The 121,896-nt window shown below is 40.8% G+C and overlaps 1 protein-coding gene across 1 annotated transcript; it reads right to left on the bottom strand.

Annotated features, from left to right (window-relative positions):
- Positions 1 to 1,558: 1,558 nt before the first annotated feature.
- Positions 1,559 to 73,201, bottom strand: NOTCH1 (notch receptor 1). The gene is made up of 34 exons (XM_051980318.1): positions 72,893 to 73,201; positions 69,962 to 70,043; positions 42,357 to 42,619; positions 41,043 to 41,381; positions 35,767 to 35,889; positions 34,581 to 34,814; positions 33,816 to 33,971; positions 33,354 to 33,539; positions 32,441 to 32,554; positions 30,423 to 30,536; positions 27,293 to 27,526; positions 26,897 to 27,007; positions 24,937 to 25,129; positions 24,450 to 24,595; positions 23,255 to 23,368; positions 20,620 to 20,739; positions 19,813 to 19,965; positions 18,730 to 18,958; positions 18,236 to 18,437; positions 17,919 to 18,072; positions 17,277 to 17,461; positions 15,820 to 15,952; positions 14,923 to 15,180; positions 14,690 to 14,802; positions 13,916 to 14,484; positions 13,065 to 13,493; positions 12,148 to 12,296; positions 11,013 to 11,229; positions 10,608 to 10,695; positions 10,283 to 10,448; positions 9,308 to 9,603; positions 7,122 to 7,269; positions 6,895 to 6,992; positions 1,559 to 4,960 (listed from the first exon to the last, which is right to left on the bottom strand). The coding sequence occupies exons 1-34, from the start codon at positions 72,948 to 72,950 to the stop codon at positions 3,515 to 3,517; spliced, it is 7,620 nt and encodes a 2,539-aa protein (XP_051836278.1). The 5' UTR covers positions 72,951 to 73,201; the 3' UTR covers positions 1,559 to 3,514.
- Positions 73,202 to 121,896: the final 48,695 nt, after the last annotated feature.

Below are 121,896 nucleotides of genomic sequence, written 5' to 3'. Positions count from 1 at the left end.
GACTCTAGAAGAGGAAAAGTGTAGTCCCTAAAGAGGTCAAAATAAGGAAGGGAGGAGAATGTAGCTAATGCAGGGGTGATTGTCTAAGAACTGAGGGCCTGAAGGATTGGAGGTCATGGATAAAGAACAAGGTTTGAAAGAGGTATATTGATTGTGATCAGGTAAGGGAACTTGGTGATTCCTGAATGTTGAAGTGCTGCATTTGTGAGTGATGGCAAGATCAAGATTATAATCATATTTGTGTGTGACTGAGGTGGGATGGAAAAGGACATAAGGTAGAGTGAATAAGTTGGGGAACTACAAGGTTAGGGTATTTGGGGGAATATTAGGCTAGGAGTTTAAGGCCATGAGACAAGTACTGAACTCATGAAGGAAAGAAGGGGAATGTTCTAGAAGTTGGTAGTCAACATGTATGAAAATTTTGATTTGATGATAGAGTGAATGAACTTCAAAAAGTAGAGTTTATTAAGAAGGAAAAACTGGGAATAGCAACTATCTGATCTTGACCAATAAGTCATGAGTGAAGTCGATGCCAGTATTGGAAAGGGAAAACAGGGAAGCTGTTATCAAGGACTCATTGGGAGCCAGAAGATGGAAGGAGTGGGAAAAGAAGATTTAAGATGAAGGAGAGTTTGCTGCCTGTAGAGCAGGCAGAGGGCACAGAGGAAGTAGTATATAGCTTTAGAGTAGGACATAGGGGAGATCAAGTGGGCTGTTTGAGGGAATGGAATAATATCAGATATATTGGAGTTCAGGAACAGGGCTTTCTATAGCTGCTTTAGGTTCAGAATCCTTGAGATGAGAGAAGGGTATGACTTGCTATATTTTCATCATTGAGGAATGAAATTAAGTAGATACATAGGTAGGTTTGAAATCAAGGTATAATACTTTTAGGCAGAGGCAATCCAAGTAGGGGAACTAGTGTACTTGGAGCCAAAGGAATATGCTAATCCCCTTCCCCCAAGGCACATGAACAGGTTAGACAATGGAATGATCTTTCTCTTCTTCCCTGGAAGGGAGAAAAGTCTAATGCGCAGTGGTGGTATTTCTCTACCTGTAGTAGGAGATAGGATTTGGCTAGAAGGGATGGTTTTCCTTGCCCTATAATTGTGTGTGTGTGTGTGTGATACAAATGATCAAGATATGGCCACACCATACTTTGGATATTACAACTAAGTGGAGAATGATAAAATATGTAATCATATAGGAAGAATTTCTATGCTGACTTGACTCTAAGAAGTCTCAAAATAGCAGTTAGGACCTTGCTTAAAGCAGACCACTTCTGGGTTTCCTGATCTCCATGATTAAGTCTCCAAACATACATTCTAATTTGTTCTGAAATTTCCCAAAATTTCTGGAGAAAGGTGATAAATTTAACTTCCATCTCCACTTTAATCTTTCTTGACTTGGGAAAACTGTTTCATGGCTCTAACTTGAGAAGATTCCCATTGTTCTTTTAGCCATCTGTTTCTAGAAGAGAAAATTCTGCTCATTTCTTCAAAATCCAAAAGAAAGGCGGGGGAGGGGAGGAAAAACAGCACCAATCACCATACCCAGATTTAGTAAAATCTAGTTGACAGAATCATTTATTGCAAATCAGTTAACAAAAACAAAACAAAAAGTACATAATTTTTTGTAATCTACAATTTTCCATGTAGACAGCTTTATTAAAAGGTTTCTTCTCTTCTGTAAACTACAGTCTAGTTTATAAAACATCAAAAGAATCAACATCATATGATGTTTAGTCATGCACATTAGGGATGCCACAACATCACTTGGGAAGGTGCAGTTTTGAAAAAAAATAATTTGGCCTAATATCCACAATGCAGGAGAGTTCTTTTCTTAGTTAACAAATATATATATATTATATATCTCTGCACATCCAGGCAATTCTTCAGTTGCAGGCAGAGCAATATTCTGACATCTCTAATTGGCATGAAATATTTAAAACTTGTTCATTTAGATTTTTGAAACAAAATCCTTTAAAAAATTTATTTACAAACATTTGCCATAGGCTTATACATTAGATTACAAGGTTGTTCAAATTTTTGCCTCCCTTCATGCTCAAGCACGTATCACCTCATAACTGAGATACACCACTTTGAACGGAGAGGGTCCAATGGCCGACATTACATTTAAAACAACTTCATTACTCAAGTCCTCAGGGGCATTTCCCATTCTGGTCCTTAGGACCAGTGGCTTCAGTGCACACCCCAAACGAAATACAACTTCAACTTCCCACAAACATCCCACATCCCAAAGCTGAAAGGAATGTCTGAGTAGGACTGAAGCACAGAATCTAGACTCGTATAATGAATTTGTTTAAAAAAAAAAAAAAAGAACACCAAAAAACCTTTATGCAGGTAGCTAAAGTATCCTGGAAAACTTCCTATAAAAAATAGGAGCAGAAAATCAAGGTGTGGTATACCAAACCCCAATCCCAGAACTTGCTCACTCAGTTATATGCTGAACCTGGAAAAAAGACATTAAAGGTGAGGTGTTTCTTTTCCTCTGCTGATGCCGTGCACCATCCTGTTTCCTTTCTTTCTTTTTTTTTTTTTTTTTTTTTGTTCTGAACAGGTGGCATCTAAGGTGTGAATTCTATTAGCTTAATGATGAGCAAGAGGTCTGCAGGCCTGATTGCTCATATCAATGTTTAAATAAAACCAAAAAAAACCCAAAACCTTTTTTTTTTGAAAGAAGAACCTGAAACTACATAATACTGAAATTGTAAACAAAGATTCATGATTGGTACCATAAAATGTATCCATCTACAAGGAAACATTTTAAGTACATTTCAAAAGAAATGTTCCATTTTAAGACACCTCAAATTCATATTAAAACCAGACATGCAAATTAATAAAGGAGTTCTCCTAAAGGCCTCAAAATCTCTTTCCATTTTTTTCTCTCTTCTTTTAGGTTTTCTTGAAAATTTGCATTTTATAAATTCTGTTAGCAGAGACAGATGTTGTCAGTCCACTGGACAAAATATTAGGAGTAAGATGAATAAGGCAATGGGTGGTACTGGAAGGTAAGGGATGGGGCCAGGGAAAAACTGCAGTTTTTTGGGAATTTTTCTGCATAGCTGGTTTAAAAATAACTCTTTCCCCTCTCCCTTCTCTCTCTCATTTATCTCTGGATTTGGAAAGATTATCAATAAATAAATGCAACTTCTAAATCATGAATCTTTGCTTATCTTTACAAATACACAAAAAATCATCATATTAAAGAAAATCATTTTTCTAAACAGCTAGTTTTGTCTCAAAACAATTTTTTTTTGCCTTGAGCCCTACATAGAACATATAAATAAAAAGACAGTGTTTTCATGTAAAATAAAAAGTACATAAATAAATACTAAAAAAAAATTAAAATTTTGTATAAAAACATATAAAAAAAGAAAAGAAAATGAATCCTTCAGTCAAGTCACAGCATATGCCATTCTCAAATGTCTTCTTTCCTCTTGTGGTTCTTAGGAAAGAAAAAATATCAAGTTTTGTGGTTAGACGCCATGTGTTCACTTAAAAGCATCGGGAATGTGTGCTATCTGTGACTGCATACTTGTAGGTGGACTCGATATGCCTTCCGACCAGTCAGAGATGTTGGAATGAGGAGAGGAGCTGGACCACTGGTCCGGAGACTCGGGGGAGGGGGTCAAGAAGGGATGGTCAGGAACTTGCAGCTGGTGACTAGGTGTGTTGTCCATGGGGGAAGAGTAACTGTGCTGCGATGGCGGGGTCAAGAACTGAGTAGTAGTCATGGGCTGAGAGAGAGAAGATGGCAGGATCTGGGTCTCCTGCGGCAGAATGGTGTGGACAGCCATGCTACTGCTCCCGAGCTGTTGTACATCCTGTTGGTTCAACTCACCACCAAGGAAACTCTGGCCAATGTGGCCAGTTGGGGCAGAACTTGTGTTGTGCTGCTGCTGCTGCTGCTGTTGCTGCTGCGGCTGCGGCTGCTGCGGCTGCTGCAAGCTTTGCTGAGGCTGCATCTGCTGTAACTGTTGGGCCTGCATCATGTGGGGCTGGGTGGCCAGCCGTGTGTTAGGCAGGCCCTGGTAGGTCATCATCTGAGACAGGGTAGTGGAGGAAAGGCCATTGTGGAGCGGCCCCAAGATGTTGTGCTGGAGGCCCTGGGCAGGTGGATTCAGGGGCCCGGCTGGCATGTTCCCCCTCAGTGGATTATACTGGTTTTGGACCATCCCGTTCTGGAGTCGTGAGAGCCACTCACATTGCCCATTCAGGCTGGCGGTGCCACCAACTGCGAAGCTCATGGACCCGCTACTGCTCATCACCGAGCTGGGGCTGGAGGCCACAGGTAGGTGGGACAGGCGGGGAGGGACCGCCTCAAAGCCCAAGCGGCTGGCGCTGCCCAGGGCGGCCATGTCCGGCTTCCCGGCCATGTTCAGGTGGTTGATGCTCAGGTGGGCGTCAGGCATGCCAGGGAGGTGGTTCAGGGGCATGGATGGGGACTGCTGGAAGGGGGAGGTCATGAGCGGTGGAGACGCCACGTCCGACAGGTAGCCGTGGGGAGACTCGAGGGAGTCAACGGGGGACAGCACGCTGGAACTGTCCAGAAGGCAGCCCTTCCCATCCTGAGACTTTTTCCTGCGGGCCTTGATGTCTTTGGCATCCTTGCCATTACAGCTGAGTCCTTTAGTGCTGGGTTTCCGGGCCTTCTTGCCCTGAACAGCTGGCTTCAGGTTGCCAATGTAATTGTTAGGGGAGCAGAGGGGAGGGGACAAGGTGGGCGCCCCCAGGGGCCCGTTGTGCAGTGGTGGGCTGCGCACCAGATTGTATTCATCCAGAAGCCGCACGATGTCGTGGTGCATCCGCTCCTGAGCAATATCTCGAGGCAGCCGATCCATGTGGTCGGTTATGTCCCGGTTTGCAAAGTGGTCCAGCAGAACTTTGGCAGTCTCATAACTCCCTTCTCTGGCCGCGAGGAACAGAGGCGTTTCTTCCTGAAGGGACACAGACCAAACGACCGTTAAGGAGAGAGGGAGAAGAGGTTTCTGCAGTGCCCTAACTGAATTTAAACCTCATCATCCAGAATGATCTGAAATGATGAGCCTCAGATCATAGGGTTTTAGAGTTGGAAGAAACACCTTAAAGTTCATTTTACAAATGAATTACTCAGGTCTAGAAAGTGGAAGTGATTAAGTGGATTTAAGAGGTCCATTGGAACCCAGGTATCCCTCTAAATCCATTGTTCTCTCCACTACATCACATTGCCTATACTTCATATTACATTTTATCCAAAACGGAATGTTTTGGTCCAAGAAAGCCCTCTTTGTCAGTCAGTGGGATATGTAAGCTCATGGAAGAAAAACTAACTACATATTAGCTGTATCAAAATCAGGAAGGAAGTTAAAAGGGTCTAAAGCAAGAATCAGTGCATCCCAAAACCAAATTTAGTAATTACTTGATTTCTTAGATGATGATTCCTATTATTATATCTAGATCAATTCTCCAGACAATAGACTGAGCAGGGTTAAGCTGGGCAGATGGGCTTCCATTCCTTTGTGCATAAAGAAGCTAACAATGCTGCCTTTCTGAGTTGAGAGGATCAAATGAGAAAGAAGGCATTCTGTCCTCCCAGAGTGGTAAAGGTACTCAAAACTTAGAACTCATAGATTCAGAGGATTTAGAATATGAAGGGACCTTGGAGGCCAACAATACAATCCCTTTATTTTACAGAGGAGGAAACAGGCTGAGATTTTCATGTGGGGCACACCCAAACCCCTTGACTCTAAACCCTTTCCCTTCTGCTGCCGCCCCTGCACCTCCTCTGAGAAAGACCTTATAAAACATGAAACTGAATCAAATTAGACTTTTATTGATATTTTCCATCTAAATGACTTGGGGACAAGTCCTTCCTGTTATATTTTTCCTTTTAGTTACTTAATTTAAAATTTAAAAAATTTTAATAGTATTTTATTTTTCCAAATACATGTAAAGGTAGTTTTCGACATAGATTTTTGTAAAACTTCATGTTCTCAACTTCTCTCTTCTTCCACCCCCTCAAGACAGCAAACAATCTGATATAGGTTAAATATGTACAGTTCTTAACAAACATATTTCCATATTTGTCATTTAACTTAAAATTTTTAAAGTTATTATTTCAGAGTAAGGAAGTACTACAACTGGCCTAAACACAAATGCCTATGTATAATTCCTCATCCTTTTCCTGATGCTTCAAGGTAACACTCACTAATCTTGATACCTAGAGGGCAGGTGTTCCTAAAAGGGAACTGAGGCTGTTTGGGGAAGAAAAAGCCGAAGGGCACAATTTCACCAGTATCTTCAAATATACAAAAAAGAGAAAGAATGGTGAATGAAATGAGGCCAAAAAACCTCTCTGAGCAGGAGAAGTGAACATGAGAAAGCAAGACTAAGAAATACTGTTTGTGATTTTCATCTCTAGGGATCTTCAAGAAAGATAGGCAGAGGGCTGAATCTGAGGACTGACAGAGGATTTACTCCTACATGAGATCTTAAGAAATCGTCTAGTCCAAAGACATTAAATGGTGTAAGCAAGGTTACAGAGTTAATAATAATATATATTCTTTATATAGTATATATGATAATAAAGGATATATCCTTCATGTAATTTGCTCTCTGTGTATCTATTCTTTAAAGTTTGTTTACATCTTTCCCTAAATGATCCCAATTCATCCCCACAATAAGCCTGTGAAGTAAGCATTTCAGATGTTATTATCCTGATTTTACATTTAAGGAAACTGAGGTTCGGGGTTAAGTGACTTGCCTAAGTTCCCATGCTAGCTAACAGCAGGTAAAATTCAAATCCAGGTTGTTGTGATTCAGAATACCTTCCCCATCCCTCCACCCTCCCCAAGTTGTCATTATGCATGAAACTGTGCAGTTTCTTGTCTACCTTGTTGTTCTGCATATCCTTATTTGCGCCGTTTTTCAGCAGTACAACAGCAGCATCCACATTATTTACTGCAGCAGCCCAGTGCAGGGCAGACTTGCCTAAGGGACAAGAAGGTCAAAACATATTTAATCAACTGTTAAGAAACAGGAAACTTTCTCCCCTGTCCACCCCATCCCCGTGGCTCTCTTCTTACTGCCACTGGGTAGCTACCATCCCTGAGGACCTACCTAGATCATCAACTGCATTGACATCTGCATGGGAGTTGATCAGATCCTCCAGCATGCCTTCCACTGCTAAACGAGCAGCCAAGATCAGTGGGGTGGTCCCATCATGCATTCGAGCATCCAGATCTGTAGCTCTATTCCGGATCAGGATCTAGGCACAAAGAGGAAATGAGAATTTAAAAATTAGGTAGGTAACAAGAAGGAATACAATTGCAGCGATAAGCAGTGAAAGACCAGATGCTGGCCAAAGCAGAATGCAGTGTTGGACATATAAAAGGCCTGAAATAGATTTTGAACTTAAGTTAGTGATCAAGTGGGGGAAGATTCTAAGAAAGGAAAAGAGAGAGCCATTTGATATAGGAGTGATTTAAAAGGCATCCTCTAATCAGCACCCCCTCCCCTCAATTCCACACCAAATATCCAAAACCTCTTGCCAAGATTCCCATTCCACAGTAAGTGATCACATTTCATGAGGAAATCCCCCTGGAGAAGGAACACAGTGATTTGAATTTCCCTTTGATCCTCTGATTGATCCTAAAATGCCTGATATAGAATACTGCTACCTTTTCTTCTTTATTTCTAAGGTGGTAGATGATCACTAAGATCCTTTCCCACCTCTAATGCCTATGATCTTTTCCTGAGAAGAGGTACTAATATAAAGGGGAAGAAGGACAGAAGGGGAGAAATAGCCATGGAGGTGTGGCTGAGAGCCCTGAGATTTCTTCAGTTACATCACTGCTTGGCCAAACATGTCCCTTAGTACAACAGGCAACAGCCTATTGAGGTGTGAGCTTCCCGAGGCCTAAGCACTTGTAAGGAGGAGCACAAATACAAACTGAGTTGGAAATGTCTAGTAAGGGTCTACTGTGTGTGGACCTTTGCACTGCTTTCAGTAGTATGGAAGAGTTATGAAAGATGAGGGACAAACGGGAAAAAAAGAAGAAAAACAATCATGGATATCATTCCACCAGAAACTGATGCTGCGCTCCAGGTCGCGTCATGAACAACATGAGCAGTGATATGTAAATCAATCTTATTTTAGATACATTGAGACTCATCATATATCATGGCATTTTGCAGTAAATCGTCATTTCCTATTTTGTCATTTGCAAAAATCTAGCCATTTATTAGACAACTGCATGATGTCACTTCTCTCAATCTCCTCATCTGTAAAATAAGATAAACTAAATGACTTTTAGAGGTCCTTACAAATAAAAGGATTCTAAATCTATGTTTTCACATATTGAGGTTTGCTTCATGAACTTGGGAAAGAAGATTCCTCCCACTTAAGGGGATAATGGTTTATACCAACTTCTAAAAAGTACCTCTATGAGACAGGTACTCAAAATCAAAAATTTGGTACCCTGGTGGAGTTTCCTCAGTCTCAGATTCATTCATTCACTACCCAGGGCAAGAAATTGCCACAGTAAACCTACCTCAGGGCCACAGGCAATACCTCTAGCCTAAGGACACAGTTCCATAGGTAATGGAGGGGGCCACAAAAAAAGACAAGACCAACTAGGTGTGGATGTTGCTGGCTTGGTGAGAAAAACCAAGAAACAAACTATTATGTTCTCAGGGATATCTAGGGACCAGTTCCTAGAGAACAAGTTGAGTTTGTCCCCTCTCCTTCAGACTCTTCAGCAGTCTCTCTTATGAGGTTACTATTTGGGAAGGTTCATATTTATCTTTCCTTGACATCAAATTATAAACTAAGGATTGTCTCAAATACGTCCTGCTACCCCATCATTCAAAGATTTATCTAACATCGTCTTTAAAGCCGATAACACTTTTGGGGAGGAAAAAAATCCCTTAAGTTTATATTCTAATGTGTAAGGGTGAGAAGCCCCCACTCTCTATCTAGTTCCATTACATTACTAGTTCTACAACGCCCTCTTGAATTTTTCACACTGGCACATGCCCCTCTCACACCTCTCAGAAACCTTTGTTTCCTACAAAACTCTGCTCAAGTGATACTTTCTGCACAGTACCCACCACAGCAAGGGCTTAAAAAATGCTTGTTCCCTGATACCTCTATCCAGAATAATAATTTTCAGCTGAGTTCTTTTGTGAGGGAGCATCTTTTATGAGGAAGCGTCTCAGAGATTCCCATGCCCCCACCCAGCCTGGGTCTCAAAAGTTCAGGAAAGAGAAAAGAGGAATTCTTCAGAGCACCCGGAGGCACCTACCTGAAAGACTCCCTGAGCATCAGCCGACACAGCCGCGTGAAGAGGGGTGCGCCCCATGTTGTCCTGAATGTTGGCGTCCGCGCTGGCCTCCAACAGACGCTTAGCTGCATCTGAACGGGAGTAGCGAGCAGCCAGATGAAGGGCCGTCTCCCCGGTGCGGTCTGTTTGGTTGTGCAAGCTAGCTCCTTGGTAAATGAAGTCTGAGATGACAGCGGGAGCATCCTCCTCCTCTTCACTGTTGCCTGTCTCTAAGCCCCCTCCACTACATGAAGCGATCATCAGGGGGGTGAAACCATCTAGGGAAGAAACAGGTGAGTGTCTTTTTAGTTTTATACTGCTGTAGCTTTTGCCTTCCAAAGAAACAAATTAGAACTCTCTTAGTCCCATCCAAATTTTATGAGGGTGGAGTTTGACAAAAGGAATCCTTAGACTGTCAGCTCAGTCACTAACTCCACTGTTTCATTTCATACAATATCTGCACTTCTTTATCTATCAAAAGCAACATGTGCCCATAAGATGACGTTTTAAAAACTCTGTGCTTAAGAGAATGCTCTGCTTGCTTGAGAAAGGCAGCTTGAGTGAAACTTTGTTTCTGGAGACAAGAACACTCAAATATCCCATGTGTTACTCAAAATCTGAAATTGGTGAATTGTCCTAAAGAAAGAGAAAGGGATGGGGGTGGACCACACACACTTTTGTGTTGGAAGTCTTGAGAAGTTTCCCACAACCTTTCCTGAACTTGAAATCTAACAGAACTGAAAAGGGTTTTCCCTCCCCATTCAGCAGAGCAGGCTTTCAGAATGTTGATCACACCATGTTGCTATTGACCTCCTGCGTGTGGCGGAGGAATGGGGGTGGGAATTAGAACTTGCTGGGGAGACGTTAATGGATTTGGGGAAAGAACAGCATTAGGAGCCGTTTACATAAATAGATCCACGAGTGATGCTGAGGAAGACAGAGTGTGAGGAGCCTTACCAGGACCTCTGACGTTGACATCTATGCAGTCAGCATCAATCTCACCCTGCGGTGGGGTGGGAGCCATCGAGGGGATCCGGAGGTCAGCAGCGTCGAGATGCTGCTGAGTCCACTGCCGGTGATCTGTCTGATCATCCATGTCTGGCAGCATGACTTGTTCTTCAAACTGGGAAGGAAAAGAAGAAGGGGGTGGGGGATGGAGAAATCAGGCTTCAGGTACTTCAGGGAGGAAGGTATCCAAATACTAGAAACTCCCAGGCGACGGGGGTCAACTTAGAAGGGCCTCTCATTGACTTATTCCCAGGTAACAGGCAGCACAGCTCACCCTGAATTTCTTGGTCTCCAGGTCTTCATCTCCCCACTCATTCTGATTGTCATCCATTAAGGCACCGTCTGAGGCATTCTTCAGGGGTCTTTGGAAAGGGGAGAGGGAAGCACCAGAGTGAACTAGGCTCACTGAGAGGGGGAACATTTCACAAGATTCCTTCCCAGCTCTTTCCCCTCTGGACCCCATCTACAATTGCTCAATACACTGAATGGCCACTGCTCTCACAGAACATAATCCACTATGCAAGAAGCAGAAAAAGGAAGTTTCCCCCGGGAAAGATCTTCCCACTGCACAGAACACTACAGTTAAAGAGGACAGAGTCTGTTCCCCACCCGCCCCGCTCAGACCTCCACCCACTCTTCCTGGAACCTGAAGGGTTAAAATCCCCGCCGTGTGACTTACTTCAATCCCACTGAATCTTCGCCTAAAGGCTCCCGCCGTTTCTTCTTGCTGGACTCGGTCACTTTGAAGCCCTCAGGGAACCAGAGCTGGCCATGTTCCCTGCGCCGCTTTCTTGACACCAGCACACCGAAGCCAATGAAGGCCAGCAGCACCAAAGCAGCCACCACCACATACATAGGATACAACTGCGAGTTCTCTGGGGATTCCACTGTCTCACCTGCAAGAGGACAGGGCAAGGGGACGCACCGAAACATTGAGCTACATATCAAGTCAAGGACTGGAGTAGTCAGATGGAGTGAAATTAGTTCATAAAAGGTAACTCACTAGCTCTATACCATTCTCCCCCAAAATAAGGTCATTTTATACATGATTAATCAGAATTGCAAAATATCACTAAATTCTCTACTGCACTAGCCCACTGTATCTGGAGACAGCTTTTACTTTTTTCTCCTTTAAGGAAAAGGATTAGCAAACTTCAAATCAGTGCACTTGCATTGAGCTGTTAAGACAAAGGATTTAGGGGGGATTTTCAAGATACAAACTTCAACTCCTCACATGACACCGATCAATTCTTGGTTGTTTTTTTTTTTTTTAAAGCTATAATGATTTTGAAATAATACCCAACAGAGGAGGGAAAGGCCTGGGGAGGGGGAGAGAGAGTGGAATATGGAGTGGATGAGGACAGAAAAATAGCTATTCCATTTACTTACTATAACTTAACAATGAGCTTACTTCTCTCCAAAGATGGACCGTTCTTAATAGCTGGCACTATTGGTACCATGAGGTGTCTCCCTTGTACTCTGTTAAGAGGTCTGGAAATCTTTTCCAGACATTAGAACAGCTCTAAGTGGAACATCCCTCAGACCAGCTGGCAAAGATGATTTAGTTCCAGTCTTTGGAGAAATTATTAACCTCTCCTGTCTTCCTTTCTCTCTTCTCACCCCCCCCCCAAGATAAAAATAATTCAAGGTTTTTAAGGATCAAAATAAGCCAAATATAAACCTGGGAACTGGCTAATGAATGAATTAGGCAGGAGATCTAAAGGGAAGAATGGCATTAGAGTGGAGGAATTCTATTCTCCAGCCAGTTGAATAAGGCTATATTATATACCCTGTGACTCGATGGGCTTACTTACTCTGTACAGCTTCTATTTTGTAGGGGATGTTAAGGTTCCCCATTGAAGCCAAGGCCCCCAGGAAAGCTGCCACATCTGTCGCACTCTGAAAACACTGGGAAGATGACTGGATACATTGGCGGTTGTCAATTTCCAGATATACAATTGATCTGTATGGATGGGGAATGGGGAGAAGCAGAAATGATGAGTAATACAAGTGAGAGCCAGCAGTGTTCTCTCATTTCTTCTCCCCAACATTCCAGAAGTAATAGATTTCTTTTAACCCTTCTGAACAGAAAGGGCAGAAGATGTCTTAAACCTAGAAAATTTTGCCAATGAGAAGCTTTCCAGTTCTTGAATAAAGCAACATTTGATGCTACATTAATCTTTACCCTCACTGGAACTGAGACTAAGAAGGATGATGGACATAAACTCAAGAAGTCAAAGCCTAGGAAACCCTGTTCCCCCTGCCAGCCCCTGCCCCTCAGAAATACCATTCTTCAGAGCTGTAAAGATGTGCTCTACTTTTTACAATAGTCTCCTATTTCTTATCTCATGTCATATTCATTAATAGTCCCATTAGGGCAAGATGGAAAAATTGATGCCCAGTTGATATGCTTTCAAAAGTATAAAGTTTATATGAAGCATTACTAAGAAAATGTAATTGAATAATGATTTAAGCTTGATCCTCCCAAAAATAGAAGAGAATGTACCTCCCTCCCTTCTTCACAAAGTGGGGAGTGAGGAGAGAAACAGTGCATGTACTGTCAGACTTGATTGACATGTTGATCGGTTTTACTGAACTGCTTTTCTCCTTTTATTCTTTGCAACATGGGGTAAGGAAGGGGGAGGAAGGCTATATAGAGAAATGTAAACGCTATAAAAATCAAGATAAAAGATGATGAACTTAGGGCCCAGAAAATCCACTGAGCTCTCACCCTCGGATGTCCATCTGGTCCAGCTCTCTCCGCTGCCTCCCTCCCACTCGGGAGTAAAGGGAAGTCTTCATTTTATCAAGGACAACGCCAGGCATGTCAGTCCATCTCTCTGCAGATCTTTTGATGTGATGCTTCTTCAGTTCCTCTGCATTGCCATAGTAGGGGAAGATCATGTACTCCCCCTTGGCATTCTTCTTGAAGACTACGTTGGTGTGCAAGACTCGACTGAGCTCCCGAAGGAAATGGAAAGAATTGTTCTTCAGGTTTTCTGGGAGCATCAGCACCACCACCACCAGGGTCCCGTCTGCCAGCTTCTCAGGCATGTTGTCGGCACAGTCCAAACCATCCCACTCACACTCTGCATTGTTGCAGCCCTGGTCACAGTGGCCATCGCTGAAGTGGTCCTTACAGTACTGGTCATACAGAGGGCTAGAGGGGAAGGAGGACACGGTCATTTTCTGCACAGATTCCTCCACTATCTCTTTGAATGAACTATGGCTTGGTTACTTAAAACTGCCCACTGGTAGGGTTCCCTTTGGAATGTTCTCCAAATCTATTCCCTGAATAAATCGGTTCTAAATTGTGAGCTTTTGCTCATGTTGTTTCCCCACCAGAAAGAACTGACTCCTTCCCTTCTTCCTTGCCTCCCCACACTACTGAGGGGAAGATTTAGGGGCGGAGGGTGGGAAAGAAGGTAGGAGAGGAAAGAAGATGGGGAACTTGGGCCTTTCCTAATCACTAAATCGCATCAGAAGACAAAATAAAAGTGGCTGTTTCTGTGGACCAGCATAGGCAAGGCAAGCAAAAGTAGAAGGGAAGATGAAAGCACATGGCGGGGGAAGGAAACTCACTTGCACTGGACCTCCACTTTCTGGCAATCAAAGCCATCGAACAGGCAACCGGCATTGTTGCACTGGCTATCACAGCTGCCATCATTGAAGTACTTCCAGCACTGCAGAGACTGTGTGCAGTTCTTCCAGGGGTCATTGAAGTTAAGGGAACAATCTCCGCCATCCCAGCCACAAGCATGGTTATTACACTTGCCGTCGCAGATCTTATTTCCAGTGTCCTTCCTGCACTCGGGGATCTCACATTTCTCTTCAAACTCAGGCGGGGTGATGTCTCTCCCCACCCCACCTGGGAAGCTGAAGTCCAGGATGTGGCACAAAAGCCCATTGAAGTTGGCAGGGCAGTGACACTGGTAGAAGGGGCTCTCGGGGATGAACTCACACGTTCCTTGGTTGTAGCAGGGATTGGAGAGGCACGGGCTGCTCACTGGGTACTGGCACTCAGGACCCGTGAAGGGCCCCAGACATAAGCACTTGGAGCTCTTCTGGCCAGAGACACAAGTGCCTCCATTCCTACAATGCAGGCTACCACAGGTCCGGGAATCATTCTCACACGTGGCACCTTCAAAGCCCTAGGGAGAAATTAGAGAGTTTATAGTTATTATAATTCACCATTTAGTGTAACGCTAGTGGGTCTGGGAGGAGGAGTCACTGGGACATCCAAGATCGGTCACTTCCAGATCAGCAGACATCACTCCATCTCTAATTTCCCCTCTCCCTTCCACTCCATTCTGCCAGACCTCCCTATATCCCCACAAACATCAAATAGCTACGTACAGAAGGGCAGTTGCATATGAAGCCGCGTCCAGTGTTGGTTGCCACAGCACAGGTGCCACCATTTTTGCAGGGCTTGCCCTTACATCCATCAATGACTGAATCACAGCGGCGCCCTGGGAAGGTGACAGAGAATATGCAAAAGTGAGGAGGGTCGGCCTTTCTTCATTCTGCCCGTCTCCCCACCATTTCTTCCCCTAACCCAGGTTCTCTTCCACCATCCCTCTCCTGCCTACCTGTGTATCCCTGCCGACATTCGCACTTAAAGTCATTGACACGCTGTACACAGTTCTGAGTGCCGTGTGGGTCACACGGGTTAGAGAGACATTCATTGACATCCCCTTCACAGCGCTCTCCAACAAAGCCAGGAGGGCAGGTACAGCTGTAGCCTCCGACTTGGTCAACACATTTGCCATTATTGAAACATTTTGGTCCCCGAGTAATGGGATCAATGAAAGGGTTGCAGTCATCCACGTTGATCTCACAGTGCACACCTGCGGACAACCACACGGGGAGGAAGAAAGTGAATAACCAGTTCCCCACAATATAAACAACACAGAAGTGGTACATTTTTCAGACATCATCCAGTCTAATTTTTTGATTTAATAAATGAGAATTATGAGGGCCAGAAGGGATAGAAATCACAGCCAGGACTGGGACTGGGATCTCTAGACACCTTGAATCCAGGGCTCCTTCCCCTACAAAACACTACATTTCAGCATTGAGAGACAGGGTCAGGAGGTGGAATGGATGTAACTTGATGTGAGAAGGATTACAAGAAGCCAATTTAAATCATTTGGATTTAACTTAAGCATGGCCACTAGGAACAATGAAAAGTCCAAAAGAAATAAACCTTATGAAGACTTCTTGAATTCAAGAAGAGAGAATGGTAGACATAGATAAGTGAAAATTGGCAAGAATTTAAAGAAGGTTGCTAGCTCTGAGGTAATTGCCTCCTCCATGAAGACTTCCTTTAGTCTCTCCACATGGCTAGAAATATTTCCATCCCCCCTCAGTTTTTCAGAGAGAACATATGGCTTTCATAATTGCCCTTCTGCATTCTTGCATGTTCTCTATTTGCATCTCTCCTGAACAAACTCAGGGTCTTTCATCTGGTGAAGATCACTCCTTACCCTGAGTTCCCCTGGGACATGAGCACTTGTATGTATTGATCAGATCGATGCAGGTACCACCATTCTGGCAAGGATGGGACAAACATTCATTGATCTCTTCAGAGCAGTTCACCCCATGGTAGCCAGCAACACACTGAAAAAGAAGAGGAGAAAAGGGAAAAACATCACAACCTGTCCCTGAATAGATTCAATTGCCTAAGGAGGCTTAACCATTATGGGGTTGAGGTAGACACAAAATCTAGTCCTGAGCCTCTATTTCCTCAGCTCCTGCAACGTTCAAGAGCAAAAGTCAGAGTGGGCTTTAAAATTCAGAGAATCAGGGATAGCGCCTTGTAAGAGGGTTTCTATACCAGCCCTATTTCTACCCAATAGCCTTTCCTCACTATCATACCTCTTTGTTCAGCACTCATGACTGACAGTGAGGTATTAATTTTAAGTGAAATAATACCCCTGCTCTGGGTTTTTTTTTAGTACTTTGTGTGTGCCAGTACATACCTACAATGTAGGTTCAAGGATCAGATTCTACCACTATCCCCTTTCTTCCTTCCCCTGCCTTTCTCTCTCTTCCCCTGCCTTTCTCTGTCTTCTCCCACCTTTTTCTGTCTTCCCCCGCCTTTCTCTGTCTTCCCCCAAACCTACTTTACAAAGTGCCCATTTACCTCAAGAAAATCACCATTTGGGTATCAAAATCCTGGGGGGAAAAGGGGGAAAATCACATTATCCTAAAGTAACCCACATCCTACTTTTTTTCTCAGGGTAACTTAGAAAGTCATCTCCCAACTCCTACTATTTATCTATCCATTTGGGGGCCCAACTCATGATTTTAGCTTTCTCTGACTATCAATTGTCGTGCCTTCTCCAAATTAGTACCTAAGCACAATAGCCCAAGTAATTCTACTTCTCTTGGGCTGGTGTCTTTCTGTTCTATGTGCAAGAGCTAGTTGTACTCTCACATCCTCCAATGCCTCATTGTACTATGGCAATCCTGAGGTTTTCAAGGCTGTGTTTTAGCAGAGAACAAGTTCTGGTAGTTCTGACTGCTGAGCTGAAATACTTTCAAGTACATACCCAAATTACAGGTATGCTATTTAAGGCCCATGTACAGGATTTTAGAAACTAGTTACTAGGTGATACATATTTGAGGCAGATAAAAATTTAAAACTCCCCTAGTCCTATATAGCACTAATGGTAATTTTTAAAAAAAGTGGAAATATATGAAGAATTGCACGGTGTAAATCTTCCTAATGACAATGACCTCCTCAAAGTCTGGTGTATTATATATATGACGAGCATAGGGCTGCAGACACATTAGCCCTCATTAGATTTACTGACAAAGTTTTCAACAACTAACATATTCTATCAGTCAAGATGGCACTCAATTTACAGTCTAAAGTATCCATGGGAATATATTTGGTGTATCTTTCTGGAAAGTGTCAGTGTCTTGTATTCCTACTCACCTCACATGAATAACCTCCAAGATAGTCTGTACAGGTAGCTCCATTCTGGCAGGGATTGGGAGAGCACTCATCAACCTGCTCCTCACAGTAGCTGCCAGTATAGCCTGCCTGGCAGCGGCAGTAGTGGGTGTTACCAGTGTCCATGCAGAGCCCAGAGTTCTGGCATAGATGGGCCACATCAATACCTACAGAGAACAGGAAAAGGGCTCAGTCTCTGTGAGACTCAAGTGATTAACTAATAGGAGATGGGTTTTCTTAATGTTTTAATCACAGTGACCCATGAAAGGACTAAAAGATGTAAATTAGTTTCATGAAGATCCCTTTTGATTACTACAATGATAAGAGGTTGTTTATGAATAATAAAACAGCAATTTTTCTCTCTGCACAGGAATCAGACTATGCCCTTTGCCTCCTTAGCATTATATTCTAATTAGGAAGTAGCAATGACATAAACTGTGCTATGGGTCCAGTAGCCTGGGCAGTGGCTGGTTTCTGGAGTCTCCACAGGCAAATCTCTGTGTTATTTGTATCTTAAAAACCCTAGGCAGATGGCACTCAGGCAACCAACATAGGTCTGCACTGAAACACCTTTTGATCCTTCCCTATATTCCCGATTCACCTAACAATGGGTGAATAGCTCACCTTGCTGCTTGGCAGCCACCTCGCAGGACACACTAGGCACATCACAGTAAAGGCCAGTCCAGCCGCTGTTGCACTCACAGCGGTACAGATTGTTGGTCTGCCAGCAGGTCCCACCATTTTTACAGGGTGATGAGTCACACCAGCGCACCAGGTTCTAGGAAAGGGAAATGGCAAATTAAGTCCTTCTGCTAGGTCCGAAACAACAATGGAGATGTGGTCTATTAACTTCGTTGACAGAGTATAAACTCCTAAAGTATAAAGGAGTTCAAGACCTCTGTCTGACCAATTATATAATAAGCGTGGTAGGCAACAATCACCTGGCAATTGAGTCCTGTGTATCCCTGAGGACAGGTACACTTGTAGGTGCCATAGCTGTCTTGGCAGGTACCCCCATGTAAGCAAGGGCGTGAATCACACTCATTTATGTCATGTTGACAGTAGCTGCCTGTGAAGCCTGGTGGGCAAAGGCAGGTGAAAGTGTTGATGCCATCCACACAGGTGCCCCCATTGAAACAGGAGCTGAAAGACACGAAGTTATAATCACAATGAATACATTTCACTGCAAATCAGATAATTCCATAGCCATCTGCAAAAACATCTCGGTGGATAGTCAAATCTGCTCTTTGAGCATTAGGTCCTGTCCCCAAAATACGAATCCTTGAGTTTCTTTCTCTTTTTAGTTTGAGATGCTATGGCACATTGAATTCTTTCTTAGATAGATAGATTTTATTGTTAAGCATTCGTTTTCATTCTTCTTTTCACCTCCCCATGTCACTGAAAAAACAAATAAGAAATACAAATCAATTCTTACCTCTCAGTACAGTCTGGAGTGTTGTTCTCACAGTGGATTCCACTGAAGCCAGATGGACAGGTACAGGTGTAACTGTTGACACAGTCAGTACAATTGGCTCCATTCTTACATGGATTGCTGGCGCATTCATTGATGTCCTCCTCACACTGCGGACCTCGGAAGCCAGGAAGGCAGTCACAGAAGGCAGTATTGATCCCGTCAGAGCAGGCTCCACCATTGTGGCAAGGATCTAAAAGTTACACAGTAACAGTCAAGTGCAGTCAAATGCACATCAGCCACCGTCCGAAACACTGTTTCAAACCACCAATTAGAACACCTCTAAGCTTTCTCCTCATACTTGGTAGAAGGGCAAATATAAGAAAAGATCAAAATAGTCAAAGATTGGCAAGGCTAAAGGAGCACAAGCTCCTGGACACATCACTGGTAGTCCTGTGATTTGATCCACTTATTCTGGACATAATTTTGGAATTATGAAGAAAAAGTCACTAAATTTATTTATACACTCTGACCCAGAGATCCCCCTGCTGGACGCATAGACTCCAAGGAGGTCAAAGGCAGAAAAATCTTATTAAGCCAAAACATTCAGAGAAACATTTTTGGTGACAGCAAAAAATAATAACAAGGAGGTATCTGTCAATTGGAATGACTAGATAAATTATTGTATCATAACAGACACAGGAAGACTTAAGTGAAGTGAGAACATATATGTGTCTAGTGACTAAAACTGCATAAAGGTAGTTAAACTCTAAATTAATTTTAATGAATGGTATCTGTTTCAAAAAACCTGATATAACACATTTCTTCTTTTATTAGGGATGGATGTATACGAGAGATTACAACATGGAATGTGGTGTATATATATAATTGCTAGCATGATGAGGGTTTTTGTTAAATATTTTAAATTCAAATAGGGAAGAAGGGTTAAGGGGAAGGGACTATTGTGTAAAACCAAAAGGCCTTCTTAGATTTTTAGAGTCAGCTGCAAAGAGCTGATGCTAGAACTCCTGTTAACAGGTAACTATCACCAATCCCTCTATGTTCCCTGAAGTTCCTCTTTGCCACACCTGACCCCAGCCCCCTTACTTGGCTGGCAGTCATCCACGTCGGTCTCACAGTTGCGCCCAGTGTAGCCAGCCCTGCAGCTGCAGCGGTAACTACCATTGGTATTCTGACAGGTAGCGCCATTCCGACATGGGCTCTTCACACATTCATTGATGTCAATCTCACAGGTCTGTCCTGATGGATAAAAGAGCAGAGGGACATAGATGTAAATACAGAAGAGATCTCAGGGATCATCTGCTCCAACCCACTAATTTTACGGCCCAGGGAAGATGGCTGATTTGTTTGGATTAGCGAATAATGATCCTGGGATTCAAACCCTGATCATATGAATCCAAATTCAGTCCTTTTAAACACTATATTGCTTAAGTCATCCCAGAATCACCTATCTATTGGCCAAAAACATGGAAACCCAACCCCATTCAACTCAGAAGGTCCACTTCCACAGGCCCTTTCTCCTGGGAATTCTCTATGGGTTTAGAAGGAATTTGGGCTTCTATTCCAATTCTGAAAATTTCAAAAAAAGAAGGCAATTCCAGCATATGCTTCACTGAGCCAAGGGCAAGAACTTTATGCTTCCTGGGATGGCTGTAGAAACTTGTTCTAGGCATAATGGAACTCCTGGTCAGAAAGCAGGGTTCTGGGAAATCTGGACAGTGAGACCAAAAGCCTAGATAGGCAAATTTGGACCCCAATTTGCCCTCATGATTCTATTATTATGAACTGTATTACTTCAAGTCTTGCTTTGCTCTGTGGTCTTCTTGAAATACAACCAAATAAATGGATGGAGCTTCAGGAAGCATAGGATACTTTTTTCTGAAAAAGCCTCACCTTGCCAGCCTGTAGGGCATATACATGAGAAGCTCTCATAATCTTCTGACTCCTTACACTCCCCATCATTTTTGCATGGATCTTTGGCACATGGAGCCAGCACTTCCTCACAGGTGGCACCTGATCATTGGGAGACAAATGACAAGGTGAGAAAATGAGATAACTTTACTTGAATTAGACACCCAGAGCTCAGTACAGCTGGCCTCTGCAGCTCTCCTAGTATTCAGTCTCCACCTCCTTCCCCCCTCCTAATTATCAATCCAATTGCCTGTCGTTCTGGCATTATGGCTTAAATTCTCTCTCAAAGATTTCTGAAGGTTTCTCAAAGTTCCCTACTTAATATACAAATATCCCTGATAAAGGATTCATTCATTCCTCTTAAGCTATTATCAGCAAATACTTTATTAAGAATTCTTAATTAAGCAAAAGTAGTTGATAATCAGAATGAGACCTAGAATATGACGGAATGTGATGATGAACTAAGATATCAACTGCGTAGCATCATCCTATAAGACTCTGAAAACATGTTTGGTCTAGTTATTTTCTGTGGCACTCAACACCCTTACTCTAAAAACCAGGTCAGGCTAATTCAGGTACTTTACTCCCAAGGCAGAATCCCCCCTTGGAATTCCCTTTTTAGCAAAGCCATAGGAATGAGTCAGTTGTACCTGTAAGTCTTCCAGGATATTGAATCATTTAGAAGCATTCTTGGTTCCTAAAGTAATTTCTATTTGTCACTCAAGAGTAAACCAAAACCTTGGCACTAGGTCCCTAGGTTATACTCAAATAATTTTTTTTCTTCTCAACATATACAAGGAAAAAAAAAAAACACTCACACAGCATTTTTATCCAGACATGTAAATACATATATGTGATTTTTTAATAAAAAGAAAATGAAATCTGATTTATAGTTTTCCTGTTTACAGGGCATATGGGGAGAATAATAAAATGACTAGGAAATCTTATCTTCCTTGTCAACTGTTATCTTCCAAGTGGACCTTTGTGATTTTTCCAGAGCTGATTTTTCCTATCTGTTTCCATGGCGATCTGTGCAGACAGGAAATTCGCCAGAGTTTCCTACAATTGTGCACATGTTGCCATTTTGTGCAAGAGGAAGCAGGAAGCTGGCCAACAGGAACTAGATCAGCACTAATTCCCTCTCCTCTCCCTCATACTAATGCTCCCAGGCTCTGTTTTTCATAGGGTTCTGATGTAGGTTTTTCCAAAAAGAAGTATCAACAGTAAAGAAAATGCTGTTCATCTAGAAATCCGGAAAGAGACAGAATCCCCCAAATAGACAAGAGCTCTCCACTGTTTTCTTAAATAACACTTGCTTGACTCTGGGAGAGCAACTGAGAATGCAGGTCCCTATTGCTGGTCAAAGCAAATATTTCTCTTATGGCCCTATGTCACAGGAAATCAAAGTACAGCCCTTCCGGAAGCTTCCTCCCCTTCTGAGTCAGGTTCCCTTAGTAGCATCTATCAGAGCTAAAATAACAAGTTTAGGACCATAGTTTAGGGAGTTGCATTTGTAACTCTTCCTCCAAACTACAGAAATCCATCCTTGTGCTTAAAGTGAAAATAAGAGAAACTTTGTTTAAAGAATTTTTCAATCAATTCTTTGCACAAGTCTTTTATCACTGGACATGTAGTCAATGAACAAGCACTTATAATTCTAAAGGAAACGTTTCCCATTTTTTTCTCATTCAAGCAAACCCTCCTTGGTTGAGGTTTTTAATTGTTGTTTTCAGCCCTATAAAAACATACACACATCCTATCCAGCCTTCCTAACCATTGGAATCTCCCATCTCTGTCCTATTCACCTCGATTACTCTTATACAAATGATGGTAGATAGCCTTACAGGCTAAAGAAATCTTGAAGGTTTTTTCAGGTACTGAAGGAAATGGTTTGGAGCACATATTAGGAAACAGGTGACCAGGAGGAAGAAGTGAGTACTAAGCTGTCTTATTAAACAAAGATACATAATCCCTTTGACCAAAATAATTCCCTTTCAAAAGGAACAGGACATATTGTGCCTTAGTTTCCCATTCTGTGAAAGAAGAAGGTTGGACTAGATTGGTCTGCATTCTAAGGATCCTTCCAGCTCTAGACATTCTAGGAATTGAAAAATTTTAGGCCTATATTTAAGGCTAATTCATAGCAAGGAGTCCTTCCTTGAACTTGGGATGCCCAGTCTCAAATCAGTGACATAATTCTGGAGAGCATATCCCTGATAAATTAGTCTAATTGGGTTTTCAATTCTAGATCCCGTCTTGTTTCTTTTTATATAAAGAACACAGCTGTTCAAAGGGAGAGGCATAAGCAGCTTAGATGAAGTTCAAACTTACTATGTGAGCCCTTTTTGCAAAATGTTAGTTTGTCCAGCATGGTTTAGATTCTAAATTCACTCAGGACACAGTCCATGGGTCACTTTCTTTTGGAGGGGAGAGGTAATCCCCTAAGTTTTACCCACAATCTTACTTCCCTTAAAAAAGAATCCCTCTGGTCCTAAAGAGGGATCAGGAGTGTCTGAAAGAGTCTTTTCTCTTTTGAAAAAGGGAAGTAGCAACCACATACACCTGTGTTGGCAAAGGACCACTGTTACCCAATGTCCGCCCATTCCATGTTTCTCACCAGTATAGGGTAGGAGGCAGTTACACTTGTAGCCGGCCACATCATCAATACAGGTGCCCTGATTCAGACACGGGTTGGAAGCACATTCATTGATGTTGGTCTGACAGTTGGGACCTAGGACAGAATAACAACTTTTCAGGCTCCAGTTTCTCAGAGTTGGCCATAATCTTCATTTGGATAAATGATTAGAGCATAAAGACCCAGCTGCTTTAAGAGAGTAGACCCTGGGACTAAAGGGTCTTATTCTTTCTTCTTCCTACAATATGTCCATCTTTCTTCTCTCATCCTTTCCCTGTCGTAGGACAGTGCAAAGTATACTAATTTAGAGGAAGATCTGTGTTCTAGTCCCAGCTCTGCTGTGAACTCAGTGACTGATCTTGCCCTTTTTGAGAGCTTAGTTTTCCTCATTAGTTGATTGGACTAGATTATGTATAAGCCTCCATCCGACCCTAAAAGTTAGTGATTCCATTCTTTATTCTTTCAGCTTTTTTTTCCCACCCCTTCATTCATTTTCCTGTTCCAAATTTGGTTTCCCTAGTCTATGTCTTGGCCAGCCAAGGCCACTTTGAACTGTATTTGACCTAAGAAGTTTAGAACAAGAGAAGATGCTGTCCTGAAATCAAACCTCAGTAATGTACTTCACCTTTATACTGCTCTGAGCACTCCAGGTCAAAAGAATCACTGGTCAAAGCATTGTTCCCAAGGACATCATTACACTGACAACCATCCATCCATAATTCCTAGGTACTTGGGTTAGCCATCTCTGAAATTCTTATAGTGATATATAACTTTCTAATATGTGAGTCTGATCTTCTCAACTAGACAGGAAGCTTCTTGAAGGCTGAGATTATATTTATTCATCTCTAAAATTCCTATACATTTCTCAGAGGGCCCTATATGTGCTTTAATAATGATTTACTAATTAATAAATACAATTAAATGAATATTTCACCCCAGCAAAAAGCCATCCACACAATAGTTAATGAACATTTTTGTGAATGGAATCTAAGTGGAGCATTCCATTAGCTAGGATGTCCCCTTCACCTGCCCATGCTTCTGAGACCTACAGTTATAGGCAAGGATCAGTAGACTATCAGAAAATAGCAAGGAAATGAAGGAGAAGCCAAAGGTACTCCAAGACTATCTGTCTTCAATTGCAGACCGTGGTACCTCCCTGGGCCATGTCCCCACTCACCACTGAAGCCCTCACGGCAAGTGCACACATAGCCACTGGTCATGTCCTTGCAGGTCCCTCCATTGACACATGGGTTCGACTCGCACTCATTGTTGTTGATATCACAGTTGGTACCACTCCAGCCTGGGTCACAATCACACTTGTACCTTAAGAAAGAATAGTCTCTTAGTCATCTTGTTTGCCCTTGACTAAACATGCTTGCATTTTTCTTTGACTCCCTTGAAATGCAATGTTAGATGCTATGAGGGACTACTCAGACTTTTCTATTTTTTTCCTGGATGTAAAGTACAAAGAGAAAAAAGGAGGTTTTCCATTAGGCTCCTTTCTGAGTTTCAAGGTAAGAAGAAGCACAAATTCAGCCAGAGGGAATAGGAAATTAGGATATAAGGACACTGCACAATGAAGTCAAGGGATTCCACTAATGAGATAGAGTAGAGCTAAAAAGCCCAGACCATCTGAGTCCTTGCACTTTTAGGATTTTACATACCCATTAAGGCCATCCCGGCATTTCCCATGTATACATGGGTTACTGCTGCATTCGTTGACTTCCGAAAGGCATGTGAGGTCATGGTAGCCATCCGGGCAGTGGCAGGTGAAGCCATTGATGCCATCCTCACACGTGCCACCGTTATGACATGGGTTTCCAGCACATTCATCAATGTTGATATTGCACATACTCCCTGGTGGGTAAGAGGAAAGAACACAGGATGGAGTCAGTGGAATGTGACCCCACACTCTCTTCATGGATTCTAGATTTTCTCCAACTTGGGATGAGCATCTTGGTTTGAGTCATGGTTCTCCTACTTACTAGCTACTTGAACTTGGGAAGATCACTTAACTTTCCTGGGTGTTTTTTTTTTTTTTTTTGTTTATAAGATAAAATCACTGGGACTAGATCACCTCTAAGGTCCCCAGAAGCTCTAAAGTCCATTCCTAGGAGCTTTTATTTTAAGCTTAGCCCAAAACCCCTCCAGAGACTGCAGCCCAGCGAAAGAGCACTGACTTGAGTATTGGTCCTAGTACAGTTCTAACTCTGCCACTAACTCCTTTCCTTCTCCATGGCTCAGTTTCCCCATCAATCGAATGGTGGTAATTACATGTGCCCTGCCCATCTCCTGAAGGTGACATGAATTGTCTTCCAAACAAGTGGGCAAGAACTTTGGAAAGGAGTTGTTAATGATGTTGGATGATCTCTCTCCCCAACTTGACTCCCTTTCCCTGCCCCCCATAATGTTTTTGTCTCTGTTTCTCAGCATTCCTTCCAAAGCAGGAATCCCATTCCCATGGGTCTCTGCTTCCTCACCTACAGAACAACGGGTACGGACTAGGAGTGCTTTCCAGTACCACATTTTATACACGTATTCTTGGTTTCAGTTGATGAGGAGAGGAACCATTTCTTGATTTCTTATTCAAGGCAACAAGGAGGGCCTAATAAAGGATGTGGGTTCTTTGCTAATGCCTTGGGTAAGGCTTGGAAAGCACTAAGTAGCAGTAGTCTGATCCAAGATACTGTTTGGTTCATGGCCATCAAACCAACCAGTCAAACAAGACAAGGAACCTGATAGCCCTGAGACCCACAAGTCTGGATCCTATGATCCTAAGATTTAGAGCCAAAATGGACATCAGATATAATTTAGTCCAACCCCTGTATTTTATAGGAAGAAAAAGACCATAGAGATTAAACGAGGTTTGCTGACCACATCCTCCTCTTTCTTGTGGCCAATATGCCCCCCACTGGCTCTCTTGTACCCCAACCCAAACTGTAAGAAGAGAGGAAGCTAGTGGGTAGTTAGGAAGGGGTTCTAACCAGGAAGTTAATTGGTATCCTAAGACTAAGAGAGAATGTCCTACAATACTCTCTTAATCAAGTCTTTAAGGCCTCCAGTCCTTTTTTCCAGTCGACCATGCTCGTCTCCCTAAAATATGGATTTCATCCATTATATTGTTCCCTTGTTTAAGAGCCTTCAAGGGTCCCTTATTTTGTACAGGACGGCTCACACTCCTTAAACCACAGCTCTCCACCTTGCTTCATTTTTCCACTTTCATCTGGCTTGCAAACGCACCTTCCTTTGCTCATCCCTTGGTTTACGCTCTGCCCCCAATTCCCACCTCTCCAAGTTCCATCTGCTCTTCCAGACCTAGATCACATTCCCTCCAAAGCCTTCCCTGAACAGCACAGCTTTCAGCGATCTCTCCCTCCTCCCAGCTTCCTTCGGGACGGTGCAGCTCCTTTGTAACCTGTCCCATTTCACACATTAACCTTCATTTCTATGTACCAGCTGGACTGTCAGCCTTGAGGGCTCAGGTAGTGGGTACTGGGGAGTGGGACCAGGATAACTAGTCTAATTACACAGCTTGGGGACAGGGAGTGACCCGAGGGGTTCCTGATAGCAGGAAAGCCCAGGAGCGGAGGAACTCCGTGCTCCGTCCATGAACTGGAGCCTCACCTGTGTAGCCTGGCTCACACGCGCACTCGTAACCATTGATCTTGTCTATGCACTTGCCAGAGTCACAGGGGCTGCTGGCACAGTCATCAAGGTTGATCTCGCAGTTGGGCCCTGCGGGGGGGAAAGAACCAACAGTCACTGTCAGGCCTGACTCCTACTCTGCCCCGGCCCCCCATGACCTCACCAAGGGGTCTTCAGTCTATAAAAACATGAGGCGACCCCAAGTCACAGTGCAGTTTTAAACGTTAAAAAAAGACTACCTCACACACACAGACAGACACATACACAGACACACACACACAGACAGACACACATACACACAAACACACACAGACACACACACACCCCCTCAGCCCCTCCTGCTCAGAGGCTCCTCCCTCCGGCGAAGGCCCTCACCTGTGGTCCCCTTGAGGCAGACACAGTTGTAGGCATTGTGGCGGTCCTGACAGGTGCCCCCGTTCCGGCAGGGCTGGCTCTGGCATTCGTTGATGTTGGTTTCGCAGCGATGCCCGGTGTAGCCGGGCTGGCAGAGGCAGGTGAAGGCCGCGATGCCGTCCTTACAGGTTCCGTAGTGGCAGGGGTCGGGATCACATTCGTCGATGTCTACCTCACAGTGGGAGCCTGTGAAACCTGAGGAAGGAGGAGCGGCGGGAGGACCGTCAGAGTGCGTCAGGTACTCCTAAGCTCCTCGCCTCCTGCCCCTTTCAGCAGCAGGGAGGCCAGGGAAGGCCTCCACGGCTTCCTAAACACCTCCAGAAAGCCCTCCTCACAAGCCCTTGGCTTGTCCCTTCCACATCACTTTCAGCCCTGGAGAGATTAAGGGACAAATCGGAACCAGAGTCTGGAGAGGGCCACGTCAGAGATCTCTAGAATCGCAATGTTACGGTTAGAAGGGAAGATGAAGGGAATGAGCATTTTTAAGCACACAACCTGCATGTGCTAGGCACTTCACAAGCATCTCATTTTGCTCTTTACAACAACTCCAGGAGGTGGGCGCCATTATGATCTCCATTTTACATTTGAAGAAACTGAGGCAGATGGAGGTTTGATTTCTGAGAATCAAATAAATGTCTGAGATCAAACTTGGGTCTTTCTGACTCCACGTCCCGTGGTCCACCCTTGTCTCTACAGGACCTTTCAGTCCAACTCTTCTGTCATGACACAGATAATGGGAAGAACACTTCATTGCCATTTGGAAAGTCAAACTTCAAGTCCTAAACCCATACAAATAATTTTGACTTTGGGCAAGTCACATTGCCTCTGGGCCACAGCTCCCCCCGCTGTAGCGAATGAGGGACAGCTGACTAGATAATCTCTAAGATCCTTCCCAGAACTAAATGTCTGTGATTCTATGAAAGTGAGACCCAGACAGATGAAAAATGACTTATTCAAGATGACACAACAAATCAGACTCACAGCCAAGATTTAAAGCCAAATCTTTTGGCTCCCAAGTCCAAGGCTCTTTCCAGCCCACTACAACCCTTTCTTTGTGCTCCTCCTCCCCTTGGACTGTCTCTACGAGCACCCCCTCCACCCCCACCCAATGCTTCCCGCCTCTCATCAGGGCTCAGCACTGTGTGCACGCTCATTAGGGACAGGCCCACTCTGACTTCTGGCGGGAAGGCCCCACAAAAGCTGCACAAAGGCTGCTCTGTTGAACGCCAGGCTGCCGGCATCGGCTTGCCCAGTTGTTCCTCGGGTCTCTGGGCCCTGTGCCGAAGAGAAGCCCGTGCTATGCTACCACTAACAGCTTGCCTAAGCCGTCCCCGGAACAGCTGCTCCCAAATGGGGATCTCAAAGCGTTTTTAACAGCCAAAATAACCCAGTGTTTATGAAAAATCTACTGGATTGTGATTGAAACAGAAACTTCACCTGAGATGGAGAAGCATAAATAACACTGAGAGGTGTGGTGAAAGGGAGAGATGCCCTGGACTGATCCGTGAGGGAGAAGATGCTATCAAGTGGAGAAGAGGGAAACCAATTTTCCCACCAAACTGACAAGATATTAGGGAATCAAATGACCACAAAAATGACTTAAAGGGACCCAACAAAACCACTACAGGAACATGCCAGGGTTGCCTCTGGAGAATGTCCCACACCTATGACAATATTTACAGTGGTACTTTTGAAGAAGCAAGGAACTCAGTATTTATCACCTGAGGAATGCCTGAATAAAATTCCGCACACAAATGTGATGAAATATTACTACATTGTAAGAAATGAAGAATTATCTTAAAAATACTTATATGGAAGTATTGGGAAGCTTATATGGACCGCTATAGAGTGAAGTAACTGAAGCCGGGTGAAATTTTACATAGGGATTGTAATAATGCAATGAAAAAGAAGATAGCAACAAAAGACTAGACCTCCAAAGCCAAATAGTCTCTTATCATAATTTCAGAGAGAAATGGAGAAATATGTGAACTATCTCTCAGCAGAGAGGAGGCGAGGTACAGATATGAAATGAGATATATTCTCAGACAGCAAATATACTTCACTTGATGGCACTTAGTTCTTACAAAGGAGGAAATCCAGGGGCTGGAGAAAGTCATTGGTAAATAAAATCTTAATTTTTAAAAAAAGGTTTTAATTAAAAGAGTACCAATAAATTTTTGAAAAAAGAAAAGTGTGTTTATGGGGAAGGGGTAAGGAATAGCTAAAAGTGCCACAAATATCTTTTACATAAATTTATTTGTTAGTTCTTATTTAAATAATTTTAATAATTTTTTGATTTTTTTTTGTTGTGATTAGAATAAAACCTTAACTCTCCATTCCAGGCAATGAGTCTTTCAGATAGCTGAGGGTTTAATTTATTCCAATATCAGAGAAAGTAAAATGGAAATTTTATTTGAAATCCTCACATACTTCCTTGACTCTTCAAATGGAATATACCAACCTTCAGGATAGATACAAATACTATATATGCTCCGAGTTTAAGGGTACATGGACCTCTTTTTTTCTCTTGCAAAACTTCTGGGCTTTTGGAGCCCAGAATGAATCTCACACACATATACATCTTCTAAATTATCATCATTCCTGCTTGTAATAGCTTCATTCCTCTCTTTTTTTGTCTTAAAAATCTATGACAAGATCAGAAAACAGACAACTATTCTTGTAAGAACTGTTTGTAAACCTGTAGGTCACAAATTTTGCATAGCACTGAGACCAAGAAAGCACGATTTTTATTATGGCCTTTGTGCACATTACTGATGAGAAGCTGAAACTTAGAGATAGTAAATGATTGTGAGGGTAGGAGTAAAAGAGAGAGAGAGAACATCTCCTATAATTCATCTACATTGTTTTAGTGTCCAAGACCTTATCTACTTGGTGTTTTTTTTTTAATTTCCTGATTTTTGGCTTAATACTAAAAAGATGAAGAGCCTCAGAGATGCCAAAAACTGGGATTGGATCCTGTTTAAATGTCATGGATTCTCTTGTCTGTTTAGCCGTGGCAACTGTTTCCCAACCCCTCTCCTTACCAAACCTTCCCATGTCACCTTCCTGCCCACCCCCAAAACATACATACCTTCAGTACACTCGCAGGTATAGGTATTGGGGCCATCCACACACTTTGCTCCATTCTTACAAGGTGTGCTGGCACATTCATCAATGTCATACTGACAGAGGTGCCCATTAAATCCTGAAATTCAGAGCAGAAATAAGTTAGCAGATGCTGCTTATTGTCTCTTCTCCTGGACATCTGCAGCTCTCTTCTCTCAAGGAAGTGGGACTCTTTTAGGAAAACTCATCTCTGGTTCTATATTCCAAAGCCCACTCCTTCTCAAGACTAGCCCATATTGAGAACCAATTTATCCCTACCATATCAGCCCATTTCCCCAAACTTACACACATCACTGTGGAGCTTTCAATATGTTTTTTCCCCAAATATCTGCTTTCTTTTCTCCCCAAACCTTAGATAGACCCTGGATAAAACACTCTCAAGAAATCCCAGAAAATACCCCTCTAAAACACTGTTCAAACTCCTGCCTTCAAGTATCTCCTCTTGCCCTAGCCCAAAGCTTTCTCATCCCAAAGCCTCTTAATTTCTTTCAGCTCAGTCCCTTCTGATCACTGTCCCTTTCCTGCACACTGCCAGCCCCCCCATCCCCAGGCCTGTCTATAGAAGCTGCTATTTTTTTTCAAACTCACTCTGGGTTGCCATAGCTACAGCCACATAGGGCTGTGAATGGGGGGATCTGACCCAATGTCTGGAACATCTTATTTACATCTCTAGAGAAGTGAAGGATTTGAACTTCAGAATCCTTTCATAGCTTGTCCATTACCCCTCCCCACTCTGTTTTCTCCCCTGGAATACTGACACCTTAGTCAAGCCCCCAACTAGCTTTTTTGGCATGCCATTCCCCAGTCTTCCCACGCTGGTCAATCACAAACTTTTTATTTTTATTTTAACTGTTTTCAGAAGGCCTAGCCCACCATCTTCTCCATTCCCCTACCTCAGGACAGAGGGAGATAACGGTTATGGTAGGGGATGCACACATGCACAATGCAAACACTGAAGCTAACTCTTCAACTGGGAAGGTGACTGAACATCTTTAATTTCTCCAGGGAAAGCACATCATCTTAGGCAGCTTTTCTCTATTAACTAGCTCTCTCAAATATGAGAAAAGCAATAGTTTTCCCCCCACAAATCCCAACTGCTCTGATTGCTACTTCTCTCTCCGTTCCCAACGTGAGCATTTCCCAAAGGCAGGGCAAGTGTGCTTTATAATCATAAAAGGTCCCAGGGCTGGGGGAGAGATATCTCAGACTCACACCACTATTTTACCAAGGGGGAAACTGAAGGCAGAGCAAAGTAGTTGTTTGGCCAAGGTGATGATTTGTTCATGATAAGAGCTGGAACTCAAATTCAGCGCTCCAGGATCTATAGTCCCTCTTGGTGGGCTCTTTCTTTCTCTCTCTTTGTATATAATCTTACTGCATTATAGTAGAGTTCCTCCTTCTAACTTCCACCATAAGGCTCTGCATAGAACCAATATATTTCTCACTTCTTTCAGACATTCAGCCTTACTTTGAGTTATGATTCCCATTAATTTTGGCTTATCTGAAAGCAGGGGTAAAAGAAAATATGATTCATTGAGTTCAGCGACTTTTAAAGTTGGAAGGGACCTTAAAATCAACTAGCCCAATCTCCTTGGCTTACAAATAAGTAAACTGAGACTCAGAGATTAAATGCCCACAACCACAAACTTGGCAACCAGGATCAAATCCAGTACCCTGCCTACTGCGGCACCCTCCCTCTGAGCACAGAAGCCCTAGGAGAACCTGGACGAGTAGGGAACGGCAGAGCCTCTGATCCAGCACTGGCCCAAATGGCAGCATCCCCTGATGCAGATGAAATATTCTGGCTTTCGGGGAGTGGGCTGCCCCGGACTCCAGGGGTCTGGCCCTGCCGAGGGATTGGAAATCCACCTTTCCTTACTTGCCTCTGGCGAGGGGATTAATTTCAACTTTGTTTCCACTACAAAGGCTTATGCTGAGAGGCAAGGCTATCGACCGCCCAGCCAGCCCATCCTTGGTCCTTACCCGTGGGGCACTCGCAGTGGAACTCGCTGATCTTGTCGATGCAGATGCCGTTGTGCAGGCAGGGGCTGCTGGCACACTCGTCTGTGTTGATCTCACAATAAACCCCCTCGTAGCCTAGGAGGTGGGAGGGAGAAGAGAAGGAGGAGGGTTGGTGTTGGAAGAGTGATGGTGGGAGAGAAGAAGGGTTTCTGCTATTCAAAACAAGCAATTTTCAGGAGCTTCCTTTCTTTCCACCTATAAGCCCCGGGAGAGTTCTGATTGAGGATGGATTCATGCTTTAACAAGAAATTCTTGGAATACGGCAAAAGTCGATCATAATTATTAACCACGGGGTATCAAGATTGAAAGCAACTGAAGACACCATCTGGTCCAACCCCTTCGTTCTCTAGAAGGGGGACCAGAGAGAGGAAATTACGTGCATAAGTTCACAAAAGAACAGAATTAATGGAACCAAGTCTAGAACTTTCCACATGGGCCAGGGTTCCAATGTCATATCAGGAAGGCAAATCACAAAAAGTGCTCCTGTTCTTACCCTCCTGTGCATAATCCTACTCCTGCACCTCTCCTTTCTCCCATGTCTTTTCCTGGACTTCTGACCACATATTTTGTTCTGTCCTATTTTATAATAGGATATTCTCCCTTCTTGTCCAGAATCCCTACAGTCTGACTATGGTTTCCTACTCTTAGTTTGGCTCTGACAATTGATAACCGCCAAGTCTCTCCAAATTTGGTTCAGTTTCCTTGGTCCCAACTTTTCACCCTTTATCCACAACTCATTACATCCCCAGGTCCAGCAAGGCCCTGTGCACGTCCACTAAAAGTGTGGAGCCTAATACCCTGAGAAAGACTGGGCACAAAGCCCTCCATGTCCGTGGAGTGGAGGGGAGAAAACCCGGCAGTTCCCACTTCAGACCTGGCATGCAGATACACTGAAATTCCCCGATCTGGTCCAAGCAAGTAGCATCGTTCTGACAGGGATTGGATATGCACTCATTGACATCGATCTCACATCGGGGTCCAGTATATCCTTGCAGGCACTGACACTCGAAGGAGCCGAGGGTGTTGATGCATTTACCAGCATGTTCACAAGGATTGGCACCTATTAAGGGGGAAAACCGAATAAAAATTAATTTAAAGAATTTCCATAATCTGGGAGTTGAACTCTAAATGGTTCTTCCTTATCCCAAGGTTAATCCCAAAGAAGCAAGTGTAAGGAAATACCACGTCTCCCCTGACCAGATCTTCACCAGGGGATCCCCAATAGCAGGGGGAGCTGTTTCCTCTTTCCCTCAGCTTACTTCCCCCAGTAGTATGGCAAGGGCTCACGGATTGGCCACCAGAATGCTTCCCACCATGGACCTGCCCAGCCACATACCCAAGGAGCACTCATCCACATCTTGGTTGCAGGCTGGCCCCATGTAGCCAGAGGGGCAAGTGCAGATGGCTTTGCCATTGACGGGGTTGGTATCACAGTTGGAGCCCTCGTTACAGGGGTTGCTGATGCAGGCGTCATTGAGGTGGCAAAGCAGACCTAAGTGAAAAAAACATGAAATGAGATGATGTACGATGACTTTTGCCAATTTGGTTTTTAAAGAATCGGGATATAATCTAAAATAACAAGAAGCGGAACTGAAAGGATCCCTAAGAGAGTTAAACTTACCCCTGCTACAAGAATCCTCTCTAGTACATCCCTGACAACTAATCCAGATCTAGATTATGACAGAACACAAACTAGATTGACATCAAAACTAGGTTTAATTTTAGGACCCATTCTCATTGAAGGTACAACAGATAAGAAAGAGTTGGAGACTGCACAGGAGACTGGACTGAATCTCAATAAGCTCTTTGAGAACAAATTATCTTTCTTTTTCCTATTTGTATCTCCATAACTTAGCACACCCTGGCACACAGTAGGTACTTAGGAAATGTTTATTGACTAACACACCTAAAAAGGTTCTCTAACATATTAAAATCAGTTCCTGGAAGACACTTGCATCCTTGTCGTTCCTATAATCCAGATGAAAAAATCTAGCTATCTGGATTTCCAAACTGTTTGGGGAGGGAGTAGGGGGCTTTAACATCCCTACAGGATTACTTTTAAAGCACTTTTCAGTTTGCAAATAGTCACCCCTCCGGTTACCTGTGCGGCCATGGGGACATTCACAGTAGAAGGAAGCAACACGGTCGTGGCAGGTGGCCCCATGGAAACAGGCAGCATTTGCACAATCATCTATATTTTCACTGCAGTCCTCCCCAGTCCAGCCATTGACACAAACACAATTGTAGTCACCATGGGTATTATGGCAAGTACCGCCATTCTGGCAGGCATTGGGCATGAGCTGACATTCATCCACGTCCTCTGTGCAATACTGACCTGGGAGAGCAGAGAAATGTCAGACCTAGTCCCGAGCTAGAAAGACTTATTCCTTAAAGCCAAATGATTTCACAGGAGACAGCAGCAATCAGGGTAGAAGAGACAATCTACATAAATCATGTAACAAAGAGCTCCAACTACTTGAGGGGGCAATCCTTCACAAAGGACTACAGAAAAACAGAGCTATTGAAAAATGATCCATTCATTATCCAACGGGTCCAGAGAAGGAAGGTTTTAGCATGTAAGAACTGATATGAGGAATTTGCTCATATGTTAAGATAATCCTTTATTATGACACAAAGTCAAACAGTCCTTTTAAAAATCTTTCTTTAGAAACTTTTGAAAGTTTCATTTCAAAATAATTCCTTTCAAAAGGGGGGAGTGGGAAAAAGAAAGCAGAAATGAGATTCATACATATACTACCTTCTTAAACAGAACATACCAAATATATCTAAATTTTTTCTTAACAGCTCAGACTTGTCAGTATGATTGAGACACAGAGAGTCCTCTTATCTCCAACATGGTCAGCAACACCCCTATTCTAATCCTGCCCATGGGCAAGATGATGTTTTTTAATACTTCTGGAAGACAGTGCTCAGTTCTACCATATAAGTCCCATATAAATGAGCTAGATGTATCTGGTAGATCTAAGTCTAAAAGGGTTGGGTAGATAAGGACTCATAAGGTGAGGACAAAGGACAAGGTGGGGTTTAGATGATAGTTAAAATCCTTGGTTCCAGAGCTTTGGTTCTGGGGTAAATGCTATGTCTAGCCAGTTAAACCTTAGACCTGAATGGTTTCATCTTCCTTTGCTTAGGATTGCCCTGACTTATGGATCTGGGGAAGTTCTAGTGTGAAGTAAGTGTGGAAGAATGAGCTTTCCCCACATCTGCATTCCTAATTTTAATAATCTTTCCCCTGAGTCTGCCAGGTTTTGTCAATTGCCCCTTACCTGTCCATTCTGGGGGGCAGCGGCAGTTGTAGGTATTTACCCCATCCACACAGGTACCTCCATTCTTACAGGTATTGCCAGGGCAGTCATCAATGTTGTCTTCACAGTTTTGGCCAGTAAAACCTGAGAAGAAGGGAACAGAAGGAAGATGAATCAGGCTCCACTACTTTTTTGGAAGAAATCAGGTGAATGAGATCTAATTCAACCTAGACCATACCAATAATATCCTCCAATCTGGGACAGTCTCATTTAGAATCTTCATTATCCTCTCCAGAATTCATAGGAATAACCTCAATTCTCTGGAAATCTACTATTGTAAAAAACTTATTAGATTATCAACAAATTAAGGGATGATTGTCTATTTCACTTTAAAGGACAGGACATGGCAAATGCTATCTACATCCCTGATCATTTACTTGATTAGATTCGTGGAGCAGAAGACAGCATGTGATGCAGTGGGAAGATCACTGGTTATCACTGATCACAAAGACTTGGATTCTAAACTAGTTCTGTCAGTACCTCTGTTCTATCTTCAATAAATTATTTGCCACATGTGTAAAATGACCAGTCTGGACAAATTCAGAATATTCAATTCTTCTAATGTAGGAAGAAGGCAAACTACAGAAATTCAATTTATATTCAACTTTTTAGAAAAACAGCTATTTCACAAAGTAAAATACCTCAATGCCAGTAACTGTTCTTGACAGTTTTTTTTTTTTTTTTGGAGGGGGGGAAATTATGTTAGGGTAGTAGAGGTAGGGACAAAGAGGAACACTTGTTTCCTTCCTGAATGATCTAAGGCTTAATTCCTTTGTTACAAGGGTCTCTACTCCTTTCAACACCTGGGGGGACTAATATCTAAGTCATTCTGGGGGCCAGGTTACCTATTAATCTGCTCCACTCCCTCTGGCTCAATGATCAACCCAGGAGGGTCTGATTCTAATTGCTTTAGGCTGCTATACTTCAGGGCAAACCTGTGGCCAGTTACTGATTAACGCTCTAGCCCAGTTAAGGAATCCTTTGAACTACTTCATGCCCTTGGGGAAAGCCAAGCTACTTCAGCCCGCTCCCTCTGGGCTTTGCCCCAGAGCAGGAGTGTCAGTGATACCCCTATTACCTCCCTACCAACCATGCCCCACTCAAAGCTGGAAACTGGCAGCAAGAAGAAGTAAGGGGGAAAAAAAATCTCAAAAGGCCTTGGTTAAATGTGAAAAAGAAAAACTCAAGACCTTATGTTTTTAGGAACAGACATTCTTTCTGTGGAGTAGACCCTGCCATTCTTTACTGTTAGCCATTCTTTTTCCAGCTCCAGCCAGTTAGGGTATCTTCCTGAAAGAGCTTCTGAGGAGGGACCAAGCGGGAAATTAGGGGTCAGATAAGGAAATAAGGCTACCTTCCTTTCCCAGGTCCTCATTCTCAAGGTACTTTTGCAGAACTGGGTTCATCACAATCAGAGGACCACTCCTGTTTCTTTTCCCCCAAGAACCTACCAGAGATCTACCAAGGACCCCAAGGCAATGGCAATTAGCACAAGCCATGTCTACTCAACTAGTGCCTCATCCCTTAGTAGCAGAAAAAGGCAGGAACTTCTGACCTCTTTTGGCTAAGGGAAGTGTACCAGGGAGAAAAAAAAGGAGCGAAACTTCAAACCATCTGTCTGTTGGCCAAGTGGCAAAGTGGAAGCCAGGAAGGCAGCTTGTTAATGGATAACCTGCTGCTCATCACTGGTACTCCTCTGAGCAATGGTATGTTTATAGTAAATAAGAGAAAGGTTACTGCAGCCAAATACTCCTTACAACAAAGTGTGGATAAGCATCCAACCCTGTACATTCCCAAGGGCCTTAACCCCAAGAAGACTGGACACCTCTCATGCTGTGAAATCTAAGACAGGATCCCTGCTCTTCAAAGACTGTGTAGATAATGGAATGTACCTATGAAAATAATACCAGGCAGGAAATGGTAGGGCGCCACCTCCCCTTGGGGTGATGCAAGAATCCAATCATTTTGCATTTACCCAAGCCCATAAGAGGTTGGTTTGACAAAGTATTAAGCTATGCTCCAGGGAAATTGAAACCAAATTGGGAACTCATCCCCACCTCCCACATGAAGCAGACTCAGATGCTATAATAGAAATTGGTGGTGATCAGCAGAGGTGAGAGATGTCCCTGACGTACTCTAGCACCTTGAACCACCTGGTTTTGTCTGGATTGTTTTATATTTCTTAAATAGACTGTAATCTCCAGAAGGGCAGAGATTCTCATTTTCTGAAATCATACCCACTCAGTACCTAACAGAGGGTTGGGCCTGCACTCTCTGTTTGCTTAATTGTTAATTAGGGAGGGGAATGAGAACAATTGATGCTTTGTTCACCAGTCATTCAAGCTCCTCCACAATCAGAATGAATGAGCCAAGGATCCTGAAATTGAAACCCAATAGCTCGACTCCATTTCATTTATGATTCCCCAACTTCCAAGAAGTTTCTGCTCTAGGTCTTTAATAATTAGATCAATAATGGACTTTGGCAATATTGTCCACAGAAGGTAGTTTATCTTCCAAGCCCTGATAGTGAACAACTAGGCAAGTTGAGACATTAGAGCATGGATATGTCTTTCCACCCTCCACTGAACTCACCTAGACCCAGGTCTAATCTCCTAAACCAAAAGTGGAGAAGATAGTGGCAACGGTGGGACCACAAGCCAAGTCTTCTGACTCCCAATTTAGTGCCCTCCCACTAGACTATTTCCTAGAGTGATGACTGGGAGATGCAAAGCTAGACACCTGCCCTATAGAAAAAAGTTTGATTTCTTTTTCTGGTGTCTCCAACCAGTCTGCTGGTCTCTTCCTCTATCCACGTTTTAAGTTCCAGGTCAAGACTATCTCTTCTAGAAAACAAGTCACTCCCCTATTCAAAAATCTATTCTGGCTGCCTTCTGCACATCAAGTACATTTCATATTTCTTTCCTTCCATTTAAAGCCTTCCAGAAGCTTTACCTCATATTATTATTACTCTTTTCTGAGAACTCTATGCTGCAGCCAAAATGGACTAGTTGCATTCCCTAAAACATGCCCGATATCTGCCACTTTGGTGCCTTTGCTCACTCCATTTTCTAGTAGTGACAATGTTTTCTTTCTGTTCTATGTGTGCTAAACTACAGCCCCTCTCTTTAAAAGCCAACTCATCAAATGTCACCTAAGCTGTGCTGCAGGAAGGCAGGCACTGGATCTGGATTCAGAGGATCAGGGTTCAAATTCTGTTTTTTTCATTACATACAATCTGTGTGATCTTGAGCAAAAGATCTTATTCATTCTAGGTCTGTTTCTTTTTCTGAAAAATTAGGAGGATGGATTAGACCTATAAAGACTCTTCTAGCTTTGAACTCTGTGTTCTTCATGGATCACAAAATTATGGGGATGGACTAGATATATGCAAGGACATTTACAATTCTGAACACTGTGTTCCATGCTCCCCTTCATGAAGTTTTTTCAGCCATCTACCTAAATGGGTGCTTAAAAGAGATGCTTCACAAATGCTTACTGATTATCATATACTATTTCTTATTATAATAAGAGCTGGAAAAAGGAATTTTTTTTTGTTCCCAGGGCAAGTACCAGAAACCATAACTGAAGCAAACAGCAAAAATTTCTATTTCAATTTAGGGACATGGGGGAAAGGGAGGAGAAAATGGTATAAAGATATGGTACACTGGCGCAAGACTGATTCCTATGCAAGCAGTGAGAGAGGGGAGAGAGACACATAAGGAAAAGCAGGTGTGGAGTAACCCAAACCAAACAATTTTAACTAATTATTCTAATTAGGCATTAAGTTCTGTTGTTTGCTGAGAACTGCAAAAGCGATGTTCCTCACCCAGAAGCAAAGCATCGGTTACTCCAGCTAGCTCTGACTGTGATAATCTCTGTTTAGGTCTTTATCTTCTCCTGGGGGGTGGGGGTGGGGGATGAGGGAACTAAACTATAAATCCCATCAGGGTAGGGTTCATATCTTATCTAAAGTTCATCTCTTCCCCAGCACCTTGCACTGAACACAAAAGACATTTAGTAAATGTTTGACTCAACTTACAGCGATCACTTTCTTTGCCAAACTCCGCTATATTACTTGGTGGTTTCAGATGTTAGTCTTATTTCCCCTAACTAAAATTTGAATTCATAGTAGGGAAAGGGACCCTGTTTTACTCTTCTGTTTCTCTCATAGCACCCAGCATGCGCTTGAGCACCAAGTTCTCAACTTACAAATCACAAAATATTACAAGTGGATGGGGCAGTTCCCCTTTCCCCTTCCACAGCTGGTCTAATCTCCTAAACCAAAAGTTGAGAAGATAGTGGCAAAGGTGGGACCACAACCCGAGTCTTCTGACCCCCAATCTAGCGCCCTTATTTGCCACCTAATAGACCTGAGAGGTCATCTCGCAGAGAGCTTTTCCTCTCACAGGAACACACCAGGATTGCACATTAGCTCCTGATACCATTTCCCCATCCTGTGAGAGATGCTTTTTCTCACTCTGTCCCTAACAAGAAGAAAGGCAATTTAGATGTGAAAAGAAACTCTCCGGGGCCTGAACAAAGCCCCACCCCAGAGCCCCCGGCCGCCCTCCCCACCTCAGCTGGCGGCTGACATTCAGGAAATGCATAAACCGTGTGTCTGCACGCAGGGGGCCCCAGCTGTTTGGGGAGGTGGCTGAGCCTCTGAGGAACAGACTGTTGGGGCTCAAGCTTGGACTGAGGCTGAAGAGGCCTCTCATTTCCCCTTTGAAAAAAAACCACAGCCCTCTAGCAGGGCCCAGTCCCAGGGCCTTGAACATGCACATACACAGCACTCCCACCCCCATCAAGAGCTGTCACCTGGCCCGGTTGGCAGAGAAAGCGCCCCTGGGGTGAGGGAGGCTCTTCTTTCAGACTAGCTTTGCTTTCTAAGGACAAAGGCAACAGCCATCCCTCTGAGAACTGAGGGAGACCTTGGGAGACCCTTCTAAAGGCCTCATGCGGACAAACGTGGGAGTCTGACCCCAAAGCGCTCAAAGGGCATTTCCACACAGTCTCGGAGGCAGGATGAGGCCGGGGGCAGCTCCCTTTCGGGATTCCCGGAGCTTAGGGCCTAACCCCGAACCCCACTGCGCTGTCCTGGAGCGCTCTCCAGATTTTCCAGAGACTAGAGCCTTCAGGTCCGGTCTCCCTCACGGGATTGGACTAGAGGCTGGGGATGCAGCACGTGCTTAGTAAAGACTTAGGGAGGTAAGAGAAGGGAGAAGGGAGCTCAGTACCTGGCAGACAAGTACATTCATAGGTGGTGTCTCCGGTCTGGCGGCAGGTGCCCCCGTTCTGGCAGGGAGAGGGGTTGCACGGCACATAGAGCAGCTCACAGTTCTGGCCCGTAAAGGCCGGTCGGCAGACACACTGGTAGGAGCCCACCTCATTGTGGCAGGTGCCCCCGTTCTTGCAGATGGCCGTGTTCTGGTTGCACTCATTGATGTCATGCTTGCAAGTAGGGCCGTGGAAACCAGGTGGGCAGCCACAGATGTAGCTGGACTCAAAGGGCAGGCACTGTCCGCCGTTGGCACAGGGATTGGAGGCACAAGGGTCAGCCTGTTGGCAAGTCTTCCCTGCGGGGAGAAGGGAGAAGGAATGTCGACCCTCCAAAGCTGACATTCTGCTTTTCCTAACTATGATCTCACCTGATCGTTAGGAGAGCCCTGGGAGGAAGACGGGGCAGGTGAGTTACTCAAAATTTACAGAGAAGGAAAATGAAGGCCCAAGAGGCAGAGGAATCTGGGCAACGAGTCAGAGGATTTAGAGCTGGACAGGATTATCTAATCCGACAAAGTTAAGGTGGTGAGATTAAATGATTTGCTTATACAATGTAACCTTACTGGACAAATAGTAATAAATCCATGATCCAAACTCATAAGATCATAAATTGAAACTAGAAGGGATGTTTGCAGCCAATTCTAACTTTCTCCTTTTTCATTTAAAGAAACTGAAGTTGAAAGAGATCTGCCTCTTAATTTGGCACTCGATGCCCTCTGCCACGCCTGGAAGGGGCAGTTATCACCACTCAACTGGACATGAGACGACCTAAGTTTTGGGCCTTGATCCAATATTTACTAGTTTGGCTAGTAACCACCTCTCTCTAAGCCTCCATTTAAAGAAAAGAAAAATCTATTATTTTCAGTGGCTACTGAGCCTACTTTGGGGGTGATTATTCCCTTTTAGAGGGCTAAAAATAATAAGAAGAGACAATGGATGTACTCCCTCTGCAGAGGATGTAGAAGTAGCAGTGTGGGGACAATCCCTTCTGGTTAACGGCTGAGGGTGAGGAGACAGCTAAAGGATGGAGCCAAACCAAGTGCAGTTCTTCACTGTGTCTCAGACCCCTACTGTGGCCTGGTAAAACCTATGGCCCCTTTCTCAAAAGTGTTTTTAGATATATTAAAACAAAATACATAGGATTATAAAGAAAACCAATTGTATGGAAATACAGTTATTAAGTTATTTAAAAATTTTTAAACAAACCAAATTCACCAACTCTCCCTCTCCCACACTGAGTTAAGAATCCAGACGTTCAGGCTCTTTCCTACCTGACCATCCTGGAGGACAACGGCACTTGAAGTCAGTGAGTGTGATGAGTTCACAGGTGCCTCCATTCCGGCAAGGGTTATTCAAGCAAGCATTATCCTCCGGAGTCAGACAGAGACGGTCCGAGAAACCCAGGCGGCAGGTGCAGGCGTAGTCCACGATGCTGCCCTGGATGACCGTGTGGCAGGTCCCAGCATTCTTGCACGGGTTACTGAGGCAAGGGTTGGGGGCTTGACAACGCTCACCAACATAGGGTCCATTGCAACTGTTAGGTGGAAAACATACAAGTGATTGGTCCCTACTCAAGCAGTCCTTCACCTCCTCGGCAGTAGAGATAGCTTTCTTTTTTCTTTTTCTTCTTTTTTTTTGGGTCTCAATGGCTCTTCTGCAAAGTTCAGAAATAGGTGATACCCATTTCACAAAGAGAGAAGAGTAAAACTGAAGAGATCAGGTACCTTACTCAAGCTTAGTAAATTATGCAAATGCAAAAGTTCCAACTCTAGATTCTTGGAAATTGGGAACCACAATTCTCATTGGAACTTAGGCTATTTTCTCCATGATCTCCTCACTCTTTCAGGATCTCTCAGATCGGGAGCTCTCCAGAAACAAGGCTCTGGTCCCCTCCCATCAGATGAAGTGGGTGGAGAGTGACTATGTCCTTCCCCCATCAGACTAGGGGCTCCCCAAAGGCACCAAACTAGGGGATTCCATTGAGGACAGGAACATCCATGTCTCAACAGAATACATGCTCCTGATCGAAAGCACCTTCAACCAGTGGGACCCTACCAAAAATAAGTTCTCAAGACAGGGAGAGGGAGTAAAAAAGATTTATTTAGGAAGGCAGAAAAGTGCAATTCCAAGGAAAAGTTTATTTTGCCATTTTCCTGCAACTTCACTACAAGATTTACTTCGTCATCATCATCTTTTTTTTTAAACTTAAAAATATTTTAAAGATTTATTTAAGTCCCCTCTGTTCTTCTCCCCTGCTATATACCGCAGCAAGGAAATCCCTTTCATGCTTGCCTGCCTGCACCAGCCAGCCTACTCTGCCACCTGTCGCTACTTTTTCCAGAGCATGAGGGAGCCCATAAATCACCTGATTAAAAGACGTGATAGGTCATCTCTCAGCCGCCTCTGCCTCTCCTTCCCCTCCCCTTAGAGAAGGGTAAATAAAAAACCCTGGGACCAGCAGAGCATCACCCTTCCCAGCCCACCACCCCTGCCCAGAACAGTGTCAGGTGTCTTCCACACAAGCTGCTTGGAATGAGGCGTGCTGCTCAGGCTGCCCTTGCCGCGCAGAATCCCCATATGTGGACGGCACTGCACCTGGGCTCAAGTCCCTGCTCTAACACCAGGGGCCTGCACAGCATAAGTTAATTCACTTTTCTGGGCCTCCCTGGCCTAAAAAAGCCCACCCTACCGGCCATTTCAAAAGACTATCATTTACTGTCTGCGTTGTCATCTTGGGGAGCGATCACTCACTTAAACCTTCTGGGACTCAGGTTCCTCATGTGGAAAATGACTAGATAGTTTTAAAGGTTTATTTCAGTTGTAAATGGATTTGAGAATTCTCTGCCAAGTTAAATCCCATACAAATGTTTGTATTCCACTGGACACAGCTGCTGTCATCCCCAGAGGATAATGAAAGCCTCTCCAGTTATGAAAAGAAGTTAACCAACTCCTTAGAATTTCAAACCATGGTGATAGAAGCTCTAACTTGCTCCCTCCCACAAGATTTAGAGTGTTGTTGGGGCTTTTTTCAGCCAGTATACTACGTGTCCCTTCTTTTAACAAGTCCCTGGGAATGAAAAGCACACCCAGGACCTGTGCCTGTTGATTTTAACACTCACATCCAAAATGCCACAGTGCTACAGGCCAGAGCATCTCCCCCAAAATTCTGGGGTTTGTGGGAAAATATATGGTTTTATTTGTAACCAAAGGCTAGGCCTTGCTTAATTCCCTTAAACTTTTGACCCTCCTTTGGACCACTGTTCATGGGCTCTTTCTAAAGGGGACTAAATTCCCCTATAACTCCATGCTCAGACAGACCATTTTTAGAAAAAATAAAAACAAAAACCTAACTTCCCCTTTGGGTTCCCCTTTTCTTTCTAGTTTAATTTCCAGCTACAAAGATCAACTTGAAAACAAAAATAGAAACAAACAAACAAAAAAACCCAAAACAAAAATAGAAACCATATTTTAGCACAGGATATGGGGACCTCCAGAATGGATGAGCAGGAGGAGGGACATATTTAGATGATCAAAAGATAAATAGATTTAAATCTGTAAGGGATCTCCGAACAAAACAATTTCAGAGCTGGAAGGGATCTTCCAGAACATTATTTCTTGTCCTCATTAGAGGAAGAAATCAAGGCCCAGAAGACTGTAAAACAGAGCTTCAGTGGAAGCCAATTTATGGGGCAGGATCCCCTATAATGGGTAGTTTCCTATAATGACTTTCAATAGTCCCTGTATAAAATGCCTTGTCCCAAAACTTCTTTTCTAAGCTGAACCTGAGCTGGGCCAGGAGAATCAATCTGTCTTCCCTCTGCCAGCCATTTATCTCTGTCTAATGAACTCAGGGAGGGTAAGCCAGAAAAGGGACTCAAAATGGACACTCAGCCCCACCATCTGTTACCAGAAGCCAAAAGGGCCGAAGCAACTGGCAAGAGAAAAAAACAAAAGCCCCCAAGGATGGGAGGGATGGGGGGATGGCCTGGGGAGTTAACTTGTTTTCTGACACAGGACAGAGTGTGGCTATAGCTGGTCATTAGCTCCTATCAGTGGGAGAGTAAAGAGACCAAAACTAACAAACGGTCGGCCTCCTGGGATGGGGCCAGCCGCATCGCTTTTTATCTGCCAGAACCCAGTCACACCAAATGGCCCAGCAGCCACGAATTCAAAGCTGAATTCAAACTCAGATCTTTGAACTCCTCCAATGTCTTATTTTTTTCCCTCTACCATAGTGCCCTAACTAGAGAACGTGGGGGTTAATTCTCCCAGCAGTCATTCCTCTATCCTCTTCATATCCCTTCTGTCTGGCCAGTTTGGAAAGCAGGCAAAGGGAAGGATTAAAAAGGAAAAAGGATCTTTACCCACTCACCAGCCCTTTCCTCCCCTCCCCCCAGCGAATGTCAATGCCCTCTATTGTTAGGTAGGAGTTTGGGCACAGGAGAAAAGGCTCTTTTTTCTTTCCCAAGCTGATGACAAGGATGGCTAGAAGGGAGTGGGAAGGAAGATGGGGAGGAGAAAGGGGAAGGGGGGGGTGGGGAGTTAGGAAGAGACAGAGGGCACTTGATCAAAGATTTCTGCGGCCTCCCATCAACACCCCCTGGCACACATCTTCCTCCTGCCCGTCTCCCCTTTCAACAGGAGATGTCAGTCCCACCTCTGGCTGGACTCTCCTGTCATGATTAACCGAGAAATGTCCAGTGAAGCTGAGAAGGGAGACATGAGCCAGAGCTGCCTCGGCCTCTCAGGAATATTCACATCCAGGAATCATGGGCCTTCATCCTCAAGCTTAATTTCCCATAGTCGACACCCAGCTGCCTGTACTCCCAGTGGACCTCAGCTAACGCGGTCCCCCGCAGCCATCATTCCCCTTTCCCCCCAAAAACATCCTGTAACCCACCTGGCTTTTATCTAACATTTAACATCCTCGGGCAAACGTGAAACCTGGGAGAGCCCCCAACCCCTTCACAACCTGGTTTCCAAGACCCGAATTAGAAGGGAAGGAATAGGACCTCAAGTACATCTTAAGTTCCTATGTTTTATTCTCTCCCCCTCCCCCGCAACTTTTCTAATTCGGATTTCATTGTTGAGGATTGTGTGAGAATTTGTAAGGATTCAGGGACATTTCGAGTTAATGAGATTGTATTATCCCAGACCAATGTGAAGGAAAATGTGTCTAATAAATCAGGCATCTGCTCTCCGGACAAAGGGCGGCTGGAGGGAGCAGGTGCACATTTTAATAAGGAAGAGCAGCTGCTGAGCCTGACGGCCAATAGCCAGGCCCAGACCCAGGCAATGGGGGGTGGGGAGGGACAGGAGGCTAGGTTTCTGGGTGGCTCAATAGTATCTTCCAATTTGAGAATGCAACAGGCCGCCTCTGGGAGCTGGCTGCTCTTATGAGAGAGACCATTGTCCATGGGGGCTGTGGGCCCAGGAGCAAGGAAAGAGTGAAGGCATGTTTGCCCGTCCCCAAACTCCTGTCGTCTTTGTTCCCGTGCTGGGTGCTACCTTCCTTTACTACCAGGGATGGGCGCTTTCGTTTTGTTATTTCCTCAAGAATCACCCTGGGGAAAACAGGTTTGGGTCATGAAAGAAGGAGGGAATGTTTTCTCTTTTCTTTAATATAAAGTAAAATGATTCTCTGGTGAAATCACAAAGGAAAAATATCTGCCCACTTCCAGGAGGGAGACCAGTAAGACATCAGCATCTTAGCCCAGCCCCAGTGGTTTCTGAAGGGAAATTCCTAGAGGTGTGAATTGCCTGTCATAAGATCTCGGAGAAAAATGCTAGACTGAGCTCCCTTATCAAAGGACTGATTCATTAGGTGTTCACATTCTAAGGGGAAGTGACAGAGAACAGGGAATGAGAAAGAGCAGAACAAATGAGAGAGAAGAAAAGGCAGGGGGAAGGAATGAAGACAATCTAGAGTTTCTTCTATTGTGGCTTTCATACGAGCCTGGAGTTGGAGAGGAAGTTAGAGGAAAAGGAGGAGCTTATGAAGATCAGCCCCTGCACACATACTGGCTAGCAAAACTACCCTTCCCTTCCTTATTTTTCCATATTAACTTATACATAGGCCTTTCAACCTCATATAGTTCTTCCTACTCAAAAGCCCCGATGGTGAATAATATCTATAGCCTGAATCAAAGGAGGAAGGGATGGATACTTTGGGACTTTCAGGAAGATACTAGAAATCACTTAGTGTGATAGATGGAGCTAGAAATAGATTGTTTGACAACCAAGCCAGAGTCCTAGGGATGCATTTTGGCCTGATACACTCTAGCAAGGATTGGTAAAAATAATATGGGAAAGAGAAGGCCAGAAGACAAAGAAGGGCCTTGAGAAAATCCCAAATAAAATGCATAGGAATGATGCTGTACTATAGAGACCTAAATTCTAATTCAGATTAACTCTGCATCTTAGGGGCCTGCTTTTCCTTCCTTCTAATCAGTCTCTCCTTATAATTCATTCCCATAGAGTAATTAAATCACCTTCCCCAACTCCCAGCTCACACAGATTTACTCTCTCCTCAGCTCCTCCTGTGGCACTTACTGTGTGAACCATTCATGTCTGCAAATCATAAATGTATTTTATATTGTTATTTAAATATCTCTTATTGACCTTTAAATCTCTTGGCCAGATAAAAGAGTAAGAATCTTTGTCTCCTCTTTGTCTCTGAGCACATAGTAGTTCAGTGGACTAACTGTCCATGGGGTTTTCTTGGCAAAGATACTGGAGTTTGCCATTTTCTTTTGCAGTTTTACATAGGCAGGGGTTAAAAGGCTTGCCCAATCTCACAGTTTTTAAGTGTCTGAATTCACATTTGAACTCAAGTCTTTCTGACTCTAGGTCCAGTGCTCTATCCACTGAACCACCTAGCTACCCCAAGCACATAGTAATAGATCTGTCTATAGCAGCTGCTTCCACATATGACTAGTTTACATTAAAAGATGCTTAGGAAAAAGAGGTCTTGTGTCCTTGCCTTTTACCTGAGTATATCTCCTGTCCAGTAGTGATAGGGCACCCCCTCCCCAAAAGGAAGTCATTTCTGTGAGAGAACAGGCAGTTTAACAGGTATACTTCTTTCATACAAAGATCAAGATCCTATCTCCTTCCAGCATTCCTCACTTTGATAACTGAGCCCAAACTTGCATTTCCTAAAACTAACTCAGGCTCTTTCTTCAAGTTTTCTCATCAAGTTATCATCACATCTGTGGAAATCATAAATGTCATTTAACAAAACACATCACTGGTACAAGATGTGAAATGCTGTGACACAGGGGTTCTGAACCCTCACCTCTTTCCTTAAAAAGTGATGGAAAGACCACAGAATTAAAGTAAGAATCATAAACAAGATCTGGGATCTAAGTCTTGGCTAAGTCACTAGTTGACTTGTGATCTTGGATGGTCACTGCCTTGGTTTCTCCTTGTGTAAAATGAAACACTTGAGATAGAAGATCCTTCAGGGCTTTTTCAGTTCTTTAATTCTATAGTTATACACTAACCTACTGCTAAATCAGAGAATTGTGTTTGTCACCAAGGATCAGTGGCTCTACTTTATAAGTAGCCCTTATAGGCTGTTAAGAAATATTTCCCTCCTGTTGAGAACCTCAAGTAATAATATCTATAAGGAGTCTTCATCAACCTCCCTAGCTAGCCTCTCTCAAGTCCTTTAATTAGCAAGGACTTATTAAGTAACTACTATGTGTATAGTAGAATATAGATCTTTACCATCATATTTTTTGGGAAGGGATAGGAGGATGAAGAAGATACACTAATAAGAAAAAGATGTCTACCCATGGACATTATTAATGTTGCTTCTCAAAATAACAGTAGTGATGTCATTTAAGCACTTTCACATCCACTAATCTCATCTATGCTCTTATCACCAAACAGCAGAATGGTGAAATCACTTGTAAAAGGGAATACAGTGAGTTAATGGCAAAAGGCGGAACCCGGTCAACAACTGCCTCTCAGTCCTGGATGCTCTTTCTATTCCCTCCGCTCCATCCTGGTCATTGGTTTCTCTATAGGGAGATAAAATGAGGATGAAAATTCCCGCTCCACACTACTTCTAAGGAAGGTTTGTGGGGGATGAAGGGGAACTTCAGAGACAGGGCAGAGAGAACTGAGCAGACTACTTACTGAAGGAAGCTACCTCAGAGCCAATCTTGGCCCAGTAGCAGCAGGCTTCCGGTGGAGGGGGGGAAGGATGCAAGTTAAATGGTGCTCTGTCTGTGGTTCAAAAAATATTGCCTCCCCTTTTGTTCCCTCATTTCAATATTTCCCCTGTACTGGGCTCCTGCCTTTTCCCCCACCAGCACTGGGCTGGCTCCCTGTTCGCGGGCTCTCTATAGAAATGTGACTCCTGAAAGCATCCCCAGGCAGATGTTGCTGTGACCTTTCACCCAAGACTAATTCTAAGTTTGGCTGTTTTCCTTTCTAAGCTAAGCTGCCATCTGCCATCCCCAGGGGACAGATGACAATTCCCTCCACCCTCTAAAGGAAGAGAGATAGAAGGGATGGAAAGACAGACAGAAAAGAGAGAAAGGAATAGGACAGAGGGGAGGGGCGGAAGGGATACCTGTTAACCACACAAAACCAGGGACTTCCCTGTAACAGGAAGAGTTCTCTCTTCTGCACTGAGGTTCTGTTCAATGTGGGCAAGCGGAGGGAAGAGCAGGGGAGCACAACTTCCTTATCCTGATGTCTGTGGGCCACGGCCCTATCTGAGAAACCTTCCTGGAGACCACCTACTGGAAAAACCCATATGGGCCCACTGAAACTGGTGGACAGAACTAGTCTCCCTGGGGTGTCAGGGAGCACCCCTGTTCTCAAGACAAAGAAGTTTAGAGAAGCTCAACCAAGCTATCCATGGATGCACCCCGATTAGACACCTGGCCCTGAGCCTTAAAGAATCAGTAGAGCTCCCTCCATTTGTCTCACTTTAAAGCAGATGAGGGATTACAGCCTTCCAAAATTCTAGCCCTTTATCTACTTCCCCTTATGTTTTCTTCTGACAAACTGAGCTACCCACTGGTCTCCCCACTTTCATTCTGTACCCTCTTGCTGTGGTGTGCTCTCTCCCCCCGGGGCAATCCATACCCCAAACCAACTTCCTCCCATTTTTACACATCTAAATCCTCAGTGCAGCTCAAGCATCACCATGCCATGGAAGCAACCCAGATGCTTTCCAGGTGAAAATCATCTCTTGCTCCTAAAAGTTCCCATAGTGCTTTGGTTAGCTCTCACTTTTGTCCTTAACTCAGTCCATCTTCTATCAATACTAACCTATGTACAAGACATGTAAGTTCCTTGAAAGCAGACACTCAATTTTCTGCTTCTTTTGCCTCCTCCAGCCCAGCATAAAGCTGATACTTAGAACTATCTTTAGAATTGATGTGATGGAATGTTTCTTTGATAAAAGTGATCTTTATTTTACAAAAATAACCTATTTCAGAACAGCTCCTATTTGGCATGCAAAGTGACTTAAAACATTTGATTTATATACACAGGAAAGATCCCTAATGCATTAATTGAGAAACACCTGCATTTTTAAAAAGGAGAAATCATAAGATTTTAGGATTTAGAACTAAAAAAGATCACAGAGATTATTTAGCCCAACCCTTTCCTTTTAAAGATGAGGATATTAGGACTCAGAGAGTTTAAGTGTCTTGTTCAATATCATTCAAACAGCTAAGAGGCAGAGCCAGACTGGCTCTAGAAACTAGTGATGCATTAACAAGCTGACAGCAATTGGCTGGGAGGTCTCCAATGGAATGCCGGAGGGCTCTGTCCCTGGCATTGTGTTATTGAACATTTTTAATAATGCTTTGAAAGAAGGCAGAAATAGTTTGCTTATCAAATATGCAGCTGACAAAGTAGAAAGGGATCACTGGTACAAAAGAATGACAAAGTCTATATACAAAAAGATATACAAAATGCATCCAGTAAATGCGAGTAAATGTTGGAGTAAATGTCAAGTTCTATGCTGTGTTAAGAAATAAAATCAACCTTACAAGTACAGGGTAGGCATCATCGGGAATGGGGAAAGGGAGAATTGGTCTAATTAGACACAACAATGGTTCCTATAACAAGAAACAGACACAAAATTGGGACTTTTAGTAGATTAATAAATACTTGTTGAATGGCAAGTGGTATTGATTCAAAAAACATGGGACAGAGAAAGAAGTACTGGGCTGGAAATCAAGTTTGCTCTGGAGTTTGCTGCCTAGATTTGTGACCTTGGGCAAGCCATTCTCTATTTAGGTTTATTTACTCATCTGTATACTAATGGGAACTGGATTCTGTGAAGTCTTTTTCTCTGTCCCTCTCCCTAATAGTTTTTTTGGCTGATCTTAGGCAAGTGCATTTAAAAAATAATCAGGAGAGGTCTACCAACCAAAATCTGAGGTGTGAAAGTACCCAGCACTAAGGAGATTTTAGTAGATTTTAACAGATATTTCCAGTCTAGCAGCCCCCCCCCCCAAAAAAATATATATATATATATATATCTGAGTCAGAGGACAGCAGGACTCTGTGCTTTGTGCTATGGAAAGGTGTCTTTCAAAAGAGAGGAGGGGAAAATCCTGCAGTGGAGTAGAGATTGCTGAGTCAGCTTCTTTCAGGCACCATCAAGTAACCTTTTGGTCAACCCCTGCTTCAGATCGTCCTTGCCGTGCAAGGACCCGTGGGAATAAGTGGAGGAAGGAAAGGGTCATGGCTTTAATTAGCCTGGCTCCTTCCTTGCCCGATTTTCAAATTAATTAATTATGCCTAGTTCCCAACCACTCTTCCCACCCCCAAGTGCAGCTAGCTATAAAAGCTTCCAGGTGTTGGCAGGTGAGGACCCAGCAATCCATTCAGCTTAAAGGGGCACTCTCCCTCACTGATCTACAGGCATCACTGATGGCCCTCAGCTCTGAATACAGGGTGCTGCTACCATTCTGAGGAATCGGCCTCTTACCGCCATCCAGGATGGTCCAAAGTTTGCCTAAAGTGGCCATTGCCAATCCACTCGTGATTCATCAGGTCATAAAAACAGGAGTCTCTCTCTCTCTCTCTCTCTCTCCTCTCTCTCTCTCTCTCTCTCTCTCTCTCTCCCCCACTGGGGAAGAATCAAAGGTGAGAGGTCAAAATCCTAAGTCTATCTCTACTGCTTCCCTCTTGGAGGGACAGTTTCTATCAGCCTACTTGTTTCCTATGATTTAAAACTGGGGAAAGGAGGTCAATGAATTCAAACTCTTCAACAGTTAGAAATAGCTGCTACAATAGCAGTAATGGGCCAAAAGTATGGTGGAAAGAGCAATGGCAATATCACAGAATTGGAACTCAAATTCTGCCTGGGACACGATCTATGGGATCTTGGATGATCACGTTCTCTTCTCTGAATTTCAAAGTACTTTCTGGCTCTAAAATCCTGGTCCAAAAATAGTCCCAAAGCCCTGGTTCTCCTTCCCTCTCTTCTCCAGCTCTACAGAAAGAGGTGTGCCTTATCAGTGAGGCTACCTGACTCTACACCTCAAGTCTAGACACATCTAGAATCCTAAAGAGAAAACTGCAAATATCCCGTCTTCCCCAATAAAATGAATTTTTTGAGGGCAGAGATAGAACAAGCTATCTCTCACTCAGGATTCACATATTCATTCTCATTCTCTCTCTTTTTGTGCGTGTGTATGTGTGTGTGTGTGTCTCTCTCTCTACATCCATCTCTTGGGATCTCTTCAGTTCCTAAAACTTAGCCCAATGCCACTTCTATGTGAAGCCTTTCTTGACCTCCTAGAGGCTCATTTTCCCCAAATCACTTAGCAACAAGCAGTAAGCACCTACTATGTGCCAGGCACTATACAAATAGGAAGAGACACACTTATCGTGCCTGACACATAATAAGTACTTATGCTTGTTAAATTAAAAAGAATGCCTGAAAAAGCACAATATCCGATCACAAATTAAGAAGCTCTGCGATTTTAAAAGGAGGCCATTCCTGAAGGAACTCCACTTCAAGTTTTCTTTTACGCACAGAACAGAATTTGGAATACTTTATTGTGGTATCGAATAATTCCATGTCAATTCAAAAAATGCTTATTGAAATATTTAAGCAATTTATTAGAAGTCAAGCTGACCAATTAGGCTTCACAGTCATAGGCTGACCCTAACCTCAACCAGATATGATTTATCAGAAAATGCCAATGTCTAGCAATGATTCCAGACCCCACTCTCTCTATATCTCGGAATATGCTCCCATGAGGAGATTCTGGGACCTAGCAGCAAAAAGCAGATCAGAAGACCACCTTAAATTCAGAGCAGGCTTTTAGATTTTAAATTTCAAGTCCTTTCACATATACGAAAAATGAGGGAAAGTAGGCTGGACAGGGATTTACAGTTTTACTTTACAGACAGGAAAACTGAGATCCAAAGAAATGAGTGTCCAATTGATCAAACTGGAACTAGAACCTGGGTTTTCTGGTTTGCATGGAAAAAGTCCTTTTAATTTCAAACTGCTCTTTACGAGAAAAGGCCTTCCTAACAAGGCCTGAAGAACCAAGAAAAGGAAAGCAGTATTTCTTGAAAGATGGCACCTCAGCCTTTAAAGATCTTTCATCCCCTTGGGGAACATCTCGGTCAGGACTTCTTTGAAATTCTGTACTTTTCCCTTCAGCTTCTACAAATGCACTGGGACCCCCAAGCAAAAGACTGAGGAGAAGTCAAAGGTCAAAGCCCTTGTACTGTCTGAACCAGTGCCCAACACTCTCTTATCATTCAGTAGGTATGGGCTGAATAGAATTAGCTGGAATACATGCAGACTAAGGGAGAAGGAACATCCCCTTCTAGGTTCTCCATCAGCAGAAGCCTAGTTGTGAAGAAGGGCAGTGTGAAAGAGAACTGGACTGGGAGTCATGAAGCTTCACAACCTTGTTCCACCATTTATTAACTATGTGATACAGGTAAGCCATTTAACCCCCCAAAGTCTCAGTTTCCACATCTATATAATAGGAATAATAATGTTTGCACTTCTTATTTCACAAACTTTCTAAAAGAGAAATCTTTAGGTAAAACATAAAGCACTAAATAACTGGAAATTATCAGTATCATACTATTTTTTTTTAAGCCAGCTTCTTTTCACTATGCAAAATCCAGCTTCCTTTTAGAACCACTGGGAGGTGAGGGATTACAAAAATTGACACTTCTCCAAGCCTTGCTCTTCCTAACCTGATCTCCTCCTCCCCAAACCATGTTTCATTCTCTGCTGTCCTCACTAGTGTCCTTTATCTGAACACCTGCCCAAGTAATTATCCAGAATATTCTAACATTTTTTGGGGGAGGGCAAAGAAGGGGGAAATAAGGAAGGAGGTTTTGAAAGTTGATTCTTTCTCTCTCACTGTCTCTTTCACTGTGTGTTTCTCCTGTTTTTACTGCCTTTCCCATCAGGGAATTGGAAAGTAAAGAGAAAGATGGACAGAGTATGGGCACCCAGCATTAACCCACTGTGACAGACTTGGGGATTTTTGTTTGTATAAAGAGGCAAGTCATAAGGATTACCTGAGCAGAGGCTGTGGTGGGACATCAGTTACCCCCAAACACCTGCTCTTTCAAACCACAAAATTTAGTTCCACCTGATCTCTCTGGTGGCTAATTATCAAGATGGTAGACCCTGCCTGGCAGGGCTGGGATCGAATTACTGAGAGCCATCCACCTGCAGCCTTCTTGTACTGTGGTCTCTGGCTAAGTGTCTTAGCCGTTGTGACAGGGGCATTAAACAGAAGGACGGGGGGCCATCTCTGCTGATTCCCGGAGCAAGAAATAAAGAATAGAGGAAGAAAAGGGTGAATCAGGAGTTTCAGAAAAGTGGGCCTTAAGCAATCAGCAAGAACACGTCAGCTCCTCATTGAAAGGTGCTGAAGCAGCAGAAGGGGCCGAGCTGTGAGTTCCCCCTCGATCAGGCTTTAGGGGTTAGCAGGAGAATGGAAACCAGAAGGAGAAAGTTCTCTGTGTCCCAAGCTACATGTCCTCTGGAGTCCCATAGAAAAGCATCAGTCCTGGACTACTCATTTGGAACACAGAACACCAAAGGAGAGGGCACAGCAGAGCCAATACCCACTTGAACTTTTTTCTTTCTCCCCTCTCAGTGTCCTGCTTAGCCCCTAATACTGTTCTCCCTTCTCCACCAGTCTTCCTTTCTCCTTTCTTCTACCTTCCCACCTCTTACAAAATAAATACTCTTTTAATCCCTCAAAGCCTTCTTCATTCTGCACACCAAGCTCGGCTCTCATAATGTCCATTAAGATAACAGGCAGTCACTAAAGAGTTTATATTTGTAAGAGGAAGCCTGGAGAATCTCTTTGCTTGCTCCCAACAGCACTTCTCTTTTTCATAGCCCAGAAAGGAATAAAAATTAAGAATGATTAGAGCAGAGACCCAAGGGCATTTTAGAATTAACATTCTTTCCCATCCAGGCCAGTCACCAGCTGGGATCTAGACCCAGGACAACTATGGTCAGCCCAGAGGTGGGAATTATAGAATCTTTGAATTCTAGGCCTGGAACGGACCAACCCCAAAGGATTAGCCATCCCAATCTAATTCTCTCACCTTAAATCTTAAAAGGGAATTTATCCAAGCTCACCAAACTCATCAGTAGCCAAGCAGAAACCCAACCCTGGGAGGTCTCTTGCCTTCCAGTGAGCTTTCCATTACCCACCCCTCCCTGGCCAAGTGTTACAAGTTTATTTGTATTCTTTGTTATCTTTTCCCTTTGATATTTTTCAACAGGTTACATTCTTACAAGATCCTCTGAGAAAGAGGAAATGCAGGAAAACAGACACACCTTCCTTCCCAGCAGTGTGGCAGCCTAGCCTAGCCTGAGAAAAGAGGAGAAATCCCTTTGTGTAGTGAGAATGGATGAGGAATGAGCTAGGAATGGTGATCTCTGGAAGCCTGTTTTCCCACCATCATGAAAACAATGCCTTAATAATTCTCATTGTTCCCTATTCTTTCCTCGGAGCAGCTCCAAAAGTGTATAGAAGTTGGCTACATGGCCTGCTCAGTCTGTGTGCATGGGGGAGGGGGAAAAGGAAAAGAGAAGGGGAGGAGGAAGGGAAGATGACAAGGGAAACAGAGAAAGAATAAGGAGAACCAGTAACTAAAGTGGTCAAGAAGCTCGTCACAAGTCCTTTAGAACTGCTTGATGGAGGCCACAGGAAGAGGACTCGAGATTCCCCAGAGCTCTTGCCTTGAGGTTTCTCTGGACTGGGTGACTCTCTGTCAACATCCACTGTCCCACTACTCTGAGAAAGGTAAGACAGTGCTAATAATGGCGGAGCCCCCCAGGACCTGCACTTGTACTTCACTCAAAGGAAATCCCACGTGAAGATTTTTCTATGAAGTTCCCACCCACTGCCCTGAAACCTCAGCTAACTGCCCATCTCTCCCATTTTTGAGCGTCCACAGTATTTGTTGATTACAACATTTATATTTTTCCCTGGTGCAGGAGCAAATAAGAGTCTTGGAAAACTGGAACTATCGTCACACTTTTGTCTTTGTATCCTCGATGACTGATAGGAAGTTGATAAAAAGCTTATTGAATTAAACTTATTTAAATTAAACTAAAATTATTTAACTTATTTAAATTAAACTAAAATTAAAATTAAACTAAATTTAAGGTTTTCGAGTTTCTTGAAGGCAGGGACTTCTCCCTTCTCCTTCTATATCCCTAACAACACAGCTAGCACAGGAGTGGGCACACAGAATGTCCAGGGCACTTTTCATACACCTTGTCTTCAGTGAAGAAAGGTAGGTATCCCCCTCCCCATTCTACAGGTGAGGCTTGCAGTGCTCAAGTTCTTTGCCCAGAGTCACAGCTAGAGCTGGTGGCGGAGGTGCACTCCCAACTGAATCATGTCTCTTTCCAGGAGACCCAGCCTTGCCCCGCTGACAGGATAGAGCGTATTTTCCCTACAGCTCTCAAAGCACAAGAATGGCTTTGAAAGTGACAGCTGAAGGCGGCCAGTCTTCCCGCCCTCTTGGTATGTTTGTGTGTTTTCCTGTGCCAGGCCACCCCACCCAGACTTTATGCAACATCACCTGATCTCCCGAGACAAAAAAGACCCAGGAAGGAGACAAAGCATTCTTACATCCTGACATGCTAAGGCTGAAACACAAAACTCACTGCAGGCATGGGAGGGGGACCGGAGCTCTCGTCAATAGCAGAGAAGGGAGAAAGACATGGGAGCTCTTCTGGGGAGCCAGCAACAGCTTGATTTTCTTCCCCTTCCAGCCAAATGGGGCAGACAAAGGCAATAGATCAATCAATGAGCCTTTATTTAAACCCTACTAATGTGCCATCAATTGTATTAGGTGGAGGGGATACAAAGACAAAAGACAGTTACTGACTTTGAGGAACTTACATTTTAATGGAGTTTAGAAAACATGAGCATTTCTTGTTTTTTTGTTCAGGTGTATCAGACCTTTGGTGACCTGGTATGGGGTTTTCTTGGCAAACATACCAGAGTGGCTTGCCACTTCCTTCTATAGTGGTATAAGGCAAACAGGTTAAATCACCTGCCCAAGGTCACATAGCGTCTGAAGCTAGATTGGAACTCTGGTCTTCCTGACCCCACACCTAGCATCTCATCTTTGAACTACCTAGCTGTGTATATACACACACACACACACACACACACACACACACACCCTTACCAACTAGATACAAGGTTATGTTATGAGCTGGTAAGACCTCAGCAGTTGGGCAGACCAGGAAAAACCTCATGTAAAAATCTTTGTTTTGATAATTATGGAAATATGTATAGAAGAATTGTACATGTTTAATGTATATTGGATTACTTGCCATCTAGGGGAGGAGGTGAGGGGATGGAAGGAAAAAAATTTTGGAACACAAGGTTTGCAAGGGTGAATGTTGAAATTTATTTATGCACGTTTTGAAAACAAAAAGCTTTAATAAAAAAAATATATGTGCTTGGGCTGAATCTTAGGGGGAAAAAATTAAGGATACCAAGAGGAGGGCAAGTGTTTCAAAGTGTTACAGACAAACAGATGGGAAATAGAATGCTAAATTGAAGAACAAGAAGGTCATTACAGATGGACCAGAAAGCATGTGGAAGAGAGTAATCTGTAATAAACCTACAGAAAGATGGGTTAGGACCAGGTTGTAAAGATCATTAAATACCAAATCTGAATTTATATTTGACCCTAGTGGTTATTAGGGAATCCCTGAAGTTTACCAAAGAGGAGAGCAACATGATTGGACAGCTTTGCAAAAGCACCATGCAAAATCACACAAAATTAGCTGTGTGGTGGACAGATTAGAATAGGTGGAAGACTACTGCAACAATCTAAGAATATGATGATAAGGGTAAGTTAGGGCAGTGGCTATGTTGAATAGAAAGAAGGGAGTGGAACTTAAAGATGTGGAATAGAAATGATAAGATTTGTTGTTGGTTAGATAGGTAAAGGAGTGAGAGTGAGGAGTCCGGGCATAATAGCAAGTTTGTAAGTCAGAGAAGGATAAAGATGGCACCAACACAGATAGGGCCATAGGGAGAGAAAGCGCTGCATTCGAGCTAAGTTCTCTTTTAAATTGCTGGAACATCTGGTTTGAAATTGTCCAATTAGGTAGTTGTGATACTAGACTGAAGCTTAGAAGAGAACAGGAATGGAAATATAGATTTGTGATCTGTATAGAGATAATGGTAATTAAACCTATGGGAAACTGAAGAGGTCACTAAGTGAAAAAAAGTATAGCTGGAGGGGAAGAGGACTCAGCATTGAGCCTTGGAATACACCACAATTAGGGGAGAAGACATACAGTGAAACTGAGGAGTAATCAGATAGTTAGCTAAGGTAGAGTAGAGCCACAAAAACCAAAGTGGGAAGAGAATCTAGAAAGGGTAGTCAGTAGTGTCAAATGCTGCAGTAAGATTGAGAAGGATGAGGACTGGGAAAAGGTCAGTAGATTTGGGCAATTAAGAAATCATTTGTACCTCTGGAGAGTGCAGTTCAGTTGAGTGATGAGGTCAGAAGCCAGACTGCAGAGGGTCTAGGAGAATGCAAGAGAAGAAGTGGAGACGCCTAGTGTGGACAGCTTTTTCAGTGACGCAGCAAGAAAGATGCATTTTCAAAAAAGAAAGAAAGAAAGCTGCAAACTCTAGACTTTATCTGAGTGAAGGACGGGTAGTGATAAGACAAAGAGAAAAAATAAAAGTGGGGACAAAGAGACACAGGATGGGAGACAAGCAGAAAGACAGGCAGAGACCCAGAAGATGGGGAGAAAGCAGAGAAAGCTTGATAGATAAGATATATAAGACACAAAATAAAAGAATGGCCCTAAACAGAGAAAAGGGATAGACAGAAAGAAATACAGAGGAGACCCAGGAAATGATGGACAAGTAAGGAAAGATTCACATATAAGAAAGATAGTTTAAAGAAAAATGGGAGGGATTGTACAAACTTAATAAAAAGGAGGCTTGAAGTACATTAGATACTCTTCCTAGTGTTTCCATTTTTTTAAATCTTTTGGTGAGGGGGAAAGGTTGAGGAGGAGTAAGAGAGAGAGGAAAGATGAAAAGAGAGCTGCATGCACTATACCTAACCATGTACCCTGGAATTGCTGAAGAGAGACTTTTACATTCTGTTCCTTCCTTCCAGTCTACAGGAATCTTTGGGTGAGCCACAGCCTTATTGAGAAAACTGAAGACAATAGGAGGGACTCTGGCCCCTGCTACATTCTTCCACACTGCTCCTTAGAAACCCCCCTCCTTTACTGGGAACAGCGGGCAGTGTGAAAAGGGCCGTCTGTCGCCTCCGCCTTTTGACTCCGAGCCTGTCTAACATTTTAATGGCAGCCTATGAGACCAAGGAGACCATCTCCAGGGTCAGCTTGTCACAGGGTCACTCTCCAGCCAGCAACTGTCAGCATCCCCTTTTTCTCTCTATCCAAGCAGACTAATGGCTCTGTCCCAGGAACACTCAACCAGTAGAGCAGAAGCTGGACAAATGGGAAGAGGAGGAGCTGGGAATGAAGGGATTCCATGAATGATTCAGCTCATCTCCCTTTATAATAACCTTTCTGAAAATTCCAGAAAGTCAACAATAATCACTATTACTGGGATCAATTGGGACCAATTTACTCTTTTCTTTAGAGCTCAGACCTTAAATGCTTCTGTCTTACAGAATGCATGCAACCTTACAGAGTCATAGATTCCCAAGTTACCTAGACCATTTCTCATATGCACCTAATTGAATCATGTATCCCTTTTCAACTACATAGTTTCTGCATTCCTTTACATTTATAACATTCACTCAGTACCAGGTGAATGTCTGGGTAGACAATATTCATTATCAACTAACTAGTTTTTTCTAAGTACCAATTGTGTATTCAGAATTATGGAGGATATAGAGAAGATAGCCCCTGTTCTTAAAAAAATTTTCATTCTATGATGAAGGTGGAAATATGTTTAGAAGAAGTGCACATGTTTAACTTATATTGGATGACTTGCTGTCCAGAAGAGGGGGAAGAAAAATTTGGAACACAAGATTTTGCAAGGGTGAATGTTGAAAACTATTTTTGCATGTTTTGAAAAATAAAAAGCTATTAGTATTTTTTTAAAAAGAAAGAAAATTAATTAGGAGCCAAAAAAAAGTTTGCATTCTATTTGGGAAACTAGGTACTTCTTTATACTTGTATACATGTCTTGTCTCCACAGCTAAATTGCTACCTCCTTGAGATTTGGAGAAGTGGGACTGTTATTAATTTCTTATTCCTCCTCCCTATCACAATACCCAACAAAAACAATGACTTGCATACAAAAGCATTTAGTAAATGTTTGCTGAATTAAAGACATGTGAAAATTTCCCCCAACACACATAAGACAGCGTAAATACATAGTATAACAGGTAGTAAAGTGAAATACTTGTACATCTTTGTAATACAAATTGAGTTATTTTTAAGAGTGAGAATCAGATTTCCCTTATGTTCTCTTCTCTTTTTTTTTTTTTTGACCAATTTAGATCCTTGTTCATCCTGCAAGCCCCACTTTGAGTCTTATCTCCTCAAAAACTTTCTTGACAACCGTAACTCAAGCTGATCTGAAAGGGCTGGCTCTAGAAGGGGCCTCCAAAAGCATTTGCTATTACTTCTCATTCTAGAGAAGAAAAAGCAGAGGCTCGAAGAGATGAGAAATGTAAACTGAGCTGCATAGACTGGACTAGATACTAGATCCCAGATCCACTTAGTCCTAGACCAGAAGCTTGTTTTCTAAAACACCATACTGATAGTGGTCCTTCTCAATACAGAGCTGTAGAAACAAGCATTTGTTCTGGAATCAAAGGACCTGTACTCAAATTCCACTTTTGATAAGATCCATGTGACTCGGGCCTCAGTTTCCCCTCATCTATAAAATGAAAAAATTGGGCTACATGGCTTCTGAGGTCTCTTCTAGCTCCATGTCTGTGATCCTACAACCTTCTGAAATTTTCCAACTGTTTGCTTATCTAATAAAAGCCATGATATGAACCCAATCACCATACACTGGGAAATTATAGACTGTCTTAAATTGATAGATGTTATACATATACGTTAGTTTGCCCAACTACAATGCAAGTTCCTTCCTAAACTACATTCCCTTCTCTTTCTGTCTTCTCTACAATGCCTTAACATTGGGCTGGGTACTTAGCAGGTTCTTTCAGTAATTACAAGAGTAATCCACAACAGATAATTACTAAAAGGTAGAATTCATCATTCATGTTGGAGAATAATCACAGACTTTCTCAGACTATTCCTTCATGTCTCCGCACAGAGAATATCCTGAATTAGAGGGGACCATGGGACTAGCCTGAATAGATATATCTCTGATAATCTTAGAATTCAGAAAGCTTATCTGCTGGGTTCAAAAGGGATGAGTACCTTTCTTCTCAGAGAGAAGCAGCACCACACTATGCGCACACATTTACCAAATGGTTTGCTGAACTGAATATTGCCACTAAGAATCATTAGCCAGTACCAGCTCCTATTAGATGGTCCTTAGGGGGAGAGGGGACAAAAACCAACTTCCTCCATCCACTAAACATTTCTTACAGAAAAATTGTTACCAGAAAAAAACACACACAAATCTCCCTGGAAACTTCACATTTCCAGTAAGTGCATAATTTCCGCTTACTGACCAAAAGTGAAAGGAACTAGTAGGTGTAGAAATGAGGTTCCTTCTAACAAAGATCTGGGCTCATCTTTCCAAGCCTGTGTGATGATGGCAGGTGCTTACCAAACACCCACTGTCTGTACACCTTGTAAATAAAGCTCTAGATTGCTCTCCAAGCAGTATTTCCTCCCACTGTTTACAATAGGAGTCCCATGCCTATTTGTCTGTCTTGACAGATTGCAGCTAGTGAATCCAGTAACGGGGAGGCCTTAAATATCCACTCTGTGTGCAAACAAGGTCTAAAATAACCAACCGCTTCCATCAGGGAACCAGGGAAAACTTGTTAAAGAGGAATTGATTGATGTGCAAATAATTTCTCTCTTCAACTTGATTAAGCATGAAAGTTTCCCTATTAAATCCAGCCCTCCCTGGCTGAAGAGTCCTGACCAGCTCCCAGAAAAATGCCTGGTGCTCACTGAGTAACGTTCCTAATATTAACTCCAGACAGCCCCGGGCACCAGGGGGAGGAGATCTAAACTGGAGCATGAGATTAACTCCCAAAGGAAGGATAATGGGACCCAGCACCTCCAGTTCAGCTCTGATTACTTTTCATTGGAAAACGACTTTCTCCTTTGGCCTCAGTCAGCTCACACAAAACTGGGCCTACTTTGGCATTCTACTCTCTTAAACTTAAGCAATTGAGGAAAGGGAGGGGAAAAACCTTGCTTCTGGGACCCAGTCAAACCTTAAACTCCCCCAGATTACTCTTTCAGCCACTATCCAGGTGATTCTAAAAACATGGGCTCACAGATTTCTAAAGGAATGGACCATAAAGATCATCTAGTTCTACTCTCACTTAAAGATTCAGAGAAGGGACTTGGCCAAAATCACACAATTACTGGCAGAGAATCCAAACCCTTCTTACCTAACTCCTGGTAGAGTTTTCCCCTACATCAGGCTACCTCAGTCTAAGTAGGTGCAGGACTGAGTTTACTTTTATCAATCCTTTTCTAGTTAGCAAATTAGCAGTGTAAACAAGATTACAAGAAGAATATTTACTTAAGAGAACAAACTGCTTTAAACACTCTAGAAACACTTTACATGCAAACAATATAAATATAACAAGAACCTTCAGGATATCAGTGAGACTAATACAATGCTAAATTAATTCATTTTTTAAAAAAAATTACACACTCATTAAAACACAGGCAACACTTTTGGTAGCCTAAGTTTATGTTACTGCACTTAGCTGAAAATTTAAAAAAAAAACTATTTCTTTAAAAGAAACAACTGACCTGTGATTGAGGCTGTTATCTTTTAATTGTATATGACACTTTGTGACTGTGTTTGGGATTTTTATGGCCATGATCCTTCTCCAGATCATTTTACAGATGAGGAGACTGAGTGACTTGGCCAGCATCACACATGTAATAAGGTTCTGAATCCAGAGCTGCACTCAGGTCTTCCTAACTCATCCACTGTACCACCTCGTTGACTCCCCCTGGTATTTCTACTAATTTGCTGTGTGATCTTGGGCAAAATGAGTAGCCTCAGGTCTGAGTTTCACCAGTCAACAAAAAGAAGAGACCCTTATGCTGGATTACTATTAAAATCTTTTAAAATTCTAGCAATCTATGAGTAATACTACTTCGAATGAGTCCAAAAACAATACTCAAATTTCATTCAACAAATTGAGAGCCTAAGAGCAAGGCCAGAGAGGCCTATTTGAAATGCCTCAGCACTTGGCTCCCTACCTCAAAGTCACCACTAAGACTGAGCCAAAGGGCAAAAGCCCCTACTCTACAGCCCAGTCTTAAATTTCCCAAAAAAATTTAAGGAGAAAGGAAAGAGAAAGAAGGCTTGCACAAAGTCAAATCTAGCCCAGAACATCTTTGTAATACAGAAAAGGAGTTATATGCATCTGCAATCACCTGGAAGAGAGCCACCTTCCTCTATGTGGGCCCAGCTGTCTTCCCTGGAGAATGACCAAAAGTTCTGTCAAGTTATGCCTGAGGAAAACTGAGGCACGGCCTTCCATCACACTGCCTCAATTCCTGCCATCCTACTTGGATCTGTTAGAGCTAGATGTTGCTTAATCCAAACTTTCATTTTTCAAATGGGAAAACTAACATCAGACATAGGATATACCTTGGTCATGACCACAAATCAGAATAGAAACCAGAGCCTAAGTTTCAACGAGAGGAGTGTAATGAATAAGGAGACAGGAGGGGATGAAGGAGAGACTTGATCTTGCTCCCAGGCCAGGAAATATCAGATCTCTTCTGTACAGTCCTTAAAGCCTTTTCTGAGAAAAAAAACCAGCCACACCTGACAGAGACAGCTCAGTTATAAGAACAGGCCATAAATGATCAAAAGTATGGAAGACCACATTAATTATTCCCCGAGGCCAGTCGCTAGTTAAATCTGTTTGTGCTTCCTACAATTCACATTCCTCTAAAGGATGTTCTCAGTCTACAGGAACAGGTGGCTCCAAGAACATCTCTCTTAACAGAAAGGTGAGTCACTTTTATTGGCTAGCAACTGACCAACCTATTCTTGGCCATGTGACTGCTCTGTCTCTGTACCTGTGGGTTTGCAAATAAATAGAGAATAAAAGTGTATTCTCCTTGTTTAGTTTTTAATGGAGAAAAATCATCCTGTAATTCCATATTTTGCAAAAGACCATCTCCCTTCCCCTTCCAGCTTAGAATAATTCCATAGTGTCTTCTGGAGTGGCTGTTCCCTGGTCTAGGAGCTCCAGAAAACATGCAAAAATGAAATGAACTTTCTGCTGGTGGAAAGAAATGTATGGGTGGAAAGCCTTAGAATAATGATTTTTACTCCTGCCCTCAACTTTTTTTTTTTTTTTTTTTTTTTTTTTTTGGCTATGAGATGAGGTAGGCTGTTTGTCCAGAAAAAAGATCCCTCCTCTTTTGCCCCCAACTGCAGTGGACGATTACTCGAAGCATAAATGTCATAATTGAAGAAATTTAATTAGTCCCAAAGACCTGATCTAGCAGACAAATGGAGGATTGGGAAGTTTACAATTCTAGTTTCTCTCACAAAGATTCAGTGTAACACCTCAGGCAATTCATTTCATCTCTCCTAGCCTCAGTTTTCCCATCTATAAAATGGAAATAATCAAACTGCCTACTCCCACCTTATGGGGGAGCAGAATGTCTGTATAGTACTTTTATGATCTCCAGATGAAAGCTTCTGTCAAAGTGCAAAGTTATTATTGTTACATTATTGAGGAGAGCAATCTAGACTCTCAATCAACTCAGAAAAGCCACATCCTTTCACTATTTATAGAACAGACATGAGAAACAGGAAAGGTCCCTCCTCTCCTAAAGTACTGGGGAGATGGGGGGGGAATTATTCTTCCCAACTTCAGATGGGAGTGGAATGCTAAGACTCAATGGTTCTGTATCTTCGTGAGACCTGAGCAAATAACCTTCAAATTGCATCACCTCAGAGACTCCTTACCAGGCAATGGATTGGTCCTTGTGGCCTGGCACACTTTACATGGTGCAGTTTCTTAGATCCTCATGCTACTGTGAATCACCTTTATCTCCTGCTCTCCCTGCAAAACTGACCATTTATATCCCCTCACAGTCTTTGCTAAAATCAAGATTATAGCCTCGGAGCCCCTTTACCCAGAAAGATCTCAGTTTAGTTATTTCAGAGGTTCCTTTAATCCATTGTTCATTCAACTCCACCCTCTTCCTGTCCAGCCTACAGTACTGTTCCCTTTCACCCCCCCTTAAATTTTTTTTTTAGGGAAAAACTCAAAAAGACAATATATACTATAAGAAAATGTTCTTTTTAAAACATTAGGGATAGAATTAAATAGAAAGATAAGATCCAAACTTTGTAGGATCTTCTATGTTGCTATCCACTCATCTTTCTAACTATCTAGAACCCAACAGTTTATAGGCAAACCCTTCTACTTGACACTCAGTATTTTTAAACGTGTTTTTGTAACCCTTACATCCTCTAACTATAAGACAGAATTGCTGCATAAACAGAGGAAGTCCTGTAACAGACTCATTTTTTTTTCTCTCCCAGCTTGAAACCAATGATTAGATTTAACCTCTTTTCCTCTGTCACCTCTTTCTATCCAAAACAAGATTGGTACCTCAGCTTAGTATAAAGAGTATTCAACCAGGAATCACAAGACCTGGGCTCTACTCTCAGTTTAATACTTAGCATTGAGTGGCTGGGCAAATCATACCCTAAGCCTTAGTTCCCTTATCTGTAAATATAGATTTATTATCCCTTGCCATGCCTATCTTACAGAAATGTACAAAACTCAGTGGTCCCTCTACCAAATCCTTCTCATTGCCGTATTGGAAAACATCTCTCCTTCTTTGCCTTTCCAAATGTATATATGTAAAGCCGGTTTCTCCCTGTAGAGAAATCTGCTCTTTCTCTATGGAAGGGTCCTGGGGCACCCTCCTAGGGAGGGCCACAGGGGGGCAGCTTGCATCACAAATAGCTCCCATCAAATGAGAAGGATTTTGCCTGTCCAAGGGAATTTGGCAATACAGAAGTTAAGAAGGACTAGGCTTTCAAACCCTGCTGGTGAAACAATGTATAGCAGCAAAAACCATCTCCCAGTGGTTCTCATTCAGTGACAAAGGTTACTTTGCCTTAGTACCATAAACAATTACATTCTGAATCCCTGATCCAGACTTATCAAAAAAGGGTCATTCTGGACCCAGCTTGCCTCAATATGGCCATGGCTCCCTGCTTTCCTGCTGTAACCGAGAACCCCCAAATGCCAGAACATTGCTCTACTAGAGTCATCCTGAGGTATTTATTTCACTCCATTTTCTAATTGGATTTGTAGGGGAAGTACAATAGGGCCTTTATGGCCCAACCGTGTTAAGTGCCAGGCCAAATTGAGGTGTGGCCCTGGGCCAAAAATGGAAGGGGCCAACTCAGCTTCTGCTATCTCTGCCCTGGACTGAGCTTCATTTAGGAAGCGTGGAAGTAGAGTTCCCAGTAAAGAGATATTTGGGAAGGGAGGAGGGAAAGAGTGGGGGATGGAGGAATAGCTCTTTCAAGGTCAGGTCTTCTGTTCCATGTTAGAGGGCTTAAGGCAGAGGATTAGGGGCTACAATAGTCAAATTATCTTCTAGAAATGAGAAAAGGGGTCTCTGTGAAAAGGCCCATGACTACTATGAAAATCCAGAGCTCTAGCCACAAGCATGATGTTGACACTAGCAACACTGTTGTGTCTTGTGGTGACCACAGGCATGGTAAAGGGAAATCACTTGCTTTATCCCAACAGAGTTTCCGTTTCCAACAGAGGGCAGCAAGCCAGAGGAGAAAACCTCCATGTCTGACAACCAAAATCTCCATCTCCACTGCTGGCTCTTTCCAGGTGACCCCCAGGTAGCAGCTGGGAAAGATCCTTTATCAACTTGGTGACCTGAACATTACAAGGGTAAGATTGTTGGAGCTAAAAAAGACCTTAATGAACATCCTGCCCAACCCAGTCATTTTAGGGATTAAGAAACTGAAGTCTAGAGAAGATGGATTTATTCAAGGTTAAAGAGAGAGAGAGGGAGCCAGGATCAGAGGCCAAGTCTCCCAATTCTGGGTGCAATGTGCCTTCTGTAGTACCATGCTGCTTCTCCAAAGTTTTTCTCCATCTCCAATTATATTATACTGAAAACTCTGTACATATGTAAATCGGCTGGGGGTGGGGTAAAACAAAATAGCCAAGAAGGAAAATAGGGGTGGGAGAAGAGATTGTGGGGTAGAAGGGTACGGGGAGAGTTATGCATTCTGGGAAGCCACACATGATTAGTCACACAGCATTAATCTGCCTCCCTCAACAATAGCTGCCGAATTTCGACTGAATCCCAGCTGTCGGTCCTTGAATGAAAGAAAACAAGATTTAGGGCATCAAGCGTCGGTGAGGCTTCTGCAGGGGGAAAAAAAAAGCCAAAAAGGAGGAAAAAAAAATCCAGCGTTCATTCATTAGTGGCTCACAAAGAGGTCTCCTCTTTGTCCATTAAACTGCTCATGGGCCTGATTAATTTGCTGAAGTTTTGGGGGAGGAAAGGGGTGAAAGGGGTGGAGTGAGGTGGGGAGGGGCAGGGACAAGAGCTACCAAACTAGGCAGGGTAGCTGGACTGAAACAGATGCACAAGCATGATGCCCAGTGTTGTCAAGGAAATCAGCCAGTCAACAGTTGGAATGAGAGGGCCTCTGAGATGCAGAGCAAGGGGCTACTTCTTAATCTGAAGCCTCAGTGGTAGGGATGCCTTCGCTCTTTTTTTTTTTTTTTCTTCCTCTTCCCCACGACTACCAAATGCTTCTCTCATTATTCACATCAAGGATGAACTCAAGTTGAAGAGCATCTGGCTTAGAGGCAAAAACTTGATCAAATTAAAATTTTTGATAATAATCCCTCACTCTTTTTTTCCTATTTAATTTGGTTAAAAAGTACTTATCGTGTTCACTGTTTATCTCCCTGGAGCTTCATAAAAGCCCCAGTAAAGGAAAATAAGAATTAAAAGTTCCATTTTACAGAGCAGGAAACTAAGGCTCTGGAAGAAATGATTTATTCATGATCATACAGATAATTTGGGAACCAGAATCCTGATCTCAAAAATATAGTCAGCTAATCAAGAAACATTTATTAAATGCCTTCTATGTACTAGGCCCCATGCTAAACACTTGGGATACAAAAAAAGAGGCAAAAATCAATCTTTGCCTTCAAGGAGCTCACAATTCTACCTGGGAAGTTAGATTTTTACAGAATAAAAGAATAAATATAGTCTACAGACAATTTGCAGGAAGTGAAATACTATGCAAGTCAACTTGGACTCCCCTATATCACTGAGCCACCTCCCTATTCCCTTTCCCCCTCCCCCATTCCCCCAGAAGTTTTTCTTTAAAAAGTTCCAACGACGTATTTGACCAATAAGGTATTATAGAGCTCTTTTTAAGAATTCAATCCTTGTACTAGAAAATCCAGAAATGCTAAATCTTAGGTACTGAAATTATAAAATTGTTAATTAAATTTATCCTAGAGAAAACTCATCCACAAAAAAGGGATTAGAACACCCATTTATTAAGCACCTTCGATGTTCTTGGCACTGTACTAAGAATTTAACAAATCTCATCTTCTTTTATCCTCACGACAACCCTAGGAGGCAGGTAATATCATTATTCCCATTTTACAGTTGAGGAAACTGAGACAGAGAGAAATTCAATTCATTGAACCTGAGCAAGTCAGTCACATGGCTAGTATTTGAGGCTGGATCTGAACTTAGGTTTTATGGACTACAGGAGCATTGTTCTATCCACTGAGATGGGCTGGAAGTTAAATACCAAATTCCACTTTGTCTCAGTATAGACATATTGCAAAATTGGACTATATCCACTGGAAGATCAACCCTACTTGAGAAGAGAAGAAAGGATAAGGAAATCCAGGCTCTGGCCCTTTACAAAAAAACATAAGTTGTTTTCTATTTTGATAGGAGGAAAAACTTTTAGACTAAACCAGCCACTGCAAATGTTGCAGCCAGTACTTATTAAGTGATTGTCTGGCTTTTTCAAATAAAAGTTACCTCACTAGCTCTCATCTTTGTACTATAGCTCAGAGGGAAACAATGACTTACTGTAAACACTATCAAAGACTGCTATACTGAAGACCCCACAAAAGCAGAAAGGAATGGTTCTCAGACCACTCCAAATGCAAGCATACTTACATGCAGGTTTCTGTTCCATTGTCATAGATTTCACACTTGCCTCCATTCAGACAGGTTTCTGAAGGTTGTGAACACCGAAAACCTAGGCGATATATACAAGAAGCCCATCAAGGATCAAATTTATAGATCTAAAGCTATTAATTAACATACCTACCTGTTTCTAACCCTGAAGACCTCAGGAGTCCAACCCTTAAACCTTCCAGAAAACTTGCTTCTTCATCCCCTCTTGTTGCACCCAGGATAAGCCATGGAATCACAGATTTAGAGCTGGACAAAAACCTTAGAGATCATCTTGTCCAACCCTTTTATTTATTTTTATTTATTTGACTTTTCAGCTTTATATCCTCCCTATCCCACCTCATCTAGCATAGTACTATAATCTATTTATACCAGCATATGCATTTTAATAAATGTTTATTATTGCAGAGTTGTTGAATTGCAAAAGAAAAATGTACATTTGCTAAATATGTGCATGCACACCCAAATACACATATATAAAAATATGTGTGTGTATATTCATAGAAAAGCATAGACACTGGTACCAGATTTCTTAGGGAGTAGATACCTTTCTAATGACTTCTTTTGATATTCTTAATGAAGTCAATAGGAGACAGGGGAAAAGAATAGCAGGCTGAAGTTTGGGCTCTTTCTATAATGCCAACTACCCAAGATCTACTCCAGACTACTAGCTCTAAATTACACAATAGCTTGGCAAAGGATGGGAAAGTTATCCAGAAACTAATCTGACCAACTCAACTACTCAAATATTCCACCAGCATGGCTTTCCCAAACTCTCTGAATCTCCCTTCTCGCCCACCCGCCCAGAAGCCTATACTTCAGGGGAGACCCACATCTTTCCATCGAGGAGGAGGGAAGGGAAGCAGAGGAAAGGGGAGGGGAGGGGGAGGGGAAAGGGAGGAGGGAGGGGGAAGCTGAGACTACAGTGAGCGCTCAGAAATGCAGTGAATTGTCTGCCTGTTCAAACATCCATGGTAAAGTGACTTATCTAGCCAGTCCTGGAGGGGGAGTCTGAATAGCCCCAAAGCAAGCCGCACACACTCCCCTCCTGGCTCGTGGGAAAATGCGACAGCTGCGGGGCCCAGCTTCCCCTGAACTCCAACAAAGCGGGAATCAGAGCCGCCCATTGTAGCTCGTTTAAAGACACCTCTTGTTGCATTATTAACTGTAGGGCTGGGATTGAATACTCTTACCTCTCGGGACACTCAATACCTGCTCCCGGGAAGATCTGAGAGGTACAACGGACTCGCCTTCAACCCCCAACCCCCCAAATGTTGGAGCAATTCACAAAATGCCACCCTCCCAAGTCCGATCCATTCTTGGGCAAAGAGCGAAGTGCTTCCCTCAAAGTTCGAATTAGGGGTGCGGGCTACATAAATCAAGCACGAGAAAGTAGTGGGCTCGTCCCCGCTTTGAGGCCTCCTTTCTTGGAGAGTCATCTCAAGCTAGAGTTTGGGCTGGGGTGTATGTGGGAAGCTGTGTCCAGAGTCTGAGGGCTTTAAAAATACTTTGTTTAGAGGAGCGAGTAGGGTTAGTGTTGTTCTTCTTTGCACCGCTCAGGGAGGGGCGCCCATGAGGCGTGGGAAGAAAAGAGGAGGGAGGCAGTACGAGGAGGACACCCGGCAGAGAGCTGCCTGACTCATCACTGCTCCGGGGGCTAGAGGGAGGAGGGAGCTGTGTGGGGGGCCCCCTACAAGTGATCGTTCACACAATCCCCTGAGAGTTGTCATTCCTTAAGGCCAGGAGAAAAGGAAACTCCAAAATAGAGGGTAAGACCACAGGAGCTAGAATATGTTCTCTGAAACACTTTTTTCCCCCAGGGAGGGTCACAAATGCTTAAAAGTTTTAGGCTTTTCGACCAAAAGTTCCCCAATCCCCAGGCTTTCTTGTCGCTTGTGGAACGACTGTCCTATCAAGGTGGCCAGGATCAAAAGAACGGCCAGGGTGCAGAGCCCCTGAAACCCCAGGGAAGTGGGGCCAATATAGATCCCACGGCCCCGGGGAACTGGTTTCCGTCGGTTTCCTCGCAAAATACTCTGAGCCCGAAAACCCCGCGCCGCTGACATCCGCCCCCAGCCCTAGACCCGAAAGTGTAGTGGGCAGACGGAGAAGAAAAGGCCGGAGGGAACAGGAAACCTGACTCAAGTTCGAATAGAAAAAGAACTCACCCGGCAGAGAAGAAACCCAAAGAGGGGGCGGGGAGGGGATGCAGAACGAGCGGGGAGCGGGGTGGAGGTTTGACCAGGGGGTGGTGTGTGTGTAAGTTTGGCCGCGGATGGGGAGACGCAGTTTTGGCCGCGGGACCAGAGACGCAGGTTTGGCAGGGGGCGGCAGAGAAAGCAGGCGAAGGGAGAGGGTCGCTATAAAACTCAGCCTAGTCTCAAGGCGGCCGGAGCTCTCCCCAGGACCTACACCTCCTATTAATTAGAACACACAATCCAGACTCTGGATCTTTCCCTCCCGATGCCACCACAATCTATGCCCTAAACAGAGCTCCAAACTAGGGTAAGAGCAGCCCTCCCTGTAGTGGAAGGGGGAATCCCCCCTCAAAAAAGGGGGAAATGGGGATGGATGACAGGACGTAGACAAGGGCGCAAAACTGAGAAATGGTGACTCCAGTGGGTCCCATCCCGGCTAGGAAGGTACTGACATTCCCCCATCGTTCCGCCACAGCCACCACCAACACCACGATCCCCGTAGTGATCAAGCCAGGTGGCTTCCCCCTCCCCTGAACTATACACATGCCTCTACGCCCTCTCCCCAATCTGGCTGGAACAGCCGCTTCCCTCCTTCCAACTGGGAAAAAGTTTTCTCAACGGCACACGAAGTTTGGGGGCTTGCCCGTCCCGCCTGATTGTTCCACCCCCGGAGCCACCGGGTCCCCATCTCCATTGGAGCACCTCCAAGTCCTACCTCGTGCGAGGACCGGCAGCAGCGACAGACAGACGACGGGCACCAGGAGCGGCCGCATGCCTCCCGCAGCGGCCAGCTCTCCCCAGCGGCGCTTCGCTCGGGAAATCCCAGAAAAGCTCACAGTGACATAAGGTCTCCGGGCGGGCAGGGAAATCCTAGGCAGTATCTCTCGGACAGGGAGCCAATCTCGCCCTTGCCTTCTTCTCCGCAAGTTGGCGGGCGCGCGTGCACTGCCCGAGTTCAGTCGTTCTGTCGCTCTCTCACAGACCTTTCCCCGCCGCGCCCGGCTCAACCCTATGCAACCTACAGCTGCCAAGACACTAAGTGAAGCGGCGAGCTCTGCGCCTCTCCCACTCCTCCTGCTCCTCCCCCTCCCTCCAGCTGTGAACGTTCCTCTTCCCCGAATCCTTCCGCTCCCCTTCCACTCCCTCTCTGTCTACAGACTCGCTTCGTTCAGTCCCAGAGCTCCCCGGAGAGATTGTGAGGTGAAGATGCTTCCTGGGGTGTCCAAAGCTCTCCCCGAAGGTCCTTGAGCACTTTTCTGGGGCTTGGAGGGCGTCCGGTGTCAAGGGACTACTTCTCGTTTGAAAGTTTCAGAAGCTACTGAAAGTTTGTTGCGAGCTTGCGGAGGGATTCTTGGCTCCTGCTACTAAGTTTCTGTTCTAGTCTTTTATGCATTTGCATGTCAATGGAGGAGCCGCTGGTACCGGGGGCCCGGGGGCCGGGAGAGTGGAGCTTAGGGTGTGTTCTACCCCAGCCAACCTCCCCTCCTGTCCCCCAAACCTTGTCATTCGCCTCCCATTACGGGCTGTTCTCTGGCGACTTCGGTTTGCCGAGGTGGAAAAGATAGGGAAAGTTGAAAGAAAGTTCAGGGCGAAGAGCCTGAGATTTGTCCTAAAGACTGTCTGATCTGACTGCCTTAAAAGGCAGCGAGCTGGGCCTGGGGACTTGGCTTTGGAGGAGTACTCTCGAGCCCCTCCTCGAGAGCTTTCCTCGAATGGGTGTTGGGTAAGAGCAAGACTTGGTGGGTGACCTAAATACCCCTTTACCAGTGCAGAAAAGTTTGTGCATCTATCCTGGTTCCCATGGCTTCAACCTTTCTCTATAACTCTGAAGCCTTCTAAGGGACCTGAGTGGTCCATTGGAAGGTTGCTCGGGGACTTGAATGCCTTTGGCCATGATGTCAGCTTGCACTTGACTCTCTTAGAGGAGATAGGTGATCAGGTGTCACAGAGTTTATCAATTCCATTGTACAGGTAAAGGAAACCAGGTCTTAGGGTGAGTAGTAAGTAAAATAAGGTTTTGAACCTAAAACCTAAAACTCCCAATCAGTCAGTATTTATTAAGCAACCAGAAACTATATAGATAGAGATACTAAGACAAAAACCTGTTTTCAGCTTCAGGAAGCTTACAAATTTGATGGAGTAAATATCTGCACATATAAGTGAGTATGAAATACATACTCTGTAAATAAAAAGGAGCTAGGAGAAAAGTTAGGGCAAGAGGTCCCAAAGAGCTATAAGTAGGAAGAACTTGAACTGGTTTTTGAAGAGGCAAAAGGAGACCTCGCTGGGGAAAGCTTGTGCACATTCAGAAGATGGAATGTTATGTACTAACAGAAGCAAATAGGCAGTTTAAGAGGAAGGTAGTGTGCATGAAGTGGAATAATGTGCAAGAAATCTAGAAAGGTCCTTTGGAGCCAGGCTGTGAAAAGCTTTGAATACAAAGTAGATGGTATTTTATCCTAGAAGCAATAAGGGGTCACTGCAGCTCTTAGACTAGACAAGTGACAGAATCAGATCTTTAGATTTTAGGATGTGGTTAATTTGGTGGAGGATATTTTGGAGAGAAGAGTCTAGAAGTGTGGAGACCAATTGGGATAACACTGCATTGGCCCACTCCAGAGGGATGAGTCCCTGGACCAGAGTGGAGAGAAGAAACTAGAGATAGATGAAGGAGGATCAATAGCAACTAATTAGAAATAGATGATGAGAAAGAGTCAAGGATGACTCTTAAGATTTTGATTTCAAGCTTGAGTTACTGAGAAGGAAAGAGGAAAAGTTAGGAAGATGTATGAGTTTGAGGAAAAAGATAATGAATTCTCCCTATTTTGGACTTGTTGAGTTGAGCTGCTTATGGGACATTTCAGTGGAGATATCCAACAGTCAGTTGTTGATTATGAGCCAGAGGTCAGGGAGGGAGGTTTGTAAATGTAGATCTGGAAGTCATCAACAAAAAGATGATAAGTGAACTCATGGAAACTATTGAGATCAAGGTAGAAAGAGTAGAATGTAGGATGTAGAGAGAGAAGAAAAGAGATCACAGGACAGATTCTTGGAACATACCCAGTTAGAGTATAGGCCATGATAATGATCCAGAAGATCAGATTGAGAGGTGTGCTCATCCTTGATAAACCAGTGACCAGACAAGCAGGTGGAAAATTAGATGAGTCAAAAGAAGATATGACTAGAAAGTGATCAGCAACATCACTGCTACCCAGTCTTCAAGAAGGATGGGGGGGGGGGGGAATGATGAGAAAAAGTTATGAGATTTGGCTAATTAAGAAATCACTGGTAACTTTAGAGAGAGAATTTGCTTGTCCTGGCTGGAAGCAGTCTGTCTCAGACTGGAATCTAAATCTCAGAGTTAGAAAATATTTCAAAAGTTCAATACATTTCAATACTTTTTTTGAGCAATGAGGTCAGAAGGCAAATCATAAGGATTTGAGAAGTGAGAGGAAGTGTAGTGAAAGAATGTAGTATTACCACCACTTCCTATTTCCCCCATCCATACCCCCAACTCCTGCCTTCTACATTCTTCAAACTTATGGCTCTGTCAGCCCAGCGTGAAGTTGAGCAATTCAGAGAAATGGATAATGAGATTGTAACTATCTAAATAGGCCCCATGTCAAAGACCCAACAAAGTTCCAGAAAGTGCCTGAGATGTGTAAAAACATGCTTTTCTTTTTTTATTTATGCAATTAGGGTCACTCAGAAATAAATTGAAGTGTCAAAACTCCCCTTCTACCTCATGGTATGTAGGCCTGTATTTGCTTTGTTTCCATTAAACAACCTTGCATTATTTTAGGTGCCAGAGAAGATATTTCATTGATTTATACAAAATTTTTGAACTATTCTTTTCCCTTTGTAATGAACTAGCAAGTTTAAGTGGGTAAATTCTCTTAGGAAACTGGAGACCACACTACCCTCTACCTTCTCAGAAGTAGCTAGGAAACTTTTTCATTTACAAATTGAGCTTCTGAATAATTTCTCTGTCTTATTTACAAACATTTCCCTAGAGTTGATAACAAATTGTAGTCTCTAGCACTTTGCAGATGGTTCCTAGATACTTGAGTCTGTTTGTTGGAGAATTATTTCACCAGAAGAAACCAAAATCTAACATGAAAGGTTACTTTAGCAGAGAGATGCTAAGTACAGCAGCTTCACAGTTAAGTGGCCATCTTTCCACCCACTCTGTCCCACAAGATCATATGATGGATCCCAGAATTTGTTTGTCCTGCTGGAAGGAGTCTGTCTCAGACTAGAATTTAAATCTCAAAGTTAGAAAATATTTCAAAAGTTCAATTCATAATCCATAATTCAATATGTTTTTTGAAAATGTTTTAAAAATCATTTTAATTATTTTTTTTATTAATTTGACATTTATTTACTTGATTATTTCTATTATACAAAGAATAGAAAAAGGGAATTGCATGTGAAACCATGAATCTCAATTACTGAAATCATGATTGTTATTTTTTTAAGTCTATCATTTCAATATATTCTTGTTTGCCTGTGTCTCTTTCTGAATTTTTCTTACAATCTCTTTTGTTTATTTAATAAATGTTTCATTAGCGATCTTTTTCCTCTTTATTTTGGTATCATTACCTTCCTGATTTCTCTTCCCCTCTTTTCTCCAAAAAATTCTGCTTTGCAACAAATAAGTAGAGTCAAGCAGAATAGATCTATAAAGGTCTTATTCTGAACCTTTAGACTTTCCTGTCAAGAATGGGAAAGTATGATTCACCATCAGTCTTCCAGAGTAACAGAGGTTCTTTGCTATATCAAAGTACTTAATTAATTCTTTCAAAGTTGCTTTCCTATTGGAGAATGGTTGAGTAAATTGTGGTATATGAACGTTATGGAATATTATTGCTCTGTAAGGAATGACCAGCAGGATGAATACAGAGAGGACTGGCGAGACTTACATGAACTGATGCTAAGTGAAATGAGCAGAACCAGGAGATCATTATATACCTCAACAACGATACTGTTTGAGGATGTATTCTGATGGAAGTGGATCTCTTCGATAAAAAGAGCTAATTCAGTTTCAATTGATCAAAGATGGGCAGAAGCAGCTACACCCAAAGAAAGAACACTGGGAGATGAATATAAACTGCTTGCATTTTTGTTTTTCTTCCCGGGTTATTTATACCTTCTGAATCCAATTCTCCCTGTGCAACAAGAAAACTGTTCGGTTCTGCACACATATATTGTATCCAGGATATACTGTAACCTATTCAACATGTAAAGGATTGCTTGCCATCTGGGGGAGGGGGGAAAGGGAGGGAGGGAGGGGAAAAATTGGAACAGAAGTGAATGCAAGGGATAATGCTGTAAAAAAATTACCTTGGCATGAATTCTATCAATAAAAAGTTATTAAAAAAACCCAAAGTTGCTTTCCTTTACAATGTTATAGTTATTAAATAAATTATTTTGATTACTCTACTTAATTCACTCTATACCCAATCATATATACAAATCTTTCTAAATTTCCCTGAATCCCTTTCATAGACCACAAATTGCTCATCCATTCCTCAAATGATAAGTACTCCCCTTGTTTCCTTGTTTTAATATAACAAAGTACTTTAAATGTTTTTGTACAAAACAAATCATCTTTCTACACACCTCTTAGATTGGCTAAGATGATAGGAAAAGATAATGATAAATGTTGGAGAGGATGTGGGATGTGGGAAAAGTGGGACACTAATAGATTGTTGGTGGAACTGTGAAGGGATCCAACCATTCTAGAGAGCAATTCAGAACTATGCTCAAAAAGTTATCAAACTGTGCATACCCTATGATACGTCAGTGTTTGTACTGATTTATCCCAAAGAGATCTTAAAGTAGGGAAAGGGACCCACGTGTGCAAAAATGTTTGTGGCAGCCCTTTTTGTAGTGGCAAGAAACTGGAAACTGAGTGGATGCCCATTGATTGGAGAATGGCTGAAGATGATATATGAAGCTTATAGAATATTATTGTTCTATAAGAAATGATCAGCAGGATGTTTTCAGAAAGGCCTGGGGATACCTACATGAACTGATGTTAAGTGAAGTAAGGGGAAACAAAAAAACATTGTCCACAGTAAAAAGAAGATTATAAAATTATCAATTCCAAGGCATGTGGCTCTTTTCAACAGTGAGGTAATTCAGGTCAGTTCCAATGGACTTGTGATGAAGAGAGCCATCTGCACCCAGAGAGTGGATTGTTGGGACTGAGTATAGATCACAACAAAGATGAAACAACATTTCACCTTTGTTGTTTGCTTGCTTTTTGTTTTCTTTTTCTTTTTTTCTCTCTTTGATCTGATTTTTCTTGTACAACACGATAATGGTGGAAATATATATATAGAAGAATTGCGTATGTTTAACATATATTGAATTACTTGCTATCTAAGGGAGGTGGTGGGGAGAAGGGAGGGAGAAAAAAATTTGGATCACAGGGTTTTTCAAGGGTGAATGTTGCATGTTGCATGTATTTTGAAAATAAAAAGCTAAAAATAAAGTAAAATAGGCATTCAGAGTGAAAAAAAACATCCTTTTTTTCTCTTTCCTTCCAACAGCAGTATCAATTGATCAAAGAATATGAAGAAGTTAGAAATTTTTGAGCGCCTGGCTCCAAATTGCTTTCCAGAATAGTTGGACCAACTTACAGCTCTTCCAACAGTATATTCATTAGTGTCTGTCTTCCTGCAGCTTCTCTATCAATTATCATTTTCCATTTTTTTTTTGTTATCTGTGCCACAATGATGGATTAGAGTTGTTTTAATTCATGCAACTTATTTCTGAAGAGGAATCCTCTCTACAATGTTCCCTAAAAGTAAATAAGTGATCTAGCTTTTGCTTGAAGATCAACAGACTTACAACTTCCTGAGGCAGTACTTTCTCCTTTTAGAAAGTATAATTTTGCTCTGTTTTTCTTTATATCATCCCATCATTGTTCATAGTGTTCTTTGGGCCAAGCAAAAAGAGTCAAACCTCTTTCCCAATAGATAACTTTTAACATATATAAAGAGAGTAATCATGTTCTTCCCATCTCCCCAAATCTTCTCTTTTCCAGAATAAATACCCCGAAATCCCTTCAATCCATCCTAATTAGTATAGCTTTGTTTCTACTCTTCACCATTCAGTTACCCTGTATGGTGATGCTTAGTATCATAGATTTAGAGCAGTTATATAACTGGTATGTTTTGGGGAGAATGTACTCCCAGGTTTATGGGGAAGATATTTTTGTTGCTTGGGGACTTACTATGTTATTTCAGTAAATGACTCTTTAAAAAATAAATTAGAACTAGAAAGGACCTAAGAGGTCATATTTTATTTTACATTCCTTTACATTCACAGATAAGAAAATGAATACACAAAAAAAGTTAAATGGCTTACTCACTCGTCTAGGAAAGTGTCCGAAAGGGATTTGAACTAGTCTAATTGACTCCCAGTTCATTACCCTATCCTTGATGTCTCTGAGTATGTTCTGATTCAACAGTATCCTTTAAAAAATATGTATCCCAACCTAAACACATTAGTACATCTATGGTCTGGCCAAGATACCAGAGAGAAAACAATGCTGGTGATTCCTGAGGCCAATCTTCAGTTTTGGATTCCTATTGGTATTTCAGGTTGGTATGTACTACTCTTGACTTAAATTCATTTTGCAATTACCTATATTCACCTTTGCAGGAAATTCAAGAGGGAACCCTGGATTTTACCCTGAAAACAGATTTGGGAAGGAAATACTTTTAAAAAAAACAAAAAACAAACAACTGTTGGTTCTCAGCAGAACTCATTCAAGAAAGACATGGAAAACAATTTTTTCAGGACATATAGAATTTTGGAGAATGAGCTACCAATTTGCAGTAGCAGACTATTGAAATCTTTTTTTTTTGCCTTGACTTGCCACAAGCTATTTATTCCAAGATACCGAAAAAATCTCTATAAACAAAGTTTTTATATAAGAAAAACATTCTAAGCCCTGGACAGCCGCTCATTTATTTCAAGTGATAATTCATATTCAATTAAAGAACAAGTATTTCCTGAGTGCCTACCATGTGTCCATCCTCATGCCATAACAGCTGGGAAGGAGACAGAGAATATAGGCTTATTAACTGAGCTTTGGTCATGGTTCTCTTCGAGAACAAAGGACAAATAAAAACAATTAATTGAACTAGAAGGGAGGAAACAAGGAAGTCAAGTCTACCTCCCTCATTTAAAGAAAGAGGAAATGTAGGGTTCAAGAATTGAAATCACTAGCCCAAGGTTATGCAGGCACAAAGAAGAGAGCCAGGATTCAAACTATGTCCTGTGACTCAGTTTCAGTACTTTTGTCCACTGTATCATAATGCTATTTATAACAAGACATTGCCTTTGATCTCACAAAATTGACTGGAAACAGAAGTAGCCTGATGAAAATCAAAGGGAGGAGGGATATTGTAAGGAGATCAGAAAGAGGAAGATTTGAGTGGGCCAGAGTAACCCGAGTAACCCTTTGGAGGAGGAGGGGCTTGAACGAGACCTTTAAGGATGAGGGAAGATTAAGATAAACCGAGGAAGGGAAGGGAGAAGAGGAGCATTAGCTAATTCTAGGGTGAGAGGTTGGGGCCAAAAGGTGAAAATTCCAGCATAACAACAAAGAATAGGAAGTGTTCTCCTTAGTACAGGTAAAGAGAAATCTGACCTGAACTAAATCACCATCTCCTAAAGGCTTGTGAATTATTCATCTTATACAGGTGCCTCACATTTTCTGAAACAAAACAGAACAAATGAACAAGGGGAAAAAAAGGAATCCCACTCTACCAAATTTTTGAAAATGGTCCCTAGGGGATAAAGAATTTTGATTTGCTTGTGATGAAGAGAGCCATCAACTGCCAGAGAGAGGACTGTGGGAACTGAGTGTGGATCACCACATTAGCATTTTCACTCTTTTTGTTGTTGTTATTTGCTTGCATTTTATTTTCTTTTTCATTGTTTTCTTCTTTGGTTTTATTTTTCTTGTGCAGCAAGATAATTGTATAAATACGTATGCATATATTGGATTTAACATATATTTCTACTATGTTTAACATATATTGGATTACTTGTTATCTAGGGGAGGGGATGGGGGAAAGGGGAGAAGAAATTGGAACACAAGGTTTTGCAAGGATTAATGTTGAAAAATTATCCATGCATATGTTTTGAAAATAAAAGGCTTTAATTAAAAAAAAAAAGAATTTTGATCTGGGTGTCTGGAGCCATAGGTTACAATTCTAGCATCCTCATTAACACACTAAATAACATATGGTGAGTCCCTTTTCCTCTTTTGGTCTCAGTTTCTATGACTGTGTAATAATGGTATTGGACTAAGTACTTTTTGGGGTTCCTTCTAGCTCACATAGAGCCCCTACCAGGTCTGAAACTATAAGAGCTTTGCTCTTAGGTAACCTGAGAGCAATGGGGCTCAGAAAAAACCCTGTACTATGTCCAGAATGTTTATTCTTTAGCCCCCACCAGGTTTGGCAAACTTCAATTTTAATTTAAACACATACCGGCAGGCAACAGTCAGTGGTGCTTTTAACATAAACATGCTCAGCTTGCTAGAAGCTGGTCTTGTTGGTAGGTGGGAGGGAGAGGTAGAGTTTGAAGGAAGCCAAAGATAGCCCAGAGCTCTGGGGACCTCTGCCTCTTTCTAACCCCAGAAATGAATTCAGATCAGTCTAAATGTAAGTGAGTCAGAGTATGGGGAAAAAGAACAAGAACTGTTAATTAGCAAACATTTATCTTGTTTTATTTATTTATGAAGTGCCTACTGTGTGCTATGTATGATTTCTCACCGTTAGGCAACTTTTAAGAGTATCCTCACCTTACCTTACACATGAATGGAACACATCATTGATAAAAATATAAGAACAGGAAGACTTTGGTCAATTATGCTTTTTTAGTGAATTATATCTACAATATACAAATAATACACAGACACCCTATGTTTATTGCTTGTTGACTATCAGACAGCATTTGATTCTTTTGGATAAAATGTAGCCTTAAAGGGTTTTCTCTAACAAGTTGTCTTTCTTGTGAATGTCAAGATGGTACAAGATTTCTTGATAGATGTAACAACAAAGATAACTTTATTCCAAGATTCCTCTCATTATCAAGGGAAACACAAAACTGGAAGACACTTGCTCTCCAGAGATGTTTACCTCTGCATTGGATGATGTCCACAGTGAAATCCTTCAGATGCTCCAATTTGTTAATGGCATTTTTTTTTTTTTGCTAGCATCTAACCCACAACATTGTAAAGTCTTTTAACTGAGTTTGAAAAGCACTGGCCTTGGGGGGGAGGGGATGGAGAAGAAAAAGACAATGTCAATCAAATATTTGGCATAACAATTCACACAAAAAAATAATAACATAGAGAATACCTATTATTCACCCTATGATATAGAGTAAAGATAGCCCATTAAGCTGATCAGTCAGGACACAAATTTGGGTAGGTCTTTTAAATGAAAATGAAGTAGGCACCAAAATGAACAGAAGAAAGAGAGCTAGTATTTGAGAAACCGTGTCTCACTTTCAAAGGTCACAAATTCCTCTGAAACAAAAATCCATCTTTTTTTTTTTACATCAATATCTTTCTCATGATTTTATCTGGCTGTAAATCATGAGATACTATATTTCTAAAGAATTAACATTTGAGTCATTCAGAGGGTAATGGAGAGATACATATATGACATAGGTAAATAGACTTCACTATTTTAACAATTATATGCATGCAAAAAGATCATAAAAGACATCAAAGACATAATGTACTAAAAAAAACCAGGGTACTGATATAACAAGAGCAGGGATCACAGATTGCCAATATACATTTTTCAGTGAAACCCAGATGTTAAAAGAACTAAAGGAATTCCCCTGGCAAACTTGGTGAACCCTCTTCGAAGGGTGGATGATCACATAAAGAGGGATTAAAGACTAGATAGGTAACATTTATATCTTTAGAAAGTCATTCTCATCAGTGTGAGATCATAGACTCAATGAAGGTTTCAGAGCACAATGCCAGGATCTGAGAAAAGCACAAGATTTAGACATGGCTCCTGCATTTTGGAGCTTACATTCTAGAAGGAGGATAAATTATCCTTAAGGACAATATATTCTGTATGACAAGCACTCTAAAGATGTGAGAAACATTGTTCACTATAATTGTAAAACAGATACATATCTGTATTTCTCCTTGGTAGTTTAATAGCCAATGAAATAGAAAAGTACAATGTACTAAGTAAGATTTGAGAGAGAAAATCATTAACCATATTCTGAAAAAGATCATGAGCAAGTTTCACCTCAATGTAAGCAACCATTTCCTCAGAATTAGAGTTGCCCATCAATTGAATGGATTGCCTTAGCAGGTAGGCAGTAAGCTCCAAATCACTGACTGAATTCAAATGGAGATATTAGAGCAAAGGTTCCCAATTTTGTGTTTGTGAGATGAGCTCCTTTGGCAGTCTGATTAAGGAGATTTCAGAATGATGTTTTTAAATATATAAAGTAAAATGCATGGGGTTACAAAGGAAAGCAATTATTCTGAAATGTAATTACCAAAATATTGATTTCAAGAATTTTTAAAATTTTAATAGCTTTTTATTTACAAGTTATATGCATGGGTAATTTTACAGCATTGACAATTGCTAAACCTTTTGTTCCAATTTTTCCCCTCCTTCCCCCCACCCCCTCCCCTAGATGGCAGGATGACCAATACATGCTAAATATATTAAAGTATAAATTAAATACAAAATAAGTATACATGTCCAAACCATTATTTTGCTGTACAAAAAGAATCGGACTCCAAAATAGTGTACAATTAGCCTGTGAAGGAAATCAAAAATGCAGGTGGACAAAAATAGAGGGATTGGGAATTCTATGTAATGGTTCTTAGTCATCTCCCAGAGTTCTTTTACTGGGTGTAACTGGTCCAATTCATTCCTGCTCCATTGGAACTGATTTAGTTCATCTCAATGCTGAAGATGGCCACATCCATCAGAATACATCCTCATATAGTATTGTTGTTGAAGTATATAACGATCTCCTGGTCCTGCTCATTTCACTCAGCATCAGTTCCTGTAAGTCTCTCCAGACCTTTCTGAAATCATAGGATTGAAATTCTTAACTTGGCCTGGGGAAGATAAATTTGAGGAGTCTATGAACTTGGATGAGAGGAAAAATCAGATTTTCATTTTCATTAAATCTAACTGAAATCTACCATTTAAATTTAGAAACAAACTTTTAAAACATTAAAGAAGAGGTCCAGAAGCTTCACCAGACTACTAAAGCAGTCCAGCATACAAATACAGGTTAAAAACCCCTGCTGTAGAAGGATAAGGTAGGGGTTAGACTAGATGACCTCTAGTTCCCTTCTAACCCTGTGAAGCTCGTTCAAATTCCTTTAAAAAGTGTAGTCCTTTACATACACAGATGATAATCCTAACCTACCAGCCTCAGGACTCTGAATGTGACTTTGACTCTGGGCTGAGTCTCAGACATGAAAAATGCCTCACTGAGCCATTCTTACTTTCTCACTCTGGCCTCCTTGTCATCAATAGCATACATTTATGAAAAGGCTGCCTAGGGTTAGGAGGGATTTGTTCTCCTCTATGCCCAGCCCAATATTAGATCCCACTGTACGAGGGGAAAAGAGAATGAAACATAAAATAAGACTTCAGAGGAGCTTTAATTTAATAGAGGATGCCAGCATACACACACACACACACATACACCCCTAGAGAATACAGATAAGGATAAGATCCCTGATCCTAGGGAGCTCAGGAGCAATTAGGATCAAGAAAAGGAGTCCATTTCTAAACATTGGATACTAGAAATGGCTGATAAAAAAAGGAAAGAAAGTGTTATTTAGTTTATTAGGAACATAATGTGAGTGGAGTAGGTAATATCTGGCTGGAAAGCTAGGTTGGTTTTTATTATATTCTCTATATATTATATTCTATTTTAAATATTCTATTCTAAATGACCTTGAATGCAAAGATCAGAGGGTTATACTTTACTCAGGAGGCATTCAGAAGTGGATGAAGATTTTTGAGTAAAGGTGATAGGTTATCAATCAATCAAGGAGCTTACATGATCAAAATGATGCTTCAGAAAAATTATTTGGACAGTGATGAAGATAAGGAATTAGAAAGGAGAGACTGGAGACAAGATGACCATTTAGGAGATTAAGTGAAAGAAAATGAGGGTCTAAATTAATGCTGTTATAAAGGCATAGATGAAAAGGATATAGCACAGGTAGAATCAACAGATCATGGCAATTGATTAGATGAGATGATGAGTCTAGGTGATTGAAAAAATGGTAGAAACCATGTGAATATTTTTAGAAAGATAAATAATTTAGTTTAGCTAAAAAAACCAAACTAGGATCAAGAAGGTGGCTGACTTATAGAAAATTCTGAATAACAGACTTGTCTTCCCTACTTTTTACTTTATTAGAAATGTTCTGAAAAGAGAAAGTAAATAGCTCACATGGAATGTTGTATTTGTCTCAGGTGACAGATCAAACTTTTAAAAAATATTTTTATTAAAGCTTTTTATTTTTCAAAACATATGCAAGGACAATTCTTCAATATTAGCTCTTGCAAAACTTGGTGTTCCAATTTCTCTCCTTTCCCCCATCCCCTCCCCAGAAGGCAAGTAGTCCAATATATGTTAAACATGGTAGAAATATATGTTAAATTCAACATATGTATATATATTTACATAATTATTGTGCTGCACAAGAAAAATCAAATTAAACCGGTTAAAAAAAAAAAAGAAAAAGTGAAGCAAAATAAAATGCAAGCAAACAACAACAAAAAGAGTGAGGATGCTATGTTGTGAACCACATTCAGTTCCCAGTGTCTTCTCTCTGGGTGTAGATGGCTCTCTTTAACATTGAACAATTGGACCTGATCTGAATCATCTCATTTTTGAAGAGAGCTGTGTCCATCAGAATTGATCATCATATAATCTTGTTGTTGCTGTGTACAATGAGCTCCTGGTTCTGCTCATTTCACTTAGCATCCTTTCATGTAAGTCTTCAGGCCTCTCTGAAATCATCCTGCTGATCGTTTCTTATAGAACAATAACATTCCATAACATTCATATATCATAACTTAATCAAACATTCCCCAATTGATGGGCATCCACTCAGTTTCCAGTTTCTTGCCACTACAGAAAGGACTGCCACAAACATTTTTGCACATATGGGTTCCTTTTCCTCCCTTAAGATCTCTTTAGGATATAAATCCTGTAGTACACTGCTGGGTCAAAGGGTGTACACGGTTTGATAACTTTTTGAGCATAGTTCCAAATTGCTCTCCAGAATGGTTAGTTCTACCAACAATGTATTAGTGTCCCAGTTTTCCCACATCCCCTCCAACTTTCGTCATTATCTTTTCCTGTCATCTTAGCCAAGACAGATCAAATTTTAAGTTTAGTTTTTTTTTTAATGTGTTCTAGTTTTAATATGATGAATGTTTTTTGAAATATCCTTTTGGAGCCTGGAAAGACTTACACGAACTGTTGCTGAAGGAAGCGAGCAGAACCAGAAGAATGCTGTACATAGTGATAGCCAGATTATACAGATGATCAACTATGATAGACTTAGCTCTTCTCAGCAATGTGGGGATCCAAGACAATTTCAATAGACTTGAGATGGAAAATGCCACCTTCATACAAAGGGAGAGCTATGGGGACTTAATGCAGATCAAAGCATACTTTTCACCTTTTATCGTTTGTTTGCCTTTTCTTTTTCATGGTATTTTCCTTTTGTTCTGATTTTTCTTTCATAACATGACAAATATGAAAATGTTCAAAATGATTCAAAAAATAGGTTTCAATAACCTATATCAGATTAGGAGAGAGGAGATAAGAGAGGGAGAGAGAAAAAAATTGGAACTCAAAATCTTATGAAAATAAATGTTGAAAACTATTTTTACATGTAATTGGAAAAATAAAAACGATTTTAAAAAAAGGTTTTTTGGGCTTCTCCATGCAATCATTAATAACTGTTGGGAGAAAATAGAATTTTTTTGACAGGTATAGACCTAGAGTACTAATCTGTGAGAAAACTCTTGGATACATATTTGACATACCATCCATGGCCCAGGTCACAGCTAGTATCTATCTCATTGTGAGACCTGCATAGAAACTCTGCAAAATATGTTCAGACATGTACCTAGAATCCCTGACAGGTAGCCTGTACAAGCAGGTGAGTGGCAAATTTCTTATCTGAATAAGGGGTGTTCCTGTAGCTTAAACTCTGGGTCCCAGTTTCCTAATATTTAAAATAGGATATGTGGTGAACAGAGAGATTGGATTAAATGACCTTTTAAGGTCATTTGTTAATGGAATAATATGGTTGGTTGTAGTTAGTGGGTCAGGGCATATATATGTATATAAATTTGTCAGTAAACTGTCTGTGTCAGGTGTTCTGACCTTTGAAGTCTTGAACTTTAGCATTTGAATATATACTGTCACATTTCATCTTCTAATTATTTCATGTATGTGTCAATTATCCATTTAGGCTATCATTCCCTGAAAGCAGGAAACTTGTATTCTCAATTTTTATTCGATTTCTCTCTTCCCTTCAAAATCTAAATGAATGCCAATTCCTCCTTAACTCTTCCCTCATCCACTAATTTTTCCTGTTCATAGGGATCTTCCTTTCTGAAATGTCATGTTGCACTTTGAAATCATGCTAATTCATGCATTATACATCAAAGTTTTTGGTGAAAATTTTCCTTGGAACAATTTTTAAAAATAAAATTCTATAAAACTATATGACAGATCAGCAAAGCTTGACAGTGTATACAACATTTTGAAAGGCCCTTTAGTCAGATGGCCCATTGCTGTTCCAGCATCTTCAGGTAGCTCTGATAACATTTAGCAGCCTGGTGGCTTCCTGGAGCAAAGTCTCTTCCCTACCCATCACCCCTTTCCATACACACACACACACACACACACACACATATATATACACACACACTACATACACATAGCTTTCCCATATTCAAACTTTTAGCTTTTTGTAGATAGAGACTGATTAGCTTTTCTATCTCTGTTCTCAAGACTTAACACAGTTTCTGGAACTTAGTAAGTGCTTAATAAATACTTTTTTCATTCATTTGTTCATTCTGTATTTGTTTCCTACTTTTCCAATTAGAGTATATTATCCTCTACTGTTGTTTCCTCCTGAGGTCCAAGTTTGTTTATTACAATTACTTAATATTCAGTTTCATTTTGTTTTTTTTCTCTTACATTTCCAAATACTTATTTTATAAATTGGGGTGAATAGTTTTAGAATTTTCCATATTCTGCCTTTCTTCCCTATTAAATTTTAGGAGTGTTTTGTTAGTGTCGAGGCCCAGAAAGAAATATTTTTTTGAGGAAGCAAAAAATGTTCCTTTTTATTTTCCTAAAAATTATCCCACCAAACTTTTCAAAGATGAGGACTTTCATTAAAAAAAACCCAAAAACATGATCTAAAAAGAATGATGTGAATCACTCCCGCTATTTGCTTCCCTGATTGTATGACTTCAGGTATTCTACAAATCTCTCCAGCATCCAAGCTTGTAGAAGTCCTAGCAGTCTGAGTAAAGGTTTCCATGAAGCCAGCTGGATTTTTGCCTCCTTTTACTCTAGACACATTTAAACCTGTTTAGAACTTCCGCCCCACCTCCAGGTTCCCACTCTCTTCTTTCCTCCCCCAACTTTTGGTTAAAATAAAAATGGGTTCGCAAACTGGGCTTTGGGTTACAGGGAGCACAGGGAATTATGTTCACCAGGCAAAACTTTTGTGCAAATATAAACAGGTACAGCACATCTGTGAGTTATTTTCATGTCTCCAGGGGCAAGAGGGGGAGAAAAAAAAACCCAGCCCTTAAGTGAGACCAGAATTCTTCTATATTTTTGCCTTGACAGCTAAGGAAAAAATTTGCCAAAAACCAGAGGCCCCGGAGAGTGTTGGCGTGGGAATGTTGGTTTAGTCAGAGATTTGCCCTGAGCCATTTAAATAAAAACAGGCACTTGAGGGGCAAATGCTTGTAAATGGAGAAGCGATTACTACTGATTGGACCAAGAAAGAGCTGTTTTGCAATCTCTTCCTCCTTTTTTTTTCTTGACCCTTTCCAAGATTTTATCATCACAATCAATAATTCATAGATAAATATTTTAGAGCAATTATTTTTTAGAACTCCAAAAACTTTAATGTGGCCGTGATCAGGGTCTTCATTTCTCAGTAGGGACATGTGGTTTCTCAAATCTTAACTTCCCTGTCACTGAAGGTTGCTTTAGCCTGAATCACTGAAGGAACTTTCAAGAACATAAATCAAGCCAGCCCCTCATAGATCACTCCAGGCAACTAGGAAAGGATAAAAATATTTCCAGTCGGGGGAGGCAATGTGAAAATGATCAAGGCCAAAACACTACTGTAATGGGATTCCATCACCAGTTCCCAGAAGCTCTACAGGCCCAGAATTGGACTTGTAAAAGAGTCAGAGGAGTACATGTATTTCATTTAAAAAAAAAAGGACAAAACCCTGTGGATTAGGCAGTCTGAATGAGTTGTCTATATGAACTGCAGGCCATTCCCACAGTTAAAACAGCAGAGGCAGCTAATGTTATGGAATAGAAGTTCTTTAATGGTAGAGACTTTTTTTTTTCTTTCTATCTCCGGTTCTCAGCACGGGGTATTGATTATTAATAAATGCTAAAATCAGAAATCTGGAGACATATTTTGGGATTTCTAATTTGCTAGATGTACCACAAATCAATTCCCCTCTTAGAGCTTCAGTTTACCCATATATAAAGTGGGAATAATCATAGCTATCCTGCAGGTTTCCCTAGGCTATGGTTGAAGTTCAAATGAGATAATAGATGGGGAAAGACTGTACAAATGTAAAGGATTATTATTATGATGCAGCTGTAGAATGAATTGGAGCCAAGCAGAACAAAATACATTTCAAAGCTTTTTTTTTTTTTTTTTTTTTTTTTTTTTTTTTTTTTTTTTTGCTTCAGGCTGACTGTAGGAAAAAAAAATTGGTTCCCATGAAATGAAGGAAGGAAAAGAAGACTACTGAGAGCTACGGATTGGGAGCCAAGACATTAGTTTTCTCTTGCTACCCACAATCTATACCATATATATATTATAGCCTTATAGTCTTTGGTTCCTATATTTTGAAAGGGAGTTAGGTGATTCATACTGAAACTAAGTTTAACTGGCAAGAAATGATGGAAAATTTTTAATGTAATATGGGGAGAAGCTTAAGCAAGGTGAAATATCCACCTCCAGAGAAAGAACTGATGGAATTTTAATTCAGATGAAAGCATATATAAAAATATCTTTATTTTTCTTAATTTTTTGGTCTGTTTTCTTTTGCAACATGGCTAATATGGAAATATGTCTTGTGTGATCGCATATGTATAACATATAGCAAATTGTCTTGTCAAGGTAGGGGAGGAGCTAGATAATTTGGAACTCAAAATTTTTAAAATGAGTGTAAAAATGGTTTTTACATATAATTGAGAAAAAATTAAAATAAAAGAAAAACAAAACAAAATCATATCCAAGGTGGGATGTTTTAGTATCTCAGGCCTTCCCTAAATCTCAAATTCAGGTTAGAATGAATGGGGTTCTTGGTCAAAGGACCAATGACTTTTCTTAAAGCTCTGGTCTACTTCAGTACTATTACAGTCAAGTCCACTTAACATTGAAAATACAACGGGGTTTGATCAGTTTTTGTTATTTTTCTAGTTCCAAATAAGAATAGCAAAACAGGGGTGGGAGGGTGGCTTATCTTAGTGACCTCTAGCCTGCTCAGTCCAGGAGAATAAAACATTTATTTGGTGATAATGAATTGTGAAGGTATATGCCTGAAAGTTTACTGGATCTGTACACATGAATGAATGAATGAATGAAAAAGTATTTATTTAGTGCCTTACACCAGGTAAAGCATTGAATATCATATACAGAGAACAAAACAGGTTATGAACTCTAGAAACTTACTTTCTAATGGCATATAGAGGGAATGTTGGTCTAGGAGAAGTGTTTTCTAACTCACTAAATCACTTAGATTGTGAATAGTTTCAGGATAATTTGTGAACTTGTCCTTTGCAGGAATAGGAGTGCTGCAGACAGAATTAAAGAAGGAAGACGTTAACAAATGCTTTTAGGTGGGGAACAATGTTTTGGACCATGAAAAAGGCCAGAAAGCAGAGAAGAGATTCTCTCATCCTGCAATAATTGAAGTGAATGAGCACCCCAAAAGATAGGAGGATTCCATTAAGGACAATGAGATGATTCTGCTGTGTCAACTTTTATGCCTTAAAATGTTATTAGTCTTATCAGGGACTACGCCACAGACTGACTCTTAAACTGGATCACAGAGGGAGCCCTAATTCTATCAGGTGTCTCACAAGAGGAGAAACGAGTATAATGGAAACAGCCCTGGAGTTGTTACCTCTCATAGCTCCAATTTTCTCATTTGTAGAATAGGGTTGTTGGATAAGATGATCTTTAAATTTCCTTCAATCTAAAGATCTATGATTCTGGAAGAAAAATTTTTTTATCTGGAGTGTGTGAACTTGTTTTTCCAAATTTTTGTGATATGACATTTCAATAAAATTGGTTTTCTTTGTAATCCTATATATTTTCCAACATTTACTTAGAGATATTATTCTTTTTTATGAAAGCTTTTTATTTTTAAAACACACACAAAGATAATTTTCAATATTTACCCTTGCAAAGCCTTGTATTCCAAATTTTTCCCCTTCCCTCCCCCCTTTCCTAGACAGCAAGTAATCTTATATATTGAACATATGCAATTCTTCTATACATGTTTCCACAATTATCATGCTGCATAAGAAAAATCAGATCAAAAAGGAAAAAAAAATGAGAAAGAAAACAAAATGCAAGCAAACAACAACAAAAAGAGTGAAAATGCTATGTTGTGATCCGCATTCAGTCCTCACTATTCTCTCTCTGGGTGCAGATGGCTTTTTTCATCATAAGAGATCATTGGAACCAGTCTGAATCATAGAGAGATACTATTCTGAGAAGGGGTCCACAGGTTTCCTGAGCTTGCCAAAGAGTCCATGACACAAGAAAACATGAAAAATTCCAGTTTTAGAAGGATGGATTAGATAATTTTAAAGGTCTCTTCTGCCTCTGAAATTCTGTGATTTTATTTGAAATTGGGCATGGAGCAAACCTCTAAGTCTGTCAACCCTACCATCCCATAATGGACCACCATCTTTCTAAGGTCCTTGTACCCCTAAGCTATTTTTTCTAGGGAAAGGCCTGCCTCAGAACTCTTTCCACAGTTGTTTGCTTCACACCTGCCGCTGTTCAATATGGCTTCAGGACCCAAAAAAGGTGACTGTCTGACTCCTAGTATTCACTAGGATACCCCTAGTACCCGGGAGCTGGGAGATCCCAGCTCTAATAAACAGTCAGAAAATTCTATCTTGGTTGACCTATCCTGGAGCTGGGCTGAAAGATTATATCTTTCATCAGTACACAAGGAACACTATTCCTGTCCAAGCATCTGGGCTGGGGACAATCAGTTTCCTGACTTGGGAAAGGGATTAAAGAAGTACAAGCAGGGGAATAATAGGATTTTTCCAGAAATCTAAAGTTAAATGTAGTAAAATCTGCCCAGAACCCTCATTTCCATTTTTCTACATAGTACAAATTCCACTTTTCCTTTACCTTGCAAAACTGGGAAAATTAAGCCACAAAATACTTCCTCAATATTAGTGTCAATATTAGCTATCAGCCTCCTTTTTAGATAGGCTCATCCTAGACAAGAACAACCAAGATGGATTTTGAATTAAGCAAAATATCTCTTTGGCTCCTTGAGCTTTCAGGGTTCCTTTTCCCCATGACCCAGGACATCCCCCCACTGTAGTTTCCTCTTTCATCCACCTCAGGCTGTGTTCATGCCAAAGACTTTCCTCCTTTCCTCATCCCTGAACACAGCTGTCTTTCCTTAGGGCCCTGTTTTCAGTAAAGTCACTTCCAACTCAGCATTTAATCCATGATTATGGAGATTAATTTAACTAGTGGTCTACTTCAATGACATTTAACAAGCAATTATTAAGGGTCTACTATGTGCTAGGCCCAGTGCTGAGGAGTAAAAGGGGGGAAAACCCATCAACCTCAGAGAGCTTACCTAGAGCTATTAGAGAAAAGGAATATGTACCCAGATGAGGACATAAAACACATATTCCTAAAATAAACAAAAGGCAATATATTTTAGTAGGTGACTATGAACAACTGGGGAATCAGGCTCTTTTTCTTTTCTTTTTTTGAAGAAAGAAGCATTTGAGCTGAACCTTGAAAGGAGCTAGGAATTCCAAAAAGCAAAGTCTAGAAGCAAAAAGTATTTTTTTTCCCTGAGGCAATTGGGGTAAAGTGACTTGCCTAGGATCAGACAGCTAGGAAGTGTTAAGTATCTGAGGTCAAATTTGAACTCAGATCCTCTTGACTACTGGGCTGTGCTCTGTCCACTGCACCACCTAGCTGCCCCAAGAACATTCCTAGCAGGGGGGAATAGCCCATGCAAATTCACAGAGCCATGGACATGCAGTGTTGCATACAGAGTGCAGTAAGGTAAGTGGGTCAGTTTGCTTGGAATGTGTTATAGGATGTGCTTAGGGAAATAAGGTGAAATCAGTTTAGAAATACAGGTTGGAGCTGTATTGTGAAGAGTTCTAAATGACAAATAGAGGCATTTGTTTTTGATATAAGAAGCAATAGGAAGGTATTAAAACTTTTTTAGTAGGGAGTGACATGCTCTAACCACACTATGCAATATAAGTTGATATTGATATCAATTAATTAGCAATATCAATTTTGTAACTATATGAAGAATAGATTAGAGAGAATAGAGACTGAATGTAGGAAGACCAGTTAGGATGCTATTGTAATTGTTCAGGCAAGAAGTGATCCTGAGCTAAGGCTACAGTCATGTGAATAGTAAAAAGGAAGATATTGATGTAGAACTGACAAGACATGTTGATTAATTGCATGATTCTACCATTGTGAACATGTGATGGTACCTTTAATACAAAAAAAAAAGAGGTCAGCTTAGGAGAAAATATAATTTTCTTTGGAAATTATAATTTGGAAAATATAATTTGCTTTGGAAATGTTGAGTTTAAGATACCTATGGGATATCCAGGTAGAAGGAGATAGCAAGGAGATAGTGATGTGGGATCAGAAAGAGAGGAAGGGAGAGGGGATATAAAAATCTTCAGGTTGTCTTCATTAAGGTGCTATAAAACTTGAAGAAAATAAACTTTCCTAAGAAAATTTAGAAAGAGAAGGAAAGCCAAGAGTTCTGGGGTATCCCCGTGTTTAGGGGTTGGGACCCAGACAATGATGCAGTAAAGGAGACTGAAGAGGAGTAATTAGGTAAAGGAGAACCAGGTAATGAGCATGATGAAAACTGAGGAGTAGAGTTTTTCATGAAAGAACCGGATAGTCAAGAGTGTCAGATGCTACTGGGAGATTAAGAAGGATGAGAACTGAGAAGAGGCCATTGGGTTTAGTAATTAAAAAATTGATCATAACCGTAATAAGATTAGTTTCAGTGGAGTGCAGATTTGGAAGTCAGACTGCAAGGGATTGAGAAATATGAAAATAGAGGCAATAAGAGAGAAATACTGTTTTTTAGGAGTTTGGCAGTGAAAGGGAAGAAAGATAAAGGGTGACAGATTGAGGGGATGATAGAGCCAAGTGAAAGGTTTTTTTTAAGGATGGGGAAAATATGGATATATTTATAATTAATTGACAAGGAACCAAAGAGAGATTAAAGATTAAAAGCAGAGAAGATGATTGAAGGGGCATGTTCCTGCAGGAAACAGGGGGAAGATGAATCTCAGAGTATAAGTAGAGGAATTGATCTTGGAAAGGAAACATAGGGAATCTTTGGGAGATAGCATCATAACTATCAAATTTGGGGCCTCTGTTTACCAGATAGTAAGCAGTCAGACATTGTCATCCTTCTCTCTGGAAGGACCAACATGGATTTTGACATAGCAGTCAAATGTTAAATTGTCTACTCTATTCTTTTCTCAGGTAAACTCTAGCCTGACTGAATTTTTAGATTGGAACCTAAAGAGTAGATCCAGACAATAATTTCACTGAGTCATCTGGCGCAAGATTTTTCTCAGATCTCAATTTCCTCATTTGTAAAATAAATAGGTTAAAATAGGAAATCTCTAAGGACCTCGAAGTCCTAACACTCTGTGATTCTATACATAAATACATATACCTGAAAATACATGTGTTCAATTTAGCTGTATTTTATTTTTTATAGTGAAAATTGTTTTGAGCCTAAAGACCATTCCCTGATCCAACTAACCTCTGTGACCCTTCATGCTCTGCACTAATTTTTTTTTATAATAGCTTTTTATTTGTCAAAATTGTATTCCAAATTTTTCTCCCTCCTTCCCCATTTCCTTCCTCTCCTAGACAGCAAGTAATCCAATATAGGTAAACATGCAATTCTTCTAAACATATTTTCACATTTATCATGCTGCTGCACTAAATTCTTGAGCATTTTTAAAAATCTATTTTGCTCCAAAATATTGTTCTTAAATGGCATTTAGAAACTAGATTGTAATTGAACAAATTACTCAGATATAACCTGCTTAGACTTAAGTTTCTCTGCAACCGGGCCAAGGCTTGGGGAGAGAAAAAGAGGCTCTTACTGGTTTTAGTAGGGTTATGGAGGTGGTACTGGACAGAGTTGAAAAGACAGAGAGTAATCTTCAAATGTTTTTGCCCCAGGGCAGGTACGAGCAAAGCCAGCTGCTTTCTAGTTTCTTTGTTCTCAGCCTCAAATATAAGAGGAAGGTAAGTAGAATGGGATGGTAGGAGATATTTCTGATAAGTCTGGCCTGTAAGTATGGTATCATATTCTTACCCTAAGTCCTTTGGTCCCTGAGCTTCAGTGGAACTTATTCCTAGAGTAGGTGACAGGAGGATAGGGTCAAGACATGGATAATTTGGAAGTTTCACATACCTATGAAAGGTCTGACCCTTTTGTCTGCCAGAGGTCCTGCCCTGGTAAGAATATACCTTCTGTCCTTCATTACATTAGTCAGTGGAACGAATACACACACATAACCCTCCAACCCCTTTCCTTTAATGAGTTCTGAGGGGCTATTTTAACACCTCCTTGCAATCTTGCTTACAGTCCCCATCCAAATCCTTTCACCATCTGTCTAACCAATATGTGAAATAACTCCAGATCTCCCCACTAGTTTACAACTTCCCTGACTCTCCAACAGGTTCCTACTGAGAGGCCAATCACCATAGCTAATTCATTTCCCTCCCTAGTTTCTCAACAAGTTCCATACTTCAATTTAGAATTCACCTATCTTCAAAACAGAAACAAAAGAAAATTGGCAAACTAGCAGGAATAAGCCTATTTTTTTCTGTCCTGTTTCTTTGAAAGGCAGTTCTTTCTGGGGGTAATTGAGTAAGATGGAAATATATAGATGCTGAAGGAACCTGGATTTAAGAAGAAGGGCATTTTTAGGAATTTGGCAATCTATCTCTGTTCCCTGGTCCTGAATTCTGTTGAAACTTCCTAAAGAAAACCTCAATTTTTAAAAATTAAAGCTTTTTATTTTCAAAATATGTGCATGGATAATTTTTTAACATTGACCCTTGAAAAAACTTGTATTCCAATTTTTGCCCCCTTCATCCTATCCCCTCCTTTACATGGCAAGTAATCCAATATATGTTAAACTTAGCAAAAATATATGTTAAATTCAATATATGCGTACATATTTATACAATTATCTTGCTGCACAAGAAAAATCAAATTAAAAAGATAAAATGAGAAAGAAAATAGAATGTAAGCAAACAACAACAAAAAGAGTAAAAATGTTATGTTGTGATTCACACTCAGTTTCCATAGTCCTCTCTCTGGGTGCAGATGGCTCTCTTTATCACAAGATCATTGGAACTGCCCTGAATCATCTCATTATTGAAAAGAGCCATGTCCATCAGATTTGATCATCAGAGAATCTTTAAAAAAATTTTTTATTATGGTTTTTTATTTACAAAACATATGCATGGGTAGTTTTTCAACATTGACTTTTGCAAAACCTTTTGTTCCAATTTTTCCCCTCTTTCCCCCCACCCCTTTCCCTAGATGGCAGGTAGTCCAATACATGTTAAATATGTTAAAGTATATGTTAAATACAATATATGTGTATATATTTATATAGTCATCTTGCTGCTCAAGAAAGATCAGATCTAGAAAGAAAGTAAAAAAAACCTGAGAAGGAAACTAAAAATGCAAGCAAACAATAACAGAAAGAGTGGAAATGTTATATTATGGTCCACACTCATTACCCATAGTTCTCTCTCTGGGTGTAGATGGCTTTCTTCATTACTGAACAACTGGAATTGATTTGAATCATCTCATTGTTGAAGAGGGCCACATCCATCAGAGTTGATCATCATATAGTATTGTTGTTGAAGTGTGTAATGATCTCCTGGTTCTGCTCATTTCACTTAGCATCAGATCATGTAAGTCTCTCCAGGCCTTTGTGAAATCATCCTGCTGATCATTTTTTATAGAACAATAATATTCCATAATATTCATATACCACAATTTATTCATTTTCCAATTGATGGGCATCCACTCAGTTTCTAGTTTCTGGCCACTACAAAAAGAGATGCCATAAACATTTTTGCATATGTGGGTCCCTTTTCCTTCTTTAAGATCTCTTTGGGATACAAACCCAGTAGAAACACTGCTGGATCAAAGGGGATGCACAGTTTGATGATTTTTTGAGCATAGTTCCAAATTGTTCTTCAGAATGGTTGGATTCGTTCACAATTCCACCAACAATGTATCAGTGTTCCAGTTTTCCCACATCCCCTCCAACATTTGTCATTATCTTTTTCTGTCCTCAGAGAGCCAATTTGAAAGGTGTGTAGTGGTATCTCAGAGTTGTCTTAATTTGCATTTCTCTGATCAATAATGATTTGGAGCACTTTTTCATATGACTAGAAATAGTTTCAATTTCTTCATCCAAAAATTGTCTGTTCATATCCTTTGACTATTTATCAATGGGAGAATGGCTTGATTTCTTTTTATTTTTTTAATGCTTTTTTAAAATAGCTTTTTATTTACAAGATATATGCATGGGTAATTTTTCAGCATTGACAATTGCAAAACCTTTTGTTCCAAATTTTCCCCTCCCTCCTCCACCTCCTCCCCTAGATGGCAGGATGACCAATACATGTTAAATATATTAAAAGTATATGTTAGATAAAATATATGTATACATGTCCATACAGGTATTTTGCTGCATAAGAAGAATTGGACTCTGAAATAGTGTACAATTAACTGTGAAGGAAATAAAAAATTCAGGCAGACAAAAATAGAGGGATTGGGAATTCTATGTAGTGGTTCATAATCATCTCCCAGAGTTCTTTTGCTGGGTGTATCTGGTTCAATTCATTACTGTTCTATTGGAACTGATTTGATTCATCTCATTGTTGAAGAGGGCCAGGTCCATCAGAATTGATCATCATATAGTATTGTTGTTGAAGTATATAATGATCTCCTGGTCCTGCTCATTTCACTCAGTTCATGTAAGTCTCTCCAAGCCTCTCTAAAATCTTCCTCCTGATCATTTCTTATACAACAATAATATTCCATAACATTCATATATGACGATTTACTCAGCCATTCTCCAATTGATGGGCATCCACTCAGTTTCCAGTTTCTGGCCACCACAAAAAGGGCTGCCACAAACATTTTTGCACATACAGGTCCCTTTCCCTTCTTTAGTATCTCTTTGGGGTATAAGCCCAGTAGAAACACTGCTGGATCAAAGGGTATGCACAGTTTGATAACTTTTTGAGCATAGTTCCAAATCGCTCTCCAAAATGGCTGGATGTGTTCACAATTCCACCAACAATTGTATCAGTGTCCCTGTTTTCCCACATCCCCTCCAACATTCCACATTATCTTTCCCTGTCATTCTAGCCAATCTGACAGGTATGTAGTGGTATCTCAGAGTTGTCTTAATTTGCATTTCTCTGATTAATAATGACTTGGAGCATCTTTTCATATGGCTAGAAATAGTTTCAATTTCTTCATCTGAGAATTGTCTGTTCATATCCTTTGACCATTTATCATTTGGAGAAGGGCTTGATTTCTTATAAATTAGAGTCAATTGTCATATAATTTGGAAATGAGGCCTTTATCAGAACCTTTGACTGTAAAAATGGTTTCCCAGTTTATTGCTTCCCTTCTAGTCTTGTCTGCATTAGTTTTGTTTGTACAAAACCTTTTAAACTTAATATAATCAAAATTTTCTATTTTGTGATTAATAATGATCTCTAGTTCTTCTTTGGTCACAAATTCCTTCCTCCTCCACAGGTTTGAGAGACAACTATCCTATGTTCTTCTAATTTATTTATAATCTCATTCTTTATGCCTAGATCTATCATCATATAATCTTGTTGTTGCTGTGTACAATGATCTCCTGGTTCTGCTTAGCAGAAAACCTCAAGTTTGAAAGCTTTTGCTTCCCTCTCTGCCTAAGCAAAGATACTTTCACTGTATCTGGCTGTTGGGTCAGAAACATAATTAGCAATATTTGCTTCTTAGGTAGTGAATGTTGTAGGAAACATATTTTGAAATTGTGGAACAGAAGGAAAGCCCTTCCATCTTTTCCAAATTTTCCTCACATCTATCCTCATCTCCTCAAGCACACAATCATCATCTTTTCTCAGGTCCTCATTATTTCTTGCCTAACCTATTACAATATTTTCCCTCAGTCTAGTCTTTTACTCTCCAATCCATTTTCCACATAACTGTTAAATTGCTAGACTAAGTGAGCAGAAGCAGCTACACCCAAAGAAAGAACACTGGGAAATGAATATAAACTGCTTGCATTTTTGTTTTTCTTCCTGGGTTATTTATACCTTGTGAATCCAATTCTCCCTGTGCAACAAGAAAACTGTTTGGTTCTGCACACGTATATTGTATCTAGGATATACTGTAACCTATTTAACATGTAAAGGACTGCTTGTCATCTAGGGGAGGGGGTGGAGGGAGGGAGGGGAAAAATCGGAACAGAAGTGAATGCAAGGGATAATGCTGTAAAAAATTACCCTGGCATGGGTTCTTTCAATAAAAAGTTATTTAAAAAAATACACTAAGTGAGCAGAACCAAGAGCACATTGTACATAGTAACAACAAGATTATCTGATGATCAACTGTTATTGACTTCTCTTTTCAACAATAAACTGATCCAAGACAATTCCAATAAACTTGGAATAGAAAATGCCCATAACATCCAAAGAGAGAACTATGGAGACTGAATGTGGATCAAAATTTAGTATTTGCTCCTTTTTATTATTGTGGTTGGTTTTCTTGTTGTCTTTCTTTACCTTTTGATCTGATTTTTTTGTGTGCAACATGATGAATTTGGAAATATGTTTAGAAGAATTGCACATAAATAACCTATATCAGATTGTTTGCTATCCAGGGAAGATGGGAGGAAGGAGGGAGGGAGGAAAATGTGTAACACATGATTTTGCTAAGATGAATGTTGAAAACTATCTTTATATGTATTTGGAAAAAATAAAATACTATTAAAAATTGACATTCCTAAAGCATTGTTCTAACCCTGTCATTCCCTTGCTCAAAAAGTTTTAATGGTTCCCTTCTGTTTCTAAAAATACAAACTCCTGTTTCACACTTAGAGCCCCTCATGGTCTGACTCCAACCTACCTTTCTAGATTTATTTCTTCTTATAGCCACTCACATATTCTACATTCCAAATAAATAGTCCTACTTGTCATTCCCTCGATACAACATTCCATCCCTCACCTCAGTGATTTTGCCCTGATCATTCCCCATTCCTGGAATGTTCTTTCTTTATAACACTGCCTCTTGGAATCCATAGCTCCTTTCAAGGCTCCATTCAAGTGTCATCTTCTACTTGAAGCTTTACCAGATATACCCAATTCTAAACACTCTCTCTCTAACTCAATTTAGCTTTCTATTTACATTTTGTATTTTGTATTTCTTTCACAAAACCTTGTTCTGATGCCTTATCATGGCCCTGAGTTCTAGAAAGTTGGTCTAATTCTGTTGTTTCTACCCTACTGGAATTGAAACTCTGCTAGATTCTACCATGCTGGGAAGGCTTTGAGGGTGGTCCTGGCCATAGGTTAAGCCTGCGTCCTAAAAACCAGCCCACTAAAGTACAGAGGGGCACCTCACCAAAAGGCTGATTCCTCGGCAATGAATTATTTGACCAGAGTGACCTATAAAACAAAAATAAATATAAAATGTCTACTTCCTGGGTAGCCTTCTTATGTTTATGTATCAAGCCGGACATGCTCACTGTATCTGAAACCAGAAGAAAAAAGAAAGTTTCAGCTAAATGGAAGAATGCCTTATATGGTCCTTGGAAACAAACAAAAGCTTTGGCAGAGTTGATTCTGTCCCCTATCTCCCAAAACAACCAAAAAACTATCATTTCTGGGAGCATTTGGTCATCTTATATTTACAAAACTGCCATCACCAAAATTTGCATGGGAGAAAAATCAAGAAAATTTTATAAAATTATTTATAAGACCCTGCAAATTAAACCAAGATGCATATTAATATTTAGTGACTTCAATGTAAAGAGAAAAATAACTAAAAATGGTGAGAAATGTATTATAAAATATAGTTCATGAGTTATAAGGCTAAAGATTTGTAGATTACAAAGAAACCTCAAGACTATGTACCATGAATACTTTCTTCAAGGAAAGTGCTAGATATAAATATAGAATAGCATCACAAAAATGAAGTTGATCATATTTAACAGACAGGAAATTACTTGTTACTGATGTCGAAATCATTCTTGAGTATACAGTCATCAACATCATCTGTATACAGTCATCAACATCAACTTGTTAGAACATAGATCAAAATTAGTAAAAAACTAGAAAAATTATTGTTGTTGTTCATCCTTCATTTTCAAAGAGGACTAATGACATCACAGGAGTGATGTCTTGACTTGTGTATGAATTGGATATGAATGCTATGGTACAATTGGAGCAAGTCCATCCCAAGTAATTCAAACAAATTATTGATGAACAAAAATTAGATATAAACAGAAGAAAAGCTATGGATGATATAGAATAATTTCATATAACAATTTGACCAATTAAAATAAATTTCCATAATAAGGAGACAAGAAAAGCTTAAAAAATGACATAGCAAACACTTGACCTACTTGCAGAGAGACATGGTAGCGGAAGGCAACATCAATCTAAGAATACAAATTCATTTGTATAATCTTTTGGAGAGCACAAAATCTTCAAAGACATGGATAGAAAATCAGTTTAAAAAAACTTGGCAAGAAAGCCAACTAAATTAAGTCTTCCTAAAGGAATTAAGAATGAAAATAGGATGACAAATAGAAGAAAAAATGGGGAAAAATTGTAAAAATTTTAGCAATGAACTGTCCCCCTCAACTCTTCAGGATAATAGAGTTATCACATTTGAATTCTAACATCACAATAGAATATGCCTATAATGGGAATTCAAGGGAAAAAAATAGAGGGATTATTCCAAATATATTCAAAGGAGATCTACGCTGGAAACATAGGTGTAAATACAGTCCAGACTTTGAGTACCAATACACTCTAAGGGGAAGCATTCCCTTTGGCCTTTCCCCTGTGGCAGATCTAATTCATGCTCTACCTAGACCCGTAGATGGAAGAAACACAGTTGTGGAAACCTTTCAGATCAATTCATATCTGAAGGAGGAGATGATGTCATGGAGAAAGAAATTTCTGGCCTAATTGTTATTTTAAAAGATAACTAAGAGAGGAGGGAGAGCTACTAATTTATGCACCCCCTTTTCTATTGTTATAAAATTTTAAGAATCATCTACAAAAGCATAAAGAATATCTTTAATGAAGGTATTAATTAACAAGTAGGCAAATAGGTTATATCTTGACTCTAAAACCATCAAGAATATTCAGTTGTTTCAAAACTTGTTTGACTCTTTGTGACCCTATTTGGGATTTTCTTGGCAAAGATACTGGAATAGTTTGCTAATTCCTTCTCCAGCTCATTTTACAGATAAGGAAACTGAGGTAAACAGGGTTAAGTAGCTTGTCCAGACACATGATTAGTAAGTGTCTGGGGCTGTATTTGAATTCATAAAAATGAATTTTCCTGATTTTTGGTCCTAGAGCTCTATCTATTGTGCTAGGCACTATGCTAAGCATTTTACAAATATTATCTCCTTTGGTCTTCCTCCAAACCCTGGAAGGTAGATGTTATTATTATTCCCATTTCACATTTGAGGAAACTGAGGCAGAGAATAAGTGACTTACACAAAGTCACATAGACACATGTCTGAGATCAGATTTGAATTCAGGTTTTCTTGACTGTAGGAATGGTGCTCTATCTACTGCCCCTTCTGGCTGCCTTAATTGAGACTGAAAGATATAGAGAATATAAGATCTTACTGGCTTAATAACAATTTTTTAAAAATTTAATTTGGCACCACAAAATAGTACCTTACAAAGGCTCTTCCAATAAGGTGCTCCCATCCATAGATCAAAATAATTTCAAATAACTTGAAAGATCTACATATCAGGTAAGTTACAAAACAGTAAGATAAATAAAATCTCACCAAAGGTATTGTGGAAGGATTCCCTATGGAACCCTTTTGTGTATTCAGTTGTAAACTTCTTGAAGTCAAGGACTGTTTTTTTAAAAATTTATATATCTCTATAGATATTTTTATCACAGTGACTGGTATATAAGTATTTCATAAATGTTTTTGATTATGGATTGAGGACTGTGACCTCCTTTCTCATGCTACTATTTGTGGATTATATCATGCAGGTTGGATCAAGCGTTGGAACATTGTAGAGGCTCCTGGAAGAAATTTATAGTTACCCCCAAAGAGTTTGGTGTAATCATCTCTACAAAGGACAACCCAATTTATCCTTCACCTTGCTTTGTTACTGAGAGACATCCCTTTTCACAGAGAAAAGAAAGGAGGAAAAAAAGGTCAGAAAAATTAAGCAATGTATTCACCAAGTCCAATATTAGATGTTGCATTTTATGCCCATTGCTAGATCTACAAAAAAGGAAGATAGGTACATTCTCATTTCTCTTCTTTGGCCAAGCTTGGTCATTATAATTTCAGCACATTCAATTTTCCATTTTGGAGGTGTTTTTCTTTTCATCCTCAGTGTTTTGATCATTCGATTACTCAAATTATTTTTATGTCTTCAAGTAATGGAGTACTACAGTGTCTGAAGAATTAAATATCAGAGAGAAAGCAATGAAAAGATATATGGAGATTATAAAATCACAATATATAAAAAAAAGGAATTTCAGAGAAGAAGCTGGAGTTTTGCAAATCAGGACATTAACAGGATAACAGTTGAAACTCTGAAACAAATCTATAGTTAGAAAAATTGGTTCTTATAGCATGAGTGACAAAAAAGTAAACTGAGAATCAGACCTTTCATGTCTTCAAAACTCTAGTCTTTTATTTTCTACCTAATGATAATTAATATTTATATAGTATTTTAAGGTTTGCAAAGCACTGTGAATATTTGTTCACAACAAGCCTTTAAGTTTGGTGCTATTATTATCCCCATTTTAGAGATAGAGAAACTGAGGCTGAGGAAGCTTAATGACCCTCCTCTCAGAATCACACAGCAAACAAGGAGTTAAAAATACATTCTTTGTTTGTGTCAGCCCTCTTCGTAATGGCCAGAAACTGGAAACTGAGTAGATGCCCATCAATTGGAGAATGGCTGAATAAATTGTGGTATATGAATGTTATGGAATATTATTGTTCGGTAAGAAATGACCAACAGGGTGATTTCAGAAAGGTCTGAAGAGACTCACACGAACTAATGCTGAGTGAAATGAGCAGAACCAGGAGATCATCATATACTTCAACAACAATACTATATGATGATCAGTTCTGATGGACGTGGCCATCTCCAGCAATGAGATGAACCAAATCAGTTCCAATAGAGCAGTAATGAACTGAACCAGCTACACCCAGTGAAAGAACTCTGGAAGATGACTAAAAACTATTACATCAAATTCCCAACCCCTCTATTTTTGTCCACCTGCATTTTTGATTTCCTTCACAGGCTAATTGGACACTATTTCAAATTCTGATTCTTTTTGTACAGCAAAATAATGGTTTGGACATGTATACTTATTTTGTATTTAATTTATACCCTAATATATTTAACATGTATTGGTCATCCTGCCATCTAGGGGAGTGGATGGGGGGAAGGAGGGAAAAATTGGAATAAAAGGTTTGGCAATTGTCAATGCTGTAAAATTACCCATGCATATAACTTGTAAATAAAAAGCTATTTTAAAAAAAGTACATTCTTTCTGACTCCAAGCTCATGCTTTGGATTTATTATCTCACTGCTGGAGCTGGAATGCCTATTGTCCATTTCATCAGAAGATGGGAAATTTGGTTAACCAAATATATGATATTGTAGGTTCTCCAGAAGGAAACAGATTATACCTTAATTCACATTTCTGCAGCTTTGGAATTGAAAAGAAATTTCCTCATAAAAAATCTGGATTATACGTAATGCAAGCATTGTAGAGTCCAATCCATCCATGGCCTACCATCTGCATGATGACTATGATCAAGGTCCTGTGGGATCCATACAACATAACTGACAGGCTTTCCTTCCTTTCTCCTGACATAATATTGTTATTTATCTTGTCATCTTCTTTCAATAGATTCCAGATAGAAATGGCCCCTATTCTGTTACTTTTTATATCATATTTATATATTGAAATTATATATTATTTTATGCTTATATTATTATATTTACATTTCATACTGGATCTGGCTCTAGACTAGATCATGCTTTACCTCCCATTCAGCCCAATACCCAGAATCTACCTCCCAAAGATGTTTGAAGTTCAAACTCTGAAAAATATCAAATGAAAAGGAAATCACAGTTTTTATTCCCATTTCTAAAAAGAGGAAACTAAGACTTAAAAAATTACTCAGCTTGTCATTCAACTGTTAGTAAGTAGCAGAACTTCCACTGATTGAACTGATGAGTCAAGAGAACTGATCTAATATATATCATCCTAGGCCCAGTGCTCAGTCTACGGATTTCTTTTTCAATTGGGGCAAGAATTGTATTTAACAAAGCAGTTTCAATGAGTATGCTAGAGCATTTTTGTGTGCTTTTAATTTTAGGCAAAGATTTTTAAACTTTGATTTTCATCTGTTAATATTTATACCATAATCACTAAACAATAGCTAAGTTTTAATTCTTAAGCAGATGCTTTTAAAGTTAGCTTTAAAGTGTCCATACAATGGCAAATTCAAAAAGAAGTATGTACCCAAGGGAGGTGATACCTGATTTGGAAGAATGTCTACTACATAATAATAACAAATATTCATATAGTCCGAATTTCAATAGACTTAGGATAGAAAATACCATCCATATCCTGAGAGAGAGCCATGGAAATTAAATGTGGATCAAAGCATATTATTTTTCATCTTGTTTTTGTTTGCCTTTTTTTTTCCTCATGATTTCTCCCTTTTGGTCTGATTTCTTTTTCACAACATGACTAATATGGAAATATGTTTAAAATGATTGTACATATATAACCTATATCATATTGCTTGCTGTCTTGGGGAGAAGGGAAGTAAGAGAGGGAGGAAGAAAAAAAATTTGGAACTCAAAATCTCACAGAATTGAATGTGAAAACTATGTTTACATGTAATCAGAAAAATGAAATACTATTGAAATTAAAAAATATATATATTCATATAGTCCTTTAAGATTTGGAAAGAGCTTTACATATACGCAGATTGTTCCAAAGGTTTTAGTGTACTCTTAAGCTTTAATAGGTTATATAAACATATAAAATCTTAATGAGTCCCCCCTGTCCCCCAAATCCTACTCTTTATTACTGTCGAGGGCATCACCATCTTCCCAGGCCATCCCTCCTCAAAATTCAGGAGTCACCTTCAGCTTCTTACTTTCTCTTGCTTTTCTTGTACAGTCTGTTGCCAAGAACTATTTATTTCACTTTTGTAATACATCCTTAATATATCCCTTTCTCTGACACCGCCACAACTCACCTGGTACCCTACCTACCTAATGCCCAGAATACCACAATAGCTGCTGGTGGGTCTACCTGACTCAAGTTTCTGCTCATTCTAGTCTACCCTCCATTCAGCTGTCAAAGAGACTTATCTAAAGGGCAGATCTAACCTTGTTACCCTCCTACTCAATAAACTTTAGGTGATCCCTATCACCTCCAGGATTAAATATAAAATTCTCTGGTGTTCTCATTCTTTACATCCCATCATGTAGTGACAGTGATGAAGGCCTCCTTGTTATTTCTCAAAAATATTCCTGTTAGGACATTTTTGCTGACTGTCTCCCATTGCTTGGGAGTGTTTTTGTTCTGTGTTTCACTGGCTTCCTTGAAATCCCAGCTAAAATCCTACTATCTACGGATACTCCTTAATTCTAGTTCCTTCTCTCCAATTATCTCCAATCTATCCTGTATATGGCTTGTTTGTACATAGTTCTTTTTTTTTTCTTTTTTTACTTTTCTCAATAGTATTTTATTTTTCTAAATGCATGTAGAGATAATTTTTAACATTCATTTTTTATAAAATTTTGGGTTTCCAAATTTTTCTTTCTCCCTTCCTTACCTCTTCTCCTCCCCCAGACAGCAAACAGTCTGACATAGGTTAAACATGTGCAATCCTTTTAAACATATTTCTATATTTGTCATGTTGTAGGAAAAAATCAGACCAAAAAGGAAAAATATCATGAGAAAAAAAAACAACAAACAAAGGTGAAAATACTATGCTTTGGTCCATATTCAGTCTCCTTACTTTTCTCTCTTTGGATGCAGATGGCATTTTCCATCCCAAGTCTATTGGCCTTGGTTAGAATCACCACATTGTTGAGGAGACAAGCCCATCACAGATAATCATCCCATGATCTTGTTGTTTCTGTGTTTGTACATAGTTCTTAACATGTCTCCACCATCAGATTGTGAACTCACAAAGAACAGGGACCATTTTTTGCCTCTCCCTTCTTACCTATGTCTCCCAACTTCTTTCCAGACTCAACTCAATATCCTACCTTTTGCAGGAGGGCATTCCCTTCCCACTGCTGGTGCCTTCTTTCTGACGCTCTTTTCCCTTTATACTGTTTGTACCTTGTCTATACTTTTGCCTGTTGTGTTCTTCATTAGAATGTGAGCTCCATGAGGACAGGAACTGTCTCTGCTTTTCTTCCCTAGTTCTTAAAATGCACAGTGCCTGGCATAGAGTAAGTATTTAATAAATGCTTGGTGAATGGCTGATCAATAATCTGACAGATAATGCTATTATTATTCCCCCCCCCCTTTTTTTTTTTTTGCTGAGGCAATTGGGGTTAAGTGACTTGCCCAGGATCACACAGCTAGGAAGCGTTAAGTGTCTGAACCAAATTTGAACTCAGGTCCTCCTGATTTCAGGGCTGGTGCTCTGTCTACTGCACCAACTAGCTGCCCCTAATAACCCCTTTTTTAGTCAATCAGAAGTTATTGCTCTTTGTTGCTAGGGAAGACGTTCTTTGGGAAACAATGACTCCGATAAAATGTGAATGAATATCTTTCCTCCAACACTCCAGCCAATCTCTTCAAAGCCCCCCTAGATCTTTCAGATGGAGAATGTTGTTTTTCCCTGCTAAATCCTGCCAAGGAAACCTTGCCTGTGAGCCCAAGAGGGGGTCTCTCTCTGTGTGTGGGAAAGCATTCATAAGTGAACATGAATAATTTGCCATATTCCAGACACTGTACTTGGCTGTGGAGTTACAGATATGAATGACAGTCTCTGCCCTCAAGGAGTTTATTTACAGAGGGAGTGGGTGCAGTACTGGTACATAAATTGAGTGACTCTGTAAAGTGAATATGGTTTGAGGTAATATCGGGTAGGAGGAGAGGATAAAGTGCCTTAGGGAAATTTGAGGATTGAGAAATCACTTTCAAATGTCTGCTGGGTGAGTCTGAGAAGTCTTCTTGGAGGAGGTGGCAGCTGAGCTAGGTTTTAGTCGCTTGGGATTTAAAGCTGGAAAAGACCTTAGTGATTATCACTCTCTTTTTATAAGAAACAAACCCAGAAGGGCAAGAGGAGACAGTGTGGTTTAGTGAGGAGAGCAATGACTTCGGAGTCAGGAATCAATTAACAAGCATATCTTAAATGTCTGTATTGTGTTTGGCGCTGTGCCATGTGCAGGTGATACAGGTGCTGGTGATATACCAGGTGCTGGAGATACAGATTCACAAAGTGATAAGATCACTGTTCTCAAGGAGCTTCTATTCTACCTGGGGCAGGCAAGGACATGTGTTAGCACATGCAAAGAAGGAAAGAGAACAAATATAAACAAACAGTAGTTAAATACATCGCAAGGTAGCTTGGAAAGGAGGATGCAGTTGTGGAGGCTCAAGAAAAGGCTTCCTACAGGAGCCTTTGGGGGAGCTGGAGCTGATCTTAAAAGAAGGCAGATTGAAGATGAGGAAGGAACACATTCCAGTCATGGATGGATAGCTCGTGTTGAGACAGACGAGATTGAATGGCATTTGTGAGAACCCTGGATAGGGCCAGTGGGGCTGAACTGTAGAGTTTGGGAAGCAAAAAGGTTAAAGAAGCTGGAAGATAGATTGGGTCCAGATTGTGAAGGACTGTAAAAACCAAACAGAGTTTCTATTTAGTCCTAGAGGCAATAGGGAGCCAATAGAATTTATTGATTAAGGGAAAATCACGCTGACAGCTGGGTGGAAGAGGAATCAGAACACAGAGAGACTCTGAGACAAGAAGAACATTAAATGGCAAGCTGGTAAATGTTCAACCACAGGTTGCCCTGAAAAAAAGTGTGTCGCACACTTTTAAATTTAATCTGCATTATTAACACTTTCTTAAGCTTCAAAATCAACAAAATAATAAAACAAATCCTGATTTATAGATTGCTGTTTTTGAAGTGTAAATGCTTGCACTGAAAAATTTAACTATCATCTCCTAAATGGGGTAGAACTGGCTACAGCATAGCCTTAACTTGGAAATACAAAGACAAAAAGAAAAGAAACTCCCTGACTTCAAGGAATTTGTTTTATTAGAAGAAAATATATGGTAAATATATGATGTATGCCATAAATAAAAATAGATAATGTGGTAAAGGAAGAAAATCAGAGGTGGAATAAGAGCTGAACTTTGAAGATGGATAGGAAATCCAAAAAATGATAGGTGAGTTGAAAGCATTCCAGGAGTAAAGGATCAGCACAGACAAATGCTGGGAGGTGGGATATAGAATATCCTGTCAGAGAAACAGCCAGTAGGTCAACTGGGCAGAAATTATAAAGTTTATTGAATGGCAGTGAGGCTTAATCCACCTGGAAAAGTAGCCTAGAGTCAGACTGGGAAGGATTTTAAATGACATACAGAAGAGTGTATTTTGTCACAGACTTGGAAACTTTTTTAAGAAGAGAAAGGTCACAGTCAGACTTATGCTTTAGGAATACCAATTTGGCAGTTGTGTATAGAAGGGATTAGAAAGAGAAGCTGCATGCAAAGACTCCAATGGGGAAGCTACTACAGTCATCCAAGTAAAATGTGATGAGGACCTAATAAAATGAGAAAGGTCATTTTTGGAGTTCTTTGTGGAAGGTCTTGAATGCCAGGACTGAGAGTCTGATAATTCAATGAGCCTTTTGAAGATTTTTGAGCAGAGTGATGACATAATAGATAGCAGAGTATAAGAAAAGATATTCATATCAAGTATTCATGGACAGGCCCAACTAATATAATAAAAATGACAATTTTACCTAAATTAATCTACTTATTTAGTGCCATGCCAATCAAACTGCCAAGAAGTTACTTTGTAGAACTAGAAAAAATAATAACAAAATTCATCTGGAAGAACAAAAAGTCAAGAATTTCAAGAGAATCAATGAAAAAATGTCAACAAAAGTGGCCTAGCTGTACCAGACCTAAAACTATATTATAAAGAGTAGTCATCAAAATCATTTGGTATCGGCTAAGAAATAGAATGTTAGGTTCACAAGACGCAATAGTTAATGACTATAGAAATCTAGTATTTGATAAATTTGATTTGCTGAAACTCCAGTTTCTGGGATAAGAACTATTTGACAAAAACTGCTGAAAAAAATAGAAAATTGTATGGCAGAAATTAGGCATTGATCAATATCTAAGATTGAAATGGATTCATAATTTAGACATAAAGGGTGATACTATAAGCAAATTAGAAGAATAAGGGATAGTCTAACTCATATCAGTGGAGAAGGGAGGACTTTATGGCCAAAGAAGAACTAGAAAACATTATGAAATGCAAAATTTTGACTACATTAAATTAAAAAGGTTTTGTACAAATAAAACCAATGCAACCAAGACTTAGAAGGGAAACAGAAAACTAGGGGAAAAATTTTCCAGTGTTTCTGCTAAAGGCCTCATTTCTAAAATAAATAGAGAAGTGACTCAAATTTATAAAAATACAAACCATTCCCTAATTGGTAAGTGGTCAAAGGATATGAACAGATAGTTTTCAGCTGAAGAAATTAAAGCCATTTCTAATCACATGAAAAATGCTCTAAATCATTATTGATTAAAGAAATGTAAATTAAGACAACTCTGATGTACCACATCACACCTCTCAGATTGGCTAAGATGACAGGAAAAGATAAGGATAAATATTGGAGGTGATGGGAGAAAATGGGGACAGTAATACATTATTAGTGGAGTTGTGATTTAATCCAGCTATTCTGAAGAGCAATTTGGCACTATGCCCAAAGAACTGTAAAATTGTGTATACTCTTTGATCCAGCAGATCCATTACTGGGTCTATAAATCAAAGAGATCATAAAAGAGCGAAAAGGATCCAAATGTGCAAAGGTATTTGTAACAGCCCTTTTTGTAGTGGCAAGGAATTGTAAATTGAGTAGACACCTCTCAATTGGGGAAAGCTGAATAAGTTATGGTATATGAATATAATGGGATATTATTGTCCTGTAAGAAATGATAAGCAATTTGACTTTAGAAAAGCCTGAAAAGACTTACATGAACTGATGCTGAGGGAAGTCCACTGAACCAGAAGTAAGCAGTAATCCCTTTCTGGGATTTTCCATCCCAAATTATCTAGAATTATCTTGGAAGAGCCATGTCTATCATAATTGCACTTAGCTCCAAATTGCTGTGGTTGGATCATTTCATAACTCCACCAACAATGCATTCACAAAAGCATTGTGAACAGCTTTTTTCTACAAAAAGGAAGCCAAGCAAGCTTTTCCAGGATCCTTCCTGGTTCAGTGGAAAGAAGTATGGATTTGTAATCAGAGAACCTTGGTTTAAGTCCTAGTTGTTTTGAGTCCTACCTGTGTAAATCTGGACAAATCATTTCACTGCACTGATGTTCCATTTCATCAGCTGTGAAAGGAGTGGATAGAACTAGGTGGCCTCTAAAGTTCCTTCATTATTCTGGATCCTGTGAACCTGTGAATCTCTGAACCTACTCCAGTCCAATCAAATTCTGCAAGAATTTATACAAAGTTTACTATGCACAGAAAGTTCAGCAGCAAATAAATATTAGAGGTCTATGAGCTAAATATTGTGCCAAGTGCTCACAGTCTAATGAGGGAGACAAAATACAAACAGCTATATACAGCACAGTTATCCCTTCCACACTGAAGGGGTTGACTCTCCCATCATACCAGAAAAAAACTCTGAATTATTATGGTTTGAAAAGATAAAATATATCGATGTTATACAACATATATATTTTATGCATTTCTGAGTTTCTAATTTTTTTTTTCTGCTGGTTTTTGAGTATCACCTGCGGTTTCTGCAAAACTCTCCCAAACTCCAATTTAATTTCTAAAGCCCACACAAGAAATATGAAACTGTGGTGGAGAAAGTAAAGACATGGAAAGGATAACTGTACAGGATCAACTGGAAATAATAACAGATGGAAGTTATGAAAAAGAGGATTAAGACTTTGTTTTAAAACAAAGTCTTCTCATCAAGGATTTTCTTTTTTTTTATTGAAGTTTTTTATTTTCAAAATATATGCAAGAATAATTTTTTCAATATTAACCCTCATCAAAGATTTTCTATATAAACTTCCATTAAGGAGTTACAACCTGTCTATATAAGGAAGGAGAAGGCAGCTGAATTAGAAGCTACAAAGAAAAAAGAGGAACTAAATCTCTTTTCCTCTGCTCTTACCACTTCTTCCTTCAACCCAGGAACTGGTTGATCCCAAATACATTTGCATTTAGTTAATAGCTGTTTTATCATCAAATCTGGATTTCATAAATTCTGGGGGGGTTTTCTGTCATATCTTACCATTAGAAGTTGTTGGATTTTTTTATGTGTTTGTTTTTAGCTAAAAGAAACCTTATTGATCATCTGCTGCAACCTTTTCATTCTGCACACTAAGGCACAAGGTTAAGAAAGGAAGTGGCTGGCTGGTAAGTCACCCAGAAGAAAGTCAGTGGCAGAGCTGGGACAAGACTCTGCCTGGTCTTCTGGCTTTCAGGCCTGCCTGGTTTTTGGAATACATGCAGTCAGGAGTGTCCACCACCTTTCTCCACATCCCCAAGCTGTACATACAGCACAGGGCAAGCAGATGTGTCTGAGCTGAAGTTCACAGGAAACAGGCAACTATTCTTTCATAGAGAAGCCACAAGGGGAAAAAACACATAAAAGCTCATCTAATTTGCAAGAGTAAACAGGAAAATGGGGTGGGAGGGGAGCTAGGAATGGGAAGAAGAGGGAAAAAGAAGAAGGGCAAATAAGCAACTTTTCCATAGTAAAAATTAAAAACCATTGACAGGAAATAAAATTTCACAACTTAGAAAAACGTAAGGGTTTTGATGAGTCAGATCTAATGATTTCAGTATTATTAACATCATCATTTGAATATTTATAAAGAATTTCCAGCATTGAGTGTCTAGATATAGAAGCAGGTCCTCCTGCTCTTGGAACACGTATTCCTCTTAACCAAACCAAAAATAGGATCTTTCTTCTCTATTTCCTAGTCTACTTCGCACCTGGATTCTCAAAATAGCCTCTTCACTGATAGATATCATTGTTACTGTTCAGTTATGTCTGATTCTATATAAGTCTATGTGAGGTTTTCTTGGCAGACAGGTTTGCCATTTCCTTCTTCAGCTCACTTTACAGAGGAACTGAGGCAAATTGGGTAACTTGCCCAGCATCACATAGATAGTAAGGGTCTGAGGCTGTATTGAACTCAGGTTTTCCTGACTCCAGGCCTGATGCTTTTTCTAATTGTCCCTAGTAGATATCATTACTCTACTCTCCTTCTTTCTAATCTGTTCTGTATAGACTATTAAAGTAACCTTGAAACATCACTTTGCTCTGTCACTCTCATACTCAAAAACCTTCAAAAACATATCAAATTCAAATTAGTTTCTGTTTGATCAGAGAGCAGTGAGAGATAAGCTCTTTATGTGATAGTGATTGATAGTATATATGGCTTTATGAATCTGAAAACCTAGAAAAATGGTGGCTTTGATAGAAATCAGGAAGCTAGAAGATGGGTAGGTTTTGGGAGAAAACCAATGAGTACTGTTTGGGGTATGTTGGGTTTGACATTTTTGTGTATATTGTATTATCTTTCCACATAGAATGTTAGCTCTTTGAGGGCCTAAACTGTTTCACTTTTGCCTTTTTAAAAATCTCTAACTTCTGGTTTCCCTGAGTTAAAATACTGTGCTTTTCCAGGTCCATTAATGCTAATACCTTTCCTTCTGTGATTATCCCCTAATTTATCCAGCATATATCTTTTCTTAGGCACATAGTTGTTTGCATGTTGTCTTTCCTATTTGACTGACATCTCCCTGGACTTTCTTGGTCTATCCAGAACAGAATATTTAATAAATTAAGTACTCAACAAATGCTTCTTGATTGATATTTTAAACATCAGTATTTTCCTTAAGAATTTACAAATGCTATGAAATTACAAATCATGAAATACTGCTTTCTAAGAATCAGAAGTAATGATTTCTCAAAAAATAGTGGAAAGATTTATGGTAAACAAGCTACAAGATATCAGCAAGAGACTTGTGCCAAAGAAGTTGTAGAAGAAAAGGAGAGACAGAGAGACAGAGACAGGGAGAGGGACAGAAAAGAAAGAAAGCAGAAATTAAGAAAGAAGAAGAAAGAAAGAGAAAAGAAGGAAGGGAGGGAGGGAAGAAGAAAAAAGAAAAAAATGAACCAAACAGATGTAGTTAGCAAATGTGTCAAAGGCAAGACCAGCCCTTGTGTTAGACTAGACATTTCTCTAGGTATTTCTTTTCAGCCTGAGGGGTGATGGAACTCTTATTTCTCCCCAAATGAAAATGATGGAATCAATATTGAGGAGGAATAGGGAACAATTATGAAGTCAAAATTGAAAGGGATCTTAGAGACCATCTAGTCCAATTTCAGTTTACAGATGAAGCAATTGAAGCCCAGAGAAGGAAGACCTGTACAGCATCACACAGCAAATTAATAACAGAGCTGGGACTAAAATCCAAGTTTCCTAAATCATCAGCCCTGTGCTTGGACAATGGGAGGGCCTTAAGTACAATCAAATGTAAATGGTTTCAGGAGCCAGTATGCCTAAAATTGTACTCCTTAAAAATATTTTTTCTAGTTAAATTTTGTTCTCTCCGTTCACTTCCCCACCTCCCCCTACCTTTAAAAAATACACAAATATCTGTCAAAGAATAGTATTATGTCATTAAATTTGATAGATTGAGTTTACCAGATCAGTTTTCTTCTGGACAGATGGAAAGACAAGGGGAGAGAGATTCAGTGGAAAGTCAATGCTGAGCTTTGGGAAGCTATTGACAAAAGACCCCTGCCAAGGATAACCTTTCATTTCTCCACTTTACTAGGGAGAGACTGAGTAGGCCGTTTGGGTGGGGCAACACCAAAGCTAAACTGCCCAATGAATTACTGGCATGAATGTGGCCCATTTGGGGAATGACACCATTTCCCCAGGAAATAGAAGGTCAACCGTAGCATCTGTTTTTCAGCAAACATCCCTGCCACTGGAAATCCCTCCTTTTATCCCTCTGTTTTGCAGCAACAATACAAGAAATTTGCCTTAGAGAAAAGTTGCCTTCTTTTCATGGCTTTTTTCCTTTTTCAGCTTCCCCCTCCCCCATTTAAAAATATATACATCGGAGTATATTGGAAAGAGTACAGTGGAACACTTACTAGCTGTGTGATTCTGGGCAAGCCAATTTATCTCTCTCTGTCTCAGTTCTCTCAATTATAAAATGGGAATAATAACAGAACTCACCTCCCAAGGTTGTTGTGAGGATCAAATGATTATAAAGCTCCTTGCACAGTGCATAATAGGCCCTTACTCAATGCTTTGTTTCCTTCCTTCCTAGTTGGGTCTGTTTTCTGCTGTGTGATACAATGAAAAAAAGCTTGGGAATGAAAAGTTCTATTCCACCCATGTGACTTTGAGAAAGTGACTCAGCTTCCTTGAGCCTCAGTTTCCTTATCTGTAAAATTAGGGGATTGGCTTAGATGGCCTCTGAGGTCTCTTCTACCCCTGAGTCTGTGATCTATTATCACTCTCTTTTTTAAAAGAAAACTTTTTATTTTCAAAACATATGCATACATAGTTTTTAATATTCACTCTTACAAAATCTTGTGTTCCAATTTTTTTCTCGCTCCCTTCCCTCCAGCTAGACAGCAAGTAATCCCATATATGTTAAACATGTGCAATTCTTCTATACTTATTTCCACAGTTATGCTACACAAGAAAAAGATCAAAAAGGAAAAAAATTAGAAAGAAAAACAAATGCAAGCTATTTAAATAGCAAACTAAAAAGTGAAAATATGTTGTGATCCACAAATCCTCTCTCTGGGTGCAGATGGCTCTCTTCATCACAAGATCATTGGAACTGGCCTGGATTCTCTCATTGCTGAAGAGGGCCAGGTCCATCAGAATTGATCATCGTATAGTCTTCTTGTTGCCATGTATAATGATCTCCTGGTTCTGCTCATTTCACTTAGCACCAGTTCATGTAAGTCTCTCCAAGCCTCTCTGTATTCATCCTGTTGGTCATTTCTTACAGAACAATAATATTCCATAATATTAACATACCACAATTTATTCAGCCATCCCCAACTGATGGACATCCATTCCGTTTCCAGTTTTTGCCACTATAAAAAGGGCTGCCACAAACATTTTTGCACAGTTCTTTTCCCTATTTTATGACCTCTTTGGGATGCAGTCTCAGTAGAGACACTGTTGGATCAAAGGGTATGCACAGTGTGTAAGCCCCTTGGACTTATTTCCATATTGTTCTCCAGAATGGTTGGATCATTTCACAACTCCACCAACAATGCATCAGTGTCCCAGTTTTCCCAGATCCCCTCCAACATTCATCATTATCTTTTCCTGTCATCTTAGCCAATTGGAAAGGTATCATTCCCTTTCTTGCTGGTGTCTTCCATAAGTGCTTAAGCTAGACTTTTGATAAAAAAAACCTTCTCCATATTAGTTACTCTGCTTTCCTACTCCTTTATCTGTCTGGTTCCCTCACCCACATCTCCAATTAAATATCACAAGACCAAGAAGCATCATTACTCTGACCTTTTGTTTCAGACAGGTTCCATAGGTAGGGCCTAAGCAGATCCTCCCTAGGAATGCCCCTAGATTCACAGAGTGGAGAAGATAGGGACATTCCTCTGGATCAGCTTCTTGTTTGAGATATTTTTATTCTAATTATCTCCATATTTTAGGAATGTTGTCAAGTCGAGGACAGCTGAAGAGGACCTGGTTCTCCCTTTGGACAGTCACTAGGGAATCTGTTTTTTTGGTTCACTCCTAAGCTGCTCAGGTCAATAGGCATTTTATTCTAGGCATCTAGTATTAAATGAGATAGAGCCCTTCTCTCTAACAGCAGCCCTTCTCCAGAATCCAGTGACAAGACATGGGTGAGGATGACCAGCGATGGTCCAGGGTGCAGTGGGAGACCTTGGCCTTTTGCAGCTGAGATCCTTCAGCTATCTGAGGCAGTTTAAAGCCTAGGTAAGAACAGAGGGAAAAGATGGCTTCACAAAAGAATCAGTCCAGAGGCCAGGATGCTAGGGAGGAAAAAGTAGCATTGGAAGAAGACTAGAGATCAGGCTGTATAGTTAAAAGGGAGGATTCGAGAAGTGTTTGTGTATACTGGAGGAGAGGAATGGAGGGAAAACAGCTTGGAATCCTTTTGGTTGACAGTGAGAAAATTGATGAAGGACTTTTGCCCTTTTTCTTTTTAGACAATGCAATTCTCCTCTGAAAAGAGTTAAGTTTGCTCTGGAAATCACACAGAAGGTACAAATTAGATTAAATTGGAAGCTCCCTGAGGGCAGGAACTTTAATTTTAAGCAATCTAAATCTGAGTCACTAATTTAGTCACAATCAAATTCTAAATGCCATCCAAGAACAATATTTCCCAATAACATGTATGCAAAAGGAACTTGGAAATTTAGTGCATTTAGAGCATGAGGGGCCCCAGAGGCTAATTCTCAACAAGTTTTCACCACAGAATAATATTGGACCAAGTCTGGCCTCCTTGGGGTTTGGTGGGAACCCTCTGGCCAGTGGCCTAAGGGATTAAGGAGAACCTTGGATTGTCAACACCTGTGGCATAAACCACAGCATTTATTTCTTGAGGCTTTTTCAGTTTCTGGCCACTGAATCTTGCAGGAGATGTTCACCTTTTTTTCCTTTTCCGCCTTTCACCATTATAAGCTGTATCAGTTGTTTTGCTAGTAGCCAAGACATGCTTGGAATTCTAAGAAAGCAGCAAGCTGAAGTGTCAAAGCAGCTCTGCTGGAGTAACTTCCCTTCTGAGGAGCAGACTTTTCCCGGTGTCCCCCTACACATACATATACACATACATAAATGCGAAGAACAGTGGATATTTACTCTGAATTGGGTAATAATTTCAGTGTGGTGGTGGCTTATAAAACTCTAGGAGAATAATTGCTCTTCTTTGTTCCCACTGGAAACTTAATTGCAGGGATAATTCAGCCACCAAGAAAGAAAAACATCCCTCTATCCATATATCTGTGTCTCTCTCTGGGAAATACCTGTTAAGCACAATGTGCATATCTTAGTAAATAATAATTTTCCATATATGACATAGACATCTTTCTCACCATTAATCACCTCGATACTATCATAACACAGAAGTAATTATGAGGATAAATGGGCAGTTTATCTTTCCTTTCTCTCCCTTGTGAGTTAATATAAGAGGCAGGACCAGTCCCAGCAAGTTCTGCTCTGTAGAGGATTATGCATCACCTCAGATTCCATTTTTGGTTAATCCTTCCTATGGATGCAAATTAGGAGTTTTAAATTCATAACAAAAGAGTGTATAAAGGGCCGAGGTGGAACCACAGTTCAAGCCTGAATATCTATACTCCTTCTGAAGCTTCTTTACCTATTTTAAGAGAAAAAAAAAGCAAACTGATAGCTTACTGTGTTATTGAATAACCCAGATTTTTGGAATAGTGACAACTCCTTGAGTTTTTAAGTAGTTCACAAGACTTGTACAACTGTTAGCAGGGCTGAAAGGAAAAACTGGACGCTAAGTTTCTGGGTTCTAGTCTCAGCTCTGCTCACCAGATTTGTGACTAGTTGTGTATGATTCATTTGCTTTTTCTGAGACCCAACTTCCACTAACATCAAATAAAAGGGCTGGGCTACAAGATCTCTTAACATCCCTCCCAGCCCTGATCATCTAGGTTCCTTCAAGCTCTAACAGTCTGTGATCCTATCTTATATTATAGGGTAGGTTTCTGCTGCAGGCAATGGAAGGAAAGGCAGTATAATGGGAATGTGTTCTCTTTGTTGTGGGAGTATGTGTCCTGCAGTAGCCCCTCTGCTCAGTTCTGTGGTGCCTTAGAAGTGTGCCTAGTGAAGAACTGGAAACTGAGGGAATGCCCATGAGTCGGGGAACGACTACACAAGTTGTGATGTACAATTGTGATAGAATAATATGTTGTAAGAAATGATGAACGGTGTGGTTTCAGAAAAACCTCAGAAAATGGTGGAGACATATGAACTGAGGCAAAGTGAAGTGAATAGAACTAGGAAAATATTGTACATATAACAGCAATTTTGTAAGGATAATCAACTGTGAAAAACTCAGCCACTCTGATCAATAAAAGTCCAAAGGACTTGTGATGAAAAACTATCCACCTCCAAAGGGAGAACTGATTAAGTCTGAGTGCAGATTGAAGCATTTTTTTCATTTTCTTTATTTTTCTTGTTCCCTACCTTTTCCTTCCCAACATGCCTAATATGAAAATATGTTTTGTATGATTTTATATGTAGAATGAGTATCATATTTTTGGCTTTCTCAATGGGTAAAGTAGGAGGTAGAAGTAAGGAAGAGAATCTGGATATTAAAATTTAAAAAAAAATTTAAAAGAGGCATACTAAGTTGGTTTTAGAGGTGGTGTCTAGAAGTGGGAAGTCCTTTACATGAACTGATACTAAGGGAAGTGAGGAGAAGCAAGAGAACATTGTTCACAGCAACAACAAGATTATATGGTGACTCTTTTCAACAGTCAGGTAATTCAGGTCAATTCCAATTAGACTTGTGATGAAAAGAGACTTCTGCACCCAGAGAGAGGACTGTGGGGACTGAAAGTGGATCATAACATAGTATTTTCACTTTTTTGTTGTTGTTTGCTTGCTTTGTGTTTTCTTTCTCATTTTTGGTTTTTTTTTTTTCCTTTTTGATCTGATTTTTCTGGTACAGCATGATAATTGTGGAAATAGGTACAGAAGAGTTGCACATGTTTAACCTATATTTGATTACTTGCTATCTAGGGGAAGGAGTAGGGGAAAGGAAAGGAAAAAAAATTTGGGACACAAAGTTTTGCAAGGGTGAATGGTGAAAACTCTCTTTGCATGTATTTTGAAAATAAAAAGCTATTATTTTAAAATTTAAAAAAAAAGTGGGAAGTCTTTCTTTTGATTTGGAGGCTGAAATTTCTGATAATGCAAGGGCCCACTTATTAAATTTCTAGAGACTCAGGACAGTTCAGTTCATTTAAATAATTCCCCTGCCTTAGTTTACCCTAGGAGAAGGGGGGAGAAGGATTCAGGAGCTTTCAGGATTAACTATCAGGGTTCTTGGTGTGGCAAACAATCTCCCCAATGCATTTTCTTAAATCTTAGGAGAAGATCTAGGATTTCAACAATTGTTAGGCCTTAAGAAATGTAGTGGATCCAGTGGTGTTAATGAACCAGGACCTAGTAATTGAATGGGGTTTAGCAAAAGAAAAACAGAGGTAAGAGTCTGGGATGAATGAGAGGGAGGAAGGAGGGAAAAACCAGAATCTCTGTATAGCTGGGTGTTTACAAAAAGGTTCAGCTTTAGAAATTATGCTTTCAGTATCCATCTTTAGACATCCCTTCCTCCTCATTCCCCTCTCCCATCCCACTCCCCACTTCAGTATAGCCCAGTCTCTCATTGTATATATCAGGACTACTGCAATAATTTTCCAACTAGAATATACAACTCCAGCCATACCCTGTTTTCCCTCTCCCAAATCCACCCAGATCTATAGTGTTTAAGCACAAATTTC

Source organism: Antechinus flavipes, chromosome 2 (assembly GCF_016432865.1).
Source record: "Antechinus flavipes isolate AdamAnt ecotype Samford, QLD, Australia chromosome 2, AdamAnt_v2, whole genome shotgun sequence".
In the NCBI taxonomy this organism is placed as follows: Eukaryota; Metazoa; Chordata; class Mammalia; order Dasyuromorphia; family Dasyuridae; genus Antechinus; species Antechinus flavipes.
The sequence above is the reverse complement of the archived record's forward strand: the minus strand, read 5'-3'. Positions and strand labels throughout refer to the sequence as shown.

Bases quoted from the DNA above. Each gene is read 5' to 3' on its own strand.
- NOTCH1 (XM_051980318.1), bottom strand. From the start codon at position 72,950: ATGCGGCCGCTCCTGGTGCCCGTCGTCTGTCTGTCGCTGCTGCCGGTC. The intron at 27,527-30,422 runs GTATGTATGTTT...CTCCTTCCTCAG, and splicing joins TACCTGCGAGTGTACTGAAG to GTTTCACAGGCTCCCACTGT. The intron at 27,008-27,292 runs GTGAGGGCCTTC...TCCCCCCCGCAG, and splicing joins CTGCCTCAAGGGGACCACAG to GGCCCAACTGCGAGATCAAC.